Genomic DNA, 140,199 nt, shown 5'->3' on the forward strand with positions numbered 1-140,199 from the left:
GAGGGGGCCGGTCAGTGCCCAGCCGGGCCCGCGTGGTGGCTGAGGCATCCCTCTCTGTACCTGACAGATAATTGCGCCAAGGCAAATGTGGCTGCCTTACCCTTCTCCCCCTGTGCGTGCCGGGAGGGGTGCGGCTGGGGAGCACGGGGGGCAGGAGGCCTGGCCCGTGGCCCCTTACTCACCTCTGTGCCAGGTGGGGACAATGGGGCCCTGACTGAGGACTGGTCTCCTACAAGGTGATACACAGGGACAGGGGCCTTCCTGTGCAGGCCTAAACCTGGTTGCTTTGTGGGAAGCCAGACCCCGGGGCTGTGGGCCACAGACTCGGGGTTCTCTGCTGTACCCCCAGAGCCTGGAGGGGCCCCAGAGGGAGCCGGGCTCGGCTCCGGGGAGCTGACGGGAATCCCAGTCCCTCCCAGGGCGGCGGGAGGTCGAGGGGGGAGGCTCTCTTCCCTCCCAGGTTCCTGCCCCGTGCTCCCCACTCCCACCACCTCGCCTGTTTCCTTCTTTTTCCGATTAAAACCTTTTCTATTACGTGACAGGATTTTTTTTTTTTTTAATGTTCCCAGGAGAAATACGGGAGACAGTATATATAGCCTATGAACCTCCTACGCTGTTTTTTAAAATTAAAATGGTAGTGATTTTCACTGTAATCTTGAATTTATAATTATGTTGACCAGCAAGGAAGCTAATAAAAATAAATCAAACCTATAAACATATTAAGCATGGTTTTGGGGTTTTTTTAAAGAGAAAAACAGACTGCTCAAGCCCAGGGATGCTACGACTTCGGTTTTAAGCGCTCCCAGAGCTGAAGGAGGAGAGCCTTGACTCGCCCATCAATACGATGGGAAAATATGATCTTCCCGGGGGGTCCTGCTGGGCACAAGGCACACCGTTGCACGCGGAAGGGAGTTGTCGTCCCTGCAGCGTCCACTCAGCACCCTGTGTGACACGTCAGGCCCAGCACACGTCTGGCACCGGCTGTGACCTGGTGTGGCCCGTATCCTCCCTGAGGAGCAGACGAGGCAGGGTCCTCTGGGGGCCCGCCAAGGCAGGAGGGATCCCCCTCCTCCATGGAGGGGTGTGGGGGGCTGCCGTGAGGGGGCTTCTGCCACCGGCAGGGCCGTCTCGGGCCCCTCGAACGCTCTGAGCTGTCCCGCAGCCTCTTGCGGGTCCTTCCCTGGGCCTCCCTGACCCGGCGGGATTAGCATCGCTCCCCGAGCAGGAGCCACCAGGCGGACAAAGGACGGGAGGGTCTGTCTGCTCCCGGGCTGGGCCGGCCCGCGGTGCTCGGAGCAGGTCCCCAGCCACACCCAGGGAACCGGCCTCCTCCAGCTCCGCCACCCTCCTGCCCTCCCCCCACCCCCCACCTTCCTCCTCCGTCTGGCTCCTGCTCACCCTTCTTGCTGCCTCTGCCTCGGGCCTGCTCCTTTGTTCTCGTTCCTGAGATCTGCAGCCCAGGAAAGTCTCCTCCTCCCTGTCGGGCCCATTCGTCCTGCCTCCTGCCTGGCCAGCTCCCTGGGTATCCCTCACCTCCCCCTGGGGCTCTCTGCCTCCCCTCGCCTCCTCCGTCTTTTCCCCAGCAGTTGGCCGAGCCCCGCAGGTGCACGCAAGGCCCCCTCAGCCCCTCAGCCGCCCCGGTGCGTACCTTCCCGCCCGGACACATCCCCGCCCGTGGCACAGGCCTCGCCACGCACACCGCCCCGCACCGACACGGGCCCCAGGGGCTCCAGCCTTTCGGCAGCCAGCCACCCTTCCTTTCCTGAGAAGTGGGGCTCCCTTGACCATAAACCCCCAAGTTCTTCGGAGGAGGTGCCCCCATATTATTGGGAAGTTCAGCAAACCACAGGGGACCGGCTCTCAGACGACGAGGCTCAGGAGAGATTCAGGGAGGCCCAGGTCCCCACAACGCTCCCGGCAAGTGCCCTCCAGGCTCTTGGGCCGCTGAGCCCTGGCCAGGTCCTGACCCGGACGCTTCTCTTGCTCTCCTCCCAGCCGCCCTTCTGGCTCCTCTCCTGCACCCTTTGCTCCCCGAGGACATCACCTGAGGATTTCTGCGCCCCCTGATTCTAACCACCCCCCCCCCACTCTGCTGCAGCTGCATTTGTGTCCCAGCTCAGAGTCTGCCCTGTTTCCATCACACAGGGCCCCAAATCCCTCTTGCCCCCCACGCCCCCATCCCATCCTCCCCGGCCACTCCTCACTCTGCTCTGCTCCTCATGGGCTGCCTTGTACCGGGAGTCCTCCTGAATCCGTGAGCACAGAGGACACTCCCCTGCCTGCGATGTTCTGGGATAGCCTCTACCCTCACATGGAAACAGTCTGCAGGGCCTCAGAGTCCATGCAAGGCAGCCCCCTTCCTTTGCGGAGGGGAGAACGAAGGCTCAGAGACGAAGCATCGCCCGCACGCAGCTCACACAGCAGACTGGGAACGGCGTGCACCTGCTCGTCTGCACTCACGCTCGGCCCCACTGTGTGGACACCGCCCTGGACACAAGTCCCGCAGCCTGGCCTCATGGTGCCGATGACCCAGGGCAGGGCAGGGGTCAGAGCTGGGGAGAGTTCTGCGTGGGGACCGCAGGGAGGCCGCCCAGCTTCCTTCTGAGTGCGTGCAGAAACCCACCAGCCCGGCCACGGTCACTGGTAGATCTGACACCCCCGACCCCAAGGGGACCCCAGCCTGGCAATCTCTGGATAATCCTGTCTGTCCATCTGTCTCTTTCCTGGTAGACTCTGAACTTCATGAGGGAAGCACCTCTGGTGAATGAGAAGGCCATGGGCAAGCAGGTGCCCACCGTTGGGATCCATCGGGAATTTCCATCACCTGGAAACGACGGGAGGGTACTAGGGTATCTTCCTGTGGGCACAGGGATCGAGGTTAGAGTCAGCTAAGAACAGATGATGAGGGAGCCGGAGGGAGAAGGAGGGACAGAGATGGCCTAGGGAGGGGTGGGGGGAGTCAGTCCCCAGAAGCTGAGTCCTTGCAGGGAAGGGACGGTTGCTATCATCCCTACGCCCCTCCTCGCTCACCCCGTCCCTGCACAAAGAAGAAGGTGATGGGGAGAAGGAACCACTAGGCTCAAGAACGCAAAGCAGAAGGATGGGGGCAGTGGGGGAAGGAAAGAAGCCACTGAAGAGGAAAGAGCGAGCCTCGAGGCCCCAGCCCCCAGCCCTCCCGCCGAGCCATGCACAGTCCAATACCAGCCATTACAGAGAACAAACTACCTTCTTGTCTCCGGGATGGGTCCCCGGGGCGGGAAGCAAATTGCCTGCCTCGTGCATAATAAACCAGGCGTGGAGACGAGCAGTCCTGGGGCCCGAGGGGGTGGGGCAGGGGGCTCTCTTTGCCCGTGGAACACCAGGCTGCTCATCCCCACCCCACACCCAGGCCACACGCAAGTGGGCAGCCGAGGCGTTTCCCGGAAAACCACAGCAGGTGCTGGGAGCCTTGCCCGTGGTGCCTTCTTTCCCCAGGGAGGCAAGAAGGCTGCCTTTCTCAGCCTTCAGGTCCCTGCTCAGAGGTTGCACTGCCCTCACTCTGAACCCTCAGCAGTGACAAGCGATGGCTTTCTCTTCCTGCTAAAGCCGCGCTGCGTTAAGATTCCCCGTGTGAGCGTGTGCAGGGTCTGCAGGTTACCTCGAAAGTGCGTGGGTCTGCACACAGGTGTATCTCCGCTCTCAGCCGGCGTGTTTCCGAAGGACAGAGACCATCGTGTAGGTGTCTCCACACCCCGGGAACTGGGCACAGAGTCCCACGCTGAAGGGCTGAGTAGGTTTAAAAGATGAGACCAGAGGCCCGGTCACCAGCCTGTCACGCGTCCTTCTCCTCCACTCCCTGCCGGCTTCGGGCACCTCCTGTTCCCCCTGAGAGTCTACCTGGGGGGAGGGGGCTGCATGCAGGGGCTACCCACTGGGGGCTGGCCATCCTCAGGAAGTGTGCAGGGAGAGGACACTGAGGGGGCAAGGAGGACACACTGAGCCCAGTCCCTGCCTGAAAGGGGCTCCCAGGCTCACGAGGAAGCCAGGCAAATGAACAACACCAAGGTCACAGAGAAAAGCAAGGAGCCACCAGCTTCTCCTGCCATGAGGCGACAGTCACAAGTGTGTCTGTGACCGTGAGCGCAGGGCTGGAAGCACAGGGAAGGAGCACGTGGGCAGAGCCCATAACTAGACAGGAGCAGGGAGGGGCGACAAGATCACCAGGGAGGAGCAAAGCCCAGCATGGGTTTTGCAGGACGACCAGGAGTTAGTTAGGAAAAGATACAGGGGGATGGACGCGTGTTTCAAAGAAAGAACTACCCGTTCCGAGGAGGCAAGAAATGGCATGTCCATCACCCCCAGGAACCGAAAGTGGACTCACAGGTGTTTCCTTAAACCCCACGAAGGGACTCAGCAAGACATGAGGCTGGAGACAGAGGGGTCGGGTAGGTCATGGAGGCCCCCAGCCAAGTTGCTATTGGGCTTCATTCGGTCCCGAACTTGACAGGGAGCCATGGGAAGATTTCGGGGATGAGAGTATCACAGCAGATTTGCATTTTAGAAGGATTATTCCAGCAGCAGAGTCAAGTATGGTTGAGACCGGGTCAGGCTGGAGACGGGAAGGTAGGACCGGGTCACATTAACACGGACAGGAGTGAAGGAAGCCAAAAACCAACGTGGTGGGATGGAAGCGGAGAGGGGAAGCCAGGCTGGAGGGCGGGTAAGGAGGGCAGAATTGGCAGGTCTGGGTGGTGAATCCGGGAGGGTGCGGAAGGGGAGAGAGACAAGCCGGGCACCCAAGGTGGTAGTGGAGGCCCCTGGGTGAAAAGTGACGCCATTCAAGGAAGAAGAAGGTGGGTTCCGTAGTCACGAAACTACGGAACAAGACTGTTGTATTCCGGTGCTGGGGAGGATATGGAAACATGGAGGTTAACAGCTCTGAAGGAAGCCGGCTGGAGACAGGTCTGTGAGTCACCAGCCTAACCTGGGGGGCTTAAAGGCAAGAAATTAGATGAGATTTCCCTCTGTGGTGTGGGACGAGGGGGAAGAGGTGCAGGACAGAACCCTGGAGAAGGCCTACAGTTAAGAGAGAGAAAAAGAGGTAGAAAAAGAGGAGCCCCTTTCAGGAGAGTGGTCGGAGAGATGGGGCAAATCCGAGGCGACGCCACCCAGTGAGAGAAAGAGGGAGTTTCAGGAGTGACTGCTGACCATGCTCACTGCTGCACACAAGGTCAGTGAAGTGTCCCGACAAACTCCTAAAAGGACAAAAAGGGTCACTGGATGTCCTGCCTTGCCCATCAAAGTTATCTCTGCCTTTCGTCGTCTCTCGGCTCTTCTCTGGTCCCGGAAATTCTAGAGCACTGATGGTGCAGAGGTCCCGTCCGTGCAAATGCAGGCGAGCCGTGCCCGGTGGGTTAGCACTTTGTGCACACGCCAGGTTTGCGTCCATTTGTAAATTCATCTCAGAATTCCTGGCTGCCCCGTGTTTAAGTGAGGCCTTTGGGATTTTTCTTTGAACCAGTTGTAACATCTTACCGGATCTCTCATTAATTAACGGGTTAAACACAATTTTTGACACATGTTCACTTTATGTTTGTAGGGAAGTCATGATTTAACATGGGTTTAAAAAAGAATCCTGTAACAGAGTAACTGAAAAGTGACCACTGTGAAAAGCATGGTGTGTTTGGAAGGTTTGGCCAAGAGCAGACGGTGGATTGCAGTGTGCTTGGGTGTGACCGGAGGGGGCAAGATCGGTGTTGGCGGGGGGAGGGGGGCGCCCTACTCCGGAAAGAAGGACATTCCTCTTCCAACTGTCTGTACCTTGGCAAGTTGTGCTGGGTATAAAAGCAATGCCACAAATGAAGGGGTGGGAGGGGACGCTGTGAGACCTCCAAGGAGGGGCATTTAATTTGGCATGGTGAGTGGAGGACTTCCTGGAGGAGGTGGCCCCTCATTTGAGTCTTTAAATAAGAGTCAGGTAAATCTTTTTTTCTGTGATATTGGAGGCCCGGAAGGAATCTGAGGTGCTTCCCTGAGTCAATGCCAAGGATGAGGGAAACAAGCCGTGGTGGGAAGGCCTTCAGGTCACAAACCCCAGATCCTGGCTCTTGCCACTGATCTGCCGTGACCATTACAGATACAGAAGCCACGTGTTCTGAATGGAGAGCTGGTGCAGAGCGTTGAAGGTGTCTGCTCCTGAAAATCCAGGTTGCTCAGTGACCGCCAGTTTGGCATCCCCGAGGGACCTCAGGATCTCACGCCCCTAGATGTTAGTGCCTAGAAGGAGACTCAGGGATCAGTGACTCAACACCCTGCCTTTTTCAAATCCCATTCTGCTCACATCTGTTCCCTGATTTCTGCCCAACCAAAAGTGTGAGGGTGTCTCCCAGTCCTCAGGGGGGGTCAGCCCTATCGATGGGCCTCCAATCCCTGAATCAGACCCATGCAATCAGCCGACACACCTGAACCCAGATCCGAGGCTTTTCTCTGCCATCTACCAGAGAGCCAGGGTTTCTATGCTTGCCTTGAGGTTTTTTTTTTTTTTCTTTTTCTTTTTCTTTTTTTTACCCCCCAAGGAGATTTTAAATCTGAGAGGCACCTGTGCCCGGCGCCGAGGTCCGTGTCCTCCCATGAGAAAGAAAGGGCAATGCCTGAGCACTGAGGTCTGTGTCTCCTTTCGTACCCTGGTGAAGGGCTGCCCTTTCAAAGAGGGATCTGGGATTCCAGCTTCTTTTCATGGCATGTGGCCAGGACCAAAGGGACAGGCATCAGAAAATTGTTTTAATAACTGAAGAGACTGTTAATAGCCTTTAGGTTATTAGAAGGAGAACCGGAGCCCTGGGGGCTTTGAGGCCAGAAGCTTCCGGGGCTCACGTGCTGAGCTCTTCTCTGAGTGGGCCCAGCGGGTGCTGCATGGAGGAGGGGCTGTTCTCTTTAAGGTTTAGCTTCAGGGGCGCACTCCTCTGAACGTTGCATGTGGATCACATGTATGAAAGGCCTGATGCACTTACTTAATATATGGCCACTTCTCCCCTACCAGAAGCACCCCCCAAAACCTCAGGTGGTTTCCCTGAAGGAAGGGGTCTAGCATTTCACTCGGGACAGATCATCCAGAGAGCAAGGAGGTCAGTGAGGCCACAGTGGGAAGTGACGGAGGCTGTGCTATTTTAGGGAAAGCCTAGTTTTCCAGCATTGATGGAGGAATGAAGACCAGGTTCTTTTTCCTAAGGGGGTAAGTAGTCTTTAGGGAGCCACTATTGGCTTCCTGCTGTGGGAGACAGACTGTGAGGCACAAAATATGGAACTGGGGAGATGATGTAGCCACTGTAGGAGTCAGGGCAGTCCAGTCAGGGCACTGCTCGACTAAGTGATGGCGCTGGAGGCTGCCCGGAAGGAGCAGTGGGATTGGGACGCATGCTCATTTAATACCCAGCTGTGCTAGCTCTCTGTCCAGCTAAGGAAGCAGCATTATTATTCTCGTTTTACAGGCACAAAAATTTACACTCGGAACATTTCAGGAACTCGTCTGAAATCACGTGGCTAAAAATGGAGCATGGACCAGAGTCCTCACCTCCTGACGCTCAAACCAGGGAGCAAACAGACCCCACAGGCAGATCTGGGTCATTTTGATGTCAGCCATCCTATTAAAAAGTCCCAAGTAGAGGGGTGCCTGGGCGGCTTAGTCATTTGGGCATCTGACTCTTGGTTTCGGCTCAGTTCATGATCTCACAGTCGGTGAGTTCGAGCCCCACATTGGGCTCTGTGCTGACTGCACAGAGCCTGCTTGGGATTCTCTCTCTCTCTCTCTCTCTCTCTCTGCCCCTCCTCTGCTCTCACACTCTCACTCTCTCTCTCAAAATAAATAAATAAACTTTAAAAAAAAGTTCCAAGTAGGCTGACCGCACAGAACACTGCAGGTCTCAGGACACCCGGGAGGACTGGGGTTGCCACGGCCGAGCTGCAGGGGCCAGTCAGTCCTCTTATAGCATCTCCTAGGGATTTCTGTCTGAGAATCTGGCACATTCTCCCACTGAGGTGGACAGGATGGCTCTCAAGGCCAGAGGGAGGTTAGGGGGCCACCAGTCCCTCCTGGGGAAGAGCCAGAAGACACTGTATTTACTGAAGGGGAGGAGGCAAAGGGACACGGGTGGAGGTGTGGAGCTCTCCCTGATTAGTGGGGTGCAGCAGGAACACTGCCTTCCTACCCATGGTTGCGAACGCACTCAGAAGGCCGGGGAGGGGGGTGCGGGAGAGGAGAGTCAGGGAACCACGTCGCAAGAGGGTTTGCAAGAGAGAGGGTTTGCAGAACCCGAAATATTTAACTCAGAAAAGAGGAGTCTCAGAAGAGACATGACGTCATGGCAACCACCACGGTTCAATATCAAAAAGGCCACGCGGGGAAGGGGGGGCTGGCTCCCCAGACAGCAATGCCCTGAAGGCTGAATTACAGCCACTGGGTAAAAACTGCAAGGAGGCAGAATCACACCCAATACAAGGAAGAAATGTCTTCCAATTAATGCTGCCAAAATAATAGAAAAGGCTGTTTTTTAACGTGGTGATAATAAATTAGCAATACTGCACGTTTACATCTATTAGGTTGAACCATATAAAATTGCTGATGTTCAACCATTTCTGACCTAGAAAAACAGCAATTTCATACGGCTTGACTTGCTACATTTTCGCATCTCTCAGAATAATTCCCAAAGTCCTTTTAATGGCCTGAAAATCCTCCCAAGATCTGTTCCACTCGCTTTTCCAGCAGGATTTGTTACCACTTCTCGGGACGCCCACAGCAGACCCATTGCTGGGCCTTGAACCCTCTAAACTCCTTCCTGCCTCAGGGCCTTGGCAGTTGCCGTCCTCTCTGCCTGGAATATTCTTTTCCCAAGCCTACCCTTCCTCTCATCTTATTGTATGGCCCCCTCCTCCTACCAGCCCTGCTGCCCACCCCCTTCACCTGCTCTGTCTCCCTCTCCTACCTGCCACTGACATCGGTCTATCCTCTGACCCCCTTCACTGTCCTGTGAGGGCCATGAAGGCAGGGCACTCAGTGTTGCCCCGCCGTATCCCCAAGGTTCAGAACGGGACCAGACACACGGTAAACGTTCGATACATATTTTTGGCGTGAATGAGGAGACTGAAGCCTGGAAGGGTCCCATGGTTTTCCCAGAGGCACGGAGCTGGTGCCCGGAGAAGCCAGAGGGAAGCCCCAGCATTAGATTCCCTGCTTTCTGGGCCAGAGGGTCTGGATGGAGAGCCTATCTGTCTCTGAGACCGAAAAGGGGCTCCTGCTTTGGCTATGACGTTGGAGCAGGTGCCCCAGAGATGCCCTCGACTCTTGAGTGTATGAGGCTTGTATGTCAGGAGGCTCTGAGGGGAACAGTGTTGTTGGTCATCTCCCAGGTCCCCATGAAGCGGGGGGGGGGGGGGGGGTGCCGGACCAGGAGTGTGGGCATGACGCCGCCTGAAAAAAAGTCCCGACTAGCGTCTCTTCTGGGGACCCGGACGGTGCATCTGAGCCTCAGAATATGAAATATCCCCCAGTTTGCAAATGAATGCAGGATGTGTTTGCAGAGCGACCACCAAGAGAGCAGTATTATGTGGAGAGGAACAAAAAGACAAAACTCCCCGTCCAATCCTGGGAGCTAATGGTTCTGCTCTCCCCGGGAGGCTGCCTCTGTGCAGCTAATTGCAGTGAGTAAAGGAAATGGAAAAGTGAGGAAGCCATCTTTCTCCTCCCCCAGGTTTCTGCTTTGCAAAGGGCCCTGGGGGCCGGCCGGACAGGCTCCACGAGGCACATCCCCTGGCATCAGGTCGCTGCTCGAGCTGTCAGTACACGGCGTGCGTGTGTGGGGCCGGGGGACGTTGGTGGCGGTCAGGTGTATGGCGGGATGCTGCAGAGCGGGGGTGGGATGCCGCGGGGGCAGTGGACCGAGGTAATCAACTCGCGCTGGAACAGCATTGAGCAATTTGCGAGGGGTTTTGTGTATCCCATTGCACGGAGGACTCACGATGTTTTACAGGCCAAGAAAAGGTAGCTCAGAAAAGCGTGCTGACCTGCCGGGAGTTGTGGAGGCGCGAGGCAGTGCTGGGGGTTGGGGGGTGCAACTGTCCACTGCTCACGATGCCTCTAAGGACAGGGGCGGGTGCCCCCCGCTTCCCTTTCGCCAGGCCGACGGAAGCTGACATTTACCGTGCGGTCCTGCGCTAGGAACTCTGTTAAGCTCGGAGATGGGGACAGGAGCCATCAGTTCAGCTCCTGCAGGGGAAAAGTGAGATGTAGAGAGGCACAGTGACTCCCCGAGGTGCGAGGGGGCAGGCAGTGAAGTCCCACATCCATCACGACGTGCCCTGCGACGGCACGGTGACGGGCAATTCCACAATCTCGTCATCTTAACGAAACAAAGGTTCCTCTCTCCCTCCAGCTACATCGGGTGGCAGAGGGGCTCGGCTCTGAGTAGCTGCCGGGGGCCCCGGGCAGAGAGGGACCCACCAGCACCGACCGGGCCGTCTGGAATAAACGAGCTCCTGTTGGCCAGGAAGGTGGAGGGAAAGCCGGAGAGTCTCACACTAGCAATGAAGTGCTTCTGTCTGGAAGCCACAGGTCACTGGCCCGCACAGGTCAGGCTGGCCTTGTCCAGCGGCCCGGGGTCTCCGAGAGACTCAACGTTAGTGTTGGCGGCATCCGTCCGCACGGCCGGCTGATGCGACAGCCTGTGCTGGGGGCCGCCATGCTGTTGTGGGTGAGGTCCCCTCGGGGTTCACAGGGCTGCTCATGTTCCTTTCTTGCTCCCCATGCTCTGTTGGGTGGTGAGAATAGTGAAATCAATGATACGTGATCTCGGGCTTCAAGTGCCCTGATTAAAAAAAAATTTTTTTTTGATGTTTATTTATTTTTGAGACAGAGAGAGACAGAGCATGAGCAGGGAAGGGGCAGAGAGAGAAGGAGACACAGAATCCGAAGCGGGCTCCGGGATCCCAGCTGTCAGCACAGAGCCCGATGCGGGGCTCAAACCCACGAGCCGCGAGATCATGACCTGAGCCGAAGTCGGACGCTCAACCGACTGAGCCACCCAGGGGCCCCCAAGTGCCCTTACTTTAAGAGGAAGGTGCCGATGTGTCCCACATGTAACCTTGCCGTCGGAGCACACGGGTGCAAATGAGACCAGCCAGCTAGAGCTCCCAGGCCTGGGACTTCCCAGAAGGGAGAGAAGGTGGATAAGTAATGAGTCAGGCAAGGCTTCCTGGAGGAGGGGGCCTTTGAGCTGGGCCCTAAAGATGAGTAAAACCTGGAAATGAGGAGGCAAGGACGTGTACCAACGGGGCTGAGGAGACCTGGGACCTGAGCCCAGAGGCAGGGTGTGCAGAGCGTGGCCCCAGGACAGCCCTCCAGCTACCAGGACGTGAGAGGGAGGGAGGGAGGGAGGAAGTGCTGAACAGGTGCATCCTCTGGGGAGATGGTCTTGATGGAGACCAGTGGGGACCCTGAACTTGGCACGAGGGAGGGCAGAGCCTCAGGCCGGAGGCAGAAGACCTCACAAGGAGGGAGTGGCTTTTAAAGCCGCAGAGCTTGGCGATTATGACTTGTCCTCAGGCTGGGGATGACTTAAGGGAGGGCTGGGCCCCCGTCACCACCGGAAGAGGCCTGGCCTGTCTTGTGCCCGGAGCAGAGTGATGCCTTCTATAGCTCACAGGCTGGTGCCCAACGGCCCGCCGGCCCCGAGCTGGGCTCTGGGGATGCGGAGAGGAAGACAGTGCACCCCACGCGGACCCACAGCACAGCAAGCGGCCACCGAACGCTCCTGGGCCTAAGGGAACTCACCTGGGTCTCCCTGTCTGCACACACGTGCCTCTTCGCCTCTGTTTTTCTTTTTTTTTTTTTTTAACGTTTATTTATTTTTGAGACACAGAGAGACAGAGCATGAATGGGGGAGGGTCAGAGAGAGGGAGACACAGAATCTGAAACGGGCTCCAGGCTCTGAGCTGTCAGCACAGAGCCTGACGCGGGGCTCGAACCCACGGACCGCGAGATCGTGACCTGAGCCGAAGTCGGCCGCTTAACCGACTGAGCCCCTCGCCTCTGTTTTTCTTCTCAGTCTATGCTGTTGGCTTCTGGACCCCAACTATCACGCCTTGTTTTACCTGTACCAGTTCAACCCACCCGGCTGCTGCCTCCGGGTCCCCCTGCCCCTGGGCCTCTTGGTCCCGCCCAGGTGGGACCCGCCTCAGGCTACCTGCAGGCTCCTGGTCCTGGGCACAGCCTCTCCCTCAGCGGGGCTCTGGGCCGTGACCTCCAACCTCCCCATGCCTCCCTCCATCCCCGACTGTGTCCTGTGTCCCTTGTGCCACAGAATGGCTGCTGTGGACCAGCTTTAGTTTGCTTGGCTGGCACATGGATGATGCAAACAATAAACCCTTGTGTTTCTCTGGTGATTTATAGCTTTCAGAAAGCGTTATCTGGGGGCGCCTGGGTGGCTCGGTCGGTTACGCGTCAGACTCTTGGTTTCGGCTCAGGTCATGATCTCACGGTTCGTGAGTTCAAGCCCTGCACCGGGCTCCGTGCGGGCAGTGTGGAGCCTGCTTGGGACCCTCTCTCTCCCTCTCTCTCTGTGCCCTTCCCCTACTCTCTTGCTCTCAAAATAAATAAACTTAAAAAAAAAACCCACATTATCTGAAAGTGACCTTTTTCTCCCTGTGATCTTCAAAGGCTCCAGGGAAGCGTGCAGAGTGAAACCCTCACGAAGGCCACTAGACAGCAGTATTGTGAATTTCCCAGTGGGATGGCCGCGTGTGGGCCTCCAGGCACCTGCTCACACCTCCTCACTCCCAGCCAGAGGCCGCAGGCCTGGTAACTTCGCTCTTTACCCAAAGCTCTGCATCTTCGTAAAAGGAGGACCAACCCGGCTCCTACCCTCTGCCAGTTCCTTCGGGATCTGGACCCCAGGTCCAGTCACCCCCTTTCCTGCCCCGCGATCGGACTTAGCACCAGACTTTCAGGTGCGGTGTTCCCACGGCCCGGCCCCCCAGCTGTCTGCACGCCCCCCGCAAACTGCCCGCCTTACCAGGTCTCAGGGTCCCGCTACAGCCACAAACATAAACGACGGCCCGGAGATGACACAAATGCCTCGGCTCCGCGGTCTCAACCCAAAGTCTCTCACCTTTTCCCCGAATCTGACCATTTCACCCCAAATCTGGCAAGCTCTTAGGTAGCTAAAGCTGCTCGTGATTGAATAACACAAAACACGGTACTTTTTAAAACATTTATATTTATATATATAAAAAAATTAAATATATATAATATATAGTGTGTTTGAGACTAAAAATATAGTACATAATATTTAAAAAAAAGGAAAATGAAAACAGGCAGAATAGGAAAAGGCGTGAGGACACACAGACACATTGCTAAAAACCTACGATGGTCTGTCCTAACAAAAATAATATTTTTTTTTTCCTCTTGTCTTGTCATCATGGATCCATTTATTATCGGGGTCTGGGGGCAGAAACGCAGGCTGGGACCCCAAGGGTGGACAGGGTGGACAACCCGACCACCGGGGCCCCAGGCGCCTCTGGGCCAACACGGAACAGCCAGGCCTCCGGGGTCACGGCTGCTACAAGGTGGTGTCGAGCATGACCGAAACGGCAGCTTGGCTGCTCTCTCCCCAGGGAGGGGTATTCTGGGGGGGGGGGGGGGCAGCATCTGATCTCCAGAAGCACGTAGGCGGCCCCATGGCCCACCGACCCTCGAAAAGGCCAGTGGTCACGGCCAGCGAAAAGCCAGGAGCAGGGGCAGGAGGCTGGCGGGAATGTGATAGTTCTATGCAAATGGACTTGCTATTATTATTCATTATTATTATTTTCACCGTTATTATTTCTAAGGGCAGGCTTGTACCAGAACCGCCCATATGGCCTGTGACTTCTGCGCAGCAATGATTTCTCCAGGGACGGGGCCTGGAGCTCCCTCACAGTGATGCAAGAAAACGGGAACCTGCCCTCCCCCACCCCCCACTCTCTGGACCCTCCCAGGGGGCCACACACATCTCCACCCTTGCCACGAGCCCGAGGCGGGAGAGCAGGCCAACGAGGCTGGCCTCCGGGAGAGGACAGAGACTATGGGGGATGGCGGGAGGTAGGGGAAGGCAGGGACAAGGAAGTGGGGTATTTAAATGCTAGTTTTATAGCCTCTTCACAAAAATAAATGTCTTTCCAGTTGTGCCCCTTGGTCTGTGCGCATCAGTGTCCCACGGCCATCTCCCTGCTGGTCATGCTGAGTCAGGAGCTACACGGACGCCTTTCAGGGGCCTCCCTCACGAGGGCCTGTAGGGGCGCAGGGCGGTGACCCTCTCAGGACAGACCTGAGCTAATGTGGCAGAGAAGCCAGGGTTTCCGGGGCTGGGGCGGCCGAGGAGTGCAGTGTCCACGGACGGAAGCGTCAACACAGCAAGGAGCGAGGCAGTGACTGAGCCAGTTCAGTCCTGCTGGGGGCTGGGCTTTGATGTGGTTTTCTTACCACCCGGCCGACCACCGGATTTCTCGCTAAGGAGCCCAGGACCTGTGGCTCCTGACGGAGCGTGAGGGCAAGAGGGGCTCCAGGACAGGGGTCAAGCCGACCTCTTCCATCCCAGGGCTGGCGTTCCGGGGAACACCACTCTGTCCCCTGTGGCTCTCCTTCCTGACCTCCCGAGGACTCTGGGGCTGGGCTTAGAGGGATCCGGGATTTGGGATGCAGGCTGGGCCCCCCCCCCCATGAGGAAAGAGACCGCGGCTCAGCCAGAATCACAAGAACCTCTTCGAGGTTCCCAACGGTCAGAGGATACCCCCCACACCAATGTCACCGAGGCTTAGGGTATGCTTTGCTGCCATTTGAGATGCAGGGGACCCTGATGGAAACTCATTCACGACACTTCCAACAAGAGGCCCACAGTACAAGCTTTTTTTCAAGAGAGAACCTTCTACTCCCCATCCCTCCCCGGCTCACTTACTTTTTCCAGCTCCTTACAAGGGGTGGCTGGGCCCTTCACCTCACCAAACGAATACAGCAAGAAGAGAATAATTCTAGGGTTGTGCAATCTGCCACCCTACTTTTAAGGCCAGAAAATCGGGGGCAATAGATGTAAAGAGGTTAGGCCAAGGTCACTCAGTCAATGGCAGCTTCAGAACAGGGTCCCAGGTGTCCTGACCCCTAGTGCGGTGCTCTCCCACCAAAACGAGAATGTGAAAGGGGATCAGGATCGCCAAGGTGACCACGTCAAGTACTCAGGCACCCTGCTGGAGGGCCCCCCCGCCTCAGACAGCAAAGCTCTATGTTCGAGGAAGGGCACCTTCAGCTCCCCAGAAAAGCAATCCCCTTAAGCCCAACAGGCAGGTCCAAATTCAGATTGTGATCAGACCAGCGTGCAAGTCGCAGAGGCGGAGAGGGCCTGGGTTGCTGGTGTCTCTCTGTGCCTTGCACTGTGCAAACTCAACACCCAGGAGGCCCTGGTTCATGTGTTAAAGAACAGAGAACGGTGAGTGGCTCTGTTAACAAGCTTCTGAAAACTAACGGTCCCTGTAGCGTCAGCTGAGTTAGCTAGTGACCTCGGGCCCCTCCTCTCCATCATTTCAACAGAATGGGCCCAGCACTAAAACCAAAAAAGAGGAAACAGAATGTGGCCAAACCCCAAACACAACGGAGCATTTCTTGGAATATCCCTAAAGTTTAAAAAGCCATCGCCATCTTTAGACTTTGTTTGCATCATGAATGGCTTGTGTTTCTGCAAAGAGAATCAAAATACACGCGAAATCATCTGCACAGGAACCTGTATCCTTAACAGATCTTCTCACGCGGCTCACGTAGGACTCTGTGGGGAGGTGTCAGACCCCACGGGGAGGGGACAGAATACAGCTGGAGCCTGGACAAGGCCCCCAGCCGGCCAAGAGCCACCCAGGATTTGCCCCTGCTGCAGCCGAGGGGGACACGGAGGCAGCCTGCTACGCAGGAGCTGAGCCACTTTCTTCCTGGGCGTTAGCTGGTCCTCACCAGCAGGGACGGTGAGGAATGTCACCCCACAGACCCATCCGCAAAGGTGGCGATGGCCCGTGGCTGATGAGCATGTAACTCATTAAAACAAACATGACTAATGAGCGGTGACCGCGAGAAAGGGCAAAGCGCGTTCTGGGGATCGGCCCAGAGGCCCCGCCCGTCGGGAGAAGGGGAGGCCGGGGGCGGGGGCACAGTTCTCTTTGGTCAGAAGGTGGTGGCTGTGAATGGCCATGTGGAATGTGTGTGTGGGAACAGCATGGGCATGACAGCCTGCAGTGCCCTCCCTGTGCTACCTTACTGGGTCAGCCCTTCCTTCTTCTCCAGGTCCCTCACCCGCCGCCCCCCTCCCCACGTTCTGCAACACCTGACGGTGTCTCTGGGGCTCGCAGTACCTGTCCCCTGTGGCCACCCACACAGGGTTGGTCAACCAAAGCTGGACACTCAAGGCACTGAAAGTGGAAGAAGGAATCTGATTGGTCCAAGGGGGAAAAAAAAAAAAAAAGACACTTAACAAGCCAAAACCTGTCAACAGTTCGGTGCCCCCAGAAAGTGGCCTCTCTGACCAGCTAGCTGGTGGGCAGGACAGCGAGTCTGAGAGCCAGGCCCCCTCCCTAAACCTGTCAGAGCCCGCTGGCGACAGGTCTTACCACCTGAATGTTTAAAAATGGATTCAAAGTGCTTGGAAATCGAGAGTGATGGACGGTGTTAGGAATCTGGTGAGCAGGTGCCCCCTTTCCTTCCCATTGGGACTTGGGGTGGGGGAATCCCTACAGCTTTTATTTTTTCCTCCCCACATGAGGTTTTTATTGTTTCTGTCGTCGTTGTTGTTGTTGTCTTTGAAAAACAGCCTATAGCATCCCACCCTCATGGCACCAGGCTCAAGAGTTCAAGCCAGGACGCAGGGCCCGCTGGGGAGGGAAGGGGCCCCTCTGGAGGGGACTCTGGAAACTGCTCTGTAGCACACAGCCTTCTTGCTGGTCAAACAGGACACGGGTCCCCACCTTTCTTGTCTCCACCACGACCCTGACCTCTCTGGCTGGCCCTGCACGGAGGGGCAAGGAGGAGGGCGCTGCTGGAGAAACGTGAGTCCTGCGAAGGCTGACACACAGGTGTCCACGGGGAGCAGCCGGAAGGCTGGCACTTGCGTTCGGCTCAGCCGAATGAGGGCTGGGTCTGAACTCGGCGCCAGGGCTGTGGTGTGCACAGCCGCAAGAAACCCACCAAAGCCTTCTGCAGTCCCCCGGAAGGAGGGACGCTGCCAGGGTACGAGTGCAGAGAGCAGAGGGGCCGGCCAGGCTGTCCCGTTCCCACCTGTCTGCGCCAGAGCCACCCCACCCCACGCCGCGTGTCCCCTCGGCCCAGGCCTGCTCATCCTCACACGGCCCTGTCCACTCGGGGAGGGGCGAGAGAGGGGGGGTGGGGTGGGGACAGAATGGGAATGCTAAAAAGTGCCCCCCTCGGCTCTCCACAACCTTCGCTTCCCTGGCCCACCCCGTGCCGGGGTCAGGCGAGAGCACAGGTCAGAAGACACACGTCCTCCCGAAGAAGAGGGAAGGGCAGGCCCAGGAGGCTGGGGCTTGCACAGAGCACCATCCTCGGGAGGGGGCGTTTCCGGGAGGCCTGCTCCCCACCTGCCCGGGCGGCGGCAGGCCGGTCCGGGCCCCGCAGCCCCCGCGGCGACGCGCAGCGCCCCTGAATATCAGGGAACGGCCGGGGGAGCCTGGTCCTCTGCCCCGCAGAGGCGCCCCCGCTCGGTGGCGCTCCGGGCCTACACGTGAGTCTGCATGCGCTGCTGGAACCGCTGGCCGTAGTCCGCGTGCTGGGACGTGTAGGAGAAGCGCGTGGCCGTGGCGTACTTGCCGATGGGGTCGTAAGGCTCGTACGCGGTCCGCTCCAGGCCCGACGGCGGCGCCTGCGGGTAGCCCAGTCGGTAGGTGGGGTAGCCGGCCGCCGCGGGGAAGGGGTGGGGGTTGAACTTGTCGTAGTTCTCGAAGGACAGCGGGCCGGCCGAGTCGGCGCCGGCGGGGGCGGCGGGCCCGGGGGCCGCGGGCTCGGGGCCGAAGTCGGACGCGGGGGCGCGGCCGTAGGAGCTGAGCTGCGCGTAGCCGCTCGAGTGCGAGAGGCGCGAGGCCGGGCGCCCGTCGAAGCGCGCGGGCCCGGGGGCGCGGTAGTCGGCGTAGAGCACGGCCCGCGACGCCGGCCGGTCCTCGTGGGCGCGCACGTTGTAGTAGCCGTTGGTGGGGTCCTGGGGGCGAGGGGCGGGGTGGAGGCGCGGCCCTGGCGCACCTGCTGGGTCCCGCGGGGAGCCCGCGCCCCTCCTCCCACGCCTGCCCGTGCCTGCCCCGCGCGCGCACCTTCATCTCGTACTCCTCCCGCGTGTCCATGGTGTCGCAGCGCAGGTCCTGCTTCAGGTCCACGTCGTCCTTGAAGGACTGCGGAGCGGCAGGGGTGGGCGTCAGCGCCGGGCCGGCGTCGCCCCCCTGAGGGGCCCGCCCCAGGCCCAGGGCCCGTCCCCCCCCCACCCCCGCCCCCTCCCTCGGTGGCTGGCAGGGTCTGAGGTCAGAAGGCCAGGAGAGGGCGCGGGGCCCTGGTCCTTGTCGCTGACGCACAGTGACCTTGGGAGTGTGGCGGCCCCTCTCAGGACTGTCTCCTCATCTGAGCAGGGGGGCGAGTCGGACCGGAAAACTTCTAGGGGGTTCCAGCCCTGTGCGGGAAGGGTGCGGCGAAGCGCGCACCCACGGAGGGCCGCCCCCGCCTGTGCTGCGCTGGAGGGAGACCCGCTGGGCAGAGCACGTGCGCGCGCAGGTTCGTGGGTACACGCACGAGCCTTTGTGCGCCTGTGTGTGCAGTTGTGAGCGTGTGTGCGCCTGTGTACTCGCGTGAGTGTGTGTGTGTGTGTGTGTGGCAGGACCAAGGCAGGCTGACAAAGGGGGGACAGAGGGGAGGTGGTTAGTAGAGCTGGGGGCGGGGATGGAGGTCCCGAGAACGTGAACAGGGGAGTGGGCCAGGAGGAGCAGGACCCTCACCGAATAGATGGCCTTCATGACCCGAGTTGCAGTGGACACGCTGGCAGTATCGTCCTCCCGGTCGGAATGCATCGTGAGTGGCTCGCGGTTCACCGTCTCCACCTTGATGTCCAGCTTCCTCAGGGTCACGTCCTTGCGACCTGGGGACAGGGAGGGGCGGCCCTGGACACGTGCTGCCAGCCCCCGCAGGCCAACCCGCTGGCCGCGCCTCGGGTCTGCCTGCGCCGGAGGCGGGGAGGCGCGGAGCTCTGGGCGGTGGGAGGCCCCTACTCACTGCCTTTGCGGCGGCGATAGAGGAAGAACGCCAAGGCGATGAAGGAGAAGGTCAGCAGGATGCCCGCTCCGATGGTGGCCCCGGCGATGATGCCCACGGGCAGCACCTCTTCAGAGGGAAAGACAGGCAAGGGTGAGGCTGGCAGCTTGCGGGGACCTGAGGCCAGGCACCACGAACTCCGCCCGCATCCAGGGACGGGGACGGCACACTGTCTGCTTCAAGCCCGGGAGTTTGAGAGGAAGGTCTGCGTTGTGTCCGGGTTCAGGCCCGAGCTCCGGCTTGGTGAGTTGGGGGCACAGCCATGTGTCAACCCCGCAGTGTGGCACAACGTGACCCTGGCCCTGGCGGTCGGTCCGTCCCTGCCCTGCAGCCCGTGCGCCTGTGAGGTCTGGCCTCTGCTTCCTGGGCCGGGCTGCTCTTGAGGCCAGCTGTCTCCCGATCTGTCACCGCCTTCCCCCCCACACCATTGTCAGGGTGGCATGGGCACCTACCCTCCCAGGGCTCCCACGGTTCTCCTTGGCTCCCCCGCTCCCCAGAGCTGAGGATCCAGGGAGCCCCCCTCGGGCTTTCTCTCCCTGCCTGGGGGTCCTGGATGGATCAGATCTGCAGGGAGCTCTTCCCCTCCTCCATGGGTGGGTCCCGCCTTCCTCCCGCTGCTCCGTTCTTCCCCACTGACCCCTGGCCGGGACCCTCAGCTGAGACACACCTGATGGGAGGCCCAGCTTTTCCTCCTCAGATTTCAGAGCTTCCGGAAAAGTCAGAGGCAGTGCCTCCTTTGACATGCAAAGTGTCTTAAGGGCGGAAGGATTCTCGAAGAGGTGGGGAACCACACCCTACTACTGGGCACCTCCTACGTACCCAGTGTTTTATACACACACATGTCATTTAATCCTAAGGACGACCCAGTGAGGCCGGTGGTATTATGCCCTTTCACAAAGCATTTGATTGCCCTCCCGAAAAATCATTCTACTCTGAGCACTGCTCCATGGAACCAAAAGCTCCGGGAGGGCAGGGCCTGTGTCTTGTCACATGCATCCCTGTAGCCCTTAGCACAGGGCTGAGCACAGCGTGGATGCTCAATGAATGTTTACAAAAGGGAGTGGCTGTCCCCAGCTGAGCGGAGGGCGGGCCCGGGAGAGCTGTCTCCCCACGAGACCCACTGGGGGAGAGGAGACGGATCCCCCCCGCGGCCCCGGCTGCCCTGCACCCCGGCCACGGTCACCTCGCTCCTCCAGCTGGATGATGGCCGTGCCCGGCCCGAAGCTGTTCCAGGCCGTGCAGTTGTAGTGTGTCTGAAAGTCGGCCTCCATGACGTTGTTGATGGTGAGTGTGGACAGCACTCCGCTGCCCGAGTTGGTCCTCTCCACCGTGTAGCGCTCCAGCGTCCCCACCTCCAGGAAGTTCTCCTTCCATGCCCAGGCCTGGGGTGGGGAGGGCAGGCGGTGAGAAGGAAGGGGCAGGCGGCAGAAACACCTGACCCGGGCTCCAGGCACCCTCACCCCATGAGCCCTGTGCGTCCCTAGGCCCAGCCCAGCTCTTGCCCTGCAACAAACACGAGTTCACCCTGTTGCCTGGAACCTTGGCCTGGAACCTCCAGCCTAGGAGGAAAGTGGCTCTGGACATGATGGAGATGTATGCCGGGAACATTCGGACGTGCCCAGGGACGTTCTTTAAAGTGCAGATTCTTGGGGCTTAACTCCTAACTATGAATCTCCAAGGGAGAGATCCAGGAGTCTCTATCTTTATAACCATCCCAAGGACGCAGGTGCGGCTGGACCGATGAACTGCTCTTTTGCCCAGACCCTTGTAACGGGGAGGATCCCTCGCCCAGGAGGGGGTATCCCCAGGCTCCTCCCTCCCTGACCTCCCAGCTCAGGGCACCCCCCCCCCCCAGGTCCCCTCCCTGAATGGAGCCTGAGGGAAGGGGAACCACTGAGCACTGGCTCCTTTCCAGGGATCAATCCTCCCAGCTCTGCGAGGAAAGCCCCCGGGAGCAGAGCCGCCGGCTGCCCAGGCGGCCGTGGTAATGAAGTGTCCCTGGGCAGCCCTGGAGTTAGCCAAATGGTCATTAAATGTGATGAGGGGTTTGACGGTTAATGGGCATGGAAGGAATTAATGGCTCATGGTGTGGGGAAGAGAAAGGAGGGTGGAGGGGAGCTGGGAGGAGGAGGCAGAAGCAGGGGGCGGAGGGGCAGGGGCCAGGCAGGGCAGGGAGGGGAAGAGGGAGCAGGGAAAAGATGGGAGACGCCCAGGAAAGGGAAGGGGACGACGGACAGAGAGCAGCCGGGGTGCCCCGACCTTTCACACCTGTTGCTACAGTCACCTCACAGCCACCCTATCAGGCGAGGACACCGCCCCTGTTTTGAGGATGAGGAACCCGAGGTTGGAAACGCTAAGCACATGGCTCGGGGTCACGCAACAAGTGAGAGAGGAGGTGGCATCCGAGGGAGGACGGGGGGCAGAGGGACGGAGCTGCGTGGGGAGCTGGCAGCGAAGCAGGTGGCTGGCTGTCCGCGGACCCGGCACTCACAATGCGGTCGGGGGGTGGCGTACTCCCGATGAAACACTCCACTTTGCCACCGTCACCCCTGACGGCATACTGCACCGCCTCGCTGGAGATAATGGGGGGCCCTGCGAGCAGGGAGACGCGGTCAGGGCCGGCCGAACAAGGCGGCACCTGCCTGCCCAGCCCCAGCCCCAGCCCCAGCCCCGAGGGCCGCTCACCGTTCACGTAGAGGGGCACCTCCCTCTCGGCCACTCCGATCCGAGGCACGATGGCCCGGCAGGTGTAGGTGCCGGCATCGGCCTGGGTCACTGACTTCAACAGCAGCTGGTTGCTGTTACTCAGGACCTGGGCAGAGAGAGCAGCCTCGGGTGGGGAGCCGTGGGGCCTGGGCCCCTGGGTCCGGGTGGGGCCCCGCATTGGAGGCATTGGAAAGAAAGCGGGAAGGGCCACAAGTGAATTCCCAGAAGGGAAAAGGGTGCGTCCCCTGACTCTCAACAGGGCCTCGCGGGCTGTGGTGGTTTTACAGAGGACGCAGCCTCTCGGGTGGTCTGTTCTAGGGCTTTTCCCGCCAAACAAGGTAGGAGGTTTCACCCTGGAACCCCTGTTCTGCGATCCTGGCCCGAACTATCTAACGCAGGTGTCCGTACAGCTGCAGGATTCAACCTCCCCACCCTCCTGTGTAGGTCCGGCCACCAGATCTCCCCCCCCAGCACAGGTCCGTGTGTCCCTCCCATGGCCACTGAACCGGCCAGCTGTTCTGCAGGGAGAAGTGGGTCTTGATCTCAAGCACTGGCCTCCTCCTCCCCCAAATCCCAGCACCCTAGAAGCACTCTGGCTTCGACTCGAAAAGCACTGTTGCCCTTCCCTCGCCCCAACCCTGCTCTCCCGCCAGAGCCAGAGTCCTTCCCACGCAGCCAACCCCAGCACTCAAGACAGGCAGCAGGCGTCTTACCATGTTTGAATCCTTTTTGGTCCAGGTGAGGGTGAGGGGCGGATTCCCCACCCAGACACAGGTGAGGGTCACATCAGAGCCAATATCTGTGGTCGTGGGCTTGGGGTCAACCACGATCCGGGGGGCAACTGCGTACAAGGGAACACTAGTGAGGGTCTCAGTCTCATCGGGGGTCAGCTCTAACCGATCCTGTCTCCCTTCTGCTGCCCTCCCACCTCCCCATGCCTGTCCCCGCTCCCCACCCCCACCCCCACCCGGACCCTTTAAAGGCCCTCCATCCAGCCCCGCCCTTGCGGCTGCTCACAGTGGACGTTTACTAAGGTGCTGACGTTGGTGCTTCCCACTTTATTGTGAACCTCACAGGACACAGGCTCCGTGAAGAAGGAGTAGTCGACGTTCGTCTGATAGCGACTCTCGTGCGCATCTTCAATCAAGAAGCCCCCCTTGGCCCACCTGGGGAGATGGCAGACGGCGGGGATCAGGGCCCGGTCCGCCACGTCCAGCGGCACTACCCCAACCCCCGGCACCCCCCCCACTCCAGGCCCAGGGTGCCCCCAGCCCCCACGCCTCGCACCTGTAGCCCAGGATCTCGGGGTTGGCTGTGGCCTGGCACGTGAAGACGACACGCTCACCCTCCTGTACCGTCTGTGGCTCAATGGACAGGGTCACCGTGGGAGGGTCTGCAAAGCAGGGGATGGGGAGGGGCTTTTCTGTCCCTCAAGCTTCTTTCTCTCTCTAACACACACACCCAGGCTTCCCCACCGTGCGGAGACCTGGGGGTCGGAGGTCACGTCGCATCAGCTCCGATAAATAAGCCACCTCCCTCACCTTTACCCCGTGGAGCCTCCAGGGGGCCGGCCAGGGTGTGGGACCCAGACTGCCGCTGAAGGGACAATTAGGGGATGTGATGGTGCATTGTGGCCACGAGGCGTCAGGGTGGCCCCGCGTGGCTCCCTGAAAGGGGTGGGGGAGGGGCGCCTCCAATCCCTGCCCAGCTCCCTCCCTCCTGTGGGTGGAGGGACCCCGCGCTGAGCATCCCCTGAGTAGCAGCCTGCATTTGGGGATAATCTGACACTATCGTTTAAGCGCCCCCCCCCGAGCCCCAAGAGGCAGGAATGGGTCCAAAGTCCCTTCTCTGAAGCCCATGGGTTGGGATGTGTTTCAGAATTTGGCATCCCCCACAGTCTGGAAAGGGACTGGCATGCACAGACCACGGACTATGTAGGATCCCGCAGGGTCTGGGCAACACCCCACAGTGACGTAGGGGATAGATAAGTAAACTATGAAGAGCCTCAGTTCACGTCTTGCCAGGAAATCACTTCTAATTTGGAATTTCAGAGAAGCGATTGGAGGTCCGTATTCGATTTTCTTCCAAGTACACAGAACTGGAAACTGAGGCTCGGAGAGATTAAAACACAGCCCAAGTCACACGCTGGATGAGACCCAGGAGCGGCCTGGCTCGCAGCCGATGCCCCTCCCGACCCTCGGTGCCCACAGCCGCTGGGTGCTCCTGCCGGGCACCCGAGGCCCCCTTCCCCCACCCCTCCCCCCAGCTCCGCTGTGGGACCCCTGCTCACGGTGCACATCCAGTTCGATGGAAGTCTCCTTGCCGCTCGGGACGGCCTCGTTCACGCTGCGGCAGGTGAACACACGCCCGATGTCCAGGTCTGTGGGGTTAATGAGCAGCTGGCTGATGGTGGTCTCCCTCTTCCCATCCTTCAGCAGCTCCTGGGGCGGGACAGGTGGGAGGCCAGGTCAAGCCAAAGCCCCCCACCGCCCCCGAACACTGTGGTCACGGTGGCCCGGCCCAGAGACGGGCTGGCGCTGGAGGGGCTCGTCAACTTTTACCAGAAGCAGCCTTCAACCCCCCCCCCCCCCCCCCCCCAGTCTCTCCCCCAGGCTGGCTTTGGTTTGGTTCTCAATCGACAGACTCCATTGTTTGGAGACGTTTTAAGTTTACAGAACCCGAGGGAAAATACGGTGAGTCCCCAAAGGCCCCGCCCCCAGGCCTCACAGCTCCCCCTGGTGAACATGATACACGAGGACGCTGCAGGCCTAAGCGGATGAACCCGCGGCCCTGCATCCCTCCTGACGGAAGGCCACGGTTGCCACTGGAGCCCACTGCGTGCGTCCTCCTGCGCCCCGTGGTTCTGAGCCCCATTCCTGGGATTTGTGGAGCGCAGGGCAAGTTCCTCCTCTCCGCAAAGTCTCCGTGGCCATCCCGGCCCTCAGGACCCTCCCAGTCGGTCTGTCCGGCTCTGCTCCGGGCTCACGGATCCTGGCCTCGTAGGTACTATGCTCCGGGGCTCTCCGGCTAGACCGCAGGCCCCTGGAGGGCAGGGAGGCCTCACCGGCTGTCCCACTGGCTCCGTGGTGGCCAACCTGAGGCCCCTGAATGTGGTCACAGGACCCCTAGGGCTGTTTTCCACATTGCAGCTGTCTAAGGGAAACCGGACTGCCTGCCAGCACCGGGCCCTGCGGTTTGACAGCCACACGCACGCCTTTCCCGGGCAGGAGCAGCACCAGCGTGGTTCGCTAGCAATGGCCGCTGCTGCTGCTTCCCGGGGACCCGCTGCCTTTAGTAAACGTAAGAGGAGAGCTGGACCCCAAGTGGCCATTAACAGATCGGTTTGTTCGGTCGCCAAACTATCTCCAAATAGGTAGCCCTAAAGGAGAAAAATAGCGGATGTCTTGGTGGTAGAAAGCTAAACACCTGGGAGGCCGAATTCTCCTCGGTCAAGTGGCGAAGCCAAGGCCAGAGAGCGGAGACCTGTCCGAGGTCACACAGCCCGTTGAGGGCAGAGCTAACCCGGTTCCGCCCCCGGGGCCGCCCTGCACCGCACACAGGCGGGCAGGTGTCCCCCAGGACCCAGCAAAGGGCTAAGCTGTGTGTTTGCCCACAGCTGGCCGAAGGGACCCCACACAGGGGGCGTGGACCCTATTCCAGCTCCTCCCAGGAGGTCCCTGGGTGGCTTCTCGGTCACAGCTTCTTCGCTACGCGACGCACAGGCGAGCGCTGCCACGTCGACGCCTCACCTGCGCCACCTGGGCGCATGCACCCACTAGAGGCTGAAGGTGGAGGTGCCCAGGGGACAGCACAGCTGAGCCGTGCTGCCTGCTGGCCGTGTGACCTCGGGCAAGGCAGCGACCTCTCTGACCACCGTGGTGAGTAGGAAAGGACACCTGCCTCACGAAGCTGCGGGGGCTCAAGAGAGACTGTCCACTAGGAGCTCGGCGTGCACCGTGCCTGCATGCAGTAGGTGCTTAATCCGTGCGGCTGGTGTTACCGGCACTCAGGCTCCACGAGCCACTGACTGCACCCCGAACCTGGCAGCTCCCGCCCGCTCCGTGGCTCTCAACCTCCCCAACTACGTGGTGAGAGGGCTGGACCAGAACGGCCTCCAAGGTCTCCTCTCACGTCTGTGGCCCCCGAGCCTGGGTCGGGCCCACGTGGGAATGGAAGGCGCCCTGAGGCGGGGCCGAGGGGCCCGGGAGGGGGCAGGCAGCGTCTCACCGTGCTGGCCACCGCGCCCTCCTGCTGAGTCCCGTCCCGGAACCAGATGATGGTGGCGGCGGGCTTGGCGTTGAAGGCTCGGCACGTGAGGTTGTGTGGCGTGCCCGCTTGCAGCAGGATCACGGGGCCGCCGTCGATCCTGGTGTCCTCTGGGGGGACTGCGGGGCGAGCACAGCGGCCGGTCAGGGCGCGGCCAGCCCCCACCCCTGGAGGCGTGCCTCCCTCCGCGTGACCACCCCGTGGCAGGGCGCTGCTGTTCCCGGGGGGCCGCACCCCAGGCCACCGGCCACCCGTTCTTTCCAGCCCTTGTGGTGGATGGGGGGGGCGGGGGGTGGCCTCAACCAGGGATGAGCTGGGCACACCCGGGGAAGCCTGGCACGGGAGGGGCTCCTCAATCTGTGCCGTCCCGAGTGCCCTGTGCCCTGGGGTGGCCCGACAAGCCGGCTCTATCACAGCAGCCTCCCGAGTGGGCCCCCTGCCTCCAGTGCCCCCGGCCGCCGGCATCCATCAATGCTGGCAGGTTATTTTCTCCGGCACAGCAGACACCTCCGATGGCCGCCAACTGCCGCGGGCACCGTCACCAGCATCTCAGCCCGCCTGCCGGTCGGCGTTCCTCCAGCCAGCCCTGTACCCTCCTGCCTCCTCGTCCTCGCCCCTGCTGTTCGTTCCCCCGCCACAACCCGCCAGCCAGACTCTGGGCAGTTCCCAGGCAGGGGCTCTGAGCTCCTGACCTGCCTGCTGTTTGGGTCACTTGGGAGGACGGTCCGGGCCCTCCTCCCAGCCTAAGCTGTCACGCCAGAGAAGCAGGGACCACCCCTTCCAGTCTCACTAGCATTTCTCCTGTCTCCAGCACCTAGAAGCGGCCAGAGTAGGCCCTCGCTAACAACTTAAGGGATCAAATGGATCGGATTCCCGACGCCAAGAAAGAGGGGGTCTCTCCGTGCCCCGTCCCCACAGGCTCCTAAATGCTCAAGCGATCCAATCACATGTTCCTTGCAGGTAGGATGGCCTCTCTCTCCGAAAGCCCGAGGTCCGGCACAGCTCGGTGGACAGCAGGCCCTCGGGGATGTTAGCTGAATGGATGAGGAAGGGACCGAAGAGATCGAGGCAGAATTTCGATTATGATTTTCCCGCTGCACCGCGCTCATCGGGCCAGCGGCGCAAAAAGGCTGTGTTTGCCTTGTGCTGGGAACGACCACCAAGACCCGGGGGGGCTCTTGGGAGGCAGCCCTCGAGCGCGGGCCCTGGAGGCCCGTGGAGCCCGGCGGCGGGCAGGGCCTTCCTGGAGTGTAGGAAATGCAGGTCCCGAGCCTGGGAACCGCCTGCAGCCCGTCCGCGTCGTGCACGCAGAGCGGTGGGGTCTCCAAGCAGGAGGCCCCGGTCTCCAGCCCCAGCACGTCTGTTTACCTGCCGTGGGATCTTGGCTGAGAGTCTCAGTCTCTTCGCCAGGGGCCCTCGTGAAGGTCACCTGGGGTGCCAGGTCTGGCCTGTGATGTGCGGGGCCCGAGTGACGCGTGACGTGTGTTCACTCGGCTGCTCGGACGACGGCCAGCTCCCGGCCCGCTGGGGCCCTGGCCTCCCCTTTGCTAGCTGCAGGACCCGGGGCTGGGGCCAGATGGGTGCACGTTTGCAAGCGGGACGGCAAGGAGTTAAAGGTGGAGGGAAACGGATCAAGAGCCACCACTCGGGGTCTGCTGGTCTGCGTGGACCCCTGCAAGGTCACACCTGCTGTCTCACCCAGGAAGAAGGTCCTGGACGAGCAGAGGCCCTGCACGCCGACACGGGCCACCGTGTCCGGACACAGGAGCCCCCTGGAGGGAAGGCTTCTCCTCCCATGGGCCCTCCCTTCCCCAGAACGCTGGCAACTTTCCCCTCGTTCAGGAAAAGAGCATCCCTCTGTCACTAATCTTTCTTTCCGTTTCTGGGGCAAAGGCGAATAGAGCTGTTGGAGTGTCTGCTCGGCCATCAGTTAGAGGGCACGTGTCCATGTGCAGGCCTGTTTACGAACACACTGTGACAAATCTGCCCATCAACACGCACGTGTGTGTGTGTGTAAAATTCTAGAAAATAACACTGACACCCTGTGACGTCGGAATGAGATCGTGGATGTGAAGCCAGCTGTAAACTGTGGTGTGATCGGCGACATTTCCGCCGTTCGCGGAGCGCCGACCGACGTGGCAACAGGCCGCGTGCGGGCTGCGGGCAGCCCTCACCACGGGGCATCCTGCGTTAACGCTTCTGCGGTAAATACCAGTAACCCCAATTTGCAGACAAGGTCCTGGGGCTCAGAGAGGTGCAGAAATGTGCCCAGAGGCAGGAGAGTGAGCTAAGCAGCGGGGCCAGGGCAGGGACCGGGCCCACTGACCCTGGAGCCAAGCCCGTCCCCGCGGTAGCTGGGGTACAGCTGTGGCTGCCGATGATGGGGGGCCACAGGCCTCCCAAGTCTATCCCGTGTCTGTGTCTCGGTCCGCAGGCTGGCCTGGCCTGAGGCAGGGGGCGGGGAGGCCACCTCGGAGCAAGGCTGCAGATGGGTGGGGGGGTATCTACCAGGCACTGGATGCAACCCACGCTGGACCCCGCCCTGCCCAGTCTCCAGTCCCCGGTGCCACGAGCAAAGCTGGACGGGAGCAGGTGAGCAGGCAGCGTACAAGAGATATCCTGCCTCCCTAGCCTGCATGCAGCTGCAGGGGGGGGTCGAGAGAGAGATGAACAAGGGCAAGGAGATCCGCACTAACCTCTCACCTCTCTTCCTCCTGGGGCCTCGTCCTGCCCCCCCGCCTCGTGTTCCCCAAATCACCCAGATAGCCTGGGAAGGCCCACACACGGACCGTACCCTCCAAACTGGCCACCCAACAGCCCCACTGTGTGCTCCCCCTCAGTCTCCTGCAAGCTTTTTAACAAGGTACTCCTCCATCTAGGGTCCCCGTTGATATCCTCCTCTTCCAGGAAGCCTTCCTTGAGTGACCCAAGACACTGGACGCCATTATAAGCCCCGATCCTGTGATGCCCAGAAGCTTGGCTGGCCTTTTGTCTTTTATTTCTCTGTCTCTGGGGGTCCGGGTGGGAGAGGGAAGAGAGTATCAGGGCCTCTTCGTTAGGATGGGAGTCCTCCAGGGCCCCAAACACAGGCCCTTAGGGAGGGAAAAAAGAAGAGACAAGGACTCCCAAGAATTCCATGTCCCTTAGGTGGCCCGGGCTGGCACGGGGCTCACACACACCCCAGCGAGGGACGGGAGACGCCATGATGGCACCCCACGCCCATCCCTGGAGCCACGCTAAGTCTCCCCAACGTCAGTGCCATGCTTTGCTCATCCGACAGGAAGAGTGAGCCCCCCTGCAGCCCTGAGTCCTCGCCCTGCGGGGCCCTAACACCCCGTCACCTCACTGCCCAGGCCCTGCCGGTTCACAGCTCCCCGGGGCAGGAGCGGCAAAGCAGAAGTTGCTAAGGAGAGGCTGGTGGCCCCGTGACGCATTAGCGACGGGCAGACTGATCCCCAGGGGTCGTGACCTCTTCGGGTCACAGTGCCAAAATGGCCCAGGTGTATCGACTCCTAGCGCAGCCTTTCCCTGACAGAAGGAAGACTTCTCATGCCCTCCCCAAACCCCAAGTAAAACCCTCCTCGTGTCCAAGCTCAGGGTCTCAGCTCCTCCCTCCCCGAGGGTTTGTTCCCCCATTTCAGCGATTTCAGTAGGAAACGGGGAAGGGGCAGCACGGAGGGCAAAAGGGAAGAGGGAGGGTCTGGGACGCACCAGGCTGGAGGGAGCCCGTTGTGCAAAGGGCCCCAGCGGGGAGGCCCACAGAGGGACATCTGCTCCGCTCCAGCAGGACCCAGCCCCCCCCCCCCCCCCGACCCCAGGTCTCAGCCCTCGGGGCTCATTCCTTCCGGTCCTGCTCCCTGGGGCTCCCGAGGGGCCTCCAGGGGCTTCTCAGTGCCCAGGGAGGAAAGGAGATGGTGTGGTGCAGCGGGGTAGGGGCTGAGTGAGGAGGAGGAAGGGCCCAAGGGGCAGTTGCCGGGGCCGGAGGCAGCAGGGGGAGGACGGGAGCACCGACACGCCTGGGCCAGGAGGGGATTTGTCTCCACCCCCCTGGCTCTGCCCTGGCAGGGCCTTATGTCCAGCAGGCAGAGCCTAGTCCGGCCGGGCACACCGGGCACCAGGCCTCACGCACCCACAGTCCCGCCAGGGGAGGCCCACATGCCTGCTTTGCTCTCCTCTGCCGGACTGGGCTTTGGGAGAAGTTTTGAGAAGGATCTGGGGGCCGGGGGGCGGGCAGGACAGGCATGAGGCTGGGAAGTGAGGAGTCCAGGGGACACGGGGGAAAGAGCCCGAGGAAGGGGGAGCCGGGGCATTACTGAGCACGGTGAGCTTGGCCCGTCGCGAGCGCAGGGCGGCCTCCGTGGCCTGGCACTCGTAGGAGGCGTCGTCAGACAGCTCGGCGTCCGTGATCTCCAGGTTGTACTGCCCAGCGTCTGCAGAGCCCATGACCCGGTACCGTGGCCAGGCTGCAGGGACACACAGGTCGAGCGAGGTGAGCCCCCCACCCCGTGCCGGCCTGGGAACCAGCCTGAACCGCCCGGGCCCACGAGGGTCCTCCTCCCCATGCCGGGGGCCGCACCTGCCCAGACCGGTCCTCCTCCCCCCCGCCCTGGCCTGGGAACGCGACACAGCGGATAAGACGGATGAGGTCCCACGTGGGACACTGTGATGTCACCCCTGGGGCAGGAGCCACAGGGACACTGGAAGGGGGAGATGAGAAGAAATCTCCAGGGCTGTTGGCGGACAAATGTCTCTCATAATAATAGGGAAAAAAGAGCGGGAAAAAAGCAGAGAGGAAAGGAGAGGGAGGGGGGAGGGCATGTGGGTGCTGGAAATATAGGGCATCGCAGCACAGATGGGGCTCCCTGGGGCCAGGGGGAGCCAAGGCCGCACCCTCACTCGTGATGCGAGGGGCGGACGAGGCAGGGTCCTCCGGCACCCTGAAGGAGCCCCTAACCCACACAGTCCCTGTGGCAGGTGGGCCCCTGAGCCTCCGGACCCCCTCCCCTGCAGGCTCCCACCCCCTCCCGGGCACCCTTCTCCCGAGCTCCCCAGCGGCTCCCTCCCATTATCTCCCTCTGTCCAGGGAACATTGATCCTTCTCAGTCCGTATCTATTGATCTGTCTCTCCCAGTTTCTCTCCTTTTCTACCACCAGTAGACCCACCAGCCCACCCCTCTCTCTGCATGGACAGACCCCCCTCCCTGTACTAATGTGCAAAACCCACCGCCAACAACCTCAGCCCCCGGACGTGACAAAGAGAACAGAAGTGCACGGCCCCTCCTGTGCCAGTGTCATGATGCTGCCTTACGGCGACCAGTGACTGACTCTTCACGAAGCATCTTCTCTCATCTGGTTCAGAAGTCACACACGCCACTCATAAGCCCGTGACTACGACGCCTCGTCTTGCACAGCAGCAAACTGAGGCCCAGAGAGGGGAAGCGGCTTTCCTAAGGCCGCCCAGCTCACAGGCGGCAGAGGCATGAGAACCGAGGTGTCTTTCTGCTCATCCACTGGCGGGAGGCCTTCCCCAAAGCGCCTTCCCTTGCTCCGTCATATAGGAGGCTGTTGGCTGTGTTTTCCTGAATCGTCACGTATGCTTCAGCACCGGCTGTGTCTTCCGGAATGCGTAGGGAAGTACGTGCCCAGGCTGACACCAAAATGGGTTTTGGCCTCTGAGCAGACGTCGCCCGGGCAGAGGCAAGAGAGGGGACTCGGAGAGGAGCTAGAGAAGGGTGGCCGCCCAGGAGCGTGTGCTGGGGACGGGGCACAAGGACAGGAGAGGCTGGATGCTGTGCGGGAGGGGGCGGGGGCAGCCCACTCACCTTTGAGGCCCTGTCCCATGCCCAGCGCCAGCCCGTCCTTGGTCCATTGCACGATGCCCGAGTAGTTGAGCAGCACGCAGGGGAGCACGGCCCGCTGTCCTGCCACCACGGTCTGGTCGGCCGGCTCCTGGCTGAAGCGGGTCTGGGTCCCTGGCGGAGATAAACGGGCACGGGGTAAGGCCACGCGGCAGGGAAGGGGTTCCAGCAAGCGGCCACCCTGCAGCCCCTGCCCTACTGCAGCCCAGCCCTTCCCTCCAAGATGCACATGCTCGCCCCCCCCCCCGATTCCCTCCTTCCCCCGCCCCCTCCCCACCCCACAGGACCGGGTTTTGGGAGCCGAGGCTCAGCCGCCAGAGGGAGGGGCGTGGTGTTACAGAAGGGCCTGGCACGGGGCCGGGACAACCCTCTCGTGCTGCAGGCAGGACACTGAGGTCCGAGGGGCGAGGAAAGAGGGGCGAGGAAATTACCCGAGGGTGCCGGCGGGGGCGGGGGGGGTGTGTGGCAGTGGCAGTGGTGGAGGGGAAAGAGCGGCAGGGGGAGCAAGCTGCAGAGTGCAGACTCGACCCTGAGGCTCGGCCCTCCAGCTCCCGGGACTGGCCCGCCACCTGCTGCCTCCCTCCACCCCCCTCGACACGTGCCGCGTCCACGACGGGGTCATACCACCCCCCCTCAATCCCGGGGCATGGATGTGCCACAGTACCCTTGCACGTGTCATAGGAGGCACGGTGAGGTAGCACACGTGCGCAGCCACGCAGGACCGTCCCCGAGGACGCACGCAGTGGGCACGTGAGGGCAGGCGCGGCCACAGGCTGCCTGGGTCTCCGGGGGCCCACGACGAGCCTCGGAGCCCAGTTCTCGGCACGCTCGCCTGCCCCACCCCGTGTGGCTGCCCCCTGCCCCCCCAGCTCCGGGGCACGGGTGCGGACATGCGGACACGGCGCCCCGTGCTGAGCCGCCCGCCGTGGGGGAGCCGAGCGCGCGTGTGACTGTCCCGCTCTCCCTCCGGCTGCCGAGCCACACATGGCCGCCCGGCCGGGAGCGTTTGATTAGAGAAGCTGCTGCGTAATTGCCTTTAATTGTGGAGCCCAAATGGAGCAGGGAATTGGACTGCGGCTGCTCCCCCCCCATCCCCCCACCGGCTCCCACCCCCGCGAGCCAGCGCTGGTCCCGCCGGCCGGCGGGGCAGGCCTGGGCACCTCCCTCCGGCTGCCCGGGCTGTGTGGAGAGGGGAGATGGCAGAGGCTGAGGTCTGGGGCCTCCGGGCCTCGTCCCCAATCTGTCAGCTTGGTCCAGAGCTCAGGGGACTCCTCCCTCTCCTTTCCCTCCCCAGCTCCCAGGTCTCCACAGAGACCACGGTTCCCCGCATCCAACCCTTTCCAAAATTTCTCTCTTCTCCACTCCTCTGTGGAAGCAGAGGGAACCTGTCCCTCCTCATTCTGAGACCTCCCTCGAAGCCACCAGAGACAGGCCCCCCCCCAGGTTTCATCCCCTCCCTTCTGGATGGGAGCTCCCTTTCTCCCCTTCTCTCCAAACTGGCCCCACATTCTCTTCTTCCAGGAAGTCCTCCTGGATTGATCCCGTAGCTCCTTGGACAAACACAGCTTGTCTCATCGCCCAGCCCTGCTGTCACAGCTCTGTCCGTGACGTTCCTGTCCCAAACTGTAAGAGTCTTTGCCCATGTTTTTGTCATGGGGAAGAAGGCAGCTGGTGGGTGGAGGCATATGACCCACCGATTCTACCAGAAAGGAAACCTCTCCTCCAAAGCCAAGGGCCGTGCCATCTCCCCCCTCTGAGTCCCCCTGGACATCTGACACCCACATTGTTTGCGGTACACAAAGGGGACTGAGAGAGAGAGAGGGGGCAGGGCTGGGAGTGATGGCCAGCGTATGATTTAATACAACGAGGCAGCCTCTGCTCTCGGTTTAGTGTACAAATTCAGCTCCTGGGGTCCGCAGGGGCTGGGAACTTAGAACCGGGGCCCCTCTGCACACTCCATGGGCAGCCCCCGACTCTGCCGACCTGCCATCCATCCCGCATTTCCAGGGATTCCAGCGGCAGGTGCTGAGATCCTGGGGGAGGGGGGGGGTCAGGTGAGCAGCGAGCATTATTAATTCAGGCATTGCCCTCATTATTATTCAAATTTATTCATATCTTTGCGCATTCCCTAGTGCTGCTACCCGCTGCGAGCCCCCCACCCCCACCCCCACGCACGATTCTCCTTCCCACGGCCCTGGCCCCGGAGCCCAAGTCACCCTGCCTCAGAGATGGGACTCGTATTCACAGCTTTCTTGTGTGACCGGACACCCTGGACTCCCAGCGAGGTCTCCAGGAAACACTAAGAAGCTGACGTTGCAGCAGGATGGAGTGTGAAGCCGTGTGCAGAGATGGGGACCTTGCCGGAGGGAGGGGCCGGTGGCTTGGGCGTGCCCCCCCCCACCCCCCAGCCCAGCTGGCCTGCACAGCGACAAGTCTGGGCACAGACTTCAGGGTCCCTCTTAGGAGCACAGGGGTCATAGGAGCACAGGCAGGTTTGCACAGTGCCCGCACCACACTTCCTAACTGCGACCTTGGCCAAGTCACTCTCTGAGCCTCCCTTCCTCACTGGTAAACCAAGGCGTGATAACGCCTGCCTCCGGCCTTCTGTGAAGGCTCCTGGGTGAGGCATAAGGCAGGCCCGGTACCTCCCCCTGCATGGGCCCACTCACTGCGGCTACGGCCCTCCCCGCCCCTTGGCAGCTGGATAATTAGAGGCACCCCGGAGACCGGAGCGGGGACATGACCGAGAAGGCGACACCCATCGATTCGGGGATCTAAGAGTGAAACCTGCTTTGCTTTAGGCCTACTTGAAGCAACTCAGCCGGGAGACAGAGGGATGGAAGCAATGACCCTGAAGAGTCAGAGGGGAGGGAAGATGAAGAGGTCTCGGGAATCTCACTCAATGGGAGAGCAGCCTGGGTCCTGAACCTGGGAAAAGCACACGCACGTTTTCCTGCCCCAAAGCAGCCCCTGCAGTCAAGACAGCGTCTGAGACAGAGGCCGGATCCCGCGGGTTGTCCCGACCTGGCTGAACGCTGCCCTCATCAGCTCCTGCGCCCTCTCCAGGCTTCTGTCACCCTGCCTGGTCGGGGGCGGGGGGGGGGGGGGGGGGACCCTGCTCTCCCACTCACCTCCTGTGAAGTCTTCTCTTCCATGGCTCCCCACTCGCCCTCAGAACCCTTCTTGCTCACTTCTTACCTCTGCTATCGTGTGGTTCCCACTGTGCTGCCCACCCCTGCGCCTGAGCCCTGGGGGCTCCTGGAGGCTGGACTGTGTCCCTCAGAGCCCCCTGCCGTGCTGTCCCAGCACAGTGGCCTGGCTGCCAGGCCCACAGCAGGTGTTCCGAAGAAGTAAGCACTCTTCGCCCTGCGCCCCACCCCCTGACCCCATCAAGGAAAGGGAGGCAGAGTATGCCTGTGTCGGTCAGGCTCCTGCGGAGGCAGAGACAGGGCAGGGGACGGGAGGGGACGGCGTGGGGCCACACGGACTGGGGGGAGGCTGGCAAGGACACCCTCACGGAGGAGGCTGAGAGGAGCGAGGGGCAGACTTGGTCCTGGTGAGTAGGAGGCCAGGAGAGGGAAAGACAGGCCCGAGGCGGGGTCTGCAGGGAAAGGCAGCAGGCAGGACCCGGTGACAGAGACCTCAAGAGTCACGGAGCCAGGCCAAGGCAGGGGAGCGTCCTGGAGATGGAGGGGGAGAGGCAGAGGGCCTCTCGTGTTCTGCACACTTCTTCCCCTTAGACGTGTGTGCCAAGAGGCTGGGCAGGTGCCCCGACCCGGGACAGGAGACCCCCCCCCCCCCCGGGGTCTGCAGGCAGGTGAACAGCTGGGGAGACACCTGGAGCACAAGGGGTGCGGGGGAAGGGGCTTGTGCTTCTCACCTGAGCTGAGGAGGGCTCAGAGCTGCACGCACCCCTATCCCTCCACCTCCCCGCCCCCCTCTCTCCCAGGCCTCCTTCCTTTCAGGTTCCCTGGGCATCCCCCCCCCCCCGACTGCCCACCCACCTCTCGCTGCCCCCCCCTCCAAGCCCCTCCCCCATTCTGCCCCCGCATTGTTAGGGCTTCTGGCTACAACACTTCTCACAGCCTGCCTTGGATAACAAGTTACTGGTGTGTGCGTTTCGGTCTCTCCCACTCTCCTGGGAGCCCCTGGAGAAAGAGACGCTTTGATTTACCTTCCTTGTCCCTTCAGTCCCAGCAATGTCCCTTCATAATGATAACTCCCAATTATGAGATGCCAGCTAGGCACCAGGCACCGAGGCAGGTGCCTCACAGACATTTCCCGCCTGATAATCCACTGCATGGCGGTGGCTGCTATCTCCATTTTCGAGGAAAGGGAAATGAGGCTCAGGGCGCTTATGGCCCAGACATTGCTTAGTGGCAGAGACGAGAAGAAACTCGGCCTTCTCAGATGCACGGCCCCTGCCGCTGGCACCGTGCCACGCCACAGGAATACGCAAGAAGCATTTCCTGGATGCACGTGACTCACGGTCCCCACCCCGGAGACCCTCTACGCCCATCCACGACTTCCGATCCTCACGTTTCGCCTCAGACTTCCAGCATCATCCCGTGAGCCTCTGGGGAGGGCCGTGCTCCTCGACGCGGGGCTGGCCAGCACCCTGCAGCCACAGGGGCCTTGGTCTACGCGCTGTCACCAGCCACAGGAGAAGCTTCGCGTGCATACCCCTGCGCGGAGGACGCAGCCGTTCCCAAGGCTGGAAGGACATCGGCGGCACGCAGAGAGGCTTCAGCGATTTGCAAAACGCTAAGTGTTGAGCCCCCAACGTCCACCAGCAGCCGTCATAACAAACAGCCCCTGCCTGTAAGTGCCAGTCCCGGGACCGCGCCCCTCCCCGGGCCGCGCCCCTCCCCGGGGCCAGCTCGCTTCTTGTACAAAACCGCCCAATGAGGCGGGCGCCCATATTCTCCCCAGTGAGGATCTGAGGCTCAGAGAAGAGCAACTTCCCGGCAGCCACACGGCTGGTGAGTAGCGGGGCCAGTGAACAGAGCAAAGGGCCAGGACACCTGGCTCCCGGACTGTCACCGTGCCCACCCGGCCACTGCTGTCTTCCCTACTCTCACCACCGCTGGGACCTCCTGGCACAGACTGGCCATCGTGCAAGGGGGCCCTGGTGCCTCTGCACCTCCCCCCTGATGCCGCCCCCTGGGAGAGCCTCTCCTCCCCCACCCCTCCTCAGCCCTCACGTGTAGTTATGCCAGGAGAGGCCACCTGCCCCGGAGTCCCCTCCCGTTCCCGTTGGACCTGGTGAGGACAGAGGTCGAGTCCCATTTCTGACTCAGAGCTAGGAAGTGACCTCTAGCGTACAGATTCTCAGACACATACCACGTTCTCCTTGTGGGCACGTGTGTCCCGTGCGGAGCACGTGTGCACACGTGTTTGCTGGTGCACACACAGCCCTCTCGCACACGTGTTCACAGTGCACACACAGCCCTCTCGCACACGTGTTCGCTGGTGCACACACACCCGTCTCGCACACGTGTTCACGGTGCACACACAGCCCTCTCGCACACGTGTTCGCTGGTGCACACACACCCGTCTCGCACACGTGTTCACGGTGCACACACAGCCCTCTCGCACACGTGTTAGCCGGTGCACACACACCCGTCTTACACACGTGTTCACGGTGCACACACAGCCCTCTCGCACACGTGTTCACAGTGCACACACAGCCCTCTCGCACACGTGTTCACGGTACACACACAGCCCTCTCGCACACGTGTTCGCCGGTGCACACACACCCGTCTTGCACACGTGTTCATGGTGCGCACACACACCCATCTTGCACACATGTTCACAGCGCACACACACCCATCTTGCACACATTTATGGTGCATACACAGCCCTCTCGCATGCGTGTTCACGGTGCACACACACCCATCTTGCACGCATGTTCACGGTGCACACACAGCGCACTCACACACATGTTCACTGGTGTGCACACAGCCGTCTCACACACGTCTTCACAGTGCACACACAGCCCTCTTGCACACGTGTTTGCTGGTGCACACACACCTGTCTTGCACACATGTTCATGGTGAACACACACACCCATCTTGCACACATGTTCACGGTGCACACACAGCCCTCTCGCACACGTGTTCGCTGGTGCACAAACGCCCGCCTCGCACACGTGTTCAATGGCACGCACACACCCGTCTCACACACATGTTCACAGTGCACACACAGCCCGTCTTGCACACATGTTCATGGTACACACACACCGTCTTGCACACATGTTCACGGTGCACACACAGCCCTCTCACACAACTGCATGCAGGCACATGCTTCTGCACCCCACGGGCCCCTGTCCGCGCCCGTGCCTCGGCACACGTGTTCCCAGAGCCCTGCCTGCCGGGCCAGCCAGGAACCAGAGAGGGAGTGGGCCACGCACACGAGAGGCCGAGGAAGCTGGGCTGCAGGAGAGGGGCTGGCGGAGGCCGGGCCCTGTCTCCCCGGATTTATCAAACATGCAGTAATGAGGCCCCCGGGCGGAGCCGTCCCCGAGCTCTGCACTCCAGATTGCTGCTGGTTCAAAGGGAAGCCTTTGATTCGCACCGACAGCTTTCAGATGGAACTAAATCTCTCCACACTGCACTCCTCCTCCAGCCCCGCTGGCCCCGCTGCCTGCTCTCACATCTTCGCTCGCCCACCGTCCCCCCCAGACCCTCTCCCCAACCCCAGCCGTTCCCTTCCTGCTCCATGAAAAATACAACAGCCGGGGGTGGGGGGGGGGGCCCTCCCGTTGGCTTCTCTCATCTCACGGAGAAAAGAGGATCATGATTCTCCGGGGCCGGGCCAGCCAAGGGGAAAGGAGAGGAGAAAGGCAGATTTGCACCTTTGATAGAGGAGAGAAGGCAGCCGAAGGGAGGGAGGGAGAGGGGGAGGGCGGGAGGGGTGCCGGATGGGGCGGAGAGAGCGAGGACGCGGGGAGCAGAGACACGCGGATGCAGACAGAAGGGGGCTCGGGACCCTGGGGCCAGGAGCTCCCCGCTGCCGGGGCACGAGGGCCGTGGCTCTGCCGATTTGGAGGACACAGAGTCCAGCCCACAATCAGAAACGTCCAGATGTGATGTGGCTTTTTCGAGAGGCCCTGACAGGTGATGAACCAGGGGTCAGGAGGCTCCCAGCAGGTTAACTTCAAGTGTGGCTGAGAGCGGACCTCCGGGTGAGCCCCCAGACGAGTCTGCAAACATTCAGACTATCAGCGGCCCCACCCTGCTGTCTGCCAGCCTTCGTTTCACGGTCTGACCTGAAAAAGTCACCCTGGGCAGCAGGGGCCTCGGTGCCTTGACTCAACCTCCCCACCAACCTCTCCCACCCTCCCACCCTCCCACCCCCACGCCAAGTCACAGGCAGAAGAACCCGTCTCTCCTCCCTCCCACCAGTCTGCCTGGCCAAGCCAGCCTGATGCCATCTCCAAGGCCGGGGTATGGTAGGGACAGCCGAAGGGGCATCTTTCCAGGGACCAGATGGGATTTTACAAGTGGCCACAATCTGGCCTGGTTTCCTTGCATTTGAGCAGACCACAGAGGCCGGCTGCAGAAGCTGGCCCCAGGGCCCCGGCTGGTACTCCCAGTGATGGGGAGCATGGGCTTATTGGTCTGGGCCAGTGGATTAGTCACGGAGAAGCAGGACAGAAACTGGAAAGAGACAAGGGCACCTAGCCCAGCCCCTGCCAGGGAGGGACAGACGCGCTGTGGGCCGGAAGTCAGGAGATGTGGGCTTGTCTGGTCCCGGCGCTGCCCCCACCCAACGGGGTGACTTTGGGGAGGTCACTTCACTTGTCTGGGTCTCAGCTTCCTTAAACTATAAAGAGAGGGAGCTGAACGCTTGGACCCCAAGGGCCTTCCCGCTGTGATGTTCTAAGATCCTGCAGCGTCGTCTGCTGTCCCGGGGCCTCAGCCAGGCCTTGCTGACGCTCCAAGGACTCAGCTCTGTGCCCGTCCCTCTTGGACTGTGAGGGAGAGGGCCGGTGCACCTGCAGCCGGGCCAGTCTGGCAGCCTCCCCACAGGGTGTAGAGGGCAGTCTGTGGCTTTGTGACCCTAGGACCGTGGTGCAGAAGACCCAGATGGGGCCCCAGCACAGGAAGGAAGGCCACTCTTTGCTTCCCCTGCAAGGCACTCCCCACCAGTCCTCCCCGCAGCCCCTGCGCTAGGCTCAGGATGGGAGAAGGGGGGGCAGAGGGCGGGCGGTCCCGGTCTCGGAGGTGACCTGTCAGCCCAGGCCCTCTCACAAGGACTTTGAGCTCCCGAACTAAAAGACACTGGCAGGTGCAGCTAGACACAGGCACCCCTCCCCCGCCGCGGCTCCCAGTTGGACCTCCAGCCCCCTCCGCCCTGCCAGCCCAACGACACCCGGGCCAGACCCGATCTGACAACTCTATGCAAATGTGCCCTGGCAGGGGAGCCTGAGAACGTTTTCTGGGAAGGACAAGGGCACCGTGAGCCCAAGTGGGGTTGGCCGTAGCAGGTATGACAGCGGGAGCAGGAAGGGGAGTGGCAGGAACGGTGGACATTTCTGCTGAAAAACCGAATTTCAATCTGGCTTCCGTGGGAAGGGAAGGGCGGCGCGGGAGAGGAGGCAGGTGGCTGGCAAGGACTTAGTGCAGACAGGGGACACAGGGGAGGAGGGGGGCGGCCGGGGCCAGGACTGTCACAAAGCCAGAGGCCTGGGAGATGGGGCCAGGTGCTGGGAATGGTGTGGGGGGCGGGGAGGGGCGGCAAAGGAAGCGGGCCCTCTGCCGCCGCCCGACCCTGTACCTGCCGCCCCCCAGCCGTCCCCACGCCCGCAGAGCGGCAGGGAAAAGGAGCAGAGAAAGAGGAAGGGAAGGGAAGGAAGAAGGAAGGAAGGAAGGAGCTGAGGTGTCCTTGGCTGAGGCGTTGAAAGAGAAGGAAACAAGAAAATGCAATGAGAAAGAGAGTCTGAAGGTCAGAGCGGCACAGGGCCTTCACCACTAATGCAACACCTTTATGCGAAGAAACTGAGGGTCGGTAAAGGAGAGACGTATTCGGGGCAGGCCTGCCTCCCCACCGCGGACGCCCCGTCGGCAGGCCGCCCAAGCCCTGCCCATCCTGCACAGGCGGCAAGAGAGGAGAGGACGAGTCCTTACCCAGAAACCCTCCTTCTCCAAAAGGAGGGAGGGGAAGGGACAGCGAGAGGGAGGCTACAGAAAAGAAGGCCGGGAAGATGGACAAAGCGGGACAGAGAGAAGGAGGCCCGGGGCGGTGCAGGCGGGGGGCAGGGATCTGAGGCCACCTTCTGGCCAGGCCATGAGCATTTAGGTCAAGGGAAAGGAGTGAAATCCTTGAGAAATGGAAGGGATTTCAGAAAGGATTAGCCAGGCAGGGCCAGGAGGAGAGAGTGAGGTGGGGCAGCGTCTGAGGAAACTCCAGGCCTGGTCTCCCCCTCACAGAGCAGATGGCCCATCTGGCCGGGTCCCTCCACAGGCGTCCTGGGGGAGGCCTTCCAGAGGGGTCCATGCACCAGCCTCACCTGCTACCCGCCTGCCCGGCCCGGGGCCCAGCCCCACTCCCTCCTCCCGGGGCCTCCGGCCAGTTCTCAGCTCAAGGAAACCTTTTCTCAGTTATCCCGTTAGGGATGTGGCTTCTGTGTACGGTCTGGCAGCGGCCAGAATGGGACCCCTGAGTCTCCCCTGCCGCAGGCTGCAAGGCCAGGAAGAAATGCAGGCTGCTTCCCAGACCTTCTCGGGATTGGTTTCCTGGCACCTTTAGGAATAGTCTCCAGAATGAATAGCATCAACTCAGAAATCCAGAAGACGGAGGCGGGCAGGAGTAAGGATGCGTTCTCCCGCCTTCACCCTGAAACCAAGAGCCTTGGGGGCGGGGGGGAGGGTGCCTGGGTGGCTGAGTCGGTTAAGCATCTGACTTCAGCTCAGGTCATGATGTTGAGGTTGGTGGGTTCGAGCCCCGTGTCGGGCTCTGTGCTGATGGCTCGGAGCCTGGAGCCTGCTTCGGATTCTGTGTCTCCTTCTCTCTCTGCCCCTCCCTTGCTCGCGCTCTGTCTCTCTCTCTCTCTCTCTCCAAAATAAATTAAAAAAAAGAAAGAGTCAGGAGATTTGGGTCTTCTCCTGCCAAGCAGTGGCTCTTAAGGACACCTGTCCGTTTCTGAGTTGAATGAGCTCTATTGTATTTCTGCACCCCCTCCTGCCCCCTGCCCCCCTCCCCTCAAAATTAAAAAAAAGAAAAAGCCCAGGAGATCTAGGTGTTAGACTTTATCTCCTTCTGGGGCCGGGAGGTCACAGATGACCTCAAAGATTTCTCTAGAAATTCCAGATGGAGCTAACAGGCTTTATGAGCCAGGTGAGCAACTCACACAGGGAGGCACGGGGGTGGGGGTGGGGGGCTCTAGCCCAGCACCAGCTCCCCAGCAGTGTCTCTGAGAAAGGCCGACTTAGGAGACACACTGAAAGCCCACGGCACCGGGGCATCCCCACGGTCCATCACTTGGCCTCCATTACAAGCCTCCACGCCAGACAGCAGTGACTGTGGCCCCGAAGGGACCAGGCTGGTTTTTACCCATATAAGAACTTTCCAGTAGCACAAGGCAGCGCACTCCCCAGCCCCAGAGGTGTTCAGATAAGGGTGGACGATCGCCTGTCCACAATGCGCCAGAGGGCTCGGGGTCATATTTAAGGTCTCTTTCTTTCAGTTCTCGTGCTTTATGATGCTATTTACACACCTCCTATACTTTCTTCTTACTTAGACACGCGCCTATCAAATAATCAGCCTGTAACAGTTCGATCAAGGTGGACTGAAATGGTTTGCAGGACCAAAGTTTAAAGGAAGAAATTCTGAACAGAGCCCAGGGGCAGAGAAAAAGAACAGGTCAAAAAACGGGCTAGGACAGAAGGCAGAGATATAAGGAAAGCTTTTGTCTCCGGGCAATTAATCATGAAACTCAACACGTCAGCGATGGGGCCCAAGCATAGAATCGTGTCAATTTAGACCCACGGCTTGGTCTGTAGCCGTGTTTCATTAGGGCTCCTTTTCCACAAGACTCGTAAACTCTTTGAGACAACAGATGTAATCATACAGGTGCATTTTCCTAAGTGGCGAGGGCAAAAGTGCTTTGCGCACAGTAGGTGCTCAACAAATGCTTGCTGTTGGACTATTTGAATTAATTTATGGATAAAGCAACTGAACCCAGAGAAAGTCAGCTCCCTTCAATATTTATCCACTCATGCGATAAATACGCTGTTGGTGCCGAATGCAGAGCAAACACTGTCTGGGCGCTGGGCTGGTCCCGCCTCCCAGAGCGCAGTCTAAGAGACACGGCCAACGATCCGGGCGACACAGCACGACGAGTGCCATGGTGTAGGAGCAACGGAGGACAAAGTACCTTAGATGAGTGAAAAGGCTGCATTTTTCCGTACGTCTGACTTCCATACTGGTCTTCCCCTGGCCTGAGACCCGGATCTTGCTGGCCTTTGCTAGTTCTGGCCTCCTCCACTCGTGCAGGCTGGACACTGGAGGCCTTGCTTGGCACACAGTAGATATTCAATAAATACACACTTACTGATGAGAAGTGCATTGAGGCCTGACGACAAGCAGGATTTCAACAGCCAGAGAGCGGGAGGAGGGCATTCCAGACAAAGGGAACAGCATGAGCCAAGACATGGAGGCATAAAGGACCAGTGAGCAGTGGGAAGCCACTGGAAACCAGGTGCAGAAAGAAACTGGAACTAAGGTCATAGCTCTTTAAAAATTAAACGCTGTGGGGGCGCCTGCGTGGCTCAGTCGGTTGAGCATCCAACTCTTGACTCGGCTCAGGTCGTGATCCCGGGGTCGTGGGATCGAGCCCCACGTCGGGCTATGTACTGGCAATGGAGCCTGCTTGAGATTCTCTCTCTCTCTCTCTCTCTCTCTCTCTCTCTCTCTCCTTCTGCCCCTCTCCCACTCACACACACACACACACTCTCTCTCTCTCTCAGAACAAAATAAATAAAAAGTAAAATGAAAAATAAACCCTTTCCCCCTGTGGGCACATTCCTCAGTCTCCACCTTCCAGAAATTTCTGTGCTGTTGAGAAACACTGGACACAGACCAAGACAGAGGTGTAGATTCAGAAAGACCAAAGTGGAGGCCAGGTGGCTGATCCAAGGGGCAGGGAGAGCTGCAACGTGTCGGCCCCGCCGGGCGAGTGGGAAGCAGAAAGGCGGCTACTTGGTGCGTGTGTGCGTGTGGGGGGGCGTGCGTGTGTCCTTGTTTGCGTTCACGCCACTCGTGAGCTTGTTACTGGGCATCCGTACACGACTGTTGAGACGTAGCCACCATAGCTAGGACATTCTAGGCTTTTCCAATTAGTCTCCATTAAAAAGATTTCCCACAGAGGCACTTCTGGAGGCCCCAAGGTGGGGTCATCTGGATCAATCCTGCATAAAGTAAAGCAGCTCCTACCGGCTGCTGAATCGATCCATCTGACTCGGTTCATCCTGCGAGTGCAAGGGGCGTGGAACGTTAATCTGCTGCAGGAGCCCAGGGAGCCCGAGGCGCGGGCTCTGTAATCAGCGACGTGGGTGCGGGTCCCCACGTGGCTGCACTCCACCCCGCAGGGCGGGGGGCACCCAGGGGTGGGCCTGCGGGGTTGATGACGGTGGGGCTGCAAGGGCGGGCTCTGCTCATCTTTCCCCTCCTGCCCGCCTCAGTTTCCTTTCAGCTGGATCACAATCCCCCAAGAACAGGGGAGGCCCGGGGACGCGGAAACCACTCCGCGAACCACGGCCGGGGGTCTGCGGGACATCGGCGGCGGACGCACGACCAGGGTCCATGGAGACACCTTCTTGTCAAGCCTGTGCACGCTGACGACTCTTCCTGGGACCCGGACGCTCGCAAAAGCCAGGGCAGCTCTGACGGGGGCCGGTGGTGAACAGAAGGGGAAGAGCAACTCACACGTGTACGTGCCAGTCACCCTGCCACGGCCTCGCAACCTTCAGATCCCCCTCCTCCAGGCAGGCCTCCCGGTGCCACCCAAGACGGCCGCTCTGGTCTGAGCCCCCATCAGCTTCCCGCACGCGCCCTTTTCAACTCTTCTGTTCACCGATATCTTCACTGATTTGGGGACGCCCAGCCCTGCTCGCTTGTCCCCTCACCCCCGTGTTCCCTGTCAGCCTCGGGGCCACCCAGACACCAGAGAAGCCAGGAGCAGGTGGCTGACGGAGGTGCTCACTAAGGTTGCACGAAGAGGGGCTTGGGGGTCTGTGGCAAAGAGGGTCAGATGTCCAGGTGCGGGGGAACGTTGGAGAAGGCAGCCTGCCTCTTCCTTCCTACCCTCCCTGCATCTGATTCTCTCCTTCACTATTTGAGGTCCTGTGTGCCCCCCACCAGGGGAATGGCAGGGGGGTTTCCTTCTTCCACCTCCGCTGTCCCCAGTCTCTGCAACAACCTAATGATTGCTCATTTCGCTGCCCAGCCCTCGATGGAGAGAACTTCCCTTTGATTGCTTGTGACACGGATCTCACAACAAATTTAGCACCTCATTTCCCGGATGAGCCAATATTCCCCCTCGATTATCTCCCTGCGAGGGGGACGGGCGCCGTGCATTCCAAAGAGCAGCTTACGCCTCCCCTGGTTATCAGAGTCAATCAAGCTCACCGTCCTCCCAAGAATGGATGCGGTGGGGTGGGAGGAGGTCCTCACAGGAGCACGGGGGGGGGGGGGGGCTCCGAGAGCCAGGGAAAGGAAGAGGAGGGGGGCAGGGAGGACAGTGGGGGACAGAGAAGCCTCTGGAAACCCGGCCCTCAGCAGGTGTGTGTGCAGGTTCTCCGAAATGGAAGGTGGCGGTGAGTACGGTCTGCTGTACTCAGATTGCTCGGATCATTCTAGACCTTCCTTCCCAAGCCTCTTCTGAGATCCTGGCACTTCATCCAGCCGCCCCCTGATGTCTCAGCATGGGGCTAGTCGGGGGAGGGGAGGGATGACCTGGGGCCTCACTGCTTCACCCAGGAATGAAACAGGGAGGGGGAGACACTCTCTACTCAGCGCCCTGACTCCAGCATCCCCGACACCTCGTCTCCTGCGGAAATGACTTTTCTCAACAAAATCACCAGCTCCTAGCTGGGCCGCTGGAAGGGACAGGTGTCCTATGAGGCATCTGTCCCACGGGACTGATGAGGGGAGCGAGAGGTGGTGAGGTGAGTTGGAGGGACGGGGCAGAAGTTTCTCTGAAGGCAGTCAGCGGAGGAAGGGCAGACGGGTGGGCCTTGGGAAATGGACCAAAGGAGGAGGGAAGGAGAGATACGGTCACGTCACTTGGAGCCCTGGCTACACGGGAGACAGGAAGGCGCAGGACTCAGAAGATGGGAGCGAGCCTGGGGCAGGGGTGCAGAAGTGCGGGGCAGGGTGGGTGAGAGACGGCTCACCTGTCCTGCCCAGGACAGGGAGACGGAGGAGCGGGGCGCAAGGGTCGGAGGCTCCAGGACTGAGCTGCGGGACGGCTCAGCTGTGGCAGGGATGCAGGGAGGGCGGACGGAGGAGGAAGAGGGAAGGAGCAGGGCTGATACCGGGAGGACCAGCAGATGGCTGCTGTCACTAAACGGATTCCAGTAAGTCAGGGGGGCAGAGCCGAGCCCAGGGACGCCAGGGGAGGGGCTGTCAAGGAGCAGAGCCCGGGGGGGGGGGGGGGGTGGGGAGGAGAAGCCTCATGCCAGCCTGTGTTCCCATTTCCACGGCAACCCCACACGTGGCCCCCAGCCCACCTCCACGCCAACGCGAATTCCCACCGGAACCTAATCCTAACGGTCATTCAACCCCGAGTCCCAAGTGAGCCGAGCTTCGAGGCGGCCAGCACAGCAAACTCCCTCAGCGCCTGCTCAGCGGAAGTGATTGACAGATGCCGATCGAATAAAGGAGCACGCAAGCCACACCTCGACCCCTACCCTTAAGTGTAGAGCGCTCAGGCCTGACCCCCCTGCCGACGCCAATGCCCGTGCTGGGCGCCGGGCAAACCCAAGCCCCAGCTCTGGCCGGCGGCCACCTCGGTCCTAAGAGTCACCGTCCCTAAGGCAGCGCCACTCACGGGCGGATCTCAGCTTGTTCCTGCCCCACCCCTCCGGCTGGATGGTTACAGTTCAACCTGGGGACCAAGTCAAGGTGGGGGTGCCGGCCCGAGCTCTCAGGCTAATTACGGGTGCTTCCTTCCTCTTGTCTCCAAGCCAGCTGCCCAGAGCCTTCTGCCCTAGGAAGTGGGGCTGAACAAAGCTGAGGCTCAGGACCAAGGGACCCCGACCCCGAGACCCCAGGAGGAGTGAGCCAGATGTGAAGACGCCAGCTTGAGCAGACCGAAATCCAGAGCGAGTAAGCGAATGGGGTTCAGGAGGCAGAGCCCGAGCACCTTCCCACGCCACGCTGAGCCCCGATCCCTGGCCCGGACCCAGGCCGTAGGAGCCCTTCGGGGCGCCCATGGCGGTGGAGGGGTAGGGGTGGGGTGCTGCAGTGGGGAGGGGGCCATGGAGGCGCTGAGCTGCTCTGGAGACCCTGCCTATCTGTCACCTGACTCTGGAGCAGGGCCTCTCCCTCCAGGCCCCTCCTCCTCCTCCTCCTCCTCCTCCTCCTCCTACCCCTCTTCCTTCTTCTCCCCCTGCTGCCCCTCCTCCCCCTCCTCCTTCACCTCCTCCTCCCCCTCCTCCCCCTCCCCCTCCTCCTCCTCCTTCTTCACCTCCTCCTCCTGCTCCTTCTGCTTCTCCTCCCCCCCTCCTTCCCCTCCCCCTCCCCCTCCTCCTCCCCCTCCTCCTCCTTTACTTCCTCCTCCTGCTCTCCTCCAAGGACCCATCACTGAGGCTGGGACAGGAGCTGAGTATTATGTTCTGTTCTCGCTGCAACCAAATCTGATTACTGGGACATGTGATGGATGAGCTCGGTTTGGACCCCCAGCTCAGGCAGTGGGATGATGGAGCTGCCCTGTCACTCCTTCTCCCCGGGATGAGGCATCAGGTCCCAGGTGGCATCTGGAACGTGCCCACCTCGGAGGTGTCTCCAGAGCCCAGATCCCTCTCCAGCCATTCCCTGACATAAGGACCCCTGAGCACCCACACACCCGCACCAGCTCCCCAAGCCCTGCCTCAAGGGGATCAGGAACCCAGCTGCGAACCTCTGGCCAGCTGCCACTTCTGCGGGGGGTCGGGGGGGATGGCACTTTGGTGGGGGGGGGGCTGGAAAAGGCTGCCTCTGCCTGGCTAGGGGCCTCCAGGCATCTCTCAGTGACAGCCACGGGCCTCGCAAGCCTGGGGCAGGGCAGGGAGGGAGGAGGGAGAGAAACGGTGCAGAATAATAATGAAGGATTTTTAATAACTCGTCAGCTACGGTGTCAGCTCAGCAGCAGCAGCAGCACAACCCATTGGGAAAACTTTGCGAGGAATTGTCTTCCCAGGAAGCGAGAAGTGAGGGGAGTCAGAAGGGCCGAGGGCAGGGAAGCGCCCGCCTCCCCCCCCCAGCCCCTCGAAGCCCTCAGTTAGCACCCAGGGTACAGGACAAAGTGCAAACAGAATTACGGAGCCCCGGGCCCGGCCCCTCCGGGAGCTTCCACTCCAGGCCCGACCCACAGACCACAGACTCAGCCCAAGACAGGAGCAATCTGTGAGGACATCACAGCACGGGCAAGCCCCCCGCCCCGGAAAACACAGCCCCCGACTTGCTCGATGGCCTCAGTCAGCTGGAAGGCAACTACATGCTTATCAAAGGGCTTCTTCTCTTTACCTAATAATTCACCAGGGAATTGTTTGAAGTAGGCGTGTCATCAAAGGGTGTTACAGAAAGCCCTGGTGACCACCTTTCCGACAGCCTCGTTTTCAGACGAGGACACCGAGGTCCAAAGATGTTGCACAGACAGACGGTGGTGGTGGAGCAGGGTCCCTAGAAACCCGAAATCCAGATCTCCTAAAAATGAACGTAAGTTCACACAAATAGAATTTCCATATACTTTTCAGGGGCGGATGCTGCACAGCCGGCAGTAACGGGCTCTCCAGCAGGTCAGGGGTGGGAGCGGTGGCGGAACGTGGGGTAACCCAGCGAAACATTACCCGTCTTCTCTCTCCCTCGGATCACTCCCGGAGGGCTTCCCGGGAGTCGTGGCTGTGAACGCGGGCTGGGAAATGGGAGAGATTTCCCCAGCCTTTGGAATGACCGGTGGAAAAGGCCTCCGTGACACGGACAGAGGGGAATGTTCGAGGTCTGTGAGGAGCCCTGGGAAGCTACGAAGAGATGGGGTCCTTATGACACGCACGTGTGAAAGGCAGAGGCTGCAGCGGGCAGGCTGAAAGTTCCAGCCCTTGGGAGGCCAGGGGCATTAAAGGCTCAGTGGCTTTGAGCAGCCCAAAGACAGGGCAGGGCTCCCCCTCCAGGTCCACAGAAGTGAGCAGGCTGGGACCCCTGGGAGCCCCGGCAGCCTGCCAACACCCCCACGCACAAGAAAGCCGGGGCAGGGTGGGGGGCAGGGACGTACATCTCCATCCCAACCAACCCCCCAAGTCCAAGGTGGTAGTGCTGCACAAAACAGGCACTTGATGAGGGTTTCACGAGTGAGGGGGACAGTGCTGGGGGCTTCGCGGGAGAAGGAAAGGGCAAGGGGAGGCCCCCCCCCCAGATTCCCGCAGAAGGCCAAGACCGAAGGCTTCCTTCGCTGCGGCAGAAAGAGAAACTGAGGCAGCAGGGCGCGGGCCCGTGTTGCCGAGGAGAAGGCCTGCAGCGAAGCCAGCAGCGGGCCCCGCAGCCCAGCCAGCCGCTCGGCAAGATGTAAAGTGCTATCCAAACGTGATGCATTATTAACACTTCAGAAATCATATTTCACAGCCGCCCGCTGGAGCCGGGAAGTGAATCTTTCCTCCTGCTCTCGGGCGGGGAGTTATTGTTAGAGCCACATGTGACAGCAGTGACGTGTGACCACGGCTGAGAGGGTGGGTGGGGGCGGAGGCCAGGGGCGCCCACCCGGGGAAGCGAGCTGGCCCCTGCCTCTCCCACCCCATGGTGATGGGCTTCCAGGAGCCCCCAGCAGAGAAGGCTGACGGAGCCCGTGACCGAGCCCCTCCCCCGCTCCCCTGCACCACAGGATGGACACAGGGGCAGGAGATCCGGAAGGTCACTGCTGCAGGGGCTTCCTGGGAGAGGAGGGTCCAGAGCAGGTTGGGGAAGACGAGGCCCTGTGTCCCGGGTGGGCTGGGAGGCCTCCAGGCGGGCCCAGCCCAGGCAGAGGGAGGAGGAAGCCAGCTTCGAGCCGAGCTGGGTCCTATCCCCACTCGAGGTCGCCAGCCACGGGACCGGGAGGAAGGAGGGAGGGGAGGGAGAGCCCTGCCTGCCAGGGCAGCGCTGACTCTTGGGTAAGAAACGAGAAGGTGCTGGTGGTGGACAGGGGGGGACAGGGAGGCTGCCCGCCACCCCCAGCCCCTCTCGGACCCGCCCCCTCGAGGGACCCTGCAGGTGCTGGGCTGGTCTCTGTGCTCGGGGCCAGGGTGGGCAGCTTGTAATTAGGCACAGGGACCGGAGGAACCAATTTTCAATTAAAACCTTATCTACAGGGTGCATAGACATAAAGGCGGGTATGTCTGATTCTTTTCTAAGCCAGCCTTCGGTATTTGCAGTGCCTGGAAGGAGGCGCAGGGAGGGAGGGCGCCCGGGCAACCCTGGCGACATATAAATTCTACTCATAATTACATGACTTTCAACACCACGAGATGCCAATAAAGTATTTGCAGGCCCACAGACGAACGGCGTGCTGGCATTCCCGAGACGGTGCTTGGGCAGCCAGGGCACAGGGAGGGGCGGCCGCTTCTGCCTCGGGGGGTGGCTGCCCGCGGAGGGGGCTTCTCCTTGGCTGCTCAGCAGACCCCTGCCTTCAGGGCCCCGGGCCGCCCGTCCCTTGAAACCCAGCTCTGTTAGAGCCCCACAAGCCAAGGACGTGAGCTGTGGGTGTGCAGAAGGAAACGGAGAAGTCTCCATCCGCTCCTGAGCCCAGCCCTCTCTTGCTCCCACCTTCTTGAGGCCGACCACCGGGCTTCCCCTTCCCATGCACTCAAGGGAGGGCAGGTGGCACAGTCAGGGGCGAGCTCCCCCTCTCAGAGCCAGGGGAGGCGGGGGACACGGGACAGGGGGCATCGAGAGGGCCCACGAAGGAGCGGGGAGGCACTCTGGGAAAGCGGGGGGAGCCTCATCCATCACCCCTGCCTCCACGCACACCGGAAGCAGCAAACCGGTCAGGAGCCTTGCCTTCCCCGTCAGTGTAGGCCCAGCCTCCGGGCACGGGCCTCTCTGCAGGGACCTCTCTATGAAATATACGTCAGCTGTGAACGGCACAGAATGGAGGAAGAGGGGCGACCAGGAACTCTGCCAGTGAGTTGGCGGGCGCGGGTTTCGGTAGCGACAGCAGCACTCCTGCTGGAAATCGGAACCGGTGTGGCTCCCGCTCTGTGGTCTCCCCCCCGCCCCCCCCCCCCCCCCCCCAGTGCCCCAATCCAGCCTCTGGGGCTGGAGCAGTGAGCAAGTGAGTCTCTGGGGACCAGGAACAGCTCTGAGAGCCGCTCAAGACGAGCTCCCGGCACGGGCTTAGCTTGGCCACGGGCACAGCACTCAGCACGCCGTCCGGGGGGAATCAAAAATTAAATAATAGCGATGATGACGCTTCCACAAACACCCACAGGCAACTGGTCGGCAAGAAATCTCGTCAACGGCCTCTGCGGAAGGGGTCCTGTAGAGCCGAGGCAGCCCGCCCTCGGTCCTCCAGCCCGTTCCTGCCACCTTGATGGCTTTCTGCCTCTGTTTCCGGCCAAACCTGGAAGAACTTTGAACCCTGGACAATTCCACTCAATTCTATTCCACGCGAATCAGCAATAAGTCTCGGGGACCTACTGTGTGCCAGAGTTTATACTAAGCACCACGGAGATAAGGAGATTAACGGGGCACAGCCTTGCTCTTGAGGCATTTATAATAAATAGCTTTTGCTAAAGATAAGGTTCAGGCCCGTCATCGGCTTTGGTGTTTAGGAGAGAAATGATTAATCCTGATCGTGGGGAAGAGGAAAGAGTGATTTGGGGAAGAGACTGCGTAGGGGGCAAGATGAAGCCTCGTACCCGCAGGCACAGAGACAAAGCGATTCTGGGCACAAAGAACATCGAAGACAAAGGCCGGGCAGTGCTCGGTGTGTGTGGGGGCCAGTCCGGGGTGGCTGGAGCTCTGGGCATTTGTCGAAGGGCAGGGCTGTCAGGATTAAAAGTGATAATCCCCTTAAACGTACTTGCAAGTTCCATGTGCGTGGCAATTATCAGGTTCCACGTTCGTATGGCTTGTGGGACACTAAAGGCCACGTAGAGTGGGATCAGGCTGTGGCAGGTCTTGAATGCACTCGTTCACCCCCGCCCTCCACACTGAATGCACCCTGACCCTCCCAGACGTCAGCCACTGTGCTGGGGGCTGCAGGCAGGCAGCAGAATCCCACCCGCCTCCTGCTCCCAAGGAATGTCCACAGGAGCAGAGACCTTCACACGTGAATGCAACACAGGGCTACAGGCGCCTGCAGTGATAAAGTGTGGAAGGGGTGCAATGGACCCAGAGAGAGAGTGGATTTGGCCTGGGGGGGTCAGCTGGCCACCAGGAAGGCTTCACGGGGGACTAAGATTCGCAAAGTGGGGGGTGCCCACCAAGCACATGGGGAAGCCCACCGCGGGGGGTGGGGGAGACCCTCCAGGAAGAGCATGTACGTGAGCAAAGGCCGGGAGGCAGGGTCTTTGCCGGACCGTGGCCTCTCCACGCGGTTCCGACGGGACAGAGAGCACCAGCGGGCTGGGCCGGGCCCTGTGTCGTCCTAGCTGCCGGCTGGAGGGCAGCCCTGGGATTCGGTGACAGCGGCTGAGAGGGGTAAAGCCTGGGGAGCCCCTCCGGCAGCCGGGGGAGCTGTGGCTCGGCTCCTGGAGAGAAGTTACAAGCACGCAGAACTAAGACAGCGGATAAAGAGAAACGGAACAGATCGGAAATGCATAGAGAGGCAGAATCAACAGGTTGGGAGAACGTGAAGCGGAGGGGACGGTCCTCAGTCTGGGTCGCCAGGCAGTGGACCCCGATCTGGGAATCCCGGAGAGGCAGGCGCGGTGGGGGTGGCCTGGCGGCCATCCAAGGTCATTCTGAGGCACGTGGACTTGATCCTCCGGACGGTGGGGGGGCCTCAAGGGTGGACTTGAGAAAAGGCTGCTGTGCACCCAACCCAGGGAAAGCGCAGGCAAGAGAGGGGCTGAGTCAGGGAGGGGAGGGTGGGAGGGGGGAGGAGAGAGAGTCTGCGTCTGTGCGGCCCCCAAAGAGGAGGTGACCGAAGTCCAGTGTCGGTGCCCCGGTGGCCACGTGGCGGGTATTGGCAGTGTTCAGTTGTGAGGCAGACGTGAGGGGCACACACACTCAACACCGTAAAATACCAGCCATTCCTTGTCTCCCTAAAATAGGTTATCTGTGGTGTGACCCGACCCTGATAAGAACAGCTTACAACTGTGGATGACCAGAGGGGGGGCAGCGGGGGGGGGGGGGGGGAGGAGCCAGAGTCAGGGCTGTGGTGTCTTCCCTGTTGCAGGAAGGAGAGGATGCCCTTCCAGGCAGAGGGACCAGCACGAGCAGGGGCTCAGAGGCAGGACGACTGCAAACGCAGGAGAATGTGAATGTGAGCAAACCTCACCACCGCACCGGGCTGCCTGGGGGCCCCCGGCCCCGCCGGGCCCCCCCAGGGCCACCATCAAAGAGCCGAGGGCCGTCAGCCAGCGCTGAAGGCTGGAGAGAGGCCTCCACTCTGAGCACTGCTGAGCACATGTCCATCTCTGAAGCAGGAGGAAGGGGAGGCAGCCAGGAAGGAATCAAGAGAAGGTACAATTTTGGGAAAGCGAACATGGTGAGGGCAGGATGGGCCAGCTGGACAGCCGCTGTCCGACCGCATTCCCAAGTCTAGGAACGTCACGGCCGGAAGAGACCAACTCTCTCATTTCACAGGCGGGGAACCCGAGGCCCAGAGAGGTGCAGTGACCGTCACCAGCAAAGCCAGAAGCACAGCTCTGGCGTCTCTGGGCGCCTCGGGTGCAGTCTCTACCCCAGCCTGTCACCAGAAAGGTCCCTTGAACACTGAAGGTGTTGCACTCTGAGGGCTGAGCGGCCTCCCAAGGTCACGTGGCTCCTGCTGTAATCAGTGATCCCGTCCCGTCTTTCTGGTAGCCTCCGAGCCCCTTCTCTGACATCCCTGGCCCCTGCAGAACCCTGGGGTGGAGGGCATTGGGGTTCAGCCTCTACTCTCACCGGGAGGCTGCAGGTGGGGCTGAGCTGGAGCCCAGGAGCACTGCCCGTGGCAGGTGCCGAAGGCCCTGGGGCCCGGGAACTCTCGGACAGATGCTCTGGATGTTCTCTCCAGCCACACACAGTCCTCTCCCCGAGCCCCACCTCCAGACACCGATTTTCAGCTTTAAACCTCAAAAACGGCCAACGGCCCCCAAGCGGGGGCTCCCAGGGAGTGCTCACTGGAACATGAGGTCAGCTCAGTCCAGGAGGGCTGTGACTGCGCCTCCAGCCCTCGTCACAAGCGGGCAGTGGCCGTTGTGACCCGAGCACCTTCAGCCTGGTTTCCTGGTCCTTCTGCCCACTGACCCCAATACTTCTCCGCCTGCACCCAAACCGGGCACTCGCCGCGGACCCCTCCTGGCTTACCTCGCGCCAGCCAGCACCGGACACGCCTCCTCAACAGGTCTCCGTCATCCCTGTCCCCAACACCTACCTCCCTTGCTGAAGCCCCCTCTTTGTTCCCTGGACTATGGCAACATCCCTGACTGGTTCCCCCACCTCCAGCTCGCGCCCCTTAAATCCATTCTCTACACAGTTGCCAGAATGATCTTCCTAAGACACAAATCTATCGCCACCCCATGTGAAACCTTCAGTGGCTCCCCAGTGACCTCGGACGAAGCTCAAATTAGCTTAGGTCCCGGCCAACCTCACTGCTCCCACAGTGTCTTCTGTTCTCCAGGACATGTGCTCCGCCTTGCAGAGACCCCAGCATGCCAGGGGTCTCCGTGCCCATCCTGCCTCAGCCCTCCAACTAGCATGCTCCCCTCCCCTGCCACCAGGCTCCCCCCCTCTTCCTCCTCCAAGCGCAGTTCAGGCTCAGGGCCCCAGGAGCCTTCCCGGATCCCCAGCCCGCACAGCACTGAGCTCACAGGGTACTTACAGCCCTAGGACTGAGAAGCACTGAGCTACAAGCACCTCAGGACAGACGCTGTTTGTAATCCAGCCTTGTACTGAGCAAGGACGCCCATCTCCTCGTAGACGCTCAACTAACGCTTGTGGAATTGAACTGAACCCCAGAGTTAATGTTCTCTTCCTACCTCGCCCTACAAATACATTTTATTCCTTCTGCCTCCTCACTTGCTAACCCAAGTTTTTCTTCTTCTGTGCCATGCAAATGCCCCCTCTTCCAAGAAGGTCTCCCTGATAGCTGCCCTCCGCCCCTGAGCTTGTGCCACACGGCTTAGCACCTCTGCTGCCTTCTCTCCCGAGAGTGAGCTCCACTCCCAAACCAGCCCGCTCGTTCTTTCTCAAAGGCAGTAAACGCTTCCTGCGCTTGTGGTCAATGTCCTAAGATTTCTTACCCCTGCAATTCCTCCTCCAGCCGCGGGGCGAGGACTGTGCCCCAGCCCCACCGCACGTGTATTGGCTGTGACAGGTGCCCGGTCACGGCTGTTCAGGGCCTGTGTTGAACTGCTGACTTGTGTGTTTTATGTTATTTTTGTACACGAGCAAAGGTGTGTGTTCCCTTTTCCTTCTAGGGGTTTCTCTGCACCTTTCTGTGTCCCACTTTGGGCCACAGCTCCGAGATCCCTTCCCGCTTTGATGCTGGCTGAGTCTGCAGCTGTGGGTTCACTGGGGGCAGGAACTACATCTGTTTCTTCCCTCCTGGCTTCGTACACCGGAGGCTGGAAAAATCGTGCTGGATGGAAACCGTGCCTGGTCTCTGCTCCTCCCCTCTTCCTCTCACGGGAGGCAGGCGCTTCTAGGAGCTAAGTTGGCTCGGTAGCCAGCTCTGCTGTGCAGCCTGGGACCATGTGCTGCACTTCTCTGTGCCTCAGTGTCCTCGTCTATGAAAGGGACGTGATATTAGTATTTCCTTACAGAGACTAAGCCCCAGGTAAGTTTTAGTTGTTATGATGATGATGATGATGATGATGATGATGATGATGATTGCCTGATCCTTCCATCTTTCTTATTTCATTTTTGGATTCCTCACCCTTTTTGATCTCGGGGACCTGGTAAGTGTCATCGGCACCAGGGAGCCAAGGACGGGAGTGCTGGTGGAGGAAGCCCGCGGAAGCCCAGGGCTAGGTTGCTTTTGGGCTCCAGAGATCTCTTGGTCAAGAGAAAGGGAGGGTCGGGGCCGGGGGAGGTGCAGGAAAGTCCTGGGCAGAGGAAGGGACCTGCCAGCTCACTCAGAGCAGCTCATTTTTGTGGGAGCCACACCGGGGAGGGGGCACGGCTTATGGAACATTCCACAGGACACCTGAACCCTGGCCCTGAAACACTTGTGTGCGCGGGTCAGGGCAGGTTATAACCAGTGTGGCCGAGCCCCTGGCCGCTCCGGGAAGGACGTGCACAGGGGACCGGGGACTCGGGAACGTGGTTGTGGCCCCGGCTCTGTAGTAATTACGACCTCAGGCAAGGCTCACTGCGCTGAGCCTCAGTTCACCCAACTAGAAAACAGGGACAGCAGAGCGATCTGGGCGGGATCACGTGTGCTCCGTAAACGACGAAGAAGCACCCAGCTCTCAGCCCTCGTTGTTATTAAGGCTGTAACTACACGGCCTAGCCATCCAGAAAATGTACCTGATAACTGAGGTTCAAGTACCTTTTTAAGCCTCATTTATTTAAGCCAAACAGGTTCTCAGTCATCGGAAGGTGACCGTCCTCCACGAGCCTTCACGGCTCCCCCGCACAGCCTGACCTTTCTCCACACCACCTCCCCAGGCGGACCCCGGGGTGGGGGGGTCGCCCTCCCTGCCAGCCTGAGGGGCTGAGTCCCCCGCAGGGCTCGACCCCGGGCGCCCAGGCCAGTGTCACGCACACAGTAGGCACGCACCGTGGCTGTCTTCAGAGAGTCAACGAGCAGGTGCACAAATTCTCCCTTTGGCGGCCCTGCAGCGCCCCCCCACCCCCACCCCGTCCGCGGCCTCTAACCGCCAGGGCTGGTTCCTCTCTCTGGAGTCACATAAAATGAATCTAATTCTCCTCCACATGACAGTGCTTCAAGCATGTGAGCAGAGTTATGACGTGCCCCAGAGTCTCCTCTTCTCGTGACCAGACAGCCCGCGTTCTTAAACTGCTGTTTCCTCCCCACGGGCCCTGCGCACACGCCGGCTGGGTGTCCTCCCCTGGCCCGGCTCCCGCCCCGCTTCTCCACTCACAGTGAACCACGAGCTCCTGCACGCGGGGCTCTCCTCCCGGGGCCCCACGCCACGGTTTCCGGGGTCAAGGTCACCAAGGACCTCCAAGCGGCTAAATCCAACATCTACCCTCACCTTGGCTCCCGCCTTGCTGCACGGACCAGCAGCCTCTGGCACGGCCGGCCGCTGCCCCCGGGGCTTGGCGGCCTGGCGCTCTCCTGGGGCTCACCCTGGTCCTGTGCCTGCTGTGGTCCCCTCTGCCCTCGCTCCCTGGCGAGTTCACCGGGCGCACACCCACCGCCTCCAGCCAGCTCAGACCTCCTCCCCCAGCTCCGGCCGCTTCGGCCAAGACACATAATTCACGGCTGCACTTGTGTGTCCCACGGGCGTCTCCCACTTCCCTCCAAAACGGAGCTCCCCATCCTCCTCCCCCAAACCTGGGCCCCGCAGCAAAGACCACCCTCTTCCTCCGGGTCCTCAAGACAAGCTCCGTTCTCTGCCCTTCCCTTCCTCTCTCCCACTGCTTCCCCTCCATCAGTGCATCCTGCCGGTTCTAATCCTCCAATAATTCCAGAGACGAGCCCCGTCCGCAGGAGCCACCGGATGGGTCCCCTGTCCGCACACAGTCTGTTCATAACACAGCAGCCAGAGTGACTCTGTTAACACAGAAATTAGGCCTCAGAACCCAGCACTGACTTCCCGTCTCATTCGAAGTGAAAACCCGGGTCCTTGTGATTCCTTCAAGGTTCTTGTCCCCTAACCACTTGTCCGGTCCTGGTCCTGGGTTCCTGGGACAGAGGCTCTCGAGCCTTGGAACTTCCCCAGTGATAAGGGTGTCTTTGGGCTCTTGGACCACACCTGGGTTTGTGCTAAGGAAGTGAGTCTGGGTGGGGGCTGGGACTGCTGGTGGACCAGCCACGGGGTCAGTGGGCTGGGGCTCCGGGCCACAGACACCGGCCTGACCTGCTGAGACCCGGGAGAGGAAGAGGGTTCAGTGGGTTCCATCGTAGGGCTGGTGATTGACTCACCAAACCCCAATAAACACTGGACACTGAGGCTCAGGGGAACTTTCCAGTTGGTGAACTCTTCCATGTGCCGGGAGGGTGATGGCCTGATTCTGCAGGGAGGGCAGTGGGGGCTCCTCTCCTCATCGGGTTTGTCCCGATCTGCGTCCTTTCTAGCGGAGCTGTAAGGAAGGCACTTTGCCAAGTTAGAGTCGTTCCTGGCCCCTGAGGGGGCCGCGGTCAGAAGGGCGCTCAGGAGGTGGCTTGGGATCCCACCCTGGCTGGGGCTGTGCCCTGAACACGTGGGGTCTGAGCTAACTCTGGATGGTTAGTATCAGAACTACAGGGCGTGCGTGTGGCCCCTCACGATTTGCGTGCACGTGCATGTTGTATATGCACACACGCGTGCACACACACACACACACACACACACACCTTGTTTCTACCACTCATTCCCTTGCTCACTTTGGTACATTTATACTGAATTTCCTCAAACGCAGCAGGGACCCTCCAACCTCAGGACGTTTGCATTTACTCTTCTTTCTTCCGGGAACGCTTCCCCCTGGTATGTCTGTTCCCTTCCCTCCTTCAGACCTTGTGCCAAGTACCACCTTCTGAGTGAGTTCCTGCCGAACCACATCACTTAAAATTGCACAACCGCCCACGACATTCCGGGAGCCCCTTCTCTTGTTTTACTACTCCCATAGCGCATATCACTATCCAAGTTACCTTTTATCTTATGTATTAATTTGTTTATCGTCTCCTTCCCTGACATGAAGCCTTATAAGATCTGTGAGGGTAGAAATACACACACACACACATTTTGCTCACTGCTGTATCCTCGGCGCCCAGAAAAAGTGCCTGGTACTTTAAGGATACGAGATGAATAACAGTGAGTGTTACGGTTTCTAGAAGCTTTACTACCGTCCAGTTGGCCTACTTCCCATCGAGCCGGGTATCCAGAAAGGATGGACGCTGCCTGGCGTGGGTCCCCCAGGACGGTGCAGAGGAACTCCTCTTCTTCCAGGGAGAATTTCACACCCAGCACTGGAGGCAGACAGCAGGGGGTTCCCCTCCGGCTATGCCCCTCCGTGTTTAAGCTTATTTTTGAGAGCGAACACACAGGGGACGGGCAGAGAGACGGGGGACAGAGATCCGAAGCAGGCTCTGCGTTGACAGCGGTGAACCCGATCTGGGACTCGAACTCACGAACCGCGGGATCACGACCTGAGGGTAAGCTGGACACTCGACCGACTGCGCCACCCAGGCGCCCCTTTGCCACTTTTTTCTAGCCGCCTTTCACATGACGCTTTGTGCACAGGGTGCCCCTCGGGCCGTGCAGACAGTCCATGCTCCAGGAGCACAGGGTCCCCGTCCGCCGCACCCACTCTTGTGGGCCCAGCAGGTAGCACCGTGCCCGCACCAAGGCGGCATCCGATTCACACCTGCTGAACGGACAAATGAACGTTCCAGACAGGACGCGCGTCACTGTACATGGACTGTCTCACGGAATCCTCAACACTCCCCATTACGCGGCAAGCAATCAACCTCGTCTTACCATGGAAATGTGGAGGGTGAGAGAAACGAAGTAATTTGCCTAACGTCACAAAGCTGGCAACTTATGGCGCTACGACGGGAAAACAGGATTAAGTTCTGGGTCTTCTGGCGTCCAAGGGCGTCCTCCTAGCATCCGGGCTGTACTGCCTCAACGGCAACGTGGCTGTGCACAGGCGAGCCGCCCCTCGGGGCCTCAATGTCTTCACCCGCGACTGCCAGGACCAGGTGGGTAGAGGGGGGCGCGTGCTTAGCCGTCCAGCACGCTGCGTCAGAGGCAGGTGTTAGTAGAGTGACTTGAAGCTGCTCTAGCCCTCTGTCGTGCACACCGAGGCCCGCAGTTTGCCTTACCCTAGTTGGCAGGGCACCTTCCCGCCCCTGGGAGGGGATCCACGGAGTCCACGTGGCCACAGCCACCGGGCACGGGCTGCCAGGGGCCCCGGCGCCCTGTGGCACCCCACGGCTGGTCTTGGTGGCAGCTGGGGGGAGCCGGCCAGGAAGCCTCACCCTGTTCCTGAGGCTCACGGCCCCCCGCCCGGCCTCCTCACTGCCTCTCCAGGAGGCACGTTTTCCGCTCTGTTTCCTCTCCTCCCCGGAAGGCGGGGACCCGAGAAGGCAGAAGCCTCCCCGGTGGCCCCTGCAATTTCACCGCGATGAGGTGCCCAGGCACGGGGCAGGTGGCAGAGGAGAGTGGCAATAGATTCAGAGAAAAGGCGGGAGCCCTGCCCCCTGGGGTCCCCTGGACTGTCAGTGTTCCCAGACACGGAGGCCTTTATCCCTGAAAGGGAGCGGCGAGGCATGAAGACAAAGGCCATATCTGATCCTGGCTGGGGCGAGGCCGTGGGGCAGGGGGGAAGGGAGTGCGCAGGGGCCCGGGGCAGGGAGGAGGCAAACAGGAGTACGGGGCGGCCCGGAGTCCGCTTGCGGTCCTCCCCCCGTGAGAGGAGCGGTGCCAGCTGGTGCCCTGCCTGTGCCCGTGTTTGTTTCAAAGGCACTTTCCACGCACTCTCCCCCCGTGGATCTGCACGCAGCTCGCGGTCTCCCCACCATCCTCCTGCCCGCACGACCGACGAATGTCAGTCCTTCACAGGACACGCGGTAAGGCAACAGGCCCGCGCACAGCCCGTCAGGAAGAAGGGGCACACGAGCTGACCTCGGGTGGAGGTGACTGTGGCGAGGCCGTGCGCACGGGTCCAGCCGGAGCAGGGCCCGGCACTCGGGGGACACCCAGAGAACGCTGCTGGCCGCTGTCCCAGCGGGTGGCCCCTTGCCCACGGCAGCTGCTTCTGTCCCCAAAGCACCCGGAGGGAGGGGCCGCCTCCCCTATGGCAGCACGTGGGCGACCGAGGCCCAGCTTACAGGGGGCGCCACGCACAACCAAGGACGCAGCCTGCTGCCCGTGTTAAAGAACATTTGCGGCCCCCCGCCCCGCCCCCTCAAGAAACGGGAGGCAGCTGGGGGGCACGGGGGCCGCCTGCCCCCCACCCTGGATGCCCCCCTCACCTGGAAGCCTTGTTCAGTTACCATCTGACTTAACACACCCTCACTCACCTGTCCCCGGGGAAAGGCCCTACCACCACCGGTCTTGCCCGGACCTCACCTCTCCGGTCTCTGGTTTGTGAAGAGCTCTCTTCCTGTCCCCGGCCCTGCCCCCTACCTCCCGAGCGCTGGCCGCGCTGGGCAGTGCAGCAAGTCCTCCGAGCCTCTGTGAAGGCCCTGGGTTCCCGAGAGGAGAGGCCCACCCCAGACAGCGGAGGGGAGAGCCCAGACTCCCAGCCCAGCCCACAGCAGTCTCCCCCTGCTAGATCCCCGGCCTGCTGTCGACACCCCCCCCCCCCCCCGCGAGGGGCCGTTCCCTAGGGGGCCCGGATCTCCTCCTCCCCTCAATCTTTGCCTCAAATCCACGATCAGTTCCAACTCCAAAATACTTTTCCTGAGCGTCCCTGGTTCTAACTGGCACTCGGTCTCCTGGACAATCTCAGTCCCAGGACCGCCTGCCACACCGTGAATTGTCGGTGTGAATGACATCTGCATGGAGGAATGCCAGCCTTGTCCACAGCCTTTCACTGGCTGTCCCCACTCAGGCTCCCTCCAACCCGTGCCTCTCTCCAGAGCGTGTCCTCTATTCTCTCCCTCAGGGATCCTACCTCACTCAGCTTTGTAGAGTGCCTAGCACATAATAACTGCTCAATAAGCGTTTGTTGACTGACTGTCGGTCATCACCCTGCCGTCTCTCCCCTCCTCCACACCTCTTTCTGGCTTCCATGTTGCCCCCCCCCCCCCGAGTTATGATCCCAAAACACGAAATCGAGTGCATAACTCACTGCTTTCTAAACTCCATTACGTCCTTGCTGTTCACGATACGATTCAAAATCTTTAGCTGGACACCCAAGGCCCTTCACAGCCAGGCCCCCGCCCCCTTCCCTGCCTTGCCTCTGGCCACCCACCCCCAGCACACAGCAGCCCTCCTTCTCTGAAGCAGCCCAGTCTTTTCTGTACCGGGTTGGGTTAAGGAAATGCTGAAGCGATTATCCCCTCCATCCCTGCTCTGAGCTCCACGGCCTCCCCCACCGTGAAGCCCTCCAGGCAAAATGAGCCACTCCTGTTATACTCGCCCAGACAGGGGAGGGGGGACCCATATTTATGGGGCATTGATGCTGCTGCATGGTCTAGTTAACTCCTCCTCAGTACAGTGTTGGAAGACAGACGTTAATCGCTCCACAAACCACGGCTCAAGGAGATCACAGAACTAGTGAAAGCAAGAGTCGGGATTCGAACCCCAGTCTGTCAGACTCTGGAGTCCCTGGTCTTTCTCCTCCACCCCGCTGCCTCCTACCTCCGTTATGGGGCCTCCTTGCTGTGTCTACGGCACACGTCGGTCTACACCCCTTGTTACACGTACGGCTACTCAGATCTACGTTCCTGGAGGCCAAGCCCAGGAATGGGCTCCTACAAGGTCCCCAATAAATGGTTAATCGAACAGACACACAAGTGAGCGAACGGAGGCACTGAGGGTTACATCACTCCCCAGGCGTGAGCCGCGACGAGGGACTGTCCGGAGGAGACCCACCTGGGGGACCCCGCCTCCTGCTCCCAGCATCAACCGGATGCTCTCTTCGGAGCTCTGTTTTATAAGCAAACCAACAGCCCTCAAGGAGACGGCATGGTTACCGAAAACCAAACACCAAACACATCAAAACAAACCACGAAACATAACAACAACACCCACAGGTGACAAGCACGGCTCCCTACAAAGAACAAGACAGACACATCCCTCGCCTTCTGGGACCTGCCTCTGAGACCCACACCACCAGGGGTGGTAACGCCAGGTCGCTCGGCAAGAAGACCTCGAAACAGAAAATCAATAGAGTTGGCCAGACTGTATCTACAACCCGGGCCCGTCAGGGGACACGAAGGGGTGGGGAGGCGAGGGGAACAATGCTGAGGCACAACCCACCCCGAGCCCCTGTGTCCAAGAACAATCGGGAGGCAAACCAGCCTGATGAGCTGGTGTGGGGCACGGGCTGGGAGGTCCCTGGCATGTGGGGACGTGAGCGCACGCTCGTCCCGGCCCCCTCGCCACCCCCGCCCTCCCCACGCCCCTCCCCTTGCGCCTCTCGCGTCTGGGGCCAATGCTGCTAATCGTTTTCTCCACCGGCCAACTGGTGGGAATGAGAGGCGTCCAGCACTTTCAGTGCTGGCCATCGGATACGGAAAAATAAAACGGGGACGGAGCTGCAGGGTCAGGAAAGGGAAGCCCGTTTCCAAGCGATTTTCCCTCTTAATGCTGATCCGTCAGGGCTCGTCATGGACAGCCCTACTGCAAGCAAGACACAGACACCGTCAGCAAAGTCCAGGCATTCATGACGCGAGGCCAGGCAGGCTGGGCCCGCGCACGGTGCTCGTGGAATGGCAGGGCCCCGGTGTTGGAAGGGACGGTGGAGGTCACCTTGGCCAACGTGCTCCTCAATCAGAAGTCCCCGGTCCAGCGTGCCCAGCCCACGGCCCTCCGGGCTCTTCCGGAAGCCTCCCGGGCCGCGGGGCTTGCTGCCTCGTGAAGCAGCCCTTCTCATTCGCTGGACGCTCAGGTTGTCCAGAAGTTCTGTCGCTTCTGCGACGTCCACATCCATCCCCCCTCCCCCCGCCCCCCGCCCGGCCCTCTGGAGCCGGTCCGCACCGGCCGGACCTACTTCGCACGGCTGTTGGAGATTCCGAAGTTACAGCCGCGAACGCACCATGTCCCTTGGGGTGCTTCTATCTAGTGGGCCAGTCTAAGGCTTCCTCCATGTGACATGGGTGCTCCCTCTTCCCCAGACCCTGGGTGCCCCGTTTGGGTTCAGTCTTCCCTTTGTGAGATCTCGGAGGGCCGAGCGCAGTCTCTCCTAGCGCCCAGGGAGGCAAAGCTGCAGAAGGACCAGAAGTTGGTTACTTCCAGCATCACGGCCCCTGTTCCTGGTTGGTCTGCTTAGCGTCCTGTACCTCCTGCCAGCACGTCCGGCTCCCTCCCGCCACGCCAGGGCAGCCTCATCCGCCTCCCCAGTGCGCATCTCTGGGGCCTAGAACAGCGCCTGGCACGTGGCAGAGACACGTAAACATCTGCCGAGTTCACGACCACGTGGACTGAGGCACAAGCCTCGGCTCACACATGGCCTCTGCACAGGCCTCTGTCCTCGGGCTCCGTCGCCCGCCCCGGGAAGAGAGGGCCGGCCTCCCACCCCCGCCAGCCAGGCAGATGGGGGGGCCGGTAGAAGAGAGCCTCCCGGGAAGGTCTGTGGGCACAGAGCCAGGCCACGACTCCACCAGAGTTTCTGAGCGGCTGGCAGGCCGGTCCTGCCCGGCGTCTAGCTAACACAAGAGCCCGGACGGTTTCCTGCTGAGGCAATGGGGGTGAGGGGCAGCCGGCTCAGCCGTGGGCCCTGCAGGGGGGAATCTGTGCTGGACTCCGGGGACAGATGTGGGGAGGACGGGAGACAGGCCCCCACTCTGGAGACCATGTTTCTGGAACGCTCGGGATGACAAGTCAAAGCTACCTGGGAAACCAAAGTGAGGCCTCAGGAGCCCAGGTTCAGTAGAGGAGTCGTGTGAGCTTACGGAGTGCTTCCTGGAGGAGGGGGCTGCAGACAGGGTTTGGAACGAGAGAAAGGGCTTGAGAGCTAATCATTTAACATAGCGCTCGCTCATTAAACACCGGAGCATACTGGGCACCCTGCTAACCTCTTGTGGACACCGGTTCATTTAACGCCCACGACTCCAGGGAAGGAGATATGAGGGAGTCCTTCCATAAATGGAGAAGCAGAGCTCAGATGTGACGTAACTTGGCTAAGGTCCTATAACACGGGGACTCGAGCCCAGGTGTTGAAGACCCCACGTCGGAACTTGCTGCTGCCATGGTGTCAGCGGGTCCCCAGACATCAGCGGGTATCATGGCACCAGTGGGTCCCCAGGCATCATGGCGTCAGTGGCCCCCGGGATGCCATGGCATCTTCTGGGATTTCTGTCGTGGGAAAAGCCAGCTCCCACGATAGAGCTGAGACTGTGTGTAGCCGAGTCCCCCTCGGAGTCCAGAGCCCGTGGAGGCTCACTGCAGACCGGCCACGGCTTCTCAGAGGCACCTGCCGAGGCTGCCAGCCTTCAGAGCCCTCCCCGCGGCCTCCCTGCTCCGGGCTCACAGCTCTGCCCCTATAGCCCTCCAGCCACCCGGCTCCCCCGCTTCAAGCTTCGACCGGGAGACGCGAGAGCCACCACCCTCCCTTTACGTGGGGGGCATCCGCCCCAGTTGCTGACCCAGGCCGCACCAGCACCGGCCCCGGCCCACCATCCAGGCTGTGGCTCATCTGGGCGAGTCCGCACCACTGCCGCTCCCGAAACATACTCGTTCTCGCCCCTGGGGGGCCTGCCCACATGTGGACGGGCCCAGGAGCCTTTCCAACTGTTCTTGTTCTCTGTGCCCCTTGCTTGGGATGAGGTGTCCCCCATACTCCAGGCGGAAGCCCCGACCCGAGTACCTCAGAGCGTGACCCATCGAGGGCCTTTAAAGAGGTGATTAAGGTCTATGAGGCCATGAGGGAGGGCACTAGCCCAATCTGACGGGTGTTGCGTGGGAAGAGGAGGTGTTGGGGTGTGCCCACAAAAGACAGACCACGTGGGTTCACGGGGAGGAGGCAGCCGTCTGCCTCCGGCACAGACACCAGGTCCGCTGGCACCTTGATCTTGGACTTGCAGCTTCCAGCACCGTGAGCAGATGAATTTGCGTCCCAAGCTGCCCAATCTGTGGGGCTTTGGTGTTTTGGTTGGTTTTTTAAATTTGTTTTTACTGTTTATTTATTTTTAAGGGAGAGAGACAGAAAGAGACAGAGTACCAGCAGGGGAGGGGCAGAGAGACAAGGAGACACAGAATCCCAAGTGGGCTCCAGGCTCCGAGCTGTCAGCACAGAGCCCCACGCGGGGCTCGAACCCACGGACTGTGAGATCATAACCTGAGCCGAAGTCGGATGCTGAACCCACGCAGCCACCCCTGTGCCTCCCTGTGAGCGCAGCTTTGTGACGACAGCCCTAGCGACTAACACGGCCCGTCACCAGGGGTCCAGGTGTGAATTCAGGTTACCCAGTGGAGTGCCCCGCTGCCTGGGCATGAAGCGCATGACATCCCGAGCCCCCTCGGCAGCCTCGCGGCTGCCCAGGATGCCACCGGCTGATGCGCACGCCCGCGCTCTGTGTTCACCCCTGTGCCCGTCCCAATAGGTTAGGCAGAAAGTAAGTCTGGAACAGTGATTCATAAACGAATGGACTGGTAAATGTTCTGAGTCCCCCTCTTCCGGCTCTGTGCTCCAGGGGGCGCCGTCTACACTGTCACCACGGACACCCCCACTTTCAAAGTCCCCAGAGCCTCCCTCCCGGGAGGAAAACGAGCAACCCGGAGCACTTCCGGCGATCCCGGAGCACTTCCGGCGATCCAGGAGCACTTTCGGCGATCCCGGAGCACTCCCGGCGATCCCGGAGCACTCCCGGCGATCGCAGGAGCCCCGACTCTGGCGCTTCCCTTAGGGAAGCGTCCGTCCGCAGCGGGGTGTCTGCGGTGGCGGGGCTGGGCGGACGGTAGCCTCTGGGCGCAGAGACCCACCTGTGCGGCCCCAGACCCCTGGCTCCGCGGGGCTCTGTGGGATCCACACCTACGGTTTGGGTGGCAGCAAGTCTCTTCCGGGGACGTCCCCCCCGCCCCGAGTCACAGGCCGGGCGGGGATGTAGACAGTGCTGCATCACCTGCACGGCCCCGTTACGGCTGATGGCCCCGCGGTCGCTGCGGAGCGGGAACGGGCCTCCCTCCCTCCGTCCTCAGCGCCGTTCCCTGAGGCCAGAGAGACAAGGACTGAGGAACACAGCAGGGCTCAGACGGGTCGGTTTGATCCCACCTCGACCGTCACCTCCCTGGGCCTTCGCACCTCTTCCAGAAAAGAGAATTCGTCATTTTATTTAACAAGGCTCCAGGAGAATTAAATTAAGTGGGTCAACAGTAAGTAGGATACCTAGCAGAATGTCTAGTGTGGGGTAGGACCCACTACATACTCATTCTGTCCCTTGGTTTCCGTCCGTGCTCTGTATCTGCCCTCCCAGCGTGAAGGCCGGGTCTCCTGCGTCCCTCCTGGGACCACCACCCCCGCCCCCCGCCTCTGGTGCATGGAGGGCGCCAGACACCGGGCAGGATCCCGAATCCTGGCCTCGGGCCTTCACCACGGGCAGGTGCACGCCAGCATCAGGCATCTGGACCTCCCTTCTCCGTGACACTCGCTACCCGGGGCCCAGTCCCCAGGGGGCCGCTCTGAACAGGTTTCCTCCCAAAAGACAAAAGAAACTGACGGATGGTCAGTAACTGATCTCTGCCAAGAGGTGGGGAGGGCACCTGGAGAGCTACGAGCCAGGAGGCCGGGACCGTGGCTCCTACCAGATCCCACTGCAACTCCCAGATCCAAAACAGGATCCCCACCCAAAGAGCTGGAAGAAAAGGATGTAAGGAGGACAGACAAAACAATGGCACAGGTGCACACACACCCTCCGTCACACAGAGTTCAGATAAATGCTGGCCGGGTAGCAAACACCGAGCAGAGGCGATCTAAACGCTCCTGTCCCCAGCGTTCCTCAATGTCTTTCACCCATACCCGGTGGGATAAGAAACCAAGGAGTGATGTGCAGTTAAGCGGCTGGGCGGCCCCCCGTGACCCGAGAATATGTTCACACCGGCTGCGTCACTGTGGATCCTCCACGAGGACCTCCTTCCCTCGACCCCGACTGCCTTGGTAAGGGACTAACAGAACTGGCAAGGAGTAATCACCCCTGACATCTGACAAACAGCTTCATAATTCAGAAATCATCGTCCTCTTGCTTTTAATTTCTGAACCATAAAACTCAGCGCTAGGAGGCCGAATGTCGGAGGGGTTCGGCGAGCTCCCCAAGCTCCTACAGCTGGTGAGAGCACACTGTGAGTCTGAACGCACCCCGCCTGGCTTCTAATACATGCAGGTCACAAGGGAGGGACACAACCTCACGTGCCTGTGGCTTACCTGCATGTGCACACACACCGCAGAGTAAAACGTCCAGGTGACCAGGTAACAGAGACTGGACAATTACCTTCTGTTTGGGATGCACTCAGGATCCTATCGGAGCTTGGGTTTCAGGGATATAGAGGTCAAACCTGAACGGGATCATTCAGGAGCCTATCAGAGCTTGGGTTTCAGTGACACGAAGGTCAAGAACTTGGGTACGAACCCGGATGGAAACTGTCAGAGAGGAGCCTGTGGGCGACTGAGGCATCCAGAATCAAAGAGAAGAAGGAGGGAGAAGAACCTCATGTCAACAGACTCCGGGCCTCGCTAGTCACCCCCCTGGAGCGGGACCCTGCCCCCCGCTTCTCCCCACGCTGCCCACAGAGGGCGATCAATACCAGGGACTCACTGCCACGCCACAAAGTGCTTCCGGGTGTCGCCCAGCCATCCGGACGCAACAGGTATTCATTGAGTACCTACTGCATACCCACGGAACGTGTAAGCAAGATATACCCGGTCTACTGACCAGAAGACAAACGGTTGGCTCTAAACGATCGAGGGCTCGCCCGCAGTGAGAGGTGGCGAGGGACGGCCCAGGGAGGGTTGGAACTGAAGTCACCTGACTGGGGTGGCCTCTCCATCCCCACCCCGACGACCCAGCCCTAGGCCCAGACACCAGGGAAGCAGCACACAACACGATCCTAATGATGTGTGTGCGCGTGCGTGTGCGTGGTGCAGAAAGGGACAAAGAGAAAGCGGTGAGAAGACAGAGCCGCAGAAGGACAAAGGTGCCTGCCGTCACAGAAGCGGTGCGGAACTCAAGAGAACCTTCCTCCCTGTTATTCCATATTAGGGAAGACATCCTACCGCTTGCCTCCCATTACCGCCTTCATTCCCTTCTCGTTCGGGGGACCCGAAGCACAGAGCGGGCTTGTTGATTGGTCTGGGTTTAATTCATCTGTGTAATATCCCTGTTCTGAACGATGTCTAATTAACACTTTTGTTGGGGGGAATGAAACCTCCCGTGATCATTAATGAACGGGGGAGGGGAGGGGACGCTTGCCCAGGCAGCAGCGCGGGTCCCACCAGGCGGCTTGGGGACTCTATCTTCGGTCCTCTTAATGAGACGCGTCTTCACGATGGGATCGCCGCTCACCCTGGCCCAGGCCAAGCAGATAGCACTGAGGTCTGGTGACAGGATGCGTGAGGCTGTGTGAGTCGTGCTCACACCCAGTACCGGGGCCTTGATTCTGGGTGCGGGATTGGAGAGGGGCTGGTGGCCGGATGGCCTCCACCCGGCAGGAGAGGCTCCAGGCCAGGCCCAGAGGCGGGGAAATTCCAAGTATGAAGCTACCTTCTGCGTTTCTCACTCCCTCCAGGCCTTGTGGGGGGTAATACATCTTAGATTTGTTTATGCTTTCAGAGGCTGCAAAATGACTTAATGGGTTTTTTTTAATGTTTCTTATTTATCTTTGGGGGGGGAGGGGCAGAGAGAGAGAGGAAGGGAGAGGGAGACACAGACTCCAAAGCAGGCTCCAGGCTCCGAGCTGTCAGCGCAGAGCCCGACGTGGGGCTCGAACCCACGAACCGTGAGATCATGACCAGAGCCGAAGTCGGACGCTTACCCAACTGTGTCACCCAGGCGCCCGCAAAATGACTTAATGTTAATTGACAACTCTTTGGGGAGAGGAAACTCGAACCCCAAGGACGTGTCCAAGGTCACGAAGCTGAGATACACTGTGGCGGGGAGCAGAGACGTGAAGTCTTCCGGCTGCAGAACCCTGGGCTTCTCATGGAGCAGATGGGGTGCGGGCCATGACTCTCCAGAGGGGCCCCACAGAGAACACAGAGGCCTGGGATGGATAGTTTGGGGATCCAGTGGTGGAGAAGCCACATGAAATCTTATGCGTGGGTCTGGATGGCATGGGGGGGGGCAGGGGAATCAATGGCGCTCCATAAGATTCTAGAGAGATTACAGCCCCCAAAGCACAGGACGCAGCAACGGGGTCCACTCTGACCACAGCCTACAGCGGGAAGTGAGAGCCGGGCTTCCGGCTGGGTGACCTCAGGTAAGCCGTTCAGCCTCTCCGGCCTTCAGTGTCCATTCCTGAAACACAGGGATGATCACAGAGCGATCCTGTGAGGCCCAAAACGTGGCTGGGAGACAGCCACGGGAGAGAGATTTCACCACGTACCCGTCTGCATTTTTTTTTTAATTTGGTACCACGTGCCTTACATGCTAAAAATAAAAAATGTAAAAAAACTTCACAAAGACACATGACATCATCGGGTTACAGAGCGCTTTACACACAGCCTCACCTCGCTCTCTGCGCAGCCCTGCGAGCTACAGATAATTCTCCCAACCGCATACGACAAAACCGAGGCTCGGCAAAGCGCAGATAAGTGGCCCGATGTCACGGATGTGACTAAATATTAGCAGGTCTAGGATGAAAACCCCTATCGCTCTGATTTTGAAGTTGCTGTTGGGTTTCTCTCTTTCTCTCTCTCTCCCTACATTACAGGTGCTCATTCCATCTCATAAGGGCTCAGCGTTAAGAGAGAAACTTGATGGGAGCTGGAGGACAGTGAATCTTACTGCCGGAGGGTGACGTTTCCCCATCACCCGCTGAACACAGGACGCCCGTCACCACCTGCCTTACAGCCAGCCCAGTGCACGCTGGCGGCCGGAAGGGGGACGCGCACGCACGCACGCACGCACAGACGCATGCGCACACGGGCTCTGTGATAGCAAGACGAGCAAGAATCGGGGTGGCTGCCGAAAACGCACCCCCGTGGCCTGGCAAGAGCTTCCGCCCCACCCCGAAAACGCACTTACCCCCGCCTTGCACAGTCTTGTGAAGACTGTGCTGTCGGCCCACGTTAGGGTGTTGTTTTCACTCTGCTGTCTACACGGCCCTGGACGGGCTCATCCACGTCTGCGCTTTGGCTGAGACCGCAGGCCCCAGAGGGCAGGGATGGCCGGACGGACCTCGTACCCCGCACCCACGCCGAGCCAGACACAATCATGTGCTTAATAAAGGTCGCAGCAGATGACCACAAAGATACAACTCCACTATTCCAACTTAAAGAGAGGCGAGCCCTCCGGGCAGGGCAACTTTCAGCGGACAGCGCTGGGCAGCGGAACGGGCACAACCACCTGGACAAAGCGCGGACCTGCGTCCTCGGCCCTCCCCGGCGCCACCCGGCTCCAGAACAGAAGGGTCCCCTCTCGGTGCAATGGGGACGATAACAGCCCCTTCGCGGGGCGGGGGTGCAGTCAAGCGAACGGGCTGAGAAACGCTTAGTGAACAGAAAAGCACTATGAATCTGCCGCTCAGGAAAAAGGAAGAAGTAAAAAATAACAACCGAGCCAGCGCCTAGGATGTCCAAGCATCCGGCGCCTTATTACCAGGAATGCCTCCGGAGCTTTCCATCCGCAGCAGCGGAAACGGTCTCCTTCACCTGATCCCCTGGGCCTGGCGGAGGGCCTGGCGCATCCCGGCGAGCGGGCCGGGCGCACCAGAGAGCCTTGGGAAAAGCTGGCTGCTTCGATGGAAAGTCGCTTTGCACCCACCTTTGGGAGCAGCTAGAGAGAAGGGAAGAAGCCCAGGTTCTCTTCCAATCCCGTTATGTCCCACTAAGCCCTCTAGCTATCCTGGATGGATCACAGCACGCCTCACACGTTTCCCCACATTGGGGAGGGTTTGTTCCAGGCATAGACGGATTAGTGCAAATGGCCACGCGGCCGTGGACCCCGAGGAGTGGGGGGGTTGGGGGGGTGGGGACGACCCGAGCAGCTACAAGGCTGCCAGGGTCAGTCCTGCGGGGGCGCTGAGCCTGCTTTTCATGAGGTGAAGGTCCAAGGCTGGTGGTGGGGTGAGAAGGCACCCCAGGACGGGGGCAGGTCCCAAGCCTGAGCCACTAGTAAGTGAGCAGGTGTTGGGTGGGGACCTGGAGGGAGTTGGGGGGACAGGATGGAGGAGCAGAGGAGTGAGGAGAAGCAGTACCAGTGCCAGGAAGTAGGACTGGCACAGGGGTGCGGTGGGGAGGTCACAGGGGTGCACTGGGGAGGTCACGGAGGTGCGGTGGAGGTCGTGGGGGGTGCAGTGGGGGGTTGTGGGGATACAGTGGGGAGGTCACAGGGGTGCGGTGGGGAAGTCATGGGGGTGCACTGGGGAGGTCACAGGGGTGCAGTGGGCAGGTCACACGCTGTAACGGGGAGGTCGCAGTGCTGGCCCCCTTTTACGTGGTCTCTGGATGATCATTCCTTCCCCGGGGCGCCCCCACTCTGTGTCTAAGACTGAACTGCTGTCACTTCTCCCGGACGCTCAGGCTTGCTGGGCACCTGGACAAAGGCGATCTGCCCTCACTCGGAGCTTCCTGGCTGTGCTACTCCTTGGCAGGTTACCACCCACTGCCTTGCTCTGGGATGATACGAACACACTGAGGACCTACTATGTGCCTAGTGCTCCCCATGGATCTAGTCCTCCCCATGGCCCCATACTCGGTCACATCATCCCCATTTCAGAGAAAGGCCTTGGAGCAAGGTCATCGGCTGCACGGTCCCCAGGCCGGACACGTGACCCCAGCCCCAGACGCCCTGTCCTTTGGACGAGTCGCTTAACATCTTTGTGCCTCAGAGTTCCCTTCTGTAAAATGGGGACGCCAAATACTTACCTCTCCCCCGGTGCCACTGTGAAGGCCATTAACGAACCAGGCATAAATGCACGGCCATCACTTAGAAAGGTGCCGGCACACCACACTAACTGAGGCTCGGAAACTCGCCCAGCACCCGATATGCTACCCAGCTGGGGTGCTAACCAAGTAGGTCTGACTTTATTTATTTATTTTTTTTTTTTTTAATGTTTATTTATTTTTGAGACAGAGACACACAGCATGAGCAGGGAAGGGGCAGAGAGAGAGGGAGACACAGAATCCGAAGCGGGCTCCAGGCTCTGAGCCGTCAGCACAGAGCCCGACGCAGGGCTCGAACCCACGGACCGCGAGATCATGACCTGAGCCGAAGTCGGATGCTCAATCGACTGAGCCCCCCAGGCGCCCTTAGTCTGACTTTAAAACCCACTCTCTGTCCATTTCTCCAGACTGTCCCCGTCTGTGACAAGTCGGGCTGGGTTAGAACGCGCTCGAGAGACACGGGTGCACTCCCGCCCGCCCCCCCCCCCCCCGCTGTCTCCCCAGCCCCTAGAGGCCGTTGGACCGCGTGAGCCCCGACAAGTCAGGCCAGGGCGAGCGTGTAGTACACTCCGCTGATGCGTCACCCGCGTCAACCCGGCAGCACAGGAGGAGGAGGATGCTGGGCCTGCCCCGAATTTGCTTCCTGCGCCTTTGAGATTCGGAGTAGGTGACGCTGGGCGGGGGGGGCCGTGGGGGGGAAGGCCTGGGGAGAAGAAACCCCTGCCGGCAGCTCCTTCCTCTCCTTCCTCCTCCTCCCCTGGTTTTGGCTCCGAGGCTTCTCCAGGAGGCCGGGGGCTCCATTGTGCCAGGCGGGGGTAGGGGCGCCCCCGACACCTCCCGCACCACGGGGCTGCATGCCACCCATGCGCGGGAGGCTGGCGGGTCCCTGTCTGCCATCCGTCTGCCATCCTGCCAGGTCAGCACCCCTCCTGCCCTTCTCCCCCTCCCCGCTGAGCGGGAAGAGGGAAGTGGGGCCCCCCAGGTCCCCGCTGTCTCCGCTCTCTCCTCCAGCTACACTGCCCCCATCTCCCCATCCCCTGCTTCCCTCACTCCCCCATTGCTTCTCTGGCCCCTCTGCACCTCCCTCCGCATTGTGCTGTCATCCTGTTCCCCCCCCCTCCCCCGCCTTCCCTCCCTTGGCTCTCCCAGGCCTCTCCTTGTCTCCTGACCTCATTCTCGGGCCACCTGTCCTTCCTGCTCCTCCCAGCCCCCCCCCCCCCCCCGTCCTTGGCCCCAGGACCCTATTTTCTTGCCTCTCTTGTTCTACGCCTCTCCTTCTGCTCCCCCTTTCTCCCCAGCCCCCATTTCTCTCTCCCCTCCTCCCACCTGTTCCGGCTGGTTCTCCTCCTCCCCCACCCCCACAACTGGTGCCTCCATCCAGGGAAAGGCTCTGTACTCTGAGGGCCCTGTGCCTCCCTTCCTGGTGGGAGGAGGGAATGGGTAGCTTGGGGGAGGACGCTGGTGCGGTGCTCAGGACCACAGTGAGTCCCCACCACTGGGACGGGCCGTCTGCCAGCCACACCCGGGCCGCCCACGGCTGCGGAAATCTGAGGCAGGACCCTTTTCTGGTCCTGTTTCCTTAACTTAGGGCAAGCAGTTCCAACCTTTGAGGGCCTCTGCCGTGCCACTCGGTCCTAAAATTGCAGCTGGCAGCGAGTGGCCTCCAGTTCTGAGGTCAGGGAGGATCCTGCCTCAGAAACATCTGGTTCCCTCCAGCAGGTCCATTTGTGGTTCCCTCTATCAACCAGCATGCCTTCAGGTAGCACTGGGCCCAGAGACCGCACGCTCTCCCCCACCGGCTTCCCCAGTTCCTACGCTGCCGTTCACAGCGTCCGTTCAAAACCCTTGGTCTCCACTTCCTCCCTCCCCCCGACTCACTCCTGCCTCTGTTTCTCCCAGGGGACACCGCACAGCACGATGCCTTTCCTAGCACAATAATTTAATGTTTCTTTCCCGTGCTTCGAACACTGCACTTCCTCCAGGAAGCCTTCCTGGATTGATTCTATCTTAAAGATGGAGAGAAATGATTTCAGTTTAGAGGACACAGAGCCAGAGCCGCTCAGCGCATTGCCTGGCCCAGATGGAATGTTATCGGCAATGCTGTTGTCCCCGGACTCCTCGTCCTGGGCCCATTCCCTTGTCCCCGCTGCCTCCCCAGTCCAGTAGGGAGAACGGATGGTCCATTGTGGTGGCCGGGGATTTCCGAAACTATGCCACTCCGTCTCGATCGCCAGATATCCTTCCCTGTAGTCACTCTCCTCCCACGTCTGACACAGGTGTTGTTGGTCTCAAATAAAAAGTCACTGAACTATTGGGGGCGCCTGGGTGGCTCAGTCGGCTGAGCATCCGACTTCGGCTCAGGTCATGATCTCACGGTCCGTGGGTTCGAGCCCCGTATCGGGCTCTGTGCTGACAGCTCGGAGCCTGAAGCTGCTTTGGATTCTGTCTCCCTCTCTCTCTCTGCCCCTCCCCCGCTTGTGCTCTGTCTCACTCTCTCAAAAATAAACATTAAAAAAAATTAAAAAAAAAAAAAAGTCACTGAACTGTGTGCTCCTGGACGTAGGGAGCCCTACTGCGTTCCTGTTTCCCCAGCACCTAACAGCGCCTGGCACCCGGTAAGTGCTTGCCAAACTAAACCTAACCGAAAGGAGAACATTCTGTTGACCAGGTAATCCTGCCGAGCCCGCACCCTCGGTTAGAAGGTGAAGGGGTCTTCTGTAGCCCACGGTCAGAGCAGAAACCTACCCCCTGGGCCCGCTCCCACCAGGCACTGCCCCTGGGGGCACGGCTCGCACTTCTTGCCCCTTCCAGACAGGGAGGGCCAGGCACAGCCTCCCAGGCTGCGGACTCACTGCCCTTGGTCATCTTCATGGCTACAGGCCAAGCCCGTGGCGAGGAGAGAGCAGAGGCTCCATGGGCTCCACGGAGGACTCTGGAAGGCACCCGTGGACCCTGACGTCACCTAGGGTGGTCGCTCCTAGGTCCTCCCGGCCCCTCCTGGACCAAATCCTAGGCTTCCTCCCGCACACACCCATGCCAGGTACATGCAGGTAGGAGTCCACAGGGGAGGCAGCAAGCTGGCCAAGGCCCGTGCCCTGCAGCAGGTGCATTTCCACTGTTCGTGCACCGGGGTCCCGATGGGGACAGGCCAGGGAGGAGCCCAGGGGAGCAACGCTTGCCTGAACACTTTCACCTTCTCCCTTCGGATGCATCTGTTGTGAAATCTGCACAGGAAGGCCTCGTGGGGGGGGTTAAGTCTCGGGCGGGGATTTGGGCGGCTGGCACAGGATCTGGGGCAAGTCCTGACTTCTGATTGTGGCGGAGGCAGGGCGGGCGGAGCCGCACCCCTACAGTAGAGCTCCCGGGGTGTGTGAAGGTGGCTCCCAAAGGAGTCCTCAGGCACTAGGTGCAAATTTAACAGGGAAACTGAGGTCAAGCAATACACTGGTCTTTAGCTCTTCTGGGAGTTAGGAAACAGCTGTGTGCCACTGGGCAGGGCCCATCCCCTATCTGGTCCCTACTTCTCACAATAGACCCTTCCAGAACTGATGCCCCAGAACACAGTGAGGGTTTAGCACAAGTGAGATGACTAAATGGAGACAGTGCTGAGACGTCCTTCTCCCCAGATATTTTTTCCACGCCGCTCGTATGGTCTCATTCGGAGGATAGTGGCCCCTTCGGCCTCCCTCCTGCTTTGTGTCCCCTCACTTCCATATGCCCGGCAATCTGCACGCAGCTTCTTAAACTTCATTTCATTGACCACTTCTCGAGAACCCGTAAGAGTGGCACACCTCGAACCCAGGCGCACAGGGCTTCCCACGGCGCCCCTCCTCCTTCCCCACCGCACCCACCCACACACCGTGGTGCTTTTTTTCTCCCCTGGCAATCTACACACGTCCCCTCCTCCTGAGCCCTGCTGCAAACCTACACCTTTAAGGAAACCTGGCCAAACCAGCATCATCACCACACCCCGTATTATTTCCTGCCCCTTCCTAACGCCTCAGCTGCTTATGTACGTATCCTAGTAAGTACAGGCATAATTTACCCCTGAAACCCGAGGAGGGAACAGAAGGGACTGAGGAAAGCCCCCTTTCATAAAGTCCACTGCACCTGCCATGCCCACACAACCTCAAGGGGCCGGCTCTCGGTCCCCCAGGTAAGGGACAGTAGTGAAAAACGTAATCCTTTTACATAGAAACACCCAAAGCTACAGCCAAAATGAACCTCTGCCTTTACCTAGCCCGACTTCCTCATTAGGGGAGACTGAGGCCCAGAGAGGTTAAGCAACTTGTCCCAAGCCACACGGCTCACTTAGCAGTCAGGAAGGAAACCAAGGTGAGGGTAAGGCCTCGTGCATCCTTTTCCCAGCTGATGGAATTAGCCAGACCCGGGAGTGATCTCAACATTGTGAGGCCGGCCGAATTCTGTGTTATCGGGGTAGAATCCGCGTTAAAGTTCAGGAAGAGACCTGTCCTGGTCTCCCAGAAAAGAGATCTGGTAACAAAAGGGGACACGCAGGTCTCAGGAAGAACTGAAAAGATTTTATAATCCGGTCCCAAGAAAGTGTAACAGTCCTGGAGCGAATCCAGACACGGCGCCTCTGACTGTGAGTTTTTGGGGTTTTTGGAGATGCCTCCTTGAGGCCAGCCTGCACTGGCCATTTTTAGGTTGGCGCTGAGGGGGGACCCCTCCTCCCCCTCCCCCTCCCCCTTCCCAGGAAACCCCCCTGCCCTTTAAGGAGGCCCCATCACCCCCATCAACCAGTTATGATGAAAACACTCCCTCGCAGCTCTCGGCACCGGGGAGGAAAGGCAGTGGGGCGGATGATGCACGAGTCATTTCTTTCGGCTTTAGAAAGCGTGATAATGAATTTTTAGCAGCACCTAATTATGTTCTACCGGAGATAATATTAAAACCCTGTTTGCATTCTCCAAGCAGATATTAAGTGCCAGTGTAAGAAGCGGCTAGGTTAGCTGGCAGAGGAACGGGGCTCGGCACGAAGCCTTGGTCACCGGGACCCGCACGGCGGACACACCCCACCGAGCTCCCCCGGATGGTCGCTCGGCAAGCACTGTGTGCGCCTCTGTGTGTGAGCGCGTGTCTGGGGGCGTGTGATTGACTGTGCGTCTGCGGGGAGAGAGAGAACGCGTGTGTGCGTGTGAGCACGCATGTCTGTGTGAGTGTGTCCCTCGGAGCGTGAGGTGTGTCTGCGAGTGGGCGTGTCTGTGACGGTGGGGCGCGTCTGCGAGAGAGTGGGAGAAACGGTGCGCGGGCAGTTGTGCACACGCACTCGTTACTGTGCGTCGGCGTGTGTGTTGCACGCTTGTGTGCGCTCGCGGTGTGGCAGGCCTCATTCCACAGGCCCAGCTCGGAGCAGAGGGAGGGCCACCAGGTCCCTGCCCTGGGAGGGAGGGGGGGAGGGCAGTCTTGAGGTGGAGGGGGTGGTCGGTCTTGGGGGGGGGGGGGGGGACAGTCGGTCTTGGGGGGGTGGTCTTGGCGGGGGGCAGGCGGGTCTTGGGACAGTTTTGGCGGGGGTGGGGGGTCTTGGGGGAGGGACAGTCGGTTTTGGGGGGGCATTCGGTCTGGGGGGGCAGTTTTGGCGGGGGCGGGGGGTCTTGGGGGTGTACGGTCGGTCTTGGGGGAGGGACAGTCGGTTATGCGGCCAAGACGGCGGGGCCTCCCAGCCTCACCCCGCACCCGCAGCCCGTGTGCCCGGGAAGCCCCGGCCCCGCACTGGGTCCCGGGGCGCCCCCACCGGGGACCGACGGCCCCTCGGCCCGCCCTCCTCGTGGGCCGGCGTGGAAACTGCAGAAAAGATGGAGAGAGGCCGCCCTCGGCCTCCCTCCCGGCTCTGCTCTGCGGTTACTCTCGGCAATGATCCTACGGGCCTGGAATCCGAGGAATTTCCTGCCCCGCGCTCCCTGCGAGCCGAGAGGGACCCGGCAGTTAGGCCTGGACTTTCCACCCCTGCCTCCCTCCACCCAGGCTCCAAGGGGCCCTCCGCTGCGCCTGGGAGGGGTCCGCGGCCCTGACTGTCCCCACGGGGCCGCCCTCGGCCACCCTGCCCTCACCCCCCCTGCCAGCCACCCAGGGCCTCGGCCAAACGTGCCACACCCTTTCCTCCACCCTCTCGGAGCCCGGAATAATGCGGGACACACACCAGACTCAGCTCCATCTGCCTCGGGGTCATTTAGTCTTTTCGCGCCTCTGTTTTTGCTTTCTTTTCCTTTCTCCCAACCCAGGAGCCAGGGGCCACAGGGCACCTCTGCTCTTTCTTCCTTCCCATTCAGGTCTGCTGCTCTTCCCCCACCCCCCTCACCCCTGCCTCCCTCCTCCTTCCCTTCCTCCTCTCTTCCTCTCCCTCTCTCCCCCTCCCCCTCTCTGTCTTCCTCTCTCTCCCCCCTTCCCTCTCTTCTCCCTACCTCTTTCCTTCCCCCCTACCTCCCCGGCTCCCCTCCCTTCCCTCCCTGCCTCTCTCCCTCTCTCTCCCCCCACCCCTCTTCCTCCCTCTCTTCCTCTCCCTGACTCTCTCCCTCTCTCCCCGCCTCTTCCTCCCCCCTCTCTCCCCCTTCCCTCTCTTCAGGATGCACTGACTTGTTTCATCTGTGCCCTTGTCCCAGTATGATAGGAAAAGATAGGCTAAAACAGGCAGAGAGGGAAAGGTTAGGACCTGAGGTGTCTGGGTGGAGAAAAACATACTTTGGAAGCCCCTCCGGCGGGCGGAAGGTCCCTCTTAAGAATGTAAGACACCACTTACTCCCCCTCAACAATCAAAATACCTAACTAAAAAAAGTAAACCATAAAATTTATGTGCTGCGAGGGACAGGATGACCACAGTCTGAGTCCTCACCCAGTGGAGTCCAGCCAATCAGGAGTGGCCCGCCCAGCGCCCAGCACCCAGCGCCATCCGGCCAGTAAGGGAGACACCTGAGAAGGACGGGGGGGGGGGGGGGGGGGGGGGGGGAGAGGGAAGGGAGGGACACCAGCACCTTGTAAAACAAGGACCCTCGCCTCCCGTCGCGCCTCCCGTCGCCCCTCCCGTCGTGGGCATTCACCTTCGAAAGCCCCCTCTCTGCAGAGCGAGCTTTCCTACTCCTCTGACTTGCTAAGACTCCAACGTTCAGTCTGCTGCCCATTCTGTCTTCGTTCCTCAAAGCGGTGAGACAAGGAACCCTGGGTACTGAGGTCAAAAATCCTGCAACATGTCTTTGGGGGCTCATCCCAGGATAGCCACGCTGTCTAACTATAAGGAAAGAGCAGCTGGCACCCCCTCTTTTCTTTCCATCCGGAACAAAGCTCTCAGACCAAACAGTGGGCACCCGTCAGCCAGTTAAGAGGGAAGAGTGTGGTGGCCATTCTCCAGCCTTGGGTGACAGGCTCCTTGGGTGTCCTTCCAGCTCGTCCCCCAACACAGTTGGGGACGTCGGTGTGGCGGAGCCCCAATTTCCTTTCAAGAAGAACGCCCAGATGCACGGACTCAGCAACCGAAGGGTCCTGATCGAGGCTACTCTTTGATGGACGCCTGAAGGCCGTCGGCAGAACCTGGTCCCTGACCGCCCGCTTGGGTGTCGGGTAGAATTCTCCTCTTTCCGTCTTGGCCAGCCTCTCCTTTTGGGAAATAGTGGGAAAGCCCCAGGCTGATCCCTCAGATACCCTTCTAGGAGTGATGCGGGTGACTTCCGAGGCGCCCTTCTCACAGGTTTCCCAACTACAGTGGAAGGTGGCCCCCTGCTTCCATTTCCAACCCTCTGGCATGGCTCACCTCCCAGGTTCCCATTTTTTGGACTCTCATTTTCATTTTCAAACGTCTCCTGCGGACTTACTCCGATGCCCTCTGGGCTCAGCACCCTCCTCCTGCCCTTGATGCCCACGGGGGGATGGGAGAGAAGACATCTGGCAGGCTCCCCACGAGACGCAGATGGCCTGGTTAGTCCGCCTCGGGACGGGGACGTAAAGGAATATTCCCAAGCAGCTGCCGAAACGCCTTTTGTTCCGGAGAACTTCCCAGTCTTCTCTGGCCCAACACGGACTGCCCGAATGCCACTTGTTGGCAGGGGGGGGGGGGGGGGGGGGGGGGGGGGGGCGGGGAATCTGCATCTGCTCACCTGTCCGAGCTGACAGGGTTCAGGACCCGGAGACCTGGTTCTCTGCCCTCTGGGCTTTCGTCTGCCTCCGGCCATCCTGGCTGCACCTCACCTTTTCTGCCTTCTCCTAACTCCTGTTTCTACACCACCTCAGTGCGGCCAGCATGACCGGCTCCTATGTCACCTGGGGGCCTCTGGAGCCATGGGCTCCTCCTCCCCTCGCTGTCGAGGAGCAAAGAGCACCCCCTCAGGCTTACACCGCCCGCTTCATGTTTCCTCACTGGTGCCCCAGCAAAGTTGACAACGGAGAACCAAGTGATCGACTCATAAGTGGACGCAGGTGTGGAACACGGTCCGTATTTAAACTCACTGAAGCCTGTTGGTTGAATTTTGAGACACGTCTTCAGAGTTACCAGCATTCAATATATGAAACTCTCCCACCTCGGCTTACAGAACCAAATAAGCCCATGAATATCTCTGTTACGAGCTGTCCGCAAAACGATGGCTTCACATGATGGTTCTTTTTGTCTCCTGGGTTTCACGGGCAACTGTTAAGTTCGCTTTCAGGGCCTTTGATAACCTGGAACTGTAAAGTTTTGCTGGGATGATAAGCTGGATTACACTTTTTGGACACTTAGGCCTTTTCCAAATCCGATGGAATGCTGAAAGCATTACTTACTAAACACAGGTCTGTGCTTCCGATTTCTTGCAGAGAAACTAAGGATATGTGGGCCTGTTGGAAAACATGCTTAATTGATTCATACGTTTGCCATCTAAGGAATCCTGAGGTAACGGCTCACAGTTACTTACTACTTAGTCTTTACCGGAGTTTTCTAAGAGTTAAAATTCTGCTAAATGTAGTTAAGACTGATGGAAATAAGGAAAGCAGATTTGTATGTGGAAAAGCACACGTGTAAGAAAGATATAAGAAATGCAAATAGGTTTTTGGCGACGGTAAAAAAAAAAAAAAAAGTAATTTTTGTCCTACATGAGACTGGTTGTTGGAGAGAAATGACTTGGGACAAAATCTGAGCACAAAGGAATGTGGTAGAAGGTTCATGAGGGGAAATCTTTGGAAACGAATTTTATGTGTGGTCAGGAGGCACTAAGGTTAAAATGAATGGATTTTAAAAGTACGCGGGTAGAGGGGCGCCTGGGTGGCTCAGTCCGTTAAGCATCTGGCTCTTGGTTTCGACTGAGGTCGATTTCATGGTTCGTGGGTTCAAGCCCCACACTGAGCTGTGAGCTGACAGCACGGAGCCTGCTTGGGATTCTCTCTCTGCCCCTCCCTGCTCTCTCTCTCTCTCTCTCTCAAAATAAATAAATAAACTTAAAAAAAAAAAAAAAAAAAGGCCGGGGAGACGGTGGCCATGTCCCTGCTGCCGGCCTCCAAACACTCCACACTTGTGTTGTTTCTGCAGGCAGATGGATGGATGGAGGGACGCGCCATGAGGGGTGGATGACTATGACAAATGAAGGGCTTTTACTGGGATACACGGGAGCCATTGTGCTACACTTAGCCCAGCGTATGCTGACTCGTACCAATCTAGTGACTTTAAAATGGACACCCACACGGCTGGAACATATTTATGTGGGCATTGCTAGAAAAGGCAGAGGAATAGACCTCGACTTTGGCGTTTTTAGCCGCCCCCCTCCCAACAGCCGATGATCGATACGTAAACTGCTGTCCAGCCAAAGATAAAATTACGCATCCTTCTACCACCAGGGAGTCTTACTTGGCCACAGTCGCTACCCCCCAAAGTCCCACGGGTGGGAAACGGAGAGGTAGGAGAAATCGGGGAAGACAAGGTCAGCTCTCAGAGGTAGGGTCAAGCCTGGGTAAGAACGACTACTCTCTGCACCTGTCAAGACTGACCGGGCTTCCGTCTGCCAGTCTCAGAGCCAGCCAACAACGGGGGTCAGGAGATGAGGATTTTCCTGGCCAGCTATAGGAAACTGAGATAAGGGATGCCTTTTCCTCCTTTTCCCTACAGATAGGCAGTTCCCCAACCAAGGCCAACATGCCTTTGGGATGCCTTGTGAAAAGTTGGGATGATTTTGATCCACAAACCCCGAAGAAAAAGCAACTCGTTTTCTTTTGCACCGAGGCTTGGCCCCAATACAAGCTGCAGGGGGAAGCCTGGCCGCCAGAGGGAAATATCAATTAAAATACCATCCTACGACTGGACTTGGTTTGCAACGTGAGGGGAGATGGGGAGAAGTCCCCTGTGTTCGATGTTTTGGGGCCTTAAGAAAAAATCGAGATATGTGTAAGCAACGTAAGGTGGATCCTGATTTAACAGCCACCCTTTCTAAAGTCCCACGGTCAGGAGAGGAAACGATTAAGGGCTCCTTGCCTATACCCAAGGCAGACCCAGAGAAGGAGGAAGGGAAGTCTTCTCCTCCTCCTCCTCAAGTCCTCGATCTGTGCATCCAGACGTTAAAACGTGCACTTCTGGGGCGCCTGGGTGGCTCAGTCGGTTAAGTGTCCGACTTCAGCTCAGGTCATGATCTCGCGGTCCGTGAGTTGGAGGCCCGCGTCGGGCTCTGTGCCGACGGCTCGGAGCCTGGAGCCTGTTTCAGATTCTGTGTCTCCCTCTCTCTCTGACCCTCCCCCATTCATGCCCTCTCTCTGTCTCAAAGATAAATAAACGTTGAAAACAAAAACAAAAACAAAAACAAAAACATGCACTTCTCCCTGTGGCCTACTCTTAGCCAGGCCCTGCCCACAATGTGACAGGCATGTCTCCCCTACAAGAAGCTAGGGTGCAGGAAGGGGGGACACAGGGAGGCACCACCATGATAAGATTACAAGTACCTTTTTCATTAGGAGATTTAAGACAGATAAGTGAAGATCTATGTAAATTTTCTGATGATCCAGATAAGTATACAGAGGCTTTTCGGAACATTACATATGTTTTTGAATTGACCCAGAAAGATACAATGCTTTTTGTTGAATCAGACTCTTTTTTATCATTTTTTTAATTAAAAAATTTTTTTTAATTTTAAATTTTTTTAATGTTCATTTACTTTTGAGAGAGAGAGAGAGAGAGAGAGAGAGAGAGTGGGGGAGGGGCAGAGAGAGGGGGGGAGACAGAGAATCTGAAGCAGGCTCCACTCTGAGCCGTCAGCACAGAGCCCAACGCGGGACTCAAACCCACGAACCGTGAGATCATGACCTGAGCTGAAGTCGGAAGCTTAACTGGCTGAGCCACCCAGGCATCCCTTGTTGAATCAGATTCTTAATGAGACAGAGGAACATGGGCTTCTGGCACTGGCTGAGAGATATGGGGACCAGCAACTCATTAACTACCATGGGACCGGAGGTCCTATGGGGAACTTCCAATTCCCTACTGGAGCTCAGGCAGTTCCACCCCAAGATCCTAGCTGGGACTACGATAATCCCAATGGGAATGGTGTCGCCGCCATTTTCAAGCCTGTATTTTGGAAGGATTAAAAAGGAGTAAGGTGAAGCCCTTAAGTTACACTGAATTAGCCACTATCTTACAGACACAGGATGGAAGCCTGGTGGCCTTCCTGGAAAGGTTAAGGGAGGCTCTCATTAAATGTAGGGCTATCTCCCCTAACACCCCTAAGGCCGAGACGATTCTGAAGGACAAATTTGTCCCTCACTCGGCCCCACATATTCAGAGAAGACTGCAAAAGTTTGGCTGTTGGCCCGAAAGGGACCCTGGGGGAGCTCTTACGAGCTGCCAATCGGGTATATTACAACCGAGATCAAGAGAAGAATAAAGAACAGGAAAGGAGGCTTAAGAAAAAATCTGAGGCTTTACTCGCGGCCTTGCGTACTATGTCAGATGGGACTTCCCGAGGTCCTGGCACCCGGTGCCATTTACATGGCCGTTCAGGGCTCTGGAAACAAGAAGGTCCTCGGAGAGGACAACCGAAGTCGAAACCCTACTGTCAGCCAGGCCCCTTGTGTGGAGACAATCACCGGAGAGATCTGAATGCCCTCGGGGACCTCGATCTGTGAGGGCTCAGATAACCAGTGTCCCTGAGAGGGACTGGTGGGCCCGGGGTTCTTGATGGTGGCCCCCCCAAACCAACCACCTATCGGAAACCCAGAGCCTCGTAACTGGAAACAGAAGGAAAACCGGTTGATTTCCTTCTTGAAACCAGAGCCGCCCTTTCTGTCCTCCTTCCCACTCCCGGCCAACCATCCGAATGCACATAACTATCAGAGGCACCTCCGGAAAACCTCTGATTGAATTTTTCTCTCAGCCCCTGGGGTGCATATGGGGAGACTTGATTTTCCCACACTCTTCTCTGATAATGCCAGAGAGCAACGCGCCCTTGCGAGGAAGGGACATTAATGACTGAATTTGGGACAACGGGGCCACTCGCCCCAGGACGGATAAACAATTGCCTGAATTTACAGCAATCTGGATATCCAAGATCAATCTTTGCTCGAGGTAAAATTAAATATGCCTCATGGAGCTGTTCTTAGGGAAACTGGATGGCCAAAAGAGAAACTGAGGATTCATGACCATAAACTAGTTCAAGTGCTTATCCAAATAAATATGGACGGGGGAGGAAAAACTATCGTTACACTGCTTTAAAAAAAAAAAAAAGACCAGACATGCCAGGGATTTTTTGGATGATCACAATGTGTCTTTCCTGCCCATGGTGTGACCTCTTCCCTAAGAGGCATTGCCTTTGGAATATTCACGCTCGTTGGTCTGATATGCTTTTTCTATGTCATCCGTAGGTGCCATCACACATAACGGAAAAATAAGACATCCAAGAAAATTTTGCTAGCCCAGCTGTTCCAAACACCCTCCCACTATATTGGACCTCTGGATCGACCTCTGAGCCTGCCCTGCCGTTCCCCCGTCATCACCCCCTTCAGCAGGAAGTAGTTAATTAAGATGGGTCGTGGGGCGCCTGGGTGGCTCAAGTCGGTAAGTGTCCGACTTCAGCTCAGGACACGATCTCATGGTTTGCGGGTTCGAGCCCCACGTCAGCTCAGTGCTGTCAGCGCAAAGCCCACTCTGGATCCTCTGCCCCACCCCGCCCCTCCTCTGCTCACACACACACTCTCTCTCTTAAAAATGAATAAACATTTATTTAAAAAAAAAAAATCGGTCGTCATCCCCGTTCCTAACGGCAGTTAGGAGCCATGCGTTCGGAGAGGAGACTATGATAGGAAAAGATAGGACAAAACAAGCAGAGAGGGAAAGGTTAGGACCTGAGGTGTCTGGGTGGAGAAAAACATACTTTGGAAGCCCCTCCGGCGGGCGGAAGGTCCCTCTTAAGAATGTAAGACACCACTTACTCCCCCTCAACAATCAAAATACCTAACTAAAAAAAGTAAACCATAAAATTTATGTGCTGCGAGGGACAGGATGACCACAGTCTGAGTCCTCACCCAGTGGAGTCCAGCCAATCAGGAGTGGCCCGCCCAGCGCCCAGCACCCAGCGCCATCCGGCCAGTAAGGGAGACACCTGAGAAGGACCGGAGGGGGGGGGGGAGAGGGAAGGGAGGGACACCAGCACCTTGTAAAACAAGGACCCTCGCCTCCCGTCGCGCCTCTCCCGTCGTGGGCATTCACCTTCGAAAGCCCCCTCTCTGCAGAGCGAGCTTTCCTACTCCTCTGACTTGCTAAGACTCCAACGTTCAGTCTGCTGCCCATTCTGTCTCCTTCGTACCTCGAAGCGGCAAGACAAGAAACCCTGGGTACCGAGGTCAAAACTCCTGCAACCCCAGGCCTGTCTGCAGGCTCCCTCCTAGCAGCATGTCTGTGGCTGGGACTTCCAGAACACAGAATGGAAGGTCTGGGCTCCTACTTCTTTGGTTCAGGCCAGAGACACAGGGCCCAGAATGGGGGAAGTGCTCCCCAGTCATTTGAATGAACCCTTACGTAACTTCTTTCTGCAGTGGCCAGAACAGCAGGAGACAATTTCTCTTCCCGATTACGTTTTGCTCAGGCTCATATTAAAACCGGCCCACATTCCCCCATCGCACATCGATCGATGGCTGGATCCCAGGTGCCAGGGCACGAGCGGCCTGGGAATTAAACACTTGCCACAAATAGTTCTCAGGCCGGCAGGGCCTTGCATTCAGCGTGGCCTCCCGGGAAGGCAGGTATTTACATGGACTCAGTGAGTGACGGGTTCCTGCCCCCTCTCCCCTTCCTTCTCGAGTCCAGTGTTCCCTCTTGTCCAGGCTTTGTGTTCCCTTCCCCCTTCTACACACCCCCTCACGAATGCCCCATGCTACCCTTTGGCTTCATTCTTCTTCAGTGGACGTTTCTGAATCTTTTCTGCCCCAAATCCTGCCAAGTTAGGACCTGGCTGGAAGCTGGAACCTCGTTTCTGCACGTAACACACTCCCCCACACACCCCATTCCCAGGAGGGCACCCGTCTGTGTCTCCCCATCTCGGGTCCGTGGCAACACTCTCACGTGGCCTCCACTGCCCACAGGTCCGGCCCAGGATTCTCCCATCAACTGCCACCGCCCTCCCTGTGCTCCTCTTGTCCGCTCTCTCTGAGAGTGGGGAGCGGGGAGCCGAGGCCCAGGGGCACAGCTTTCCAGGGCCCAAGGTCCCAGGGCCTGGGCCTCCTCTGCAATCTCCATGACTCTGACTCTTGGTAATCCTGACCCAGGGTGAAATTAAAACAGTCCTTCCTGCACCTCCCCAGTCCTGGCATTTCCCACAAGCCTCAGAAGGAGACGACTCTGGTTCAAAAGGAAATCAGAGCTATTCCAATACTTCCATGGGAATGTGCACCCTTCTCCCGCTTTCCTTCAACTGTCAAGATATTTGCCTTTTGAGGTTGAGAGTTGCTAGTTGCCAGTTCCCTCCTCCTCCTTCCCATTCCCTTTAAACAAAGCTTTTTCTGTCAGGTTTTTGACCCTGATGAAGATTTTTAACTGGAATCCTTCCCCACCCCCCCACCCCCAATTCTGAAGGATCTTTTGTCTTCTGAGCAAAAGAACTGAGGGATTGGAAAGGCTGCTTTCTTTTTTTTTTTCCCCCGTCAGTAATTGGGGAAAAATTTTTAAAGAAAAAAACCTGAAGGATAAAAGACAGAAAAAACCAATATGGAGCTATTTTCTTTCTAAAAAATTTAGTTTAAGGGAAAACAAGAGAAAGACCTTGAGGAAAAGAGAGGAGAGGGGCTGGGAGAAGTGCAGAAGCAGGAAGGGGTGAGGAGACGTGTGACAGGGCACTTGGGGCGCCCATCAGTGGGAGCACTCGGGGAGTGTTCAGGCGCCTGTCAGTGGGAGCACTTTGGCACCCACGAGGTGGAGCACTCACTGGGAGCACTTAAGATGCCCATTGCCCCAGAGCACTCAGGATGTTTGTTGCCTAGGAGCACTAGGGATGCCCATCACTGGGAGCACTCAGGTTCTTATCAGTGGGAGCACTCAGGTGCACATCACTGGGAGCACTCAGGGGCGCATCAATGGGAGCACTCGGGATGCCCATCACTGGGAGCACTCGGGGGCGCATCACTGGGAGCACTCAGGGGCGCATCAATGGGAGCACTCGGGATGCCCATCACTGGGAGCACTCGGGGGCGCATCACTGGGAGCACTCAGGGCACATCACTGGGAGCACTCGGGATGCCCATCGCTGGGAGCACTAGGGTGGGCATCACTGGGAGAACTCGGGCGCATCACTGGGAGCACTCGAGTCTGCATCAATGGGGCTGCAATATCCACGAGACAGTTTCTCCCACTTAGAAGAGAAAGAAGCGGAAGCCCGCTCCGAGGCAGTAAAAAGAACCCTCCTCTGTGCACAGACACAGTGTCTATTAGGGCCTAGCATACAGCAAATGCTCAATAAATGCAGGGTTGAACAAAACAGGCTGCCATGGGTTCCTTTTGTTTTTCTTTTCCCCCGGGCCAAAGGAAGGGTTGGTCGGAAAAGAAACAGACAAGAAACAACGAGCTCGGGCCAACCTCCCCTGACACGGTTCTGCAAGGCTCCCAGAGGTCACGTGTTGTCAACCGCTTCTGCTCTCACCTTGTTGCCTTCCGCGGGCTCAGTTCTTGCCCCGTCTGGCTAGACACAACCGATCCAAAGACAGGCAATCAGCTCTCAATTACGGCCCTTGGGTTTCTCGCTTTAGAGATTATCCATGGAAAAATCTTAATCCCGGGCGGGCTGCCTCCCTCTGTCACCCAGAATGTTCTCGTTGTCAGTCTTGGAGCAAGCAGGGAATTAGACCTCATGTAAATAGCAGTCCCAGTCAGCAGTAATGAGCAAGGCAAATCTGATTATTACCTTTGTCATTATCACCATCATGTATTCCAAAGTTAAAAAAAAAAAAAGATTAGAAAGAGCAGTGGCTGGGTGTTACCATGGTGCGGCTGGGAGTTCACTATGTTTACAGCAGGTCTTTAATCCGGGGGACTCCACCTCGAAAAGGAAGATGACCAAAATTTTGGATGTTTTGTTACTTAAAATAGCAGCTGACGTTTTAGTAGCTGCTCACTTATTATTTGCTGGACACTATGCTGTATGTTTTATGTATCTTAACTCAATTGATTTACTTATTGCATAAAAGATTCGAGGCAAAGTACGTGCACATTTCGTCAATGACATAAACAATAAATTTCAAGGGGCGCCTGGGTGGCTCAGTCGGTTAAGCATCCGACTTCAGCTCAGGTCATGATCTCGCGGTTCGTGAGTTCAAGCCGCGCGTCGGGCTCTGTGCTGACAGCTGGGAGCCTGGAGCCTGCTTCCGATTCTGTGTCTCCCTCTCTCTCTCCCCTCCCCCACTCTCTCTCTCTCTTTCTCTCAAAAATAAATAAACGTTAAAATTAAAAAAAACAACAATAAATTTTGATAAGAAAGCCGACATTGGGTGAGGTGGGGGTGACTGGGCAAGCAGGGAAAGAGAATAAGGACTGGAGAAGTAAATCGAGATGGGGCTAAAGTTAATATAGTCGATACATGCCACAAGCTCTTCCATGCTTCATCAGAGACCAATTGCAAGGCTAGCCTTGAGCTTCCAAGCAGCAAGTGCAAAAAGGAAAAATTCAAAATCAGCGACACAATGTACAGTATCCATAAAATAAAAACCATCTGTAGCACCGCTACAGAACTTTCTCCAAGGATCCTCACACAACGAATACTGCGATGTGTTGAACCATAACCTGGGCAACATCCCTACCATAAATACAATATGCTCAAGGGTTACTCCTTAGAACATTCTTCAGTGCATGCCGGTGGCACGGGGCCAAATGCTCAGCTCAGTGAAGGCAATTCTTCGAGAGGCCAGAGCCATTTGGTCTCGGTTTATCACTCTCCGAGGGTCTGGTGCAATCTAAGGATAAAATTTAGGGTATCTGGAGGCAAGGACCGGAAGTGGGTCATAACAGCGGGAAGGAGGGCTGCAGACAGGAGACAGGACTCTTCCGACTTAGCTATTTGGGCCTTCAGTTCCGAGCGGCTTCTACGGATGACGGAGGAGAGACTGCCACCTGCTCTCAGAGTCACCATGTCTTGGGAGGCAGAACTGAAGATTATCGTCCCAAGGAGGTGGGGCAAGGGGCCAGCCAGCTGTTGTGATGTCTGGGGTGGGGGGTGAGGTGACTGAGTGAAACTGACTTAAAACATACAAAAGTACTTTGTCATTACAAAAAAAAAAAAAAGGGCTACAGAGCACACCTAACCCCCAAACACCAGCTCAGCTCTCAGCCATCCTGAGGCCTGGGAAGATTAAGTCCTGCTGGAGAAGCCCTAAGAAGCATTCAGGTCAGCAGCTCCAGCAAAGCTCCCAGCTAGGACGTACCCCCCTTCTGGAGGAAGAGCCCCGGGGGACCCCAGCACCTCAGACCTGGAGGGCGAGGGTCAACACAGAGGTCAGCCTGCACCCTTTACCCTCGAGGTCACCAGAGGGAAGAAAGCCCACACCTTAGGTGTCATATCCATCTAGTGACCCAGAAATTCTTCCGTGGATCTGACCCAAGTCCCTCCTGTTTCCCCTATGAGACTGTACTTTCCTGACAGTCGAGAAAGCCTGTCCAGCCTCATCTGGGGCCGGACCGAGAAGGGCAGCCCCCTGCCAGAGGGGAGGAGGCTGGGGGGCAGGGCCCCTCGAGTAAGGGAGGACTAGGCTCCGAGGGAGGACAGACACCGGGTGGAGAAGGGAGAGCAGGGCGGGCTGGAGTCTCGGGCGAGTCCCCCGACAATGGGCAGGAGTCTGGAACCTGCAGCCTGTTACTTAATTATCTCTGAATGGTTTTTGTTCCTGGCTTTAAACATTTACCCCTATTGGGTTTTCTCGGCTTCACCAGGCCTCTATCTCCTTTTCTTTGCGGTTGCCACGGCAACGACTCCAGGCGTACAACCGCTCTCTGATTTTAAATAAAAGTTGAGGTTTCTCTCTCTCTTCCCTCCCCCTCCTCCCTCCCCTTTCTCTCCTGGATGGATGAGGTTTCTCTCTCATCCCCGCCCTCCCCTTCACCTTCCTCTGCCCTGCGCCCTCCACCCAGCTGCTTCCTTATCATTACCTCTTCCCTCATTTCCTCCTTCCACCTGTCTCCTCCCTAAGCCCTCCCTGGACCCCTGGGCTCCAGGTGGAGGTTGGAGGGTGTCTGGGGACGTGGGGATCCGGGAGCAGTCCCAGAGAAGTGTCCCCAGTCCTCTCTGGGCCTCCGTGAGCAGTGGGTCCCCGATCTCATCACCCCTCCTCACAGAAGGGGCCTCCTGGTGTGTGCAGGGGGGAGTGGAGAGGGAGGCGTGTGTTGGGCAGGGGCAGGAACCGCACTGCCCTGTCTGCTCGGGGCAGTGGGTCACCTTCCTTCCTGAGTCCCGGTTTTCACTGCTAACTCAAACCCACGGTTTTCAAACCTGAGAAGTCTCAGCAGTTACGGGGCTGGGGGAGGGGGAGTGGGGTGCCGGGACACCTGAGACCTGGTCAGTCCTGCCGCCCGGCACCACCGTCCGGCACCGTGGGCTGTCATCGGCTGTGGCCGAGACACTGCGGTGCTTCTGGAGGAAGCCAGGAGCTCCGGCCACTCCCTGCTAGGGGGCTGCCCGGGTGGCTCTCCCATCACCTGCTGCCCCCTCACTAGCCCCAATCCTGGATAAACAGGCAGGCTGTGGCTGGGGGGGGGGGGGGGGGGGGGCACCTAATCATCTCTGCGGTGGGCAGGGGACTGAACACTTTCCTTCCCCCTGGGTGACAGACAGCAGCCCCTCTCTTCGCTGTCCGGGCTGTGGGTCAAAGGCAAACATCTGGGCGAAGGCAGGCGAGTGGCGTTTTAGAACCAGCTACGGCTCCAAGCAGAGAGGCCGGACCTCCAGGTCTATCCTATCCAGCTCTTCCTCCAACCAGCTCCATGCTTCCCAAGTGCAGCAAGTTTAATTTTTTTTTTTTAATGTTTAATTTTTTTTTTTGAGAGCAAGAGAGAGAGTGTGAGTGGGGAGGGGCAGAGAGAGGGAGACACAGAATCGGAAGCAGCCTCCAGGCTCTGAGCCATCAGCACAGAGCCCGACGCGGGGCTCGAACCCGTGAACCGTGAGATCATGACCTGAGCCGAAGTCTGGCGCTTAACCGACGAGCCACCCAGGCGCCCCCCCCCCCCCGAAGGACAGCGATTTTAGCCCAGAGGACACTTGCAGACATCCAGATGCTTTGTTATTGTCACACCTGCGGGTGGGGAGCACCACTGGGGGAACCACAGGTCCTGAGTCTCAGGGTCCTCCTTGCAGATCAGCGGCTGGCACTCTCCCGAGCGCGGGGTGGGGGTACAGGTGCAAGACCAAGGCGGAGTGGGCCCTTCCCGCCCAGGACGTCACATTAACGTGTACTCACAGACAGGGCTTAGGAGCCCTAGGCTACAATCAGGGAAACGGGCGTGTGTGAGGTGACACAGAAAGTCGGGAGGGACCCTGGAATGTGAACGCGGGTCTCCTGACTACACGCCCAGAACGTGAGGATTCGATTTCACAGTAAGAGCTGCCACGCACAGCGTGCTTCAAGCGTCCCGGATACCCCGCCAAGTGTCCCCATGGGGCTGTGACACAGTGTGTGCCACACCCACAAAGCGGGGCACGCTTCTCCAGGTGGGGTGCCCGGCACAGGATCTCGCTGGTCCCGGGCTCGGACCCGCGAGGGACCTTGGGCGCCACCACATCAGCTCCCTGTCTTACAGCCAAATAAACCCCAGAAAGAGAGACGCGGAAACCCCGGGTCACCCGGCCCCCACCTGAGATCAGCTCCAACGTACCCTGGAGCTCCCACTGTTTGCGTCTCCCTGGCGACAGGGAGTGAGTGGGGCCCATACGGGAACCACAGTCCCAACACCCAGCGATGGAGGTTGGAGGGCAAGGGGGAGAAACGGCAGGGGGTCAGGAGAGTGGAAAAAGCTGCCTACCGATGGGTTAAGAAACAGAGAACTCAAGCCACCTGGCTGGCTCAGGGTGGAGTGTGTGACTTCAGATCTCCGGGGCCGTGAGTTCAAGCCCCGCGATGAATGTGGAGCCTCCTTAAAATAAAAATTAAAGAAAAAAAGATAGAGAAGTCAGAATCAGGGGCCTGGGCTGGCGGAGGCGGGGGTGGGTGGTGGAGGGGGTGAGAAGGTGGCCCAGGACCCCAGGCCTCTCACAGGGCAGACCCCGACACGGCCCGGGGCCCTCCCAGCCTCCCCGCCCCCCTGGAGCCTCTCCGGGGCTCAGCCCATCGCTTCAAATCGGCTCACAGAGGAGGAAAACAGGCCCAGAAGCTTCTCTGAGGGCCCTGACCCTCGCCTCAGAGGAGGCCCAGGCATGACTTATGAAAGAGGCTGGGGTTTGTTATTTGTTATTTTTGTTTTGTTTTTAACAAAACATAATCCAGGGCCTTGGGGAACTTGCACTCTGGCGGAAAACTGAAAGGTCAGTGCTTTAAATGGAGCCTGTGAAATGAGATAAAGGGGAGGTAAGTCAGGAAAGGCCCCTGGAGGAGGGCGCCCTTCGGAACCTCGGATGCGGGGAGGTGAGCAGCCCAGTAGGGGAGGCTGGGGAGGCCGCGGGTCCCAGCGGAGGCTGCTGTCCTGCAGTCCTCGGAGCTGGTTTTCATTTCTCCCTTCCCCCACAGCCGGGCTCCGGTAGGGCTGAGATGATTAAAACCAAAAGAATTTTAAATGTCGGGAACGCACTCCCCCCCCATGCCTGATGCCGTTTGCCTTTTCCCCTCCACCTCCCTCCCTTCTGCTAACTTCTCCTCCTGGGACAGCTGTTTGCTTCACGTCTTTCTTCTGGCCCAGTTTGCGGGGAGGTTTCCCAGTGCCCCCACCAGACCACTTTGTTTTCACTGTGGGGGGGGGAGCGCGGGGTGGGGTGTCTTGGGCAGAGGGGAGGGAGGAGGGAAGGGTGGAGGGGCCTTGATCTTGCTGGCGAAAGTTCCCAGAAAAAGAAAAGGGAAGAAATAGCTTTCAGGGAAAGAAATCTGCCAAATGTTTATGTTCCCACAAGACTCTGCAAAATCTTTTCATAGACCAAAGCTGAAGTTCAGGGCGAAGCCAGAGCTTGCCCTTCAGACATGCACACCCGAGCACCCACAGCCCTGTTCCAGGGCCTCCCACCCTCCCAGAGCAGCCAGACAGACCATCCCCACGATAGTGGACGGTGTGTGCATGGGGTGGGGGGTGGGGTCACCCCATGCTTTCCTACCCCAGGTCCAGACCCGGTCCAACAACAGGGACAACGTGTGCTTCCTGCCCCCACCCCCGCCCCCAGCTCCACCCTGCTATCTGGGGGTACCCCAGCTCTGGCCTTCTGAAACCAGTAGCCCCCAAAACCAAACTGGAGATCCAGGACCTCACTCAGGAACAATCAGTCCTTTTTGTGAACTCCCACAGCATGGCCAAGAGTTGGAAACCATGCAGCCAGAAAGAATCTTGGGAGACTAACCTTCTGATTTTACAGTAGGAAAGCAGGCCTAGGTCACCGCATAAGGTCACAAACAGGGCTAACCATCCACAGCCAGACTCGCAAGCCAGTGCTCTTTCCATAGTGTCCCCCGCCCGCCCTCCCATACAGACATTCCTATTATAAGGCCCAGGAAGCCAGAGGACTGTCAGAAGTAGCAAGCCAAGGGCGCCCAGGGGGCTCAAAATAAATAATAAAGTAAAGAAAAAAAAAAAAAAAAAAAGCCAGTGGATAGACTTTCCATTAAAAAAGAAGTGACAAGCCATCTGAGACGCGCCACATTTAACCCTTCGGCACAAGGGCTGTGCTGCCCGCAGCAGGCGCGGTCACCGCCTGAGGCCTAGGGGTCTGCCACGGGGTGGATCGGCCCTGCCTGGAGCTGGACCCCAAGAAGCTCTGAGCTGAAGCAGGCCCCAGCCTGAGCACGCAGCTGATTCGTGGAAAGGAAACCGTCCGGGCCCAGGCCAGCAGGCTTTGCTCAAGAACGCACCCCAGAAGGAGCAGCGGGTTGAAGGTGAAGGAAAGGACCCTCCCCTCCCCTCTCCCCAGTCTGTAAACAAAACGCCATGTTTCCCGTGGCTCCGTGGCCACAGGCAAGGTGCTGTCGTGTACTAGGGCGGTAAGAGGTATGGGAACACCGGCACCTGCCAAGCACGGTCACATGCCAGGGACGGGGTCTGACGCAGGCCGCCTGTGAGCTTCTCAAAGATGCCCGCTCGTCCAAGAAGGAACCGGGACCCAGGTTCTAGGACGACTCCAAGGTCTCACAACTAGCTGAAGGCAGAAAAGGAGAACGGCCCAGTGTCTTTCATTCCAAAGACCAAACACAGGGTGCCAGGGTCCCAAAGGAAAACTCAACACAGAGGGAAAAACAGACGGATGCTCCCGTCCTCCGTCACCTCCTTGCAGACCTGCAGGAGTCCCGGCCGGACGCACAAAGAGCAGACGCGGTCCATTCCGGAGCTCCGAGTCCAGCCCCCGAGGGGAAACGCCTCTGTGTCTGGAGCCTCTCAAATCCACCTTCAGACGCCGCTCCTCTCTGCTTGTCTGTGGGGTGGAGCCAGGGGAAAGGAGGTGCGCACCCAGTGTGGACACCTCGCACAGCGGCGACCCCCGCTACCGGTGTGAACGTGGCCTGGGCCGATCCCTCCCCACCCGACCAGATGGCTCATCATCGCCGAGTCACCCCCGTGGGGTTGGGCTAAGCCCCAGGCCCTGTGTCCCTGCTCACCTCCAAACATACACTTCCCGAGACCTGGGTCCTGCTGGGATGGCGACTCTGCTCGACCATCGCCCCCCAGTCGCCTCTCCATGGCCGCTCGATCCCACCCGTGGGGAAGGAACCTCACTTGGGACCAACTCGTGCTCCTCACTCAGCTTTCTGCCCAGCAACCTGTGCATGTGTCCTGCAGAACTCCTCCTCACCCCTACCAAGTTGGACCCTTACCCCACCTCTACCCTACCCTGCCATGCCGTGCCTCACCCCACCCCACCATACCCTGCCTGGCTGCACCTCTACCCACTCCATAACACCCCTACCTCACCCCATCCCACAACACCCCGGTCCCCATTGAACCCCTAACCAACCCCACCGCACCCCTACCCTAACCGACAACACCCCTGCCCCCATTGAACCCCTACCCCACACCACATACCCCTCCCCCTCTGGACCCCTACTCTACCCTACCCCACCCCACAACACCCCTGCCCCCATCGAACCCCTACCCCACCCCTACCCCCACTGAACCCCTACCCCACACCACGTACCCCTCCCCCACCGCACCCCTACCCCAACCCACCACACCCCTACCCTACCCCACCCAGGGAGGCTGAAGGAGCCAGCCATGCACAGTTCAGGGGGGCTGCGTCGGGGACCAGGTAGGCTGCCCCCAGGGAGCATATGGCCTCCCTGCCCTGGCGGAGCCTCCTCAGGGCCTGGTGTAGGGCTCCAACTGCTCCATGGGGTGCCTGCTGCTGCCTCAGGCCTCATCCCACCGGCTCCCCCCCTTTCTCAGCATGTCTCTCCCCTTCCTCCCACCCCTCTGCTGCCGGCGTGGAGCAGGAGGTTATGAAAATGAGCTGCGTGCCCAGGAGACTGTAATTATCTGCTAAGTGTGAAAGCCAGAGTGATTAATTAAGAGATAATAAAAAGGAAAGGAGGGCGAGAGGGGGCCTTGCGGCTTTGCTTTGATGATAGAACCTGAGGTGAGCCCAGCAATTAGGGGAATCTTTATCGAGAGTTAGCTATAATCCACAAATTATCAAGCGCCAACTGCTCCAGGACCAGGGCACATTTCACTCCTGCCGAGTGACAGACCTGCAGACGGGGAAGGGCAGCAGGAGGAAGAGGCCGGAGCACCGGCCGGGAGGAGCCCGCGGCTGGCTGGCACCCACAGGCCGGCCAGCAGACTGGCCCGTGCCAGGCACACCGGGCTGGCTACCTCGGAAAAGGGCAGCCATGGCCCCAGCACCAGTGCCCCAGACACCTTGTTCCTGTCCCTCCGGGGGCTCCTCCCCCTGGGGGCCGTGCAGCCCTGTCTACCGGGGAGCAGGGCCCCCTCCAGGGTGCTGGCTGCCTGTTCCATGGGTGTGTCAGCAGCCCTCCGGTGTGAATGCTGCAGCGGTCACACCTGACAAGGTGATGCCACAGCTCCCAGCTCCCCCCAGCCTGCAGCCTGCTAGCCTCTGGCAGGCTCCTCCGAGTCTGGCCCTCCCTCTGCCCCGCCAGAGGACCTTCCTAACTGACCCTCCGGCACCCGTATCTCTGCCTCTTCCCGGCAGACACACAACAGGGTTCAACCCCCCGTTCAGACAATCTTCGTACGTGTTTAGACCTGGGAGATGGGGAGCCTATGTCTCCTACTGTAATTAGTTACCCCGTAGCAGAAACCACGGCTCCTCCCTCAAGTCCAAGTTCAGAGCCAAGAGTCTGCACCTGTCAGATATGGCCCAGTATCCCAGGGAGATCTCCAAAGGCAGATCCCGATCCTTCCTTCTCTACCCACAGGGAGTTCCGTAGGGATCCACCCAGGCTAGGCTGGGCCGAGGACGTCCCCGTGTGATGCCGAGAGGAAACCGCTCCCGCTCTGAAGCTACAACAGGTCCTGCCCCGGCCGGGGGGTGGGGGGTTACCCCATTTCCCCTCCACACCCCCACTGCAGCAGCAGAGGCCTGGCCCCCCGTGGAGGTGAGGGGGGCCCCAGACCATCAGCTAGAGACAGTGGGAAGGACGCCAGAGCCCCCCAGCCCCCAGCTGCTCTGAGCTGCAGAGAGCGGGGGGACACTAGACAAGTCAGGGCATGGCGGCTCTGGCCCTGATTGGGGACACCGGGAGACCAGCCTTGGTGTTTCCCCGGAAAGCAAATCTGACCCCTGAAGAGACAGCCTGTTCTGGCTCACCAGTGACCTCCCTGGGCTTGCTTCTCCAGCACGAGGAGCCTTCTCTGGAGGTGAGGAGATGAACCTGCCCGGGGAAGACATCATTTATCCACACGGAGAGAATGCTGGGCGTTTATTCAGTTACAGCCCCCAGTGAGACAGCTTTCCATGCGGGGGCAGGAAGGCTTCGGGTTAGACGCAGAGAGGAACTTCCCACTTGTCAGGGCCTATTGGCTGTGAAAGTGAGCGAGCACAGAAGGCTACGGCATTTCCTTTCTCCTCCGACAGGTACGGACCCTGAGGTCCAGGTGGAGTCAGGTGAGTCCGACCTGAACGGAGTCTAAACACCTGGCGCTTTCGTAAAGAATCTTCTCTCCGTTTTCACTGCCAACCCAGTTCTCTGTTCCAGGAATACAGGCTGCACGCACCCCTGTGTGCACGGGTAATGGCAGAATGTGTGTGGTTCTGGGGAGAGGGGAGGAGGAAGGTGAATCAGTGCCCATTCCTGCTTCCCCTAGTGGCCGGGATTCCCCAGACATAAGGACTAAGCTTCACCCAGGGAATCGGAACTCTGAAGGCAGAGACAGGTTCTCTCTGCTCCGGCCTGAGGATCTCCCTCGACAGCTGGGGCTCTGCACACGGATACGGGCAGGCGGGAAAGAGCGAGTTAGCTCACCATGTTGGCCCAGCCACCACCAGGTCTGCTGAGAAACTGACCTGCCCAGACACAGGGGCCCCCAAACATGCCCCCAGTTAAGCCTACGCACGACCCACCCTGCTTCCCAAATCACACCGCTCGCTCGTGACCCGATGCTTGAGCCAAAGCCAAAGGTCCCGTTTGGTATCTCTGTCGAACTGTGTCTCCCAAATCTCCACCAAACCAAGAGCTGGATTATGAGGACTTTTTTCGTAGAAGAAAAAAAAAAATAATGGAGTGGAGATGACCGACTGACTCTGGCATGGAGGGTTTCCCAACAACACCCTGGCTGCTTGCTTTTCAACTCTGCAGCTGGCAGCGGCTGTCCCGGGCAGACGGGAGGGGGGCTGGGGACTGGTGAGGTGCAGGGAGGGGGCTGGGCAGCTCAGGGAGCCCTGGCGGGCACCACCCCCGTCCTGCCCCACAGCCTGCTTCCCTGAAACAAACCTCTCGGAGCTCCTAAATCAATGACCCATCCAGGCTCCGCGATACAACACAGCAGGCTGACAGGTGAATTCATTCACGTAGGAGGATTCTCCTGTCCCTTGCCGCCCAGTAGAACACCGAAGGCCTGTTTCTCCAGGGGAAGGCGTCTTCCAACACCTCCCAAAGCGGTCCCAGGACCGGCAGCAGCAGTAGCATCTGGGAGCTCGGTGCCGAGGCAGAAACCCCACCTGCCGCAGACCTTCCAAATCACAAGGCGCCGTGTCCGCACCTTATCAAGATCCCCCGGGTGTCCCGCCAGCACGCCCAAGTCTGAGAATCCGTTCTAATACGCTGAGCTGAAACCTGCTAGAGAGACAGGGGTGAAGACGACGGGCTTGCTTCCTGGGCACCGCGTTAGGAGTGCTTTTCCAAGCTTCACGTAGGGCCATCGCCCCATTTCACAGATGCAGAAACTAAGGCTCACAACGCCGACCCAGGGCGCTTTCCATCACGCTCTGCCACTGCCTCAGAGCTCCCACCGCACTGCGCCCCAGGGACCATCACCTTAGGAATTACCGGCATCACGGTTCACCTCCCTCGGCACAGAACCCGGGGACGTCTCTGTATTTGACCTACTCTTGTCCTCTTCACTCTTGTGAGCTGTGAGAAGCAGGCACTGTGCAATATTAATAACTCTGATTTATTGAATAGCTTTTGTGTTCCCCGTTCTGCCCCTTAATACACAGTTCCCTCATTCAGTCCTCACGGCAACCCTCTGAGGTTAGTAGGCACTACTGTACCCATTGCATGGAGGGGCAAACTGAGGCTCCCGGCCGAGTGGCTTGGTCCCGACCACTGGGGCGGCCATCCCCCCTCCGAAGCCCCGGGGCACTCCAGGGGTCACGCAAGTCTGGGGTTGTGTTGAAAGGGGCCAGTCTCCATGACCTGACCCTGGGCGCACAAACCAAATCCCCTAGATACGGGCGCTGCAGCCTTGCTCTCAATTTTCTGCACAAATGGAGAGCGGCGGTGGTGCAGATAATCCAGAAGTCATTTCAACTTGGCTTTGCAATGCGTTCGATTTTTTTTTTTTTTTTTTTTGCAAAGTCAGATTTTCCTTTCTAATTATATTTGGCTCAAACTGACATTAAAATGAACGTGTATTCCCACTGCACCCACCGCCTGGTGAGGGGCGACTTTCCGGGTGCGTGCAGGGTGATAGGCACCAGAGTCCAGGATCCACAGGGGTGAGGAGGGGTGGGTGCGGCGAGCTTATGGAGCAGCAGCCGTGACCCACAAGCGTGCGGGGAGCACGGGCACCCCGTCCCGTCCCGCCGAGGGCAGCTGGTGGGTTCCCAGGGAGGCTGGGTCGCAGGTCCAGAGCAAGCCAACTGCTCAGGGTTTGGGATTAAAACCCAGGAGTCCCGCTGTCCTGATGAAAGTCCTTCTGGAGGATGAGGGCACCCAGGTGGCGAAAACCTCAACCTTCCCTCAGGGGCTTCACCCTGCCAGCCTGCCCGTCCCTGGGTTTCCATTCCTTTGAAAATGCCTCTCCCCCCGCCCCCACGGCCACCCCACTCCCAGGTCCCTCTCTCTGCCCCCATCTGCCCATCTCAGCTCCTTTCCTAGTAATAACCTCCCAGTTAAGCGAATGGAATGGGTAGAGCCATGCAAGCATCTCCTGGCTTGACAATGCTGGGTAATGGAGCGGGCAGGGCCCCAGGCTGTTCCTGGGAGAATTCGGGAAGGAGGGGGAACAAGTCGGCTAAGCTGATTACAAGGACAAAGTTAATTTAGAGATGAGCTCCGCTGGGTGGGGTGGGGGTGGGGAGGACGAAGCTGAACCCCGGAGGTGAGGAGATTTGGGGAAAGTGGGCTTTAGAGAAACAGCCTTTGTTCCTGGAAATCATAATCCTTGGGAGGGACCTCGGCTCCCTCCTTCAGATTCCTCGGCTCCTTCCATCCGGAGCAGGGGGGCACAATCGGGGATTGTCCAGGGCGCTGCATTCCAGAAGCTCCGAAGCTCCGGGCCCGCAGCCCCTGAGCCTCACATCTGTGGAGGCGGGCTGTCCCCTCCCCCGGCCAGGCTCCCGGCCGCCAGCCCGCGCTCAGACCTCAGCATTTTTCACATTCCTGCCTCACAACCTTGGTCATATAGTATTGTCACTGTGTTTATCCCGGGACCGGAGAGCCCCAAGGACAGGGACCACACTCCACTTACCTTTCTACCCTGGTGCCTCCTAGAGAGCCAGGCCTGGCCCAGCCATGAAGACAACACTTTGCTTAGCTGCACACAGGCTCCCTCCCCGCTGGTGGGAACCTTCTTCAAAGGTTTCCATTTGATAAAAGGAGCTCAGGGGCTCCCAGAGGTTTGACAATCTCTAGGCTCAGCTCCCAAACACACACACACACACACACACACACATACACACACACACACACACACACATCTGAGGCCACCAGAGGAAACAGCCTGGGCCTGGCCCTCTGCTGCAAGCAGAAGGGTCCCCCAGACTCGAGATAGGCCCACCGACAGGCACAGGGGGCCCCCTGACACGGGTGCTGGCCTTGGTTACCTCCACTGAACTCTGCCCCCACGCATCTCTTAAACCTGAGGGCTCTGCTCATCATCTGGGAGGCTCCCCAACTCAGCTCACACATCTGAGACTTCCCAGGCCAGAAGAGGGACTTCCCCCGGGTTTTCTGCTCACTTCTGACTGGTCAAACCCTGATTACGTGTCTACTTCACCTCTTCGTTGAACTGAAGGGGCCGCCCCAGCAGATGAGGAGTCTAAGAGAAGGGGACGATTTGGTGAGGAGTGAGGTAGGGATCATACTTGACGACAGAAGCCCCTGGCCCCACGCTTCTTACAGGACAGTCTCCGGCCTAGCTTTTCAAGACGTTCCGGGTCCGGCCCTGGTCTGTTCTGGATCACCCCGCCTGTTTCTCCCCAACCCAGACACCCAGCTGCAACCAGCCTCAATGGACCTCGCACATTCTGCAGCCACACCTTGGCTCCAAAGCTCGGCGTGTCTGGTAATGCTCTCCCTCTTCCTGCCACATCCACATCCTGTCCATCCTTAGACCCACCTCCTCCCTGGATCCCTTCCTGGCCTCGTCTGCCCACGCGGCTCCCCTGCCCCGAACACTCCAGCTCTGACCTGACCCTGCTCTCCCGGCACCCGGAATCCGGCTGTGTGCACATCTTAGCTTCCTGGAGGGGAGAGACCACATGATGTCACTTTTTTTACATGCTTTTTTTTTTTTTTTTTAACGTTTATTATTTTTTTTTGAGAGAGAGAGACAGAGCATGAACAGGGGAGGGGCAGAGAGAGAGGGAGACACAGAATCTGAAACAGGCTCCAGGCTCTGAGCTGTTGGCACAGAGCCTGACGCGGGGCTCGAACTCACGGACTGCAAGATCATGACCTGAGCCGAAGTCGGACGCTTAACCGACCAAGCCACCCAGGTGCCCCTACATGCTTTTATTTATTTTTGTGTGAGAGACAGAGAGCACGAGCAGGGGAGGGTCAGAGAGGGAGACAGAGGATCCGAAGCAGGATCTCCCCTGATGGGGGGCTCAAACTCATGACCCATGAGATCATGCCCTGAGCTGAAATCAAGAGTCAGATGCTTAACTTTGACGGAGCCACCTGGGCGCCCCATGATGTCCGTTTTTAAAAATTTTCCATAATGCCTCCCAGTATGTTTTGGATATAGTAATAAACATTCGTTGATTTAAAAAAAATTAATTCTCCCCATTTGATGGAAAAGGAAACTGAGGCCTACTGAAGTGAAGCCATCTGCACTTAAATCCTGATGTGAGACCTTAAGGGCAGGGATAGGGCTTTATTGGTTTGTGACACCGGTGTCTGGCCCACAGTAGGCACAGAACACATTTCTGCTGCGTGAAGGGACGGAGGGCTGACGCACACCTTCCAGCGAGGGTGCGCTCTCACACTGCTGCAGGAGATAAAGGGCACGGAACAAGAGCATCAGACGCCCAGTCCAGAAGAATCTGCATCCCTCACCTGGCGTGGGGTGGGACAGCCTCCTGGGACAGCCCCACCCTGCTGTCCCTTCTCTGTCTCAAAACCAGGCCCAGCTGCCTTCTGGGAGATACCCTAACCCCCATCCCACCCCAACCCACACACACACTGTCCCAGAGCCAGCCTCCAACCTCCCCCCAACAGGAATGAAGCCTGAGCACGAACAGAATTTGCTAGAGAGGGCTAGAGATTTCCATCCCTGGATTGAAGACCCTTCATTCCGAGGAGGGTGGCTGGCTGCAAGGCCCATTTATTTCAATATGATCCCAATTTTGTTAAATGGGCTCAAGGAGGGCAGAGAGGAATGAGGCGGCAGTCCCCCGAGACTACAGAGGTTAATAAAAGTTGGTGGAGAAATTAAATGTGGGAGGGAGAAAGTGGGAGCTCGGGGAGCCCATGGGGTGCGGGGGGGGGGGGGGGGGCGAGCGGGAGGGAGAAGAAGCAAACCTTGACATCCGCCATGCCCCGGAGCTAGAGCGGCCTTCGCCCTGGGCGCTCAGACGACCTAACCGGGGCGGCACAGGCAGGTGTCAGAGCTGGGGGCTGCGGGATAGAGGGGCTGGAGCCACAGAACCGGAACCGCGGGGTCCTGACACGCTTAACCTTGCTTGGAGCGTGGGCGTCTATCACGGGGGACCCAGAGCACGCCGGACAGACGAGCTGCAGTGCCTTCAAGGACGCGCGTGGTACCCAGAAACGTGGCCACGCCGCACACCAGCGCTCTGCTGGACGGACAGGCCGTGTCCACACGCGTCTGGGGGCGAGAGACGGTCCGTGACACGTGTACGTGGGGGCGGGGTGCGTGCGCGCACGTGCGGACCGGCACACACGGTGGAGGCGGGCCTGCGTCCCCAGACTTGCAAAGCGCTGACCTTCAGGGACCGTTCTCCTGAGAGTATTCCCGACCCCACCCCAACTTCCCTGCTGGGGCCTGGGCTCTGTCGTCTCCGACAATCTGCTTAACTTCTTCATGCGTCTATAACACGAGGATACGAAGCTCCCACCTTTAACAGACTGTCGGTGTCAGGTTAGGTGCTAACACGTACAAAACACAACGTGGGTCTGCCACAGAGGTGAATGGCCTTCTCCCTCACTTGGGGTGAGCCCCGAGCCCCCGAGACTGCCTTTTCCTTGGCCTCTCACATTTCAGGATCAACGACACGGCTGCGTCCTTCTCCTCCACTGCTGAACCACCCAGCCCCACACCCGCAGCCGTTTCCAGAGCCCCTAGGAAAACGGCCTGGAGGCTGGGGGAGAAACCAAGCAGAAGCAGGGAGATCGGGAAAGGGCCAGGCTATCTGCCTGAGAAAGCTCAGGGGGGAACGGAGAGGGATCTCCCTACCCTCAGCTGGAAGGAGCCCCTAGAAATTAGAGAGATGACGGAACTTGCCCCATCCTTCCGTCCGGCCCAACCTCTGCTCATAGCAAGTCATTTAAGTTTTCAGTCTGTTTTCTCATCTATCAAACGGAGGAACAAGAACTACCCTGCCCGCATCACAGGCTGGTCATATATCTCTATTGAATGAGACAGTACATGTGAAAACGTTGAAATTGGAAGGCACAACACAAACCCACAGTTAAAGACTCTCGAGGTAGGACAGATGGAAAGCCTCCTTCTGACAGAGGGTGCGCACAGCTGTGACCCCCACGGAATAAGACAGGAGAGCCATCAAGGCGGGGCGGGGAGATGGAGAGAGGCCAGCCACCAGGAGAAGCCCGCCCACCACTGAGGGCAGGAGGAGAGGAGGCCGCCTGTCCCTCTGGGCTGCCCCAGCTCCAAGGGGCCCCCCTGCACTCGTGTGTGCACATGCAGGTGCCTGGCAGAGGGACACAAAGAGAGTTTTAATCTGGGATCTAACACCTAAGGTAGGGCCTTGAACAAGTTAATTAAACTCAGCTTCGGTTGCTTTATCTCTAAAATGGGGGGGGGGGCGGACATTAACTTCACAAGGCTGTTAAAAGGCAGAAGGGATAATGTGCAAAACACACAGTAGGAATTCAATAAAAGGTAATTTTGATGCTGTGGTGTGGGGTCCACTCCCACAAGCACTTTTCACCCATGCTTGGCCAGGCATCTCGAAGCGGACCGGAACAGGCCACCCCAGACCCCAGCCTCCATGCCTGCCGGGAAGGGCCTGGCTTGGAGGTGGCCTACCTGGGATCCCACCCTGTGCCCTCGCTCAGTGCTCGGCCCTTGCCTCTGAATGACCCTGGACCTCTCAGGAGTCAGCCTTGCACGGAGCCCCCCAGTGTAGTTCACAGACCTACCCGCAAGGCTGTGCTCAATATTAGAAACAAACACAGGTCTGCAACCCTCTTTATCTGCCAAGTAAAATCCTTTTTAAAAGAGCCACTTATAAACACCATCGTACCATCCAAGAAAAACCACTCAATACCAAAAATTGTGGAAAGACAGAATTTCCGAATGAAGGAGTGTCCTTAAAATGTGAACGAGTTTACCTTCATGGGATGCTCATTCTCTTTCCTCCCGAGTTCCCATTCCACTCAGGACCAGGAAAGACCTGTGCCGGTCCAGCCTCTGTCCCTGCGGCCACGTGGGGTCCCTGGACTGGGGCAGGGGCAGGGCGGAGGGTGCAGGCTCTGAGGTCAGTTGGTTCCCACGACTACCAATAAGACACTTAACCTGTTAAACCTCAATTTCTCATCCATGAAGGGGGGATAATTACAGAGCTGACCTCAGGGGTTGCTGCACAGATTAAATGAGATAATGCATAGCAGGTAGTTAGCACAAGGGCTCCGTAAATGATCGCTGTTATTTCCAGCCTCAGAAATGCGGCCGCCTCAGCCGAGTGTCCACTCCCCACTGCCCTCAAGAGCCCTGCATCCTTCTCCCTCGAAGGCCGGCCTCCTGCTCCACTCTGCTTTCTTCCTAGCCCCACAGCTTTCCGAGGTCTCTGGCCAGCTGAGGCTGCGGGTCCCCCTCCTGGGTCGGCCACAGCCCAGTCCTCTCCAGGAGAGGTCCTCGAGGGGGCGCCGAAGGTCAGGACAGGAGCCAGAGCAGCTGGAGGGAGCACAGAGAAGCATAAAGAGGAGCCCGAGGAAGGCACACACAGCCCACCTGCCGGGCACTGCCGTCCCCCTGACGGCTGCCCTCCTGAGCACCTCTGTCTGGGCCAGACGTCGGTCCGCGCCCTGACGCGCACGCACGGCACATTTAACTGCCATCCTGACCCCTCGAGGCGCAGTTTCTGGCCTCGCCTTACCGACAGGCAGAGTGAGGCCCAGAGAAGGCACATACCTGGTTCAAGCTGACGTGACGCGTCCACCAAGGGGCCGAGCCCGCGACGTAATCACCGTTTCCTACTGCGTCCTTCGGACCCTGACACATGCATCAGACCAATCAATTGATCAGACATTCAAGGGCGCTTACTGAGGGCGGAGCGCTGTGTCAGAGACGGAGAGATGGAGGAGAGACGAAGACCTGGTCCCCGAGGGTACGCAGGCCAGAGGAGCTCGCATCAGAGCCCTGGGCTCTCAAGGCAAGGGGTGACAGGAGTGTGGCAGACAGCACCGGCTTCCTCGCCCCCACCCCGCCGGAGAACCAACGGCAGGGCAGGACAACCGGTCAGCGGCCTGGTGACCAGCAGGAGGTGGGAGCGAGGGCCTACAGGCCTCCTCCTCTGGTCCGAGGTTCTCTGGAATCCAGGGTGATGCCAAGCCCAGAGCAGTGGGTTCACAGCCTCCCTTCAGCTCCAAGTGAGTGGAAGGTGGAATCCAATCAAGGTCACAGGGGGGCCTGGCGTCCTGATTTCTGCCTGTCTCCCCACCCTCAGGGCCTGCTCTGGGCTGGGCGGGCAGAAGTGGGGCATCCTGGAGCCTGCGTGCAGCTGTCCCCTCGACAGCGGATTCCCCACTACTGGTCTTTCCAGACTCCTGTTCTCGCCAGGATGGAGCAGCACTGAGGCACTCTTCTCTTTGCTCCTCACCCCCCTGCCAAGGTGGCTGGGGGGCCCTGGGGACCTCTGGGGGCTGGAGGGACTGACTTTCCTCCTGCCTCCCCCTCCATCCCCTGGAGGCAGCTCCCGCCCCGAGCCAGCCTGTCAGCCCACATTGCTCTGATTAGCTATAATCTTTCTTTTTCAATTTCTCCTCCCCGAGACTGGGGAGCGAGAAAATCTCCCAGAAAATGAATAAATATTTCAATTTTCGGCGCAATCAGTCTGAGGAGCCGGCACATGATGGAAACGGGGGGAAGGATAATGGTTTTCATTTAGATAAGATACAGAAAATTATTTAGTGAAAAATGAAGATTGATGAAGCCCATTGAAATTCTTTAAAATACGATTTTTATTTCTCTGCCTGGGCTGAGTCTCTCCCTACCCCCCTGCCCCCCCTCAATATGACTGCCTTCTGCTCCCTTCTCCCCTTTTCCCCACCAGCCTCCCCCCACCCTGCACCCCTCTCCCCCATTCCGTCTCCACCTCCCCTAGTCCCTGACCTGGACCTCTGTCTTTCTAAGGATGGAGGCCAAGGAGAGGTCACCCACCCTGTGAGTATCTCCGTGTCCCCAGGTCCCCGCTCCTTCCCTCCCTGCCAGCCCCCCAGTCCCTCCCCCCAGGAACCGCCAGCGGTGACTTCCTCTCCCCTCTGTCCATTTTCCCCCTTCCTTTTCTTTGGCACCCCTCCCCCACACAAATACTTTGCACACTCCGTCGGGTGTCGCTTTCAGCCCAGTGGGAGGCTCGGAGGCGGGAGGTGGGAGCTCAGCTCGCCCGACCCTCCCCCTCCCCAGAGGGAGAAAGGCCCACAGCACACCCCTCAGTCTCTGACCGTTTAGTCCCGATTCAATCCACAAGGCTCTCCTGTTTGCTAACCGCACCTTTTGTTCCTTGAAGCTCATTTTGTTCCGTACTGCTGACATGCCACAGGGCTGCGGGACCGGGGACAGATGCCCGCTTGCCCCCAACACGCGCTGATACTGACCCAGCCGCCCTCTGCACCCCCCCCCACCCCCCTAGCAGCCAGCCCAACAAAGTCAGAACTTAAGTCATCTTCCCAACTTTCTGCCAAGTGGCTGCTGGGCCTGCCAGCCTCAGGGCCAGGCCTCCTTCCCCAGCACCGCCTCCCACCCCACTCACACCCAGGATGCACACCCTCCCCCGGGTCTCGGGCTGGCGTTGGGGGGCTTGGGGGCCCTTACTGGAAAGATGAATCAAAACCAGCCCTCCACTAAGTCGGCCAGGCTTTGCCTTGGGAGCTGGGGAGGGGCCTGGTAAGGAGAGGAGGGGTCCAGCACCACATCCCACCCCTAAACACACACACACACACACACACACACACACACACACACACACACCAGCCCCGGAAGGGAACTGAAAACAGGGCAAAGCCTGAGGGGATTCTGCCCAAGCTGACTTCCCCTCCACCCGAAAAGAGACCCCCTCCTCCATGATGTCGTCTGTACATCCCCATAGGTGTCTGCCTATATGAACGTCTGTTCAAGTTTCTTTGTTTGCTGGAGGGCCGGTATCTGTAGAAGGGCTTCAGCATGTGTGTGGCATGTCCTTGTGAATGCCCGCCTGCACACACGCGGCGTGTCTGGGTGAGTTTTGATGTGTTTGGGTGCATGAATGTGCAAGCCGACACGGGGGAGGAATGTGTGTTCCCCAGGGTGTCAGTGTCTTTGTGTGTGTGTCTGTCTCGGCTTGGGAGATGCTTGTGGGTGTATCTGTCTCAGTAGGTGAGCAGTCTGTCTCCGGGTCTATGACTGGTTTTTGGTGCCTGGGTGTCAGCTCTATTTTTGGCAGGGGGCGGCTAGCTCGGGCAGGATTGACTCTTAGAGTGAGACCCAGGAGGCGAGGGTGCACACCCACAGACCCCGGTGCTGGCTGAAGCCTGGGCCCTCCCGTGCCCCCAACCCGCAGCCTCAAGATACACGACCACTCTCATCTCCCCCAGCCTCTCCCCTGCCAGTTCCAAAGAAGCCCCCCCCCAACATCAACACTTTCCCGACCCCGAGTGGGATGTGAACCCCCCCCCCCCCCCCGCGGCATTTCCAGCCAACCCAAGCTGCCTTTGGAAGTCGCTCCCCAGCCGGCGCCTCCGCGGGCAGGGGTCCCAGCAGAGCCCCCCCTTTCCGGCAGCCCTCCCCTCCTCCAGAAGGGGCGGCCTAGGCAGTCTGGAGCCCCCCCCTCCCCCCCGCCACACACACACTCAGGGGCTGATCTGGAGTCGGGATTCCCTTCGCCGCATCTTCGGGAGCCGGGTCCCCAGCTTTCCACGCACCTCCCACCCCAAATCTGAAATCCCACCCTCCTCCTCCTCCCCCCATCCCCCCGCAGGAACCGGGCGTGCGGACTCCGGGCCTCGGCCGGCAGAGGCGGGGAGGCTGCCGGAGGCTCCGGAGGGCGCCGTGCGCGTTCGGGTCCCGCGACGGCCCGACCCCCGCGCCCGCGGCCGGGGACAACTTGGGCGCCTCCGCGGGAAACTCGGGCCCGCGCCCCGGGGGGGCGGGCTGCCTGGCCGGCGGGTCGCCGAGCGCAGGCGGAGGGGCTTACCTTGGGAGAAAGTGTCGGAGAGAGTGAGGATCCAGACGAGGAGGCTGAGCATGCTGCCCGCCGCCCGCCGCGCCGGGGCCCCGAGTTGGCGGCGGAGCGCGGGGCGCGGGCGGGAGGAGGCGGCGGGGCCGGAGCCCGCCCCCGGCCCTGCACACGCGCGTGCACACGCGCACACACACTCGCACGCGCGCACCCCCGCGCGCACCAACTCACTTCCCCGGCCCGCGGCCCCCTCCCTCCCGGCCCCTCCGGCCCGCGCGGTCCCGCCCTCGCCCCGGCCCTCCCGCGCCCGGTGCCGCCGCTCGCCCAGCTCGCGCTCTCCGGGGCTCTTCCGCTCTCCGCTCCTCCGGGCCCTCCCCTCCCCTCCCCTCCCTCCCTCCCCGCCCCTCCTGACGTCTCCTCCCCCAGCCCTCCGGCCCCCGGCGCGCACGCACACCCCTCCCCGGGACGGAGATGCCCGCGGCGCGGGACCCGGGGTGGGGGTGGGGGTGGGGGGTGGGGGTGGGGGTGGGGGGGACGCGGGACCGGCCACCGCGCCCCGCCCGTCACACTCACTGGCAGGGGCCCCCCGCTGCCGAGGGAGCGGCCGGGCGAGGACCTGCCCGTGGGCCGGGGGATGGCTTTGATGGGGAGGCTGTGTGCGTGCATGTGTGTGTCTCGGGGGGGGGGGGGGGGGCGGGGGCGGGGGGACGCGATGGGCAGGTGGTGGGTCACGGAGTCAAAAAGCACAAAATCCTTGGGGTTTTTTTTGTTTTTTGTTTTTTTCTCTTGTTGATCCCACACCCGGAATCTAAGCCCTAGATTCTCCAAATTGGGAATTCTCAAATGGCTAATGAATCCCGGGGTGGGGAGCGAAGCGCTCCTCTCCCCACCTACAAAACCCAGGGCTGGGCACCGCGAGCCACTTCCCGGGGCCACCTGGAGCGCTGCCCTGGCCTCCCCCGGCACACAGTGGGGCCAGCCTCGGTGTCGCAGCCCGCAGCCGGCCGGGCAGGGGCGCAGGGGCCTCCTGCCTTTGTTCATCCTGGGTGGTACCGTCCAGCGGGAGAAGTAGCCAACTCCACGGCTGGGAAGGGCCACGGGGAGGGCAGCCACGCGAGGATCTCTAAGCACGGAGGAGCTGGGAGATCCTTGGGCTTGAGAGATGCGGGAACTGGGAGGGGAGGGAGCTCCTGGTGAGAGGAACGGGGGCCTCCCGTAGGCGCCTCCTCTTTCCTATGAGCCCAGCTTGGCGACCAGCTCCCTTCCCAACCCCAACCACAGAGGCTTCTGCTCACAGTGTCGTTGGGGGTGCCTGGACGTCTGGGTCCTGAGAGAGGAGCTGAGGGGAAGCCACAGAAGTTGCACAGGAATTGCACAACTTTAGAGTGCTCTGTTGGTCTAGAGAGCTTTCCACTTCTTTCCACCAGATTCTCGGTCTCCTGGGTCCCTAAAACTACCCGCCAAGAATTCCGTTTCGGCCCCCTGAACGCAGGCGCGTGGCTCTCCGGTGCCCTCTGCCGGCGCGAGGCGGTTTCTTCCAGGAACCTGACCCCGGGCTGAATGGTCCAGACACATCCGCACACAACTGGAGGGCACAGATACTCAGGCAGAGAGACACGCGAGCTCGTATTCAGAAGCGTATTGTGCACAGACCCAGCGAATCCTTCGTGTGCGCAAAAGCACATATGCACAGGCAAACCCACAGTGTTAATAAAAGCCATACCCAGCCCAAAGAAATAGGCGTATAATCATAAATACATTCAAACGGCCACACACCAATGTGCAGACACATAAGGGCTTTTCACTTACTCGCTCATTAATCATGCATTCCACAGATATTTCTTTTGTGCCTGCTTGTGTTGCAGTCGGAATTGCAGGCCTTGGAGATACAACCATCACATACACACACACACACACACACACACACACACACACACACACACACAGAGTCCCTCCCTCATCATGTTCCATTCTGGAGGGGAGGAAGAGGCGGTAGAAAAATACAAAATATAGCAGGTTGTAGTAAATGCTGTGGGAGACCAACAGTAATAAGGAAAAGCTGCTGTGCTGTAGGAAATTGAGGGATTCGGGTATTCAGGCATCTGAGGGGGAAAAAATAGCAGGTAGGTGGTAACAGCTGATGCAAAGGCCCTGAGGTAGAGGTATTCTGGGCGTATCAGTGAGGCTGCCTTTTCTCCTTTTCAGTCTGCATAAAGGTGCAGGAAAGGGAGGCCCCCGGTGGTAGTTATTTAGGGCAATGTTGAGAAGAAAAAGCCCAGAAGTGAGGGAAGAGAATATTCTCAGCTTCTCTTTGCCCACCTTCTCCTGGCTTCTATTCGGGTTTGACGGTGAGCCTCAGCGTGAAGAGGGCCCGAGTTTTCAAAACTTATCTCTTTGTTGCCTCGAAACCCCAGCAGCAGCAGAACCAAATTCGCCCAGCCAAAGCAGTAATGTCACCTGTCTTGCCCAGCCCCTTAACCCTCCTTCCGCCTCTCTCATCAATCTCAAATCCTGACCGGCTCAGTTCATAGCAAACACGCTTCTCCAGAATCCCCTCCACGTAAGCCATTCGGCATCCCAGATTCCGGTGCTGAAGTCCCCAGCTCCCACCAGTGGCCCTCAGCGCGAGCGGTGACAGAATCTCCTGAGAAGCTTTTTAAACACAGCAGTGCCTTGGCCTCACTTCCAAAGATTGATGGTTCTAGGGTGAAGCCCAAAGCACTGGTATTTTTAAACATCTACCCAGGTGAATCCAACGGGCAGCCAGGGTTGAGAAGCAATGCCCTCTGCAAGCCGGCGTTCCGCGAGGGCACCTGCCCTACCCTCCAGCATCGCTGCTGATTGACGGTCCTCCATCACCGTCCTCCCCTTCGGCCCCCTACCTTTGTTCCAGTCTCTTGTCTCTGGCACCAGTGTTCACAATTTTAATTAAATTAACTGAGTCTCCTAGAGTCTAATCACATAACTCGCATCAAACTGGGGGCATCCTGGGGCTGAGCCCCCAGTAACAGGCGGATGTTCCCAAAGGCAAAGCCTGTGTCCTTTCCATCAGACTAGACATACCTCCCCAGGACTGCATATCGGCACCCCCCCCCATCAGGGGCCCCTTGGGGGCAAGGGCTGTGCGTGTCCCCTCAGCCTGCAATTTCCCGAGGGCAAGGAAGAAACTGGGGAGCCCCTCTCCCCAACAGACGGACAGCGCATGGACCGGGAAACCAGCCCGGGAGGATCCTCATCCAGATCTGTCCCTCACTTTCTGTGTGATCTTGGCAGTTTACTTACCTAACCTCCACGTCCTTGGCTTCTTCGTCTGAAAACAGGGATAAGAGCACTTATCGCGGAGGGGGTTGGAGGGATTAAGTGAGTCAGTATTTGTGCAGCTCTTAGCGCTAGGCACACAGCGCGAAGGAGACGCTGGCTGTGACTATTTTCTCTGTGGGAGCTCCCAGAGCGGGGACTTTCGAACCTTCCTTCTGCTGGATTGGTGTCTGTCCTCAGACACAGGGCCCTGCCTGGACAGAAGTGTGCCCACCTGGAGGCGGAGGGAATAACCCCCGAGGACGCACCTTCACCCAGAAAAAGGAGAGAAGCGGCCCAAGGTTATATATGGAGTTAAGAGAAATATTAATAATTTTTTGAGCACAAAAGCAAAAAGTTCAGGGGGTCAGAAAGAGTGAGCAGGAAGGCAATTTATGACCATCCACAGGAGACGCCACCCTGAGAGACAGAAATGAATGCTTTGTCTCAATGAGGGCTGAGGACAGCAGAACAATTCTATAAATTGTCCTCTTTCCCCCTAGAAGGGGCGAAGGATGGTGTTCCTGCTGCTTTTGCCAGAGATGCAGAAGAGAGGGGCCGAGATCCTGATTTTCAGCCTGGAAGATAACCTGAGGCCCCAAAGCCAGGAGCCGTCATGTCCGCACCCCTGGCAGAGATTGGAGCCCAGAGCCGCGAGCGCAGCCCCCCTCCTCCTCCAAAACTCCTCCCAGCACAGAGGCTTCTCTGGGTCCCTTCCCCACTTTCCCGCCCTCCGGCCCCAGTGGCTGCATAAACCCTTCCAGGTGTCAGGCCTGGGGTTCGGCTTTCCAGCTGACACAAAGGCCCACTTTCTCCTGTTCTCTTTCTCCGTAGGATGAGATTTGAGAGGTACAAGAATAACAGCAGAGCCCGAGGACAGCCTCACCGGCCGTGGGGAGACACTCCGATCTGCACCATGAGGGCAGGAAGAAGGGCCACCTCAGGGGACCCTTGGGGGAGGTGGACAAGGAGGTCAGGCTGGCGGGTGGGGCTAGGGTGTGAGCGGGCACCTGAGGGAGCAGTGCTCCCCTCGAAGCAGGACTAAAGGCCAGACCCAGAAGGGACTGCCTGCTGAGGAGCAATGTCCACAGTATCGAGGGACAGGTCTGAGTGGCTGGGAGCTGCTCCCAGGCGGGGCTCAGAGAGGGTGACCTTGGCAGAGACAGGCTCCCAGGGGTTGTTTCCCGCCCGCCAGCCTCGAGGGCGAGCCCCTGCGCCCCATCCCTTCCCAGCCGTTCAGCCCTTCCCTTTCCGGCCCCTCAGATTGCAGCTCCAACATGGGGAGACAGTTTGTGCTAAATGGACCGGTTATCTCATGTTAGATGTAATGAGGATTTCATGGCCTGAACTCCCAGGGATCGAAAGACCCCCTGCTTCAAATGAGCAGCCCAGCTGAGACCAGCTCGGGGAAAGGAGAAGGAGGTTCAGGTTCAGGGGCGGGGTCACTGAGTGGGGTGAGGGGGTGTGGGCGCCGAGGAAGGGAGAGCAGGGAAGAGACTAATTAGGAAAAAATGGAAACAGTAACGTGAGCCAGTGACCCAAACACCCAGCCTCAGAACCAGGAGGGCCCCAGACAACAGGGAGTCCAGTCCTCGCTGGAGACTGGTGAGATGCTGAGTCAAGGTCACCAAGCAGGTTCCAGCGGGACTGGGTCCAGAGCCCAGGCCAGGGTTCACCCCCATGTGTCTCGCTAACTCCCACCTCTGCACGCCAGAACCCTTCCAGATGCTTCATCAGCGGAACCCCCAGCGTCCAGACAGCTCTGGTCTCCCGTCGGTATCTCAAAATGGGAACGAAGGGAGCAGAAGGTGGGTGGTCCCGAGGAGGAAGGGGGGATCCCGCATCTCCCCTGGGCCCTTGGTTTAGCTTGGTGGGGATGCTGGTCCCAAGCCCACAGACCCGGGACCGTTCGCATTCTCCGAGGCTCCTTCAAAGACTTAAACCCCACATCATCACATCCATTTACACAAGACGGGGACAGAGGACGGTGGCTTATGTCTGCACCCGAACTGGAGAGGAGATCATGCCAGCAGCCGGCATCATGGCCCGAAGTTGCAATAAGGTCACCGGACATCGTGGTTGGTTTAGAGTCCGTAGGAATGAAATCGAAAGGTAAGGCTCACTGTACCCTTATTGGAAGAGGGGCCGTTCACTTAAAGCACGACCCTTAACCGTGCCACCGCAGCCCCACACGCCCTGGACAGGCTTGCGAAGGGTTTGGGTCACGACGAGCTCATTCACGCATCCGTCTGTTCACCTCACAAACACGTGTTCCGAGCCGACTCTGTGTCCAGCAGGAGGCTAAGCGCTGGGTCGCGGAAATGAGGAAGGCTCACGCCCTTGTTCTCCGGGAGCCACTCTCGGGGGGGGGGGGGGGGGGGGGGGAAGAGGGACAGGTCATTACAGCTGGGGCGGGAGGTGCCGAGAGAGAAAAATGCCCCCGGTTTTCACCAGTGCGGACCAGGAGCAACGGAACATGCCTTGGAGGCATGGCAAGTTTCCTGGAGTTGAGAGCTGGGAATCCCCAGGCAAAGTCAGAGGTGTGGCCCAAGACCCTTCGCGTCTCCAGGCCTCAGTTTCCTGCCACAGCTGACACACCCATGACACTGTGGCGCTTTGGCCTTTCAGAAGGAGTCGGGGGCCGTTCCCTGGAGGGGTTCCCTCGGGGCGGGCGGTGTGGTCTGTTTGAGCGTGTTCCCACTGGCTTCCTAGCTTCGCCTCCCAGGCAGGGTCTGGCTGCTGGCTTTGGTGGCATTTCCCAAATGGACAGATAGAGGATGTTGATTTGATGTCCCTCCAGTGCCTCTCTTCCACTCTCCAAGACACAGCCAACAGTGGGGCCCTGGGATCGTGCCCACCCTTTGGGCCACGGCAGGCTTGCCTCCTCCTGCAGCCCTCCCTCCCGACCCCCACCTTCGTCCAGCCCCATCCCTAAGTCCTCTCCACCTAGAGCCCAAGTCTAGGCTTTGGGAAGAGCCCTAGGAGAACACAAGTCCAGAGGAAAATGTTGCCCCCCCCCCCCTCCCTGGCCTCCCATGAAAAAGAACCAACAGCAGAAACCTGGCTCCTCCTTCAGGGTCCTCCTTCCAAGGATGTCACCAGGAGGACGGTGGCTGCCAGGGGACCAGGAAGGGGGAGGGAACGCAGTAGTCAAAAGTATGAAGTTTCCTTTACACAAAAGCAGTAAGTCCTAGAGGCCCCGGAGGACCGGGGACAGGTGTCGTATCCCGCCCGGACTTAACAGCATGGTGTCGTGTCCTCTTGGTAAGGTTTGCTCAGAGCACATCTTAGCTCAAGGGTCCTTATCACAAAATAAAACAATGATAAACGAAGGGGGCGGGAGGAAACTCCTGGAGGTGATGCGAAAGTTTCTGGCATCGACTGCAGAGACGCTTTTGTGGATGCACGCTCGTCTCCAAACTCACCAGGCGGCAGGCACTAAATGCGCACAGCCTCTTGTGGGTCGGTCACACCTCAGCATCACCAGGAAGACACCCGAGGCCATCCTGTGCAAACCCCGGCCCCGCAGGTCCGCCCTCGAGGGCTCCTCCCCGGGTCCGTATCCCCGCCTCAGTCTCCAGCTCCTGGAGGGCAGGGTTCGCTTCCTTCTGTGTGCAGGGTCGCCCCCCACAGTAGCCCCTGGGGTCTGCCCCGGGCTCCTCGAGCGGAGCCGTCCTCCACAGCCCCGTCCGTGCTCTTTCTCAAGCTCAAGTCTGACTGCTTCGCTCCTCTACTCAAGCCTCCCTGGTGGCTCCCCCTGCCCGTGGGATCGGACACAGACTCTTCCCCCCAGGCCTCCTGCCCCTTACCTTCCAGCTCTCTGCACCTCTCGGGCTCTCCGGCACCTGGAAGGCACCTGGAAGGCGTCCCAGGGCTTCCTCCCTGCGCCCCCCGCCCACGGGCTGTTTCCCACCGGGCCTGCCCCCACCCCACCCCCTCCTCCCTCAGCCCTCCCACTAAATGTCACTTCTCCAGGGAAGCCTCTGATTCCTCCAACAGGCCGGGTCACCTTGTTCTTGCCCTCAAGCACCCTCAATTTCCACCGCAGCATCAATCACACGTGAAATTAGGTATTCAGTGTCTGTCCCCTGCTGACTCGGAAGGCCTGTGCAGGCAGAGCGGCCCCGGTATCGTCCATGGCGGTGACCCTAGCGCCTCCTGTGGAGTGGGCTCCCCGGGCTGAGACAAAGAGAGAGACGTCCCTTTGCTGAACTGTGCAAAGGCTGCATTGTGCGGACTACAGAGCCGCGGGGCCGGCAATCAGACCACAGGAGGAACTTCCCCGCCAAGGAGGCATTTAAGGGGCTCTGAGAAATCATGCTTCCGAGGCACTGGGAGTGGCCTGAAAGTTCACCTCCTCTCATTCAGGGTGAGTGGGGGCGGGGGGGGGGGGAGGGGAGACACATGCTACCTCGAAGGTGCAAAAAAAAAAAACAAAAAAACAACAACTCAGGGAACAGCGAACGAAGCTATAAATACAGTCGAGCATCGGGTGACATCACCTGAGCACAGCGCAGAGATTTACGGCCGAGTCACAGGGCCCTAAAGTGTATTTATAATGGTGTAACTCACTCGCGCCTCTCCTGCCCGCCTGCCCTCCCTCATTCCCCCACTCGCTGCCACCACGGTCCTTGTCTGGCGAGGCTGGGCCAGGCCGCGGCTCTGGGCACTCGCCAGCCCTGAAGAATGGAGCGGTCTCTGTGCACACCAGCATTTGAAAACTGCAGAGGGTCCCCGCTTGTGAGGTTTGTGAATGCTGAGCGCTTAGGCGGGCGCTGAAGACATGCAAACCCCCCCCCCCCCGCGCCCCTCCACCCTGTCCCGACCTACCTTCGAGCTCCACGGGCAGACTTCCAGCCTTATTCATATGCCACGTGGTCCCTAATCTCCAGTCTTGGGACCTTCCCCAAAGAGCGCCCCAGGTTTCTGCCCCGGTGCCCGGGCTCCTTGGTCCCCTCCACGGGGTGTCCTTTTCTGCCATAAATCTCCAAGCAGAACTCCTCCTCCGAAGCCCAGCTCAGAGGGAGCAGTTTCACCGACCTGCCCCAGGGATGACGCGTCCCTGGCCGTCCTCTTTCCAATGCCACTGGCTCCCGGCTCTCCGCTCACCGTCGCAGGCAGGCACACACAACACGCGGCTCAGCTCTGCCACAAACTAACCTGAGATTCTCCCTCTGGGTCTGCTCAGAACCTCCCACGGGGAGAAGCTCAGAGAATGCTTTTTCTTCGTCTTTCGTTTGTTTTTGCTTTTGTTTTTTTAATATTTTTTAATGTTTACTTATTCTTGAGAGAGAAACACACACACAGAACCTGAAGCAGGCTCCAGGGGCTCGAACCCACCAACGGTGAGATCGTGACCTGTGCCGAAGTCAGACACTTCAGCAACTGAGCCACCCAGGCGCCCCTGGAGAAGGCTTTTTCAATCACACGTCTGTCCCCTCCGTGAGCCTGGTCCCCCTCGAGCGTCTACAATGTGTCTGGACACTGAGCTGGAAGCTGTACCGCCATTATGTTCAATCCTCGGGACGACAAGGAGGGCATCACCACTCCCCTTCTGTGTAGGGGAATTGAGGCACAGAGAGGTTCAGTAGCATGCCCAAAGGCACACAGCTAGTAAAGGTGACCATAGGATTCTCAACCAGGATGTCAAAACTCTACCGTGTCTGCTCTGTTCCCGGAGACCTTGGGCTGTGTGCTCTGCAGCCTGGCTTCTGTCTACTATCCCAGGACTTGTAGCCTCTCCCGAAAGAGTGCACACAGCCCGCTGACGGCCTGCCTCCTCAAAAGTAGCCAGTGTGGCTCACTCATCAGGAATCACTGCTGTCAAAGAAGCAGCCCAGGGCCCTGCCTGTGTTCTGGAGGCTGAGCCCTCACCTGCACGAGAGGCCGCAGAGACACCGAGAGGGACAGTCACCCTGCAGCCACCCGCCCTCACAGCGCTGGCTCCCTTCTCCCCTCCTCTGCTCTGGATTCTCTTCTGGGACTTTGCCACCACGTCTGTTTACAGCCAAAGTGGAAAGAGAAGCGAAGGTGAACAGAGATTCTCCTTGTCCCCAACAAGCCGCCAAAGGCTCACCTCCGGGCAAGTAAGAGGTAGAAATTACCCCAGGTGGGTGGGGTAGCTGGTGGTGGTACAGTTCAGCTGGGCTTGGGCCCGAGTCATGGTCTCCTGAAAACAGACGTGCCCCCCGAGGGAAGTAGGGGGGCAGGTCACGGTGGGAGACTCGAGTGAGGGCAGGGCAGAAAAATCTCGTGTCTTCCCCGGCTCATCCTCAGCTCGGTCACCAGCATGGGGCCTGAAACGCTGGGTAAAATCCAAAATACCTACCAAGCAGAGTGATGTTGTTGAAAAATTGCTGTTAATATTACTAATAATTGTTAACTTTCTTATCATTGCTCTGGGTTGAAAATTGAGTAAAAATGATGCTCCGGTGCTGTAGGGAATCTCCCCCTTTCCACCTTCTCCCACGGGTCACTTGTGACCCCAAAACTGGCTGCAGAAGCTAGTACACTCATTCCTCACGCACAGCGTGGACTGAAGGAAGGAAGGAAGTTAGCCTTCGGTGATACGGTCTCTCTGTCTCGAATCTTCGTATCACAATCCCAAGAGCTCTCCTACTGCTCTAAACTTCCTCTGGGGAATGAGTTTATACTAAAGTGTGAAGGACTATATATCCTACCCCCTGCCACTCCCACCCCAGCCCCAGGTGTATTTTCAAAGACAGCAAGTGCTGGGGCCGTGCTTTAACCGAAAGCACACATTTCTGACCGTGTAATTATAGACACCTTTATACTTGATAGGGAGCCGGGGCGGGGGGGTACGATAGACCTTCTAGAACCTTCTAGAACCTTCTGAAATGACACCTAACCCAAGAGTCCACAGCCAGAGGTAGACTTACCATGAAATTAATGATGTTTCCAAGAGTCCACACCCAGAGGTAGAGTTACCATGAAATTAATGATGTTCCCTGTTCGGGGCCCTTCTAAGGCTCCAGGTGGCAACTGCTGATGTACCATGTGGCCCTGCAGAAACGATGCAAGAGTGAGCTATTACAATCACAAGTGATGAAGTCTCTTGTTTCTTTTCATTCTGACTTCCCCTCCACCCCACCTTCCTTCATGGCAGGTGGTGGAGGAACCCCGGGCGTTCTGAGGGGCTCTGCCCAAGTGGAAATGGAGCTGAGAGTCCATATAGGTTGGATGAAAGGCTTGTGTGGTGTGGCTCACAGAACTTGCAACATACGATCATGCCAAGTCTCCTGGCGCAGGAAGGGCCTTCAAGATTGTGCCAGGGGCCGCCAGGCTGACTCGGGCAAGACCGGGACAGGCAGGTGCGGACCCAAAGGCTCAGGGTGGCAAGGGCCACCCGGATCCGGAAGCAGTATTTGAAACACATAGAGGCAGAAGCTAGTCCATGGGAAATTCTTCTAATCGCCAGACCTGTAATGCTGCAAGTGGTGGGTTTGGTCCTCGCTGATGCTTTGTCAAAGCACAAGCTCTTCTGCTAGGGATACGCCTGATGACGCGGTGTAGAAATTACACGCCACACAAAGATGTTTCCCGGTATTTGTCTTTTGGGTGTTTTTGGTTTTGTGTTTTGTTTTGTCTTATTTTGTTCTAGAGAGAGAGTGAGAGAGCGCAAGCTGGGGAGAGGGGCGGACAGAGGAAAAGAATCTCAAGCAGGCTCCAGGCTCAGCTCGGAGCCCAGCATGGGGCTCGATCTCACAACCCTGGGATCGCGACTTGAGCCGAAATCAGGAGTCGGACGCTCACCCGACTAAGCCACCCAGGTGCCCCTCCTCCGTATTCTTACATGAAATTGTTAGGTAGACATTATTTGGATGTTAAAAAGTGAATTATAAGGCAACACTCAGAGTATTTCCAAAGAGATACTGCATTAAGAGGAAGAGACAGATTTCTAATAATCCAGTTAACAGCGACGAATAACTTACATGATTACGTTGGAAAAAGTTGTACGTTTCTTGGTGATTTGACAGAGACAGCATGAGATTTGCAAAAAGGCCATGACGACAAGGGGCAATCTGGTTAACAGTGGCCCGTGTCCTTCACAACAAGACCCATGATAACATCACAGAACTTGAACGGTCCTGAAATCTCACAACTCAATGATGAAAAAAAGTGTCTATTTCCCCCCAAATTTGACAATAATCCTAATATTGTATATGGTATTATCTATATAGCAATTTTAAAGTTGAAAGACACTTTTAGACACTGTCAATAATAAAAAGATAAATTTCGATCAACCAAACCAGAGGAAGATGGGATTATCTTGCTCTTTCGATAAAAAACTTTGCTAAACCGGGGCACCAGGGTGGCTCCGTCGGTTAAGCGTCCAATGGTTGATTTCAGCTCAGGTCGTGATCTCACGATTTGTGAGTTGGAGCCCCTCAGCGGGCTCTGTGCTGACAATGTGCAGCCCGCTTGGGATTCTCTCTCCCTCTCCCTCTGCCCTTTCCCCACTCTCACTCTCTGTCTCAAAATAAATAAACTTAAAAACAAAACATTCCTAAATCAGGGTATGCAGCTAAAAAAGTAGAAAAAATAGGACACGGTGTGTTGTGCAGGTAATAAAAATGATAATGTTATTTCTCTGAGTTTTTAAGAATTTTTCTTCATTTGCTAACTTTTAAAAACTTGTAACTTGGTATGATTCTTTTTCTCGTTTTTATTTCTATTTATTTATTTTTTTTAAGTTGTTGTTTTTTTTATTTTTTTTTTTTTTGAGACAGAGAGAAACAGAGCATGAACGGGGGAGGGGCAGAGAGAGAGGGAGACACAGAATCCCAAGCGGGCTCCAGGCTCCGAGCCGTCATCCCAGAGCCCGATGTGGGGCTCGAACTCACGGACCGCAAGATCGTGACCTGAGTCGAAGTCGGATGCTTAACCGACTGAGCCACCCAGGCGCCCCTCCTTTTGATTTTTTTAATGTTTACTTACTTTTGAGAGAGAAAGAGAGAGACAGAGTGCAAGCAGGGGAGGGGCAGAGAGAGAGGGAGACACAGAATCGGAAGCAGGCTCCAGGCTCCGAGCCGTCGGCCCAGAGCCCGACGCGGGGCTCGAACTCACGGACCGCGAGATCATGACCTGAGCCAAAGTCGGACGCCCAACTGACTGAGCCACCCAGGCGCCCCTCTTTTTCTCGTTTTTAAAATACAATTTCACTTCTTTATCTAGTTCTGCATTTGTGATTTTGTATTTCCTTTCCTTTAAGGGGGTCTTCTCCCCACCCCCCCAAACAGGACAGGCTTTGGGCCCCACAAAACTGGATTCACCCTGGGCGCAGCGTCCGTGTTGTAGTAAGACGTTGTTGAGTAACGTGGATGGTGCTTGGAGTTCGCTCCGTGTCTGCAGCTCCAAACTCCGTGATTTATCTGCTTTCCCCGCCCAGCGACTTGTGGTTTCCTCCCTTTTACAGATGAAGGAACGGAGCCCCGGGACGCTGGGTAACCTGGCCGCTGTTGCACAGGTGGGAGGTTGCCAAGCCCGGACACAACACAGAGGCTTGTGTCCTGTCTGTCTGTCCTGATCTACGTCCTGTCGCCCTCCTCACCCTCCTGCCCTGGGGGTAGAGCGGGGACCCCAGATTCCCAAGCTCCCCTTGTGCTCAGAGAGTTTGAATGACTGGCTGGGGGACACACAGCTGGCGGGGGAGGGGAGAGGCATTAGGAACCTCCCGCCCCCCCATCCAGCACCAGCCACGACCAGGCCCCTTCATGGTCCTGGAGGGGGTGGGCGGGAAGGCGAGGGAGGCCCACCTGCGAAGGTGGTTGGGCAGGTGTGACCTGGGGCAGCCTGGAGCACAGGCTGCAGCCTGCAGGAGATGCCTTGGGCATTGCAGCGTCGCCCTGGGCAGCCGCGGTGGCCCCGCCTCCCCCGGGTTCATTAACTGGCAAATAAACTGGAGCCACAAAGGCCTGGGGCCTGGGAGGGTGCGGGCCCAGCTGCCGTGGGGCTGGGTGGTGGGGGTCAGAGACGGCCAGCCTCCTCCCCAGGCTGTGCCCCCCTCCCCCTAGCACCCTAGGTTTGCTCCCCTTCCCCAGTCTGCACCCCCTCCCCAGGCTGCTGCCCCCCTCTGCTTCCCCCCCTCCGCCCCGGTTGGCACCCCTTCCCCAGTCTGCACCTCCTTCCCAGGCTGCGCCCCCTCCCTGGGTGGAGGGGAAGGATCCCCTCAGGGTGCCCCACCAGCCCCTCGGGCACAATGGGCTGTCAGATGGTGGGGAGGGGCGGAGACAGCTCTGCACAGTCCTGTCCCCAAGCAGAACAGAGGGACATTGAGCAAAGGGCTCCCAACGGCTCTGGGGACTCGGGAGTTTGAGAGAGAAAGGGGAGACTTGCTGCCTTCTGCCCAGGCGTCCTCCCCTCCCCACAGGCACCCTCCGTCTTCCAGTTCTCCCAGGACCCCCCAGAGCTGGCCTCCTGTGCTCCAGTCGCCTGTTAGTGGGCCAGGGCCGCCGGAAACGGTCCCCGGACGGGGTGGCCCTGGCCTTTCCAGCAGGCCCGGAGGCTACAAGTCCCACAGTGATGTGTCAGCAACAAGGCCTTCTACCCAGGCCAGCTCCTCGGTTTGCAAGTGACTGTCCCCTCCCCTCCCTTTCCGGGATCTCCCCCTGGGCCTGTGTGTCCCAACCTGCTCTTATAAAAACACCAGTCCTGGGGCCCCTGGGTGCCTCGGCGGTTAAGCGTCCGACTTCAGCTCAGGTCATGATCTCACGGTTTGAGTTCGAGCCTCGCGTCGGGCTGTGTACTGACAGCTCGGAGCCTGGAGCCTGCTTTGGGTTCTGTGTCTCCCTCTCTCTCTCTGCCCCTCCCGTGCTTGCCCTCTGTCTCTCAGTCTCTGTCTCTGTCTCTCTCTCAAAAATAAATAAACATTAACAACACCAACAACACCAGCCCCATTGGATGAGGCCCCACCCTAATCTCATTTTAACCTAATTACGTCCTTAAAGACCCTATTTCCATTACAGTCACATTCTGAGGTGCTGGGGTTAGGACTCCAACTTGCGCCTTTGGGGGTCATAGTCCAGCCCATAACACCTTCCCCGGGAGCCCAGGGAGCCCCCTGGATCCCGCAGGTAACAGGGTTGCCCTTGACCAGGCACTGTGACGCCCCCCAAACTCAGCTGCATGACACATGCTAACACCTCCCTCACGTGCCCCCCACATACTCAGGACCTCTTGGAAGGACCCGTCACACGCAGGCCGCGGTTTCCCAGCAAATGTCACCCTCTTGGTCCAATCACCCCACCTGGCCTCAGGCCGCTTTCTCTGTGACTGTCTGAGGCACACCCTGGCTCTTCAGGATTATCCATCCATTTTGAATAGGTTCCGAAGAGGATATCAAGGACCCTACTGAGGGCCCTCACTGTTACCACCTTCATGCACCCTGGCCCTCCCCCGCCCTCGGAGGGAACCGATGAATTAGCGTTCGCCGCTTCTCCCCAGCTTCTGCCAGGCCACACGAACACCCCAGTTAACACTCCTCAGCTCCTATACAGCAGGCGTATTCACTGTTTTCACTCGCTTTCTTCCACCTTAGCCCTCAGGGGCCACCTGCTTGCCACCCTGGCTGTGACACCGTTTATTAACCCCTCCGAGAGGGACCCTTGGGCTGTGTCCCCACACCTGGGCAAGGTAAGGCAGGAGGGTTTGGAACTGCCGGGGGCCGGGGGCGGCTGTGCTCCGTGGAAGCGTCTATGCAGAAGGACCCACAGAAGCCCGCGCTAGACACGGGGTTTGATGCGGCCTTGCCCGTTCAAGGCCTGTCACGTCGGGGACCCCCGGACAGAGGGGCTATGCTTAGAAGTAGCCCTCGTGAGCCATTGGTTCCCACTCTGTGTCAGTCATCTACTGCTGGGTGACAAAGTGCCCTGGACTGAGCAGTTGTACGTGACACACGCTGACCTGCTCACAGCTCTGTAGGTCAGAAGCCTGGGCAGACGGGAAGGCTTTGGTCCTGGGGGCAGGTGGGCAGGGACCAGCGGGGCTGGAGCCTGGGCTCCTTGGGGGGAGGGTGTTCTCGGCTCTGCCCTCTGTGGGGTAGACTGAGGCCCCTGGCTCTGGAAGCCAGCCCTCCAGGCGGTTCACAGCAGGGGCGCTGGCTTGGAGGGCAGCAGATTTTCTGTTGTCTTTGGTTGCTCCTTCCTCAAAGGCCCGGCTCCCCCTTCTGGGGCTTCATCTGAGTGAACATCCCACTCAGGACAGTCTCCCTTTTGACTAACTCGAAACCAACGGCTCGAGGCCCTTCATTACATCCGGAAAACCCGCTCACCAAGTTCGTGTCTGACCCGCCCTCATTACTGCCCAACTGACTCTTACCCAGCACTTGCCGGGCTTCTCCTCCAGACCCCCTTTCCGCACACAGGCCAGGCCCCCGGGGCCCATCCCCCCTGTCCCCGGACTAAGTGTCTCCCAGCTCCGCTCCCTGGCCAGCCCCGGTCACGTCCACACCCCTGGGATCAGATCCGGAGCGCAGTCGCCTCGCCAGGCCCCGCGAGGCCCCCCCCATCCCACCTCAGGTCGGCTCCTGGCAGGGGCTCTGGGCGCTGGTGTGCTCGGAGCCCCCCTCCCTCACCCCCACCCCAGTTCCTGTGCCTGCATTTCTGCCTGGAAGGTGGTTTTCAGGTCTTCCCTCTGAGTCTGCTCTCTTCCTTTGCGTGCATTGTCATTTAGCAAGTATCTGTTTGAGAGAGTTCTGCGTGCACTGGGGCGGCACAGAGAGAAGGCGCTTTCTAGGGCCTCAGGAAGCTTGCAGGCTGGAGGAAGGGATTGGGAGGCACAGGGCAGGGCGAGTGCTGAGCCAGAGGCCGAAGCACATGGCAGGACACAGGACACAGGGGGATAACGGAGGAGGAGCAAGAAAGTCAGCCTGGGCGTGACGGAAGGCTTCCTGGAGGAGGTGGTTTTTGAGTTCTACCTCGTAGATGGACTAGACGTGAGATGCGTGAATGGAGCGGTTGCCGGTGCCTCACGGGACAGAACAGCAGGTGTATGCCAGGAACGTGGGAGCGCGGGGAGCCTGGAGGGCGTCCGCCCGGCCAGCATGCAGGGTTCGAGCAAGGCCTCGGCAGGAGCTGACATGGGGCAGGGTGTCCCAGACCACAGACACCACGAGACTCGGGGGAGTGACCCGTGTCACGACAAAGATGTGAACCAGCAGACTTGCGGTACAGACAGTGGGCAAAGGTCAGACTGCAGATGGGCAAAGTTAGGAGATGATCACAATATCCCAGGCTCCAGGTAAGGTCCACCTCCTCCAAGAAGCCTTCCGGGAGTGCTCAGGCTGGCCTGTCCCTTTCCGGAACAGCGATTGCGTCCATCAGCAGCAGCTGTACCAGAGGCAACGGGGATTTAAATGATGCCACCTTTGTCCTTACAAACGATAGCCTGGGAAGCAGGCAGGAGAGGGGTCATCGTCCCTGTTTTACAGATGAGGAAACCAAGTGAAGTCACCCAGAGCACAGAAGAGGTGGCGATGGCCCTAAGCCGAACGGTGTGTTATCACAGCCACAGCAAAGCGCCTCCCGGCTCACCGGCGACTAATGCGTTTCCTTAGTGTCCAATCTGTTGAGTGTGTGTGTGTGTGTGTGTGTGCATAATGTGCTGGCCTGGGCACAGCCCAGGCTCAGTGCCTGCCCTCAGGGGATGCAAGGTCCCGAAGATGTGGTCCTCGAGGGAGTCTGTACTCTGGCTTCTCTGAGTCCAGGGAATGAAGTGACATCACATTCATTCTGTCCACAGGCCCTCTCCCAGTACCCAGCAAGGTGCGAGGTGAAAACCAGGCATGTGATGCTTCTCTGTGCCATGCACCTGGCTGTCGGGGAGCGAGGGAAGCCCGGGCTGTGTGCAGACACCCTGGAAGGGAGGGGGGCCAGGCAGGGCCTTTCGGGGGACCGGCTGCTGGGCCAGGGAGCCACCGACCCACCGGCAGGGCCCCAGCCCGGGCAGACTTGGCGGCCAAGCTCAGCCTAAGCAGCACTCTCCCGCAAAGTGCTCTGCGGGGAGGTGTAATGTGTCTCTATTTAAAATTAATTTTTTTTCAGAATTGGAAACCCTGCTCTGAAAGGCAGTTCTCCCCTGGTGGCTGCTGGCAGGATTGGAAAGCCGTAACTTTGGAGAGAAACACAATAAACCAGAAATTTCCTCCCAGGTGAGTGAGAAACTGCCTGTCTCCTTCTGAAGAGAGCATTTTCCAGGACTTTGCTCATCAAGTAGCTGGGCTTCGAGTCGTTTCTTCTGTTTGTGGGTGAACCACATTCCAGTGGACGGCCGTTCTCTGTGACGGATGGGACCGAGGCGTTGCAATCCACGTAAGGGAGAACACAAAAGTAATTTCTCTTTGGCTCGGGGCTACGTTTCTGTATTTACATGTGAATGGAGTGGCGGCCACCGCACCGGGTGACTTGGAAGGACTTGCTGGGTTCAGCGAATGCGCACTACTGAGCGGCTAGGTGCTGGGTTACGGAGACTCATTCATTCATGCAGCCAGTACTTACGGAGTGCCTACTATGTGCTGAGGATAGCAGCGGGCGTTAGAGAAACAGCAGGGATAGACGCAGACAGAACGACCCTACCTTTATGGGAGGAAAACAGGCAACGTTACGCATAAATACAATACATAGCACGTTAGGTGATGATAAGTCCTACAGAGACAGATAAAGCAGAAAGGGGAGGGGAAATGCTAGGGAGGGGGTGGGTTTGCGAGGGAAAGATCCGCCCAGGAGGTGACATTTAATAAAGGCCGGAAGGAGGGGAGGGAGCTGGACACACAGAGATCCAGGGACCGCTTGGGTCCAGCAGGTGCAGAGGCTACAAGGGGGGAACATGTCCAATGTGTTTGAGGAACAGCAAGGAGGAGAGTGTAGGGCACAGAGGTCAGGCCCCTGGGGCCTGAGGGCTCATCGCAAAGGCCCGGGGCTTTTAATATCAACACGATGTGTCGCCAGTGGAGGGTTCTGAGCTGAGGAATGATAATGATACGGCCTGACAGGTTTGCACAGGAACATTTGGCTGCTGTGGGAAGCAGGCAGAGCAGGGGGTTTGCAGGGAGGGACGGACTCTGGTCTTGTTTTGAAGGTGGGACGGCCGCGATTCATTGTTGGGTTAGGTGCGAGGGGCGACAGAGACAGCAGGGTGACCCCGAGGGTCAGGCCCCACTGAAGGTTGAGGGGCTGTCATTGACCGCGAGGCAGGAAGGGAGGCAGAGGGAGCTGGCCTGGGCGGGCCGGGGTGGGGGCACCGGGGAAGGTCACGAGCTTGGGCTCGGACACGCCAAGCGTGAGGCGTGTGCTGAACGCCGAGCGGAGAGCCCGTAAGGACTCGGATGATGGAATCTGGAATTCAGGAGAGAGTATTCCGAGCAGGAGGCGTAACTTCGGGAGTCATTAGCATATAGATGGTATTTAAAGCCAGGAGACTGGATGAGGTCACCTAAGACGTGTGTGAGTGTGGGTCAGAAAAGAGAGGAGATCCAAGGACCGGAGCTGGGGACACTGCACGGTTTGGAGGGCAAGGAGCCAGCAGAGGAGGCTCTGAAGGACAGTTGAGAGAAGCCCGGCGGGGTGGGGTGGGTATGGTGTCCTGGGAGCTGAGGGAGAGGGTCCAGGGAGGAAAGGTGATCTGAGGCTTTGCACAGGGGTGACGGTGACCTTGACGGGAGCCTTCTTGGTGGAGTGACGGGGACACCCCTGGAGCAGGCTGAGCGGCCCGAGAACCCTCACGGGGACCGCCCTTAAAAGCAGCGGGTCCAGAAGCCGTGCTGTGGGGAGAGGAGAAGTGAGGGGCAGCCGGACGGGAAGCGCCCAACTTCTCTCTTTCAAGTTGGACGAAAAGGACGGATGTGGCCCGGTCTGTCCCCAAGCTGCTGTAAGTCCAGGAGGGGAGACAGACACCCAAGCAGAGGTCGTGACCTAGAGACATTCGTGGGTCCCCTGGATACACGCTCGAGGGAAACAGAAACACTCTAACCTGACTCGGGTTAGAGTCCTAAACCAGGTCTTGAAAGACAAATGGCTTTTATCTGGGGAAAGAAAGGAGGGAATGGTATATATATATATAAATTTTTTTTTTTTAGTTTATTTTGAGAGAGAGGGAGAGGGAGAGAGAGAGCAGGGGAGGGGCAGAGAGAGGGAGAGAGAGAGAACCCAATGCGGGGCTCCATTTTACAAACCGCAAGGTTATGACCTGAGCTGAAACCAAGAATCAGACGCTTAACAGACTGAGCCCCCCAGCAACCCCCCTGCCCCCCGGGGATGGTATTTCAGGTAGAAGGAAGGACACACGTCACATCATGGAAACCTGGAACCACTTCCTGTGTGTGGGGAACCCCCCCTCCCCCACCCGCCGGAGCTCAGCATTCCGGCTCCAGAACTGCACCTCCTGGGCGTGACCTTGGGCAGGGCCGACCGCGCTCCCCAAACCCGCTTCCTTCGCCATAAGGGGGGGCATGGTCACGTCTGCCTCACAGGCTTGTCGTGAGGATGGGACGAAGCCGAGCGCGCAGGTGCCCGCAGGTGTGTGGCACGTAGTAGGTGCTCAGTGCACGCCAGCTGCTCTAACTCGGGAGGCAGGCGGCACGGCACACCAGACGTCCACCAGACGTAGGGGGACACGACTGCGTTCGGGCACCGCAGCCAGCAAAAGGATGGGGAGCACCACCAGCTGGCTGGCGTCTCATGAGGCGCGCTGTGGCCGCCCGCGGCGCTGGCTGGAGTCCTGGAAGCGTGGAGTCCTGGCCCCAGGGTTCAGAAGGCCTCACTGTGCTGGCTCAGCCCCATCAGTCAGCCTGTTCCTTCCTCGGGCCCCGTTCCGTCCGCCCGGGGGGTTCGGCTCACAACCCACCCTCGAAGGGTCGCGGCAAGGGGGACGCTGAGTAACAGAAGGTCAGCCTCGGACCCACTCGAGACGAGACGCGGCAAACGTTACTTTGATGGGAACAGGCGCTCCGGTGCAGTCGAACTTCAAAGCCCTGTCGGCAGGCCCGCACCTGCACGGCCTCACTCTCTCCTGGCCGGTTCTCGGGCCTCCGGAGCTGCCTGCTTCCCCTCGCGCGGCAGTCAGGGCCCGGTCGCCCCTGACGTGTCTGCCGTCCCCTAGGCCGGGGCCACGTCCCCGAGGCTGGAAAGCGGACCGAGAAAGCTCCTGCTGTCACGCCTTTCCTTTAGCCACAGCTTGTGGGCAGACGGCTCTCATTCCTCCTCTGGCCCCGGACCCGGGGAACACCGTTTGCTTTACATTTTCACCTCGAGACACCTGTCTTCTCTGCCGTAACGGTTTCCGGGAGGCGCGGCGGCCCGGTAGCTGCCCGCCGCCCAGCCCGCCGCTCCGAGCGGTGCCTGGTGTGTAATGAGCCCGTTCGGGAGACCTGGCAGAAGTTTCAGAAGTTTCAGACATAAGGCCTCGCTCAGGTGGAGCAGGGCCGGGACCTGTGGCCCCAGCCTTGTACCCTTGAGACTCAAGACACCGAGCCACTCACGAACATGATGGCCCCGGGAAAGTGGGCGAGGAGGCAGCGAGCCTTGGTGGTCAATGGCAGGTCGGGACCGTCCCCTGGGCGGTGGGTTTGGGCCGCTACAGCCACTTGAAACAGTCCTCGGAGGCAAGCCGGCTGACATAATCTTCTCGCCCTTGCTCCCTCGGCTCACCCTTTGTGCAGACAGGGGAGCCCGGAAACAGGTGCGTGTGGCTGCTGGGAAGGCAGGCGAAGCCCAGGCCGCGTCCGATGCTTCTCCTCTTCTTCCAGGGCCACGGCTTGGCCCAGGCCCGAGCCACGCGGGACGGGGCCCGGGATGGCCCAGGTTGCTCACGGCTGCGGCGATGGCGGTCGGAGACGAGAATCAAAGGCCTGGGCCTGAAGGGGAAGTCGAGGCATCGTCCGGCCCCAGCGCTCGGTCTGTAAGGTGGTAATGTCGCTCTGGTTTTGCAGGGAGTTTAACACCCGAGGCCCGGACCGGACGAGTGAGCGGACAACGTGGACACTTAGTGTGTGTGCAGAGGGTGGAGGAGGGGAGCCGTTTGTCACTGCCTGCTCCTGGCCGAAGGCGGTGCCGGGATTGGCGGTGGGCGGGTGCTGGGAGGGTCACCAGGGCAGGGTCACCGGGCAGGTCCCCGTGTTCCTGTGCCAGTGCACGCGTGTGTGGCTGTGACCCAGTCCTCAGTATCCAGAGTCCAATGTCCCCTTCTACTAGCGTGAGTGATGCCCGAAGCTCACCCAGCCACCAAGGACTCTCGCCCCACGCCAGGCACCGTGCTAAGCATATGACACGGTGACTCACTTCATCCTCCAAAACACAGTAGTTGTTACGATCGCCCCCATCCTACAGCCGAAGAAACGGACAGACAGACAAGTGCAGGGACCTTGTCTCTCTCTCTCCCCGCTGTGGGCTGTCTCCGCTGAGCTGCAGCACCCCTGCGGGACCTGCTCCGGCTGATGACGCGGGAGGGCCAGCGGCACCCCGGCCGGGGGCTCTGGGAGCCAGGATGCGCTGGGTGACCGACTGCCAGTGTCCATCAGCCTGCACCCCGGGGGAAGGACCAGCCCCCACCGCCCCGCGCTCTGCCTTTGTGGGGCCATTATCACAGCAACACAGCTCAGCCTGTCTGGACGGAGTGGGATCCAGGCCCCTCCAGCACGGTGAGGACCCAGAAGTCCCCATGCCTGGACGTCTTCCCCAGTGTCTTCGCTGACTCCATGTCCGCCCTCCCCCGCCCCCCGCCCCGTACTCCAGACAGACGTGGGTCACATCGTGCGCCCATGCTCGTCCCTGTCATCAGACTGAGCTCCCAGGGGCGCACTCCTGGTCTCTGGCTTCCCAGCATTTAGCGCAGAGCCTGGGGGCACAGGAGGTGCGAAGAGCATGTTCACGGAGTGAATGTCTGTGGGAAAGGATCCTGGGCACCGCAGTTACCCCGAGGGACAAAGCCCCAGGTGTCCAAGAAGGCCAGTCCACCTCCGACCCCACGTTCTTGGCAGGTGACACGGGAAGATAAGCTATTCCGGGAACCTGGCACCCGGGGAGTCTACCCGGCTGGCTAGCAGGATTTGTCCCATCGTCTCCAGGCCGCCGCAGTAAATCAGCAGGCGCGAGGAATTTACCCCAGAGAGTGATCCGGCAATGGCATGAATGAGTAATTTACAAAGGCCATTACGGCGGCACAGAATTACTTATTTATGGGAACTTTTTGACAGATCTGCGGCTTAATCATTTATCCCTCCGAACATTTAGCCAGGGTCATTGGTAAATAATTCACTTATTACACACTCCAGAGTGGTTTATGGCACCGTGACTTATGATCTCACACGAGTGCACAGCCGGGGAGCTAGGACGTGAAGGCCAGGGAAGGAGGGGGGTTTGGGAGCCCTCACACAGAGCCAGGCGGGGACACCGCGAGCAGGTGCCCGGGCCCCGACGACAAGGGGCTTCTGCTCGGAGTCGGGTTGACGGTCCTACAGACGGATGCTCGTGCCTGGTCTCACCTTCGGGGGGACAGTGAAGAGAGGAAGTCGGTGTGCAGAGACCGGTCGAAAAATGGTGGGACTTAGCTCCAGGCGGAGTGGAGACAAAGTGCAGCCTCGGGAGCTCTCCATCTGCCCCCACCCGACATTGGAGACCCTCCCAGGACTGTCCCCAGTCCCTGCCTGGTCTTAAGACTCCGTCTGCCCTTCTTATGTCAGCATCACCACCGGCCCCGACAAGGCTCACGGCTTGCCTCTGCCCTCATCGCCCGTATAATACTCTTCTAACTGCTGCTTTGTATTCAGTTTTCACTCAAAGCCCGCCTCCTGCATGAAGCCCTCCCAGACTACCTGAGCCCTGTTTGCTCCCTTGAGAACGTACAAAGGGCCAGGCACACATCAAGTACCTTACGCATGCTGTTGAGTGGCCTATTTCCCCAGCTAGAAGAGGTGTCTTCTGGGGGCCAGGACTCAGCCTAAGTGAACGTGGCCTCCACTGCAGCCAGCTCAGACCCTGCCCCCGAGGGAGTTAAAAAAGTGTGGGCGGTTGACGGCGAGGGAGTAACGAGGAAGCCAGTGAGGACGGTGGAGATGATTCCCTCCACGTCTTACCACTGCTCCCCTTCTCACTCCACACCTCCCCCCGCCCCCAGAGACAGTGGAACCGCGTGGCCGGATCTTGGAGGTTCTGTGGGCTTCTCACTGGCCCTGTACGTGGATAGAGGAGCTCACGTGGGGATGGAGAGGGGCGTCTGGGCAGAGTCGCTGGAGAGGCAGCGAGTGGAGGGCCCGAGAGCAAGGGTCAAGCTAGCCGCTCTTACTGAAGACCCTTCCCCAGCCACATCGGCCCCACTCGGAACCTTCCAGAGAGACGGAACCTTCCAGAGAGACGACGCTGGGATTCCTAGCGTGTTCTCCCCGCCCCGTAGGTCCGCCTCCTGAGGCCGAGGCCGGCTAAAGCAGCTCTCCTACCTTGGTGTCAGTCCTGGTTCTTGCACAGTAGGCAACGACGGCGACAGCCGACAGCAAAAGAACAGTGCTCCCCTCTCTCTGTATGGGAAGACAAAGAATCCGTGCCCCCTGCCCGCCCACGGGAAGTCCTGCTCAGAGCCTAGCCTCAGGCACTCTTGCTGTGACGTTCCAGAAGGTGTGGGGTGTTGAGCAGGTCACCCGCCCCTCCAGCGGGGAAAGCCCCGGCCTGCCCAGGTGAGCTGGGAGGGGAGAGGGGACGAGCAGAGGCTCCCTGTCTGCCCTGAAACCCCTGTGGCTCCGGGGAACCCGGACCCGAAACGGGCCTCCAGTCCTTGCCCCGGGGAACCCTGACCCGAAACGGGCCTCCAGTCCCTGCCCCGGGGAACCCTGACTCGAAACGGGCCTCCAGTCCCTGCCTAGACTGGGCAGGGCCCCATGCTTTGTCACCCTATTCATTTTTATGCAGTTCCCACAACCACCATGTCAGGAGGGATCCTTGTTAGCTTCTGCCACGGACTGAACTGTGTCCCCCCCCAAATCCATCTGGTGGAACCCCAACCCCAATGTCACTGTTTGGAGACTGGGACTTTAGGGACATAATTAAGGTTAAATGGGGTCATAAGGGTGGGATCCTAACCCAATAGGACGCGAGTCCTTTTAAAAGAGAAGAGACAGCGGAGCTCCCCCTGCAGGCCCTGTGGGTGCACACAGGACAGGTGAGGGAGGACCCTGGAAAGAGGGCATCCCCTGCTGCCCAGGAGGGAGGTCTGTCTCTCCAGGGAGCCACCCCCCACGGGCACCCCGATCTTGGACGACCAGCTTCAAGAACTGCAGGAGACAAACGTCTGCCACGTAAGCCGCGGGGTCCGTGGTGCGTTGTCGCGGCCCCTCCGCGTGGATTTTTCCAGTTTCCTTTCAGAGTCCGGGAGGGCGGAATGGCTCGCCCAAGTCACCCAAACAGGAGGTGACAGAGTGAGGGCTTGAATTAGGACGGGGGGTCCCCCCTGGCCGTGCTGGCTTCTGCCGATCCAGTCCTGGAGCCCAGACTGGACTGGAGCGAGGGGGGAACGCAGGACGCAGGGGAGGGGAGGGCGGGGGCGGGGCTCCCTCCTGGCTCTGCGGAGCAGCACTGCCACCTGCTGGCCACGGCCGCAACCACACCAGCCACCAAAGGCACCATTTCCGTCCTGTTTTGGTTTTATTTTTATTGTGGTAAGAACACCTCGCCCGAGATCTACCGACTTCAGAAAATTTCAAGTACACGATACAGTGTTGTTACTTGTGAGCACCCGGTTGTACAGCAGACGTCTAGAACTTACTCGTCTTGTGGCCCTGGAATTTTCTTTACTGCTCCCATCCCTTCTCCCTCCTAATTCCTTCCACGCCTCCCATTGTCTCCTGCAGGCAGGTAGCTAATATGCAGCGACCCCGGCCACCAGAGAAAAAAAAAAGGTCCACACGGAGGCACGTCCTCTTGGGTCTGGGGAGAAAACGGACGGCAAGCAGAAAACGGTGACTGACCCCAAGGAGTGGAGGACTGGAGTGGGAGCACCTGAGACCTCCCTGCGCGACCCGGGGCGATGAGGCGGGCAGGTGCGTGTGGACAGCCCGCAGGAAGGGCTGTCTGGCAGTGAGGATAGTCTCCGCTGGCTGGCTTCCTTCAGGCACCCTCATGTAGCCACCTGTGCCGGAAGTAATCCCACCCCTATTTGACACACGAGGAAACTGAGGCTCAGAGAGGGTTCTCAACCCACAGGCTAGTGTGGGCGAATGATACGTGACTGCATCTCCCAGTGTGGGTGTAGTTCAAGGGCGTCTGGAAGCTCTGACCCACCTGGCAAAGAGTACGAGTATTAAAATCAGTGCTTAGGAGGGGGTCACGCTTTCCCTCCCCCACGAAACTCCCGCCCGAGCACCCTTCTGTGAGGCCCCCTCGTTTGTATGATAAGAGGGACGCGTGCAGCCTGAGTGACCGAGGCTCCAGGCGGGAGAAGCCGATGGGTGAGTGTGGGCCCGAAGAAGGGTCTGGAGAGCGGGCGGGTGGGCAGGGGGGTGAGGGAGCCGCACAGCAGGCAGAAAGCGCAGTGACTCACACGCTGTGCACCTGCCGGGAGAGGCTTCATCTGTCAAGTGGGGATAACACAATCCAATTTCACGGGCCTCTTCTGAAAATCCAGTAAAGGAGCAGGTGAAACCGCAAGCCCCGTGTCAATTCTCGGTAAGTGTCGAATCGGAAACCGGGCAAAGCAGAGCCGATTCCTCGCCCCTCCCCACCCGCGTCTGTTAACTTTGGTTCGCTGTCCCTCTCCAGGAAGCACAGCCCCTGATAACTGAAGGCGGGGCCCTGCCCCAGCCCATTCCGGAGGCCGCGAGCCGAGCCGTCTGGCCCCTCCGTCTTGGCTGCCTTGACCTTCCCTCGGCCTCATTCCCGGAGCGCGTCAGCCTCCGCGCAAGCTGGGTCTTACCCACCAGACTGAGCTGGTCCTCAGGACTGGTCCCGGGAGCCACCCGCTCTCAGCTGGGGGCAGGTGATTTTGGTCATTTCGTTTCCTGGGAAGGACACCACATCTCTCCGGACTTGCCACATGAGGGGAGAGCCTGAATTTGGAGTCGGGAAATCTGGGTTGTGGTCCAGGCTTGTCCGCTCCCTGCCTTATCCTGGGCAAGCCCCTTTCTTACCGGAGCCTTAGTACTTCCAACAAGGACCTGAGGGTATCTCTAAGGAGGGTGACCAACCACTGTCGTTTACCCAACGCCGAAGGAGTTGCGGGGTGTGGGATTCTCTGTGCCCAAACCGCAAAAGTCCTTGGGGCGCGTGGGTGGCTCAGTCGGTTAAGCATCCCACGTCAGCTCACGAGCTCAAAGTTCATGAGTTCAAGTTCACGAGTTCTGTGCTGACAGCTCAGAGCCTGGAGCCTGCTTCACATTCTGTGTCTCCCTCTCTCTCTGCCCCTTCCCCACTCATGCTCTGTCTCTTTCTCTCAAAAATAAACGTTAAAAAAATTTTTAAGCTGGTAAAGTCCTGGGCAAAGGCTTGACAGCCGGCCACCCCCTCCCTAAGCCTCCACGTCTCTCATACTCCATGTGTCAGTCACCGGCCTCCCTGATCTTACGTGTGGACAATACTTTGGTTCATTAGAAATAGAAAACCCAACGAACACTGGCTTCGACGTAAGAGCGTTTACTGTTTGCACAGAAGCGTCCTGGACACAGGCAGTGTCCGTGCTGGGATGTCGTCCCCATGGCATCATCCAGGACCCGGGCCCCTTTGTCACCCGTGGCCTCTTGGCTTTTCTTCCTCAAGTCAGGAAGGAGGGGAAAGAGGAGAGGCACCGATGGCTCCTGTTACTTTTGGGGGGAAAGTGGGAGGTGTTCCAGGAACCCCCCCGGCACACGTCTGCTTCCATTTCAGCGTCCCGAACGCAGTCCTGTGACCACTCGTAGCTGCAAGGGAAGCCTTGAAGGCGAGGGAAGCCTTGAAGACGAGGAAGGAGAGGCTGGGAGAGGAGCCACCAGAGAGCGCAGAGCCCAGGGCAGCCCCATGCCGGTGGCCTTGTCCCTCTCGACAACAGGACTCTTGACAAAGTCCCCAGACTTTGTGCGACCCCCAGCACGCTGGAGACACTCAGCACTTGCTCAGCCCTTGGCGGATCCGTCGCCCTTTTCTGACTTCTGAAGACCTCGGCTCTCTGTGCGAGACGGCCGCGTCCTCAGCCCCCCTGCAGAACCGTGCCCCAACGTCCTGGTCCACACGTGTGGAAGGACTGTTACGGGAGGCATTTACTCGGCTGCCCTCGCTTCCTGGTGTTCGCACCGGGGGAAACATGGGTCTGTCAGCATCCGGGTCTGCCATTCTCGAAGACCGTTTGACTTCATTCTCTATGTCTCTCAGTGGCAGACTGAGACCTGGAGGGATGAGAGGGCGGGTCCAAGGTGCCCACACAGTCAGAAAGCGTCTTTACTCCGCCCAGGAAGTGGGTGTGGCAGGTGGACACTGCTCCCTGGTGGGGGCAGTGGGGGCAGTGGGGGCGGTGGGGGCGGGGGTTTAGGCAAGGAGATCTGGACACTTTTAGGTCGGATTCCACCCCCTGCTGGTGGGTCCCGGGACACGGCCTCACTCGGCGGCGAGGCTTGGGGCTTCCTCTGGGATCCGCGGCCGCTGGAGTCTCAGCTTTACCAGCAGGTTCTCCAGCTCGAGGGCCTCGGGCAAGCCGTGTAACCCAAGTGTCTGCTTCCTCTCCTGCAAAGCGGGGGTGGCAAGAGTCCTCATCTCGTGCCGCCGCGAGGAGTAAGCGAGGGGCTCTGCGTGCAGCGTTTGAGCCCACGGTAAACACACCGCACAGAGTGGGCATTGAACGCCGGGCCGTCGCGATATTCCTGCCGCCGCGGTGGCCGGACCGTGGCGTAAGACGTGGGAGGCTCAGCGTGGTCACTTCCCCACATCTTCCTCACCCTCGCCCCGGGGGAGCTCTGCAGCCGCAGAGGGTCACCGCTGTCTGAGATTTGGGGTTTGCAGTGCCCCTCCGTCTCTTCTGACACCGTCCTGGATCCACTTGCTTGCCAGAGCCCTCCCCGGCCTTCTGGAATCTTCTACTTGGCTCAAACGAGCAGCTTGCTGGGCTCAGGGGGCTGGCCTGCCCGAGGGTCCCGGCACTTTTCTCTTGAACCAGGGATGCCTCATTACTCCGAGGCGGGGGCTGCCTGGGGATGAGCTGCGCGGGGAAGAGCACCGAGCACTGCCTCCCGCGCTGTGCTCCTCTGCTGTCCTAGGGTCGAATAGCCAGGAACTGGGTGAGCCGGTGGTCAAACTGCTGGTCGTTTGAAATCAGCTGTGGCTGGAGTGTTGGCACCATGAAAATTGGCAAACTCCACTCAGAGCATCATCCTCTCCCTCAGACACTGGCTTCCCAGTGCGTCACCGAACAAACCCTTCTCCTGAAACTCTCTAGCTGGAGGTTGGGGGCAGGGGCAGCTATAGGATTCTGAGCTAGACGTTTTGGTTCACGTGTCTGTGTTTTTAGAAAATTAATTCTCCAGGGGCGCCTGGGTGGCTCAGTGGGTTGGGCATCCGACTTCGGCTCAGGTCATGATCTCGCGGTCCGTGAGTTTGAGCCCCGTGTCGGGCTGTGTGCTGACAGCTCAGAACCTGGAACCTGCTTCGGATTCTGTGTCTCCTCATCTCTCTGCCCCTCCCCTGCTCATGCTCTGTCTCTCTCTGTCTCGCAAAAATAAAAAAACGTTAAAAAAATTAAAAAACGAAAAGAAAATTAATTCTCCAAATTAGAAAGTCGTACCAGGCTGTTGCGAGGCATTCGAATAACTTGAGACAAGTGAAAACTGGAAAGTCCAGGTCTCGCTCCATTTACCCTCCAGAGATATGCACTCTCCCTCCGCGTCTCCAGAACTCTCTTGTGCCCAGGTCACGGTCTGCCGCCTCCCTGACCTGCCCCTGACGATGGCCTCGGGCAGACACGAGAGCTTTCTGGTCGCTTCCAGGCTTTGAAAAGACACTCTCGTCTAGTTCCTCTTAAACTGTCGTCTTAAACTGATGTGTCACGTCTGGTCCCCCAGGTTAGCCCTGACCTGCGGCTCCGAGGCCTGTCGCGGGAAGGGGTGGTTCACCCTCCCCCCACCTCGTCCTCCCCGGGGCAGAGAAGGGGGATGTCCGCACTGGGGGCTGCTTTGCGGTGGCTCCTGGCTGAGGTGGCTGACCTAGACTCTGACCTCTGCTATGGCAGCGAGCTCTTGGGAGGTCTGTCACCGCAGGGCCCTCACTGTCCAGTTTCCTGCCGGCTGATCTCTGGGGACCCGCACCCCTGTCCTGCCTCTCCAGGTACTGCCGCGGTCCCTCCCCTGCCCCCGCACCCCCGCCGCGGGCAGCCTTCTTGGGTGGGATCTCGTCGGAATGGTTCCAGTGGGGCGACTTTGATAGCATCCCCTGGGCTCCTAGGACACCAGAGGAAACATCCTGGCCCCACTGAGTGGTAGAGGTGAGGCGTGCCCACTGCTGGCCCCTCTCCTGCTCCCCCCCCCCCCCCCCCGACAGCAGGGAGGAGGGGTTCT

The 140,199-nt window shown here is 59.2% G+C and overlaps 1 protein-coding gene across 2 annotated transcripts; it reads right to left on the reverse strand.

The window, feature by feature from the left end:
* Positions 1–16,472: 16,472 nt before the first annotated feature.
* KIRREL1 (kirre like nephrin family adhesion molecule 1) lies at positions 16,473–110,766 on the reverse strand. Of its 2 annotated transcripts, none has more exons than XM_058701825.1 (15): positions 110,415–110,766; positions 32,131–32,280; positions 30,622–30,771; positions 26,270–26,427; positions 24,333–24,483; positions 23,330–23,435; positions 23,060–23,208; positions 22,756–22,883; positions 22,022–22,148; positions 21,828–21,928; positions 20,520–20,718; positions 19,298–19,405; positions 19,024–19,163; positions 18,352–18,429; positions 16,473–18,242 (listed from the first exon to the last, which is right to left on the reverse strand). In XM_058701825.1, exons 1-15 carry the CDS (start codon positions 110,464–110,466, stop codon positions 17,766–17,768), a joined length of 2,274 nt encoding a protein of 757 aa, XP_058557808.1. In that variant the 5' UTR covers positions 110,467–110,766; the 3' UTR covers positions 16,473–17,765. The 2 variants fall into 2 exon arrangements, with proteins under 2 accessions (XP_058557808.1, XP_058557807.1); XM_058701824.1 differs by having other exon boundaries at positions 22,022–22,196.
* Positions 110,767–140,199: the final 29,433 nt, after the last annotated feature.

This window comes from Neofelis nebulosa, chromosome 15 (genome assembly GCF_028018385.1).
Source record: "Neofelis nebulosa isolate mNeoNeb1 chromosome 15, mNeoNeb1.pri, whole genome shotgun sequence".
NCBI classification, from domain to species: domain Eukaryota; kingdom Metazoa; phylum Chordata; class Mammalia; order Carnivora; family Felidae; genus Neofelis; species Neofelis nebulosa.

Bases quoted from the DNA above. Each gene is read 5' to 3' on its own strand.
- KIRREL1 (XM_058701824.1), bottom strand. From the start codon at position 110,466: ATGCTCAGCCTCCTCGTCTGGATCCTCACTCTCTCCGACACTTTCTCC. The intron at 30,772-32,130 runs GTGAGTGGGCTG...GTGTCCCTGCAG, and splicing joins CATGGGACAGGGCCTCAAAG to CCTGGCCACGGTACCGGGTC. The intron at 21,929-22,021 runs GTGAGCGGCCCT...CCCTGCTCGCAG, and splicing joins GGTGCCCCTCTACGTGAACG to GGCCCCCCATTATCTCCAGC.